Source organism: Gadus chalcogrammus, chromosome 7, assembly GCF_026213295.1.
Source record: "Gadus chalcogrammus isolate NIFS_2021 chromosome 7, NIFS_Gcha_1.0, whole genome shotgun sequence".
Lineage (NCBI taxonomy): Eukaryota > Metazoa > Chordata > Actinopteri > Gadiformes > Gadidae > Gadus > Gadus chalcogrammus.
Genome location: NC_079418.1, coordinates 2584005 through 2727107, shown reverse-complemented (window position 1 = coordinate 2727107; position 143103 = coordinate 2584005). Strand labels below are relative to the sequence as shown.

The window sequence follows — 143103 nt, the reverse complement described above, 5'->3', positions numbered from 1 at the left end:
GCCTCTGCACCCTCGGGCCAGATCTTCACAGTCCTCACTGTGGGTTTCACCCGGCTAATGAGGGCTGTGTATCTGGGCAGCAGCAGCAGGGAAATATGGTCAGATTGACCCAGGTGGGAGTGGTATAGCCTTGTAGGCATCGGGGATGTTTGTATACACTTTGTCCAACATTCTGTCCCCTCTGGTCGGGCAGGAGACATGTTGGTGGAACTTGGGGAGTACTGACTTCAGGTTTGAATGGTAAAAATCCCCTGCAGCAATAAATACCCCTTCTGGGTGAGCAGTTTGTTGTGTGCTAATAGCAGAATGTAGCTCTTTCATTGCTAGTTTGGCATTAGCATCAGGGGGTACGTAAACGGCCATAATAACAATGCATGAGTGTTCTCTGGGTAGGTAAAAAGGCCGGTATTTAACAGACAGATATTCCAGGTTCTCAGAACAGTGACTCCCGATCGTGACAGTGTTTATGCACCATGCGTTGTTGATATAAATGCATAAACCACCGCCTCTGGTCTTACCGGAATCTTCAGTTGATCTGTCAGCTCTGAACCTAGTCCGCCCCTGTAGTTCAATTGCAGTGTCCGGGATGCGGTTGTTCAACCATGTTTCAATGTAGATCATTATATTGCAGTCCATAATCCGTTTATGAGAGGTAGTCCAGAGCCGTATTTCATCCAGTTTATTCGCCAGTGAACGCACATTGGCTAGGAACAAGCTTGGTAGTGGTAGCTTATGCGGGGTTAGCCTTAGCCTAGCTCGTAAACCACCCCTCTTCCCCCGCTTCTGTTTACGTTCCTGACGCCGCCTCCGGGCCCTCTTTTCCGGGAGAGCTGGTATGCTGGACCACGGTGCTCTGGCTATATCCGTTGGAAGCTGAAAATCTTGAAAAACTTGGTATAAGTCACTTGTGCAGGAAGCATGGATATCCAAAAGTTCTTGTCTGCTGTACAATATGTTCCCATAGTAACGTGGGAAGATCGCAACCAAAAACAAACAAACACTCATTAATTTGCACAAACTGGGGAGATGCAGAGCCTCGCGCTGTACTCGCGACGTCATCAAACGCGCATGTTGCCCATCCAGTACTAATTTTAGTTATTGTTTTGTAAAGGCTCTTGCTTGCCGGAGGCTGGGTCACGTAGCTCCTGTGCGTCTATTTCCGCTTCTGTGCAGTGATAGGTGAGCTGCCGGTCACGGCTGCATCTCTCTTATACGTTGCCTTTCCAGTGCTAATTTTAGTTATTGTGTTGTAAAGGGCTCACTTGGATGTTGCTGCTGGCTGCGCGCTGCTCATCGATACATAGCCGATGCCGCCTACTGAACTGTCGCTTTTGGATAGCGTCCCGTTCCCTGCTCCACGCCACGTTGGCCGGGACTGCCCGATTGGGCGGCCGACAGTAGCGGCGCAGCAGCGGCCAATCCACCTATAAAAACCACTGCTGCTTTGCTTCCACGTTATTACCGCCTTGCCAGGGCCAGCTCGGACCCGATCGCTTTGCCGTTCATTCGGCTAGCGATAGTTTGTTCCTTTTCCTGTTGTGTCGCTATCTCTTTTGTTTAGTTGGTGCCACTACATCTTAAAGTGTGTATGTTATGTTATTTAAGAGTTTTTGCTGATTTCTCCTTGTGTTTACTTATTATAGATTTTGTTTATTCAATTAATTTCTCTTATTATTATTTTGTTTCCATTATGTTTTCTAACTGGTTGCTCTGCGATCCCCCTCAATTCAGGTGCTGAGCCTACGGTGGTGGACTGGTGTCCTGGTCACGGTGTCCCTTTTGTATTGTGTTTGCATTTGGTTTATTTTTCATTTGTTTTACGTGTGGTGTTCCTGGTACCCCCTTTCCTTTGGATGCAGGTGTTCACAGTAGGTCTCAGCACTGATTGGATCTCAGCACCCAATTTCCCTCCTTAGTGAGTAATTCTCTAGTTTTAAGAACAGACATTTTGTGTAAATAAAAGTATTTTTGTATGATCGAACTGCCGTCTCTGCCTCATTGCATAACGGACCTCAGTGCCTTTCCTTCATTTGTGCTAGTCCACTTAAAATAAATCTCTGGGTGAAATTCCCAGGGTGGCGTTGTCTGGCAATAATTAATGCTACCGATACTGCCTTAAGAAAAGGGGCATCACTCCATAGCTCGTGCTGCCACACTTGCATTAACAATGTTTGGTCTTCTCTGTGCCAAGTATTGCACAGGCTGCAGAGGGCATGGAGATTACTTGGTCCCTCCTCATAGCTGTGAGCTACTGGCATAAAATCAAGACCCATTTGGTCAAACTCAGTAAACCAGACACAATTGTTCTTGTATAGCTGTCCTCGCACACTTTTTCATTTTTCAGGCAGTTGCATATCTATTTTACAGCATTCAAATTGTGATAGACATTACTCTTGTTTGAGGATTTCCCCTGCATCACATAATTGACGCATTAACTACGGAGCAATAAAAATAAATAAATAAATGTTTTGCGAGATCTCGCAAATGGTTTGCGATATCTCGCAAAGACTTTGCGAGATCTCGCAAAAGACTTTGCGTTATATCGCAAACCAACTTCCGCAGCCCTCACTCACCAACGGTCCATGCAACAGTCATATCTATTAATCTATGATAAACCGTACACCAGAAAATAATCATGGAGGATTTAGAGCATTTCCTTCAGTCCAGAGGGGTCCCAAGAGAGGACATCATGCGAATGCAAAGAGACAAGGTGGGCAGGAATTTAATTTAACAGAAGTTGGACTAGTTTCCCTGCTCTGAGTTATGCTAGTCCAACGCTGTAGATGTTGTAAATTAGCTTCAGATATCTTTTAGTTTTCTTTATGAGGGGCTATGTGTGTTTTATCTCTGTCATGTTGCTTCAATAAATTGCATTACATTTTGTAGTAGTAGCCATGACATGTAATAAGCGGGATTATGTATAGCGAACGGGTCATTTGCTAGAAATAAAGACAGACAAGCTGAAGAGGGAGTTCAGCTTGAAGGTCTTTATTTCTAGCATTATCCCTTACCTTATTACCATTGTAAACACTACTGCTAGTAAATGGATCTTTATAAAAAATCAATAACTAAGCAGTCAAGCTCAAGTTAACCTAGCTTTGGTGTGTGTGTGTGTGTGTGTGTGTGTGTGTGTGTGTGTGTGTGTGTGTGTGTGTGTGTGTGTGTGTGTGTGTGGGGGGGGGGGGGGGGGGGGGGGGGGGGTGTATACAATATGAATGACTAAGCAACCAATCTCAAGTTTACCTAGCTTTGGTATGTTTAAAATAAGAATATTAAGTATTTCTTCTTATATTTGCAGGTTGACAAGGCAGTGCTATCCATCATGAGTGATGAGCAAATGGCTAAATACATCACTTCATATGGTGACAGAATAGCTGTCCTCTCCTTCTGTCAACAATCAAACACCAGCACCACCGATAAAGAGACGCTTCTACAGAAATTAAGAGCTAAAATAGGAGCACGGAAAATGAAATCAAAGAAAAAAAGGAGTGTCACAATCAGGTGTGGTGGAGAGGAAAGCAGAGGGGATGACGAGACCAAAGAACAATGCAGCAGAAAAGACAACTACACTGTAAAACCTAACAGTACATCTTATTAAAAGAACAAAGTAGACGTAACTTCAATCTCAAAAATCGTTGGGGTTACTCATTCACCTGAATGAACAGAACTTAAGAATCAATAATTGATGTAATAACTCTTTTGTTTTGAGTGCTGCTCAAATATAGAACATTTTAAGTCTAATTTATTTATTCCAGTGTGTTCCATTGACTTATTTAAGTGTAGCTATATCATTTTCATCAGACTATATAAGCTACACTTTGTGTAATTAGTTTTTATTGCTATCTCTATTATTTATAATTATTTCTGATTATTATGCAATGCCCAATTAAAACAAATAATTACTGTGACATAATTTCAATGATCACAGTGTAAAGATTTAAAGTTAATCACAGAATATTGGCATAAATAAATAAGCTTATGACACACATTTTCGTTCAACTTTTTTTGATTGTGTCTCAAACACAATCAACATCTTTTCATCGTTAGCATCAACTCCGGGACAGCGGACACTTGCTTTTTCGCCGACATTTTCGCCGACAAACTTTCGACATCCCAGCCGCCGAGCAGTTTTATTGTCTACTTGAGGTAATGTTGCTCGGTTGTGCTTTACCTTGCATGTAGTAGGCCTATGATAGTGTTAGCAACTGCTGCTAGGTTGCAAGCTCTATTAAAAACTTTAGTTATTCGAAAGGAAACACCATTTTTAATAACTGCATGCCTTGTTAACTAACCAAGGGTGAGTTTTTTATGTGTTAAATTCTTTACTAAGTCACAGTTACCAGCGTAAACGTTCGTATTTTTTCGAGTTTTTTTTAGCGCCTAAAATCACGTTTTCAGCTCTACGTCTTTTGGGCATGTTTTCGTCAAAGTCGGGTTGTATTAGCCTAGCAATCGATCCGTTTTTGTGGCGTTTTTACCCTACACCAGTTTTGCCAGGAACATATAATGTGGAAATGTAAATTGTGCGTTTTTTCTAGTAACTTAAAAATACAGTTACTGAGACATTACAGACTTTACCATGGTCAGTATTCAACAGTTTCACCTTTACCATGCCTCTACAACAGCTGCATGTGTACATTTAGTACTTTTAATTCATTAAAGGTAAATTTGTCAAGAATACATGCAGGGAAAAGAAAGGTCGATGGTGACACGACTGGTTTGATTGTAAAAAGGGCATTTCATTGCCCTGTTTGTGATTTTGAACAGCCATTTGCTGAGAGAGAAATGTTTATACATCTCCGGGGGCATTTAAGAAAAAAAGAAACCGTTCCCTGTCCATTCGGTGCCTGCACGTTTAAAACAAATGTGTACTCCACGTTCAATGCACACAGATGCAGAGAACATCAAAATACTCAAAATACAAAATAATCCTATTGAACAGGATCCAGGTGAACTGACAGATGAAAATGAAACTACCCCTGTAGCAGGAGGTAGCAATGAGAAGTTAGCAGAGCAGTTACAATTCAACCTGGCTGCCTTTTTCTTAAAAATGCATACTGTTCTCCATGTGTCAGAGAGGGCAACACAGGAAATCATTGAACATGTTGATCAGTTGTTTTTACTGTCAGAACCTGTTGTCAGGGATTCTGTAATAAAAATAATGGAAAAAAATAATTGCCACTTTACTGACACACTTGTGACTGAGATAGTCCAGGCAGTGTCTGAGAGCAATGTTTTGCATAAGTCAGTTACAGCTGAAGGACCCCTTTCAACTGGCAAAAGTAGGAAAACATATTATGAAGAAAAGTTTCCACTTATTAGGCCTGTCGAATACCTGATTGAGTCGTCACAGCATACCTTTATGTATGTACCTATTCCCAGTACTTTGCAACAGTTGTTAAAAAAACGGATGTACTTGAGAAAGTCAAAGAAACCCCTTCTAAGTTGCCTTGACAGTATTTGTCACACTGTGATGGCTCCTACTGCCAGGAAAATGCGCTTCTCTCAGATGAGGGTCAGAAATTCACATTAATTCTTTATGTTGATGATTTTGAAATCGCAAACCCCCTAGGAACATCACGAAAAATACACAAAGTATGCGCAGTTTATTGGACATTAGGTAACCTGCCAGCAAAGTACCGTTCAGCTCTCCATTCAATTCAACTTGCCCTTTTGTGCAATTCTAATGATGTGCGGGAATTTGGATTTTCAAAAGTCTTTGCACCCCTCTTAAAGGTCCTAAGAACTCTTGAAGAGGTGGGCGTCTATATTGAGGCCTTTGGTGACTGTGTCAAAGGAACAGTCTTCTCAGTTGCAGCTGATAACCTTGCTGCCCATGCGCTAGCTGGCTTCAATGAGAGTTTCAGGTCGACATATTTCTGTCGATTTTGTCTTACTACTCAGACTGAAATGCAAGTATCTGATGCAGTCACTTGTGTTAACCTGAAAACCAAAGATCTGCATGACAGCCTTGTTCAAGAAATTCAGAAAGGTGACGCTGAACAGTGTTATGGGGTAAAACGCAGTTGTGTTCTCTCTGACCATCTCAAATATTTCCATCCTCTCACAGGATTTCCACCTGATGTCCTGCATGACTTGTTTGAAGGTGTGGTTCCTGTTGAGGTGGCACATTGTTTGAAAAGTATGATTGCAAAAAAATATTTCACTTTGGAGGAGCTGAATAGAGCAATATTGTTTTTTCCTTATCAACATTCTGATAAGGTTGACCGCCCTCACCCAATTCCTCAAACTTTTGTCAGTCGAGGAACAATTGGTGGGAATGGACATGAGAATCACACTCTCCTCAGGCTGCTTCCTCTTCTCATTGGCTCCAGAGTCCCAGAAGGAGACAAATCCTAATGGACTTAAAAGATATTGTGGAACTGGCTGTGTCTCATAGCTTTACTGACGAAACTATTCAGTACATGGCTTGCAAGATTTTAGATCACAGGCAGTTGCTACAAGAAGTCTTGCCCAGTTTAAGATTAAGACCAAAGCACCATTTTATTGAGCATTATCCACATCTCATAAAATGTTTTGGTCCACTGGTGCATCTCTGGACAATGAGATTTGAGGGAAAGCACAAAATCGTCAAGAAAATTATTCGTGACACTAATAACTACAAAAATGTGTTAAAAACTTTAGCAGAGAGACACCAGAGCATGATGGCTTTCTATTTGTCTTCACCACGTTTTTTTAAGCCTTCAGTACAAACTTCAAAAGTTGAGTCAGTCTATGTCGATTCATTGCCTGTCGATACACATGTGTTAATATCCAGCATGACGGACAGCAGCAGTGTTTATCGCACAAAACAGGTGACCATTGAGGGCACAACCTTTGTGACTGGCATGTTTGTTTGCACCAGGACACATGCTGCCTTGCCTGAGTTTAAGGAGATCAGAAGCATATTCCTAATCCAGAATGATATCTTCTTTTTACTGAAAGACTATGACACCGAATACACTGAGCATCTGCGCGCGTATAATCTAAAAGAAAGCAAGGGCCATACAGTGAAATCTTTGTTCCAGTTGGCTGACCAAATGCCACAGTTTGCCTACAAAGTCTATGACAAGCTATTTATAATAACTAAACATTTTATTACAGTCACAGAGTGAGAGCCACATCACCCCAGAGGACATCCTCCTCTTCCCCCTGGGACCTAAGGGAGATCTCAGACCCTTTCTATTTCTTTTTATCTATTAACTCTATTCCAACTCTATTCCAGCTCTATTCCATCACCTTGACACCCAGGACAACACATTGTAAGGTAATGTCAGTTTACACGTTTGCTTTTCTCACACACAATGATTGGTTCTCAATATGTAAACCAGTACCAGTGAAATAAATCGTTTGCCATTATGTGAAGATAAAATCGAATCAGTCTCTTGTCTGTAAATTTGAGGTAAAAAATGCAGTTCGTTTTTAAGCTTTGCGCAGGACTGTAATGCTACCTTTGCTCAGTCTACAAGTAACAAAATGTAATGTGTTGTCCATGTAGGCAGCTTATAAAAACAAAGAGCAAGGGAATACAGTTGTTTTTTTGTTTTTTGTTACAGGTTCCTCTTACACAGTGTAAATGGAAGATTCTGACGTCCTCAAACTAAGGGTCGTCCTTGACGATGTCAATGCTGAGAGGCTGATTTTGCTCGTTCTGAGACTATAAATGCCCTCATATCTGAGGTGAAAAATAAACTGAACCTGTTGTATGAATTCCGGCTTCAGTTTCAAGATCCAGAATTTGACAATGGTTTATGCAATTTAGTTAACATAGAGGACCTGCCATCCAAGGCAACTATTCAAGTAGTACGACTCATTGAGGCAGATTTGTCCTCTACGAGCACGGATGATACCGTGTTACTGTCTGACAATACTGTTTCACCTGAGCGTCTTTGCCGGTGGCCAGAAGTCTTCATTGTTCCAATATTCTCATATGAGGTGGAGTATTGTCTGAGAGAGGGCAACTCTGTACTTGAGAGAGAAGGGAGAGGTCTCCGATTGACCAGAGATCAAAAACACAACATACTTGATGTCATGTCTGCTGAAATATACAAGCACAAAGCTTATCCTAGTACATCGCAGATTGGCAAGGCTGCAGAGGCTTTAGTCAGGAAACACCCCTGCCTCAAAGAACATGGTTCCCGAACTGGATGTGAGGGTTGGAAAAACAGCCTTCGCTTTAAGATGGGCAACTACAGGACCAAACTTTGCAGAGCTGGTATAAAAGATGTGGCTGTGAATGCAGGCAAGCGTAGCAGGACCAATCCAGATGGCACAGCTTCCAGGGCAAACATCAAAAGACCAAGAAGAGGAGAACTGAACTTCCTTCCCAATTATCCCTCTGGTGAAACAAAGGACACACTGGAGATGCAGAGGCTTAACATGGTGGAGGAGTTCAAGAAGACCTCGGCTGAAAGAGACATGCTTCTTATCAACCAACAAATGCAGTGTACCTTTTCACTAAGGCGTGAAGAAATTGTCAATTCTGCTCCTCCGATTGATGAACTAAGGGATAGATGGCCTGCACTTTTTTGTGAACCCCAGGTGAGTAGAAAACAAACAAATCACTTAAAAATCTGACAAGACACGTGAACACAATTATCATTGCAACAACTGTAAACTGAGTCAGGTATTGTATAAAACTTTTAGTTTTAAGACAGAAAAATCATTGATAAATCATAAATATCTGATGTTTTAGATATTTCTGTCTTAAAAGTAAAAGTTGTATACAACAGTACCTGAATCAGTTTACAGTTGTGATTATTATCAAATCAATGTAATTATAGTAATTGGTGTGTTTGTTTCTCTGTGCAGCTCTACTTGGAATTCCATAGGATCACCAATCAAAATCTGCCATATTCCTTTTTTTCTGAGTTGGATAAATACACACCACAGCTTCTGAAATTGAACAAAAAGAAGACGACTGGAAGATTTTGAGAGAAGCTGCAGCAAGTTGTGACAGCATACGAAGAACAGGTAAACACATTTTTATTACATAACATTGACCATTGATGTGAACAGCTGACTTAAGCATCAGCTAATGTATCTATGTCTTTGTTCAAAAGGACAAGAACAACATCACTGCAGCCAGAACAGCAGCCCTTGCCGGCCTACCACTGTACCTGAAAGAGGATTCTTCAGACATATTCAAGACTTGCACGGTAATTCTTTATTCTCCTGCATGCATCAAAACTTGAAACTGAAACATCACTGAACAGAGTTAATTGAAACTGCCTTATATGGTGTGCCCAATTGGCTTTGTTTACAGCAGTTCCCTTGCTTAGGTCACCAGCAACAAAAACATAGTCAGGCGCTATTCGAGAAAGATGTTTTCAGTAGACAGCTGTTAGTTCACTTCGGGTCCATATCATTTCTCCAATTGTTCAGACCTCTCGGTCGTATGCGGACACCTCCGCCGGCAGAGCAGCCCGAGGAGTCCGCACACGACCGAGAGGTCGGAACAATGGAGCGTCGGAGAAATGATATGGACCCGAAGTGAACTGACAGCTTTCTGCTGTAACATCGCTTTCTCCTCCATTCGTTTCAATCTGGACAGTAGAGAGTCAGAGCAAAAGTTAATTTCCCCAAATTCATATCCATATTCTCCATGAGCGACATAAACCCTACTACGAGTCTTTTTCTTTTGTTGTGGAATTACCCGAGAGTCTGAGAACCCGTCGCAGTCGACAAGTGGATATTAAATGATCTACACCAGAAAGAATGTTAATTTCTAGGTAGTGGACAACATTAAAGGAAAACCACATCAGTTCACGAAGAGCACCCTAGATACAAAATCAGCAGAGACTAGTTATCACTGTTTATGTCCTTTCACTCTTTAGGTCTGTGTTTTCATCAACCCTTTACATTCTTCCTAACACATACTAAATACATACTTCTTCACCAGGACGAGTCTGAGGTGTCCCAGGAGGAAGCTGTGGCTTTGGTGGCAGTGGTCGCTGAAGATGAGGGGCTGACAGGAGTTCCTTTTGACCCGCAGCATGTGTCCATCATCCTGGAAGGCCAGGTTGTGATGTCTACAAGATCATGGACTGACTCACTTGTTGTTTTGTTTGGTCTGATTTATGCTCTACATTTGAGCTATCCCGAAAAGCTAAGTGGCTTCTTTGAGTTCATCCAGGTTGTCCTCCTAAATCTTGATGAAGGGAGAAAGCAGCTCAAACCAAAGTTGCAGGCATTGAGAAATGAGCTGGAGTAAATTTAGAGAGATCTTTTTTTTTTTTTTATTGTTCCTGATAAGTGGTTCTTAAAGGGGACTTATTATACCACCAGGTGTGAGTGTGATTAGCCTTACAAGCCGTTTCGAAAATCTGCCTAATATGACATCACTAGTGGGTGTGTCCACCTAGATCTGTGCTGGATAGATCTATCGACCAGCCTACCCAGTGGACTGAAGTAAACATTGCTCATCTATCCAGCACAGATCTAGGTGGACACACCCACTAATGATGACATATTAGGCCGATTTTCGAAACGGCTTGTAAGGCTAATCACACTCACACCTGGTGGTATAATAAGTCCCCTTTAAAAATTGTGTTTTTTAAAGCAAGTGTGCAGGAAGTTTAATTGTCTGCTCGAGTCACGCTGGCTGTACTGTTGTTGAGCCGTGTTAACATGTTTCGATGGACGGGACGGCCTTGAGTATAAAGCTGTTTTGCCTAACATTCTTCCCTTCCTTGAAGGGAAGAATGTTAGGCAAAACAGCTTTATACTCAAGGCCGTCCCGGCAACATTCTTCCCTTCAAGGAAGGGAAGAATGTGTTTTAGTTTAGTGTGTTTCTTGTATTATATTGCCATAAAGAAATGGCATGTTTAAAAATAATAATAATTAGTAAAGCTGTTTAAATGACTACTTGAAATGAACATGGAAATGTTATGAATGTTCAGCATTCAGCTTAATAAATAATTTAAGTTGGATCAGAGATTGGTGAATTCATTGTGTTCATTTAACTTGATTGGTTTAAGGCAATCGGTTTCCTCAAATGAATTGAGTAGACAAAATGTAATTTTAAGTTGTCACAACTAGAATGTAATAAGTTATTTCAGTTGGAAGATGAAGTTGATTATACTCAAGTAAAAAGATTTACTTAGCCCCCGTGGTCGACTCGCTCATTGAAACGGGGATCCGTGTGTGAGCCACGGAACATCAGCGTCATTAACTTGCATTGGAGCGAATTCCGTGGCCACATCACGGAAATCGGCGTGTTTCTGTGATGTGTCCACGGATTTTGAGTTATTCGTCCGTAGTAATTTCACAGATTCCTGTGAGACCAGGTTGCCTCAGCGCAACGGTCCTATGAAGATAGGCCTATGCAGGGGCGGAGTGGGACACTAATAGCCACCGGGAGAATCCTCCCCGGTCCGCCCCCCCCCCCCCCCCGCCAACAACGTTTTTTTTTGTTTGTTTTTTCAGTAATAAAAAAAGAAAACGGTAAAAATGAATGATATAATTATAATTAAGAAAAAAAAAATGTGTAAAATAGGCCACAGTTCTGCTCTGTGTGGAAGAGAATTGGCACTCCGAGAATTGACGCACTTCCTTACAAGACCGGTAACCATAGCAACGCCGGTAAACAAAAGCAAGCAACCACGAACTTGCTCGCCTTCTCTGTCTGACGTGTCTTTAGGGTCATTCCATTAGACGTGGGGCCGCTCATATATCCCCCTACATTTCCGAAAATGGACTTGCCCTGCAAGCTGTTTATTGGATAAACGCATTTCCCAATCCCAGGAGTCAATTCAAGAACAAACAAATTAAAGTAAACTGTAGTTCGTATTATTTATTTATGGCTATGAAAGTTCTGTAACGCCTGAATAATGAAGAATTCAATGAAGTAAAAAGAAATGATATAAAAAAACAAACATGAATGAGACATAGAGAGTAAGCAAGTGGTATAAATATTGGTTGGATGTTCACAAGATATATATTGTTTATTTCGGGGATTTCCGTTTGTTTACTTGGGTTGCCATGGCGATGGATACACAGCTCTCCAGGCTAAACGTTTTTGTTTATTAATATATATATATTTTTTAACACTAATGTGCCCTCCACTGGCAAAACAGTATAGCCGTGCTGAGCTCCTGGTCATAAATCGTGATGTACATTGACTGTCAAGCGAGATATCCATCCCTCCCGAGATCCGCAGATTAGCCAGCGAAAGCTCTGCCTCAACAGGCCGGCAGAGGAGACGCTGTGAGCAGAAGCGAGGAAGCGGGCCGGTGTACGAGCTCGGCTAAAGGCTAACCCATCCAAACCACCGCTTCCTTCAATCTTCCTAGCCAATGTTCGCTCAATACGGAATAAACTGGACGAGATTAGACTTCGACTCACAGCACAGAGGACTTTGACTAGCTGCTGCTGCATGATCTTCACCGAGACGTGGTTAGACAGCACCACACCAGACGCAGCTATCCAGCTAGCAGGCCGCACCGTCTACCGGGCCGACAGAACAGCTGACTCGGCTGTACAAAGGCGGAGCAGGCAGCCATCCAGAGGCTGATTAAAACAGCGGGTAGGATCATTGGAGTAGAGCTGCCCGACATCTTGTCCATCTCCTCCTCCCGTTGCCTGCAGCGCTCTAAACGCATCCTTACAGACCCTTCTCATCCTGCCCATCATCTGTTCCTGTTACTCCCGTCAGGGAAAAGGTTCAGATCAAAAAAGGCACGCACCTCCAGGATGGCAAAGAGCTTCTTTCCCTGTGCAATAAGGCTCCTCAACAGCTTGACCACCCCACTCCCCACCCCCCTTCATCTCCCCCCGCCCCCGGCCCAGCCCTCCCTGCCCCCCATGGACTGCACTCCAAGACTTGATGCACCTTAATATGGAGATATGGAGATATATTACTTTTATTATTATTATTATTATTTTATGTATGATATTTATGAATCTATTTATTAATTGTTATTTATTATTATTTAGCTGTGTAAGTCTGGTTGCCTCTATTTTCTCGTTGTCTTTATGGCAATGACAAATAAAGTACTTTGAACTTTTGAACTTTGAACTTTATATAAAAATGTAAGTGGAATTTTTACCATCTCACCAGTGTCCCTGGATTTCAACGGAACACTGGAATGAAGAAGACTTGTTTAGAAACTGTTCTATAGATTGCAATCTGCAATTACATATTATATATGGAGGGTCAAAATGTCTGCTGTCAAATAATACTGTATTCTTAATTTATCCTTCAGAGTGTCGACCTGAGTGGAGAACCTATTCAGGATATACCACTCCGGTTGTCTCCAGCTTATGGCCTGCCTACACCAAATGTGCAGTCCATACACGAGGAAGCATTGCAAACTGCACAAGTAAGATTAAGCACTACAAGAATCCCTGAACACATAATTTAAACTAGTGTAATATTATAGAGAACTGTTAAGATGTGATACAATTGTGTATCTGGATGGTATAAAAGGATAAAAGTAGGGTGAAACTCAAAAAAAAACTCAAAGCCGATGCATGCATCCAAAACTTGCTGTTCAAAAACCAAATAAACAAATCAAAAACAGAGTTGTTATTCGCTTCAAATACTTCTTCTTTCCAAAACTCTCCTGTGGCTGCCTTGCGCACATGAGTTATATTACTTAATATGACTTTGGCAGTAATGTTGCGCCATGATGCGTGCGTGCCTGCTTTCAGTGAGTAATTACAATTATTTGTAATTTTAAAAAGATATGTATCAGTCACAGCACTCACAGCAGCCTCTTTGGGTAAGTCGAGTAATTGATGCCAACCGTAAATCTTGCATATCAAGTAGGCTAGCAAACACCGTTGCCATTCAACTCAGTGTCCGCTGACTTTCTGCTTAATGCAAGTGTGTGCCATTTCGTTTTTTTAAGTACCGGTTTGAGAACCGTTTTAGCACCGGAACCGTTTGAAAAGTACCGAGTAGGCACCGGTATCGGATAAAACCCAAACGATACCCATCCCTAGTTGTAATAGGTGGAGAAAAAAATAATGCGCTAGACAACCCTTTATTGTTGTCAATCAATTCTATGAGGTCAAACAAATTAAATAATAAACACATGTGTAGGTTTCACAGGAGGACAGAGAGTGCAATAACAGGTCAAATCCACCCTGTGGTGGAAATGAGGTAGTACATGAATCATATTCTATGCCTGTTAAAGATAATTGGAACACAATGTCTACTTCAAAATTATACAAATATCAAGAAGAATAACTGTTAAACTAAATAAGGCAGAAATAAGGACTTCAGAAAATAGAATATCTGTAGGGGTGTGTACTAATCCAAAATACACTATTCTCACACAAACAAAAAATTATTGACATTTGGGTCTTTCCTTCACTCATTGACCACTCTTTTTCCACAATTGTTATTGTCTTCTTCTCGCAGGACAGTGGATGGACTTTCACCCCACAAGATTTCCCGTCAAGTTCATACAGACAACCTTTCTCATCAACCTCAGCTGGCAACTCCGGAAATCAAGAGAGTCCACGACAAGCATCAATTTGCAGGATAAATGTGGTTGACGATCTTGTGGCTGTATTTATGGACAGCAGCATTTTGAATTTGAGTCTGACGATGGACTTTGTCAATGAAAAAGCTATTGGTGACGTCGGAGTGTCAAGGGAAGTTTACACTGCATTCTGGGAGCAGTTTCTTGAACAGTGTGAAGGGGAATCGGAGCGAGTTCCAAAGCTGAGGCCAGATTTCTCTGAGGTTAAATGGCAAGCAGTTGGTCGAATCTGGGTGAAAGGATTCCTGGAACATGGTGTCATGCCAGTGAGGCTTTAAAAGGCTTTCATTTTAGCCTGCATCCATGGAATTGACTCAGTTGATACTGACATCCTGATGAGCTCATTTCTCAAATACCTCTCTTCTGTTGAGAGATCAGCTGTTGAAAAAGCTCTCCAGGGCACAATGGAGGAAAGTGATGAAGAGGAATTGCTTGACTTTTTCACAAGGATGGGTTCCCATATCCTACCTCCAAAGAAAAACATGGAGCCTGCCATCAAAATAATGGCTCACAAAGCCATTCTCGAAGAGCCAAAATATATACTCGATTGCTTCTCCACATCCATGGCACTTGTACAGATGAGGTTGTCAAACAAGCAAAGTGTGTTGTCTCTGTATGAGTCAAAGAAGGCCACAGGCAAAAGAGTGTTTCAACTGTTGGAAACTTCCAACGTGGTGCTGTCTCAGAGAGAAGAGACAACCTTTAACCACCTGAAATGGTATGTGAAAAATGCTGAACCAACCCAAGCAGAAAAAATCCTGCGTTTCTGCACTGGGTCTTCTGTCATATGTGTTGGCAAAATATTGGTTTGCTTCAACGCTGAAACCGGGCTTAGCAGAAGGCCCATTGGTCATACCTGTGGAGCTACCCTTGAACTACCGTGTACTTACAGTTCATACCCCGAATTTCGCACTGAGTTTGACAACATACTGTCCAGCAACTACTTGAATATGGATATACTTTAAACTTTTGGACAGTCTTAACTGGCTTGATAATACAAGTTGTAATATTATTTAAATTTCATTAAAAAAAAAAATTGGTTCGTCATTGACTGTTTGTTTTATCGTTTTACCAGTTCTGTTTGAATTAACAGTCACTTACCTGCGAGCTACATGTGTTCGCTGCGTTCCAAATCGCATACTCTTTATTTTTTTCTATTCTACAGACATCTGATCATAAAAATAATCTATTTAGGATGCAGTGCGCATACACTTAATACTTAAGACATACTTAATCCGTGTGCCTCACTGCCTTTTTTTTTCTTCGCCACATTTTCTAATTTGTTAGAAATTGTTAATTGTTAATTGACTCAATTGTTCTTGTGATCAGACTAGTATTACTTTTCATAACCTGACATGTTTTGATTGTTAATGTTCCTGCCCACATACTGTTCAAAATCCACCCAAAATGTCCTATAGGCAGCCCAAATAAAAAAAGATATTCCATTTTCGCCAATGTTTTGAAAGAAATAATATTTGAGGGAATATTTTTTGTTGTTGTTTTAGAAGCGAAATGCATTGTGTGTGTGTGTGTGTGTGTGTGTGTGTGTGTGTGTGTGTGTGTGTGTGTGTGTGTGTGTGTGTGTGTGTGTGTGTGTGTGTGTGTGTGTGTGTGTGTGTGTGTGTGCTTAACACGCTATTTTATGTTGAAATGCGACGTGATCCAGTGTTCACGAAAACGTACACTGTCAACGTATGCTTTTGGCGACTGGGTTCGCTCTCAGATAAACGTGTTTCTAACAAGATGACTTCATTAAAAGTTACATAAAGAAACGGGTTTATAACACAAACGCAGGAAACACGTGAGCTGCTAGTTTAGCGAAAGCAGCGTCCCTAGCAACCTGACGTCGTTGAAACATGCGAGCGAGCCGATGAAATCTTCCTAATAACTATAAAACTAAAGATCAGACACAATCACTGAATGAAAATTATGCAAGTAAAAAGTATATTTCCCGCTAGAAATGTTATTAGAAACATGTTTAACGGTGAATCTGTCCTAAAATATTGCATTTCCCATTCAGATAATAAAGATTAATAAAGATCATACACATTCACTGACTGAAGATTATGCAAGGAAAATGTACATTTCTCGCTAGAAATGTCATTAGAAACACGTTTAATGGTGTATCTGTCCTAAAATATTGCATTTCCCATTCAGATAAAGATTAATATAGGCTATGTAACAATTTCACCAAATGCTAGGAGAACGTATCGCCCCCTGTTGGTGCTATTCCCCCATTCATTTCGAATGGAGAAGAAGGCGTGTTCAGGGCTGAACACGCCTTGCGATGTGGACAAACGTATCTATTTTACGCCTTGCCGTGATACCGGGTTGAACTGTCACATGTTGTTGCTCTGGTGTCAAGACAGCTGATTTTATACAGGTTTCAGGCCATCCTACTTGAACCGGCAGGATGACCGCACCCCCTGCTGTATACAATCAGCTGTCTTGACACCACAGCAACATCATGTGACATTAAGAAGAAGACTGCAGGAACTTGTCATGGTATGAGAGGTAATACTAGTCTGATTACAAGAACAATTAAGTCAATTGTTCTTGAACAAGTACAATTATTAATTCATTGCTAAGTTTTTCATCTAGCTAATGTGGCCAGTGTAAGATGTGTCCTGAAAATACCAGGAAACAGCACTAAACTTGTTTGGCAATTTTTTGTTTATTCAGAGTTCCACACCAGGATTAAATAGGGGATAGCAATATAGTTACAGTTAGGGATGGGCATTTGAAGAAATTTCCTTGATCGAGCATCGCTAGAGTTATCGATCAATTATCGATTAATCATTAACTTTTTTCTAGGCTATATTGAAATTCCCGTTGGTAGAAAATGCAGCATGTTTTTATCAATGAAATCTTTATTCCAACAATAATGTATGGGCCAACATTAATACAATACAGTTAACTTGGAGACCTACAAAAAAAAAACTAAGAAAAAAAAGAGCGACTCACATACGGTGGTGACTGTCCCTACTGTCCAAAGCATAACTCCAGCCTACATATTTTTGTTTAGGAATATAAGCATGTTAACATGCTCGCGGGTCAGACGCGAACGCAGCCTTGTAACTGTCAGTCCAGCAGCAGAAAACACCCGCTCTGACGGGACCGAAGTTGCGGGGATGCAGAGGTATTGTCGCGCTAACTTTGACAGGAACCTTCTTCCATTCACTTTCCACCAGTCGGCAGGGTGGTATTTCTCCCACATAGTGATATTCAATTAAATGCTTCAAGACTCACAGTATGCAACACAACGTCCTTTTGATCGATAACAATATAAATTGATCGACGCATTTCTTAACGATCGATTATCGAGCATCGATTAATTATGCCCATCCCTAGTTACAGTAATACATTTTTTTCCAGTCTCAACAAAACATGAATAGCGTGTATTGTCGTTTTTAACCCCTCTCTCAGTATTTGAAACTACAGGTTGTAAATGCACAGATAATTTCAAAATGCTTTTCTGTCGGTAACATGTCAATATTTGTACTGATTGGCCATCAGAAGTTCAGAGTAAGATAGATACATCCATTTTTTGGTCCCATCATTTGAAATCCAATGATATTCTATCAAGTCCTTCTCAACCATGGCTCAGATAACCCACACGACAGTCTCGTTGTGGAAATACAAGAGACGTCAAAGCACCGACAAGAAACACTTGCGTTACAGTGTGTGTATTCACACACATGTGGCGCTCGCACGGTTGTGTCTCATTGGTGGGCCAACGTCTCTGGGCGGGCCAGGCAGAGTAAGGGGAGGAGCTTAGATGCTTTATGACGACATAAATAAAGACATTCCAAATCAGCGCGCTTGAGCCTCGTTTTTTCAAAGGCGAGCAGAACAGCTAGTGCTCGTTTTACACCAAATGCAAGTTTTAGCCACTGGGGGACAATAGGCAGGCTAGGGGAACTCATATTTATGTTAGAAAACCTCATAAAGTGAGATTTTCATGTCATGGGACCTTTAAAGGAAACTTATAAAAGGAAAAGAACAGCAAGGTGAATTATTTACATATGTGACCAGAAACTTATAAAAGGAAAAGAACAGCAAGGTGAATTATTTACATATGTGACCACAAAATACGTCTGACCTACACACATGCCCTGATGGCCTCTCTGAGGTGCATGTACAAGTTCACTGCCTGATATGGATCTGTTGCTAGGGTGAGATTGGACTCAGCCAAAAAGATGTTGCATAGTTCATACAGATCTGGATCACACGGTTTGGTCTGGCGAAAGATGCATTCGTTTTTGCACAGTTTAAATTCATCATCTTCAATACATAGTTTTCACGTGACGTCACGCCCTTGTGGGAACGCCCACTTGGAGGGCAAAAGACGCTATTTCAACTGCCGGTCCACTGCCCGCCAGCTACTTTTCTTTGCTAGCTTTGGCTTAACTTTTACCAAAATGCCAGATAGTTGTTGTGCAATTGGCTGCACAAATCGACGAGGAGACAAGCCTGGGTTGTGCTTTTACAGAATCCCGTCTGAGAAAGAAAATCCAGAGAGGAGGAGGTTGTGGATATGTGCCTTGAGACGTGCCTCCGTCCCTGGGGAAAACAAACAATGGCAACCATCCAAGTACACACGTCTTTGTAGCGAACATTTCATCAAAGGTAAGGTTAAGCTCGTTAGTCAACACAGTATTTTAATTATTGTACTGTCAGTCATTATATATTTACGTATTCGTTCTGACATGGTTCGCTTAAGTGGACCTATGCACCCAACTCCAGCGGCCTTGCTGATCATTTTCAGTCTGAAAAGATAACAGTCAGATGTAGGAAGGGGAGAGGGTTTTACCAATTTGCATGCAGTGTAAATTTTTCCGAAAATTCAGATGATATTATTCGTTTACGTCATTTTATTTCATGAATAAATTATTATGGTAACGTTAGTTATATGAATGAAGTACTGTAACAAACACGTAGCTTTGATGTCTAAAGTCTAAACAGCTAGCTCAGGATAACGTTACTTATTTCTCTTTTTTTCCTCTTACAGCCAGGAGAAATATCATTTAGCAAAATCCATTACAGTATCATGAAACTGTTTGAGAACATAATGACTAAAACATGGAATACAATTTGACTTTAATTAAAACTGTTCCACTACCTACTTTAAACATTTACAAAAACAAAATTGGACTAACTAAATACAATTTTCAGTAATTGACAAAGTCTAAAACGTCTGAAGGAATGATATGACAATGTTCTTGATGTTACTAATAACTTGTTGGCATATGTGGGACATAAACCCCCTTGTGTCATTATAGGTGCCAAATGTGACGACCCTTTGTCCCCTGACTGGGTTCCATCCATCTTCTCACACATTCCAGCCACCAAGAAGAGGAAAAGGGAGAAAGACATGGAAAGGTATGAGCAGCACAGCAGAATGAAGAACAAGAGGGTGGAGGAGAAAAAGAAGAAAGATGCAGTGGATGTCCTCCTTGACCTGTCATCAGTACCAGATGCTGGACCTGCGCCACCTGCTGTGGATGAACAACAGTGTGACAATAAGCCATGCAAGGAAAATATTGCAAGATTACAAAGGGAGTGTAATGACCTCAGAGAGGAAAACCGTAAACTGAAAGAAATTATTAAATCAGGAACATTTGATGAACTGGCTTTTGAAAAAGATGATGAAAAAGTGAAGGCAATGACTGGAATCCCCTCATATTCAAAGTTACAAGTAGTTTTAACATTTGTGTTTTCACTTCTGCAGACTGGTACAAACCTCTCTCCCTTCCAACAAATTCTGTTAACTCTTATGAGGCTGAAAATGAACCTTCCCCTGTCATTGCTTGGTTGTATGTTTAAGATCTCAATTCCCACTGCCAGCAGAACATTTAGAAGCACCATTGAAGTGCTGAATGCAAGACTTGCTCCAGCACTTTTGTTTTGGCCAAATCGAGAGGAGCTTCAGTTGTCAATGCCTATGATATTTAGACAGGTTTTTCGTAAATGTGCTTGTATTATTGACTGCTTTGAAATTTTTATTGAAAGGCCTAGAAACCTAAGAGCACGAGCACAGACATACTCAAAATACAAACATCACCATACCATGAAATATCTAATTGGCATTACACCACAAGGAACAGTTTATTTTACATCAAAGGGATGGGGTGGGAGAACATCAGACAAACACTTGACTGAAAGAAGTGGATTTTTGGATCACCTCAACCCAGGTGATGTCATACTAGCTGATAGAGGGTTTGATGTGGCAGACTCAGTTGGTCTGTACAATGCTGAGATTAAGATCCCAGCTTTCACTAGAGGCAAAAAGCAGTTGGGTCCAGTGGAATTAGAGTCCACACGAGGACTTGCATCAGTTAGGATACATGTGGAAAGAGTTATCGGTGAGGCAAGGAATCGGTACACCATACTTCAAAGTACAATTGGGATTCAAATGTGTGAAGCTGAGCATCCTGAAGGTCTTACACCTCTAGATAAAATAGTCTGTGTGTGCTGTGCACTGACAAATTTGGCTCCTTCAATTATTCCTTTGGGTTGAACATGAGAAGAAACTTTAATAACAGTGAAGTCACTGTTATTTCCATCAATGAAATAAGGAGTGACAAAAATGAATTCATACTTTTAATATTTTAGTGTTTTATTACCTTTTTACAAAATGTTTCTATGAATTATTGGTCCCGATGTAATAAATAATTTGTTTTTGTAAAGTGATTGAAAAATCCTTGAAATGTAACATTACAAAAGAGTGGCAACCCTGTAAATAACTATATACATCTATATACAAAACTGTACTGTGTGTGTATGTATATATGTAACTAACTATATACATCTATATACAAAACTACTGTGTGTATGTATATATGTAACTATACATCTATATACAAAACTTTACTGTGTGCATGTAAATATGTAACTATATACATCTATATACAAAACTACTGTGCGTATGTATATATGTAACTATATACATCTATATACAAAACTGTACTGTGTGTATGTATATATGTAATTATATACATCTATATACAAAACTGTACTATATATCTATCTGTCTATATACATCTATCTAAATATTTTCTATACACACCAGTGTTGAATAAAACACTTGCACTTTGTTCAGATTGTTCTGTTTTTTGTTATCCCTCTTCTCTTTAGCTATTTCACGTATACAGTCACTGCATTTCCAACTTGATATTTTTAAATGTGTGGTGTCAAACTTTAAGCAACTTCTATGAATGAGTTGTCTTTTACAGATTCCTGACTTACACTCAAGTCTGTCTTCTTTGTGCAGTACAGGGACCCCACAGTAACAGCCCTTGCCTTCAGATGTTTTTTTGTCATGTGATGTTAGAATAGGAGCTGTGAACACCTTTGCTACAAGCTCTGGGATGACACATTTCTGCACAAATTTGCTAACCTTTTCACACATGGACTCAAAAAAGTCAGTATCGGGCAGAATCCTCTCAATGTGCATTTCCCCATTCCCTCCTTTCCCCGGTCCCCAGACAGCAAAGTCAAAGTAGCTTGCTTGTGTCAGATGAATTTGTGTCTGCACCTCATAGAAGTACTGATGGTCCCTCTTTAAGAAAAGTTTACCGCCAACCTCTTTGAGACAGAACGTGCTGTCCTGTTTACTTTTCTCCCCCAATGTGCTATTATCAAGACTGCTGGGTGCCTTTACTTCCAACACACCCATTTCATGGCAGTCACATGTTAATATGCCGTCTGGGGATGCCCCTAACCATGGATATTGAGGGTTGATGACCAGGCCTCCCTTCCTGACAGTGAGGTTGGTGTGGTGGCTCTCCATTGTTTTGGTGTACTCCTCAACTGCCGTTCCCTCGTGTTCAGTGCCCCATCTAAAAACAGAAAAATGTACAATGTCATTCTAAATGATGTGTTATTTATCTTGATCATTTGTGTTTTACCAGCAAGGTGATAAGGTAAGTAAATGTTAAGGTAAGTAAATGTTAATCACAAAAGTGCTGGTGAGGGAAAGCACGACAATTGGCAGAAAAGTTTTTAATACAGCCGTAGTCATCTTTCACAACATTGTGGGCTTATAAAAAAACATTTTAAATCTACATGCAGACCACACAAGTTGCATGAAGATTTAATGTGTTGTGTTTTTTTATAAGCCTACAATGTTGTGAAAGATGACTATGGCTGCATTAAAAACTTTACTGCCACTTGTCGTGCTTTCCCTCACCAGCTCTTTTGGGGTTGCTTTTGCCCTATTTGAAAATCCTGATTTCCACTTTTTTTGTGTGTTGCTTTTATCCAGTGTTAAGGGGATATGAATACCTGAGAGAGTGTGGTGTGTTGTTGTTTGGGTCCTTGTAGGCCACTGGATAGCACAGTTTCTTCAGCAGGGAAACAGCTGGTTTGTCTGGGTCCGTGTGGCAGGCTGCTCGGATGTTTGACGCAGTCACCCTTCCTGCCTTCTGGTCAAACCACATGGCACATTTTGCCTGTGGTCTTGTCTCAATTTCTATGACACGGCACTTGAAAAAGGTAGCAAGGTAGAGTAGCAAGTTAGTGATATCTGACATCTAAACAGTGATGTATTAACTTTTATTGACAAGAAATATTTAAAAAAAAAGTGACTATTGAATTCTGAGAACGTTTTCTGCACTTGAGCTATCATAGTTACTGCCTGAGACATTCCTGACATCCATATCTTCAATCACATTTACTGACTGATGTAAAATTGTACCTGTTCTTCTGTTATGCTTAAACCTGTAAACACTTCCTCACTCTGCCTGCAGTTCTTGGTGTGACAGTGACCTGTGCTGGGGCTTGTACATCTGGCTTAAGGGTGCTGGGATGTTCAGTTGCACTGCTCGAGGTATATACCTCTTTGCATGGCCAGGGATAACAGACAAAATTGAACTTCTGACCGGTTGCTTTTCAGTGCTTTCTGATGAATGTAGCATACTGTAGACTGCTGTGCATTCATCTTGGGTTGGAGGTGGAATCTTGATCGGGGGGAGGTCATCACAACCATCAGCAGATCTCTTTCTCTAGGCCTTTGTGAAACCTATCTGGCTCCCTTCTGCATACCCTACTGTCTTTATGGCTGCCATACTAGGCTCGTTCCAGCTACAGGCCTTATCAGTGCATGCCGTGCCACTCAGTTTGTTCACAGCTGCTAGCAAAGCGTAGAGTATGGCACCTACATGTGAACACACTTCCCCTAAACCGGCCATACATGTGCAGTGGCCAAATCGCACCAATCCCTCTTTCTCCACAGCAACCCAAGCTGTCAACTGGGAGTCATTTAACCTGTAGGAATGGTTTACCTGACATTTGGGAGGGAGAACGTTTTGATTATATTTATGTTATAAGGGACTGTGTCAACCTAACCAAAATATTCATGCATTGTCACTACTGCCCTAGAATGCTGACTGAAAAAGTGATACTAACAACCCAGATCAAAGTTAGATAACGCTAATTAACAATCACCTTCGCTTTGACAATGAAAAAATTCTTGTCATTCACCTCCCAAACGGCAGCATTATTGACCCATCCAGATTGAAAATACATATAACTGTCCTTACTTTTGTATGCTCTCATCCTGGCGGCTGTGTAAGGGGAGGGATTCTCCACAAGATAAATGTAAACATCTCCGAATTGGAGGTCTGGCAAGTGCCCAAAACTTGCAGTTTAAACATATACCTGGTATTTTGTTCCTTGGAGAGATGATTTAAATATTCGTGGCTTGAAACCGTTTGGAAATTGACAGGTTTGCGTTGTTGTTCTCCAGCGTTTCCAGTGTTAGCCATCATCTTGGAACCGTTTTTTTGCCCTCCAGGGGGCAGCGTGAGTCACGTGACTGAAAACTATGTATTGGGGAAAGGAAGTCTCTTGTCCCATAGAGTTCAGGTACTGCAAACATCACGTTCGGCCGACCGCTGGGGACGTTAGGATTTTTCGATGGCCTGATAGTGTGTGTTTTCCAAACCTGTGCCGTGTCATCCAACTCATCCTGTTAAAAGCAAGAATATAAAAACAGTAAATACATTAAGGAAGAACTATAAATGCATATCCAGGGCTGTTCGCAGATTTTTTTTAAGTGGTAGCACTGGTGCCAGCAAGCACAAAAATTCAGTAGCATAAAAATACATTTGAGATTCACAATCAATAATATATCCTTGTGTGCAGTAATAATTGCAGAAAAAATTAATAGGGCTGCACTTATTTGGACAAGAGTCTAACCTGCCAATAGCAACTTTTGCTGATTCAGAATTGTTTCCCCCCCCATAGAACAATAATATGAATGTCTATAACTGTATATTGTTTATGTATAATTATTATATTAATGATAAACATTTTTAGAACATTTCCTTTTAATTAAAACCAAACTTTATACATTGAACACTGCCTATTTCATTAATTAGTAAACCTATTTCTGCAATTTAGGATAAATTAAATAGGTTGTTGTGAATGTTTTCGGAGTAGTTCTTCAATGGCTTATTTCAAAATGTGTCTATAGGCTACTGTTGACTGCTCTCAGCTCTCTGCAGCTGAAGGACAAGATGTGTCCAGCCAAAGTGGCGGCTGGACTCAACAACGACTACTTTACCCAGTTTGGTGATTGTTAATTTTGAGCCCTCTAAGCATGGCGTGCATCATCCTCTCTGTGTCTCAAAGACAGCATCTGTTCATTAACAACCTGTCGCACTAGTGCGATTAGCCTACCAAATTAAATCAAGCACAACATTGTAGCATTCACCCTCATCCCCCCCAACCTGTCTCTTCCTTTCATGTCCCTCTCTGTCAACTCCTCTGTTTATCTCTCCCTTTTCTACTTTTCCTCTTCTTCCTCTAATCCTACCCCTCATATCTCACTCACATGAGCTACACATATATACACACAGTGGCGGATCTTCCATTAGGCAAACCTAGGCAAGTGCCTAGGGCCCCAACCAAAAAATAAATATATATATATATATATATATATCTGAAACTGATTTTACTGTGGAGAGTTGAGTGGCAGTGCACTTTGGGTTTATTGCGATTCTAAGAGTATTGGGATGGTTATTTGTTTTGTGTACGTGTTTCAAAAATGAGGGCCCCATGTCTATATTTTGCCTAGGGCCCCAAAATGGCTAGATCCGCCCCTGTATACACATGTATATAATTCATTTACTCACCTGGATGAGTCCCATGCAACAAAACTGAAGGAGACCTTTATCCAGAAACCCACCATCAAAGAAACCGTTGTCTCTGAGGTCTGCAAACAAAGTTAACCAGAACTCCACGCACTCCCTACGGAGAAAACCCCACCAATATTCAATCCTTTGATTGGCAGTGCTGGCTCCCTCCAAGTAACTGTCAATGGTGCAGTCTGGCTGGATGGGGACGAGGAAACGCTGAAAGCCTCTGACGTAGCCATTTTCGGTTCCAAAATCGCCGCGCACAACTCTGGGACAGCCACCAAAACGCTGCACTGCTTCTATGTAATACCCTCCGATCAACTTTGGGTCACTGCTTGTTGTGTAAGCATTGAGCCAAATCATTTTCCTTGAGAAGCCATCAATACTTCCATTGATACAAATGCCATATGGCTTAAGTTTATCATAAGAGTCAATGTGCCATATGAAGTTCGGCCCCTTAGAGAAGTAGTTTCGTCGTCTGAGACGTCTCGCTAGCCTTCTTGACACTCCTCTTGGATCGAGCTCTTTTAACAACAACCACACATCCTCTTTCCTCACACGCAGTCCATGCTCCCTGCATTTAGCGTACATCCATCGGTACCCGTGAAGCTGTCCGGAGTACTGCAGTTGGTGGCTAATAAAATCAACCAGGACCGACAGGTCAGAGTACGCCTTGCGGCGAGAGTGTCCCCTATCTCGCAGTATCCTCTTGAGATGTCTCTCACTTATCTGGAAAGCGTGCCTACTGGCAAGTATGGATTTGATGTCCGAATATTTGAGGCCAAGCTCAAAATAAACATCGATGAATCTCCCGAACTCCATCGTTGTGGTTGTTAGGTTTTCCTCTGACCCGGAAGTTCAATTCTGACCCGGAAGTTCGTTTGCGATATCTCGCAAAGTCTTTTGCGATATCTCGCAAAGCCTTTTGCGAGATCTCGCAAACCAATTTTTTTTTTTCCTCCATGTCCCTTGGGGGGCTCCGTAATGAACTGATGTTGGATTGGGACCACTTAATGACTTTTTGATTGAATAATTTGTTAAATGCAATAATTGAATTATAATATTCAAACTGGTGTTATAATGTATGGTTATTTTCTCATGCAATTCCATGCAACATATTGGTTCTGTGGAATTATTATACAATTAACTTAAAATTGCACTAGACAGCAATAACATTAGTTTGGATGGATTCTGATTAGCAGTCACTGTTTTAGCTATACTCCACCTCAGCCTCTCCAAAGCCTTGCCCTTTATGCTATGTCCTGGTTGACCAATTTATACCTTCAATGTGTTTTTTTTCACTTGAATCCGTGAAACGCATGAAGTTTATTTTTTTACTGCCATTTATGAAATAAATATGAACTAATGCCACAATTATTCATGTCCGCAATCATCACAGAGTCCACAAGCAGCGCAGGTCGCAATCAACGATGGGTCACAATCAATCAAATCGGACCGTCGAATTCTGCGACCCCACTGTACACGCGGGAAAAGTAGTCAAACCCGAACCAAATTTTTTCAGGTAATTTGTCGTCCTCATATCTGTATGAGTAAACAGTTATTCATGTCTGCGATCATCAAAGAGTCCACAAGCAGCAGGTCGCAATCCACGATGGGTCACAATCCATGATAGCTGGTGGGTTATCCAAAAAGAGGCATTGCTGTCAATTAACCTACCTGCCTCATTTTGTAAACAACGATGACGTCGGATGTGTCTGATTAGTTCCAATTTGAATTCCGTAACATAAATAGATTGACAACCGTTATCAGAAAGTTAACGTACACTTTTTGAGCAGCAGTTTCAAGAGCGCATTTGTATAATATAGGCTATATTATGGAGAAACAAATGTTTGAGGAGTTGAGGGAGATTCTCATCAATGGAGAATTTCCCAATGAAACTGACAAAAAACAGCGCTGGACAATTCGACGACGAGCCTTGATCGATGGTATGCCCAAACTAGATATTTAATATATTTTATCAATAAATAATTTATCAATAAATTATGCAGTTATGCATTGCAATTCATGTGAGGCCTGTAGGCCAAATTAAACCAGGCTTAAAGGGTTCTCAACAATTGCCATCCTCTTCTAGACGGCAAATTGTTTTATGTCAGACACAGGGGCTCGGACAAGGAGGAAAAGTTGAAAGTGGTCTGTGGGGCAGCTGAGCCGATGCCTTATTTAAAGAATTTCACTGCAGCAACATTGGTGCACACTGCGGCCAAATTCGTACCAGGACAGGGATTTCACAAAGGTTCTACTGGCCTTGCATGCCCACGACATTGATAATTGGGTTTGTTTTTGCTTTCATATTTAACAATTTTCTACTTTATTCATCACAAGAAACGGCAAATCACATGAAAATATCTTAGGTATCAGAATGCACTGTGTGTCGGCAAAATCGACATGACCTCAAGCTTGGCACAGAGTATAAACCAATAAAGGTAAACATTTCCTTCATTCATCATATTTTCATCATATTTCATGTGTGAATGACATAGCAATTACCTCTTTCTCTGTCTTTCTTTCTTTTCAAATAGACCAAAGTTCCTTTTGAACTAATAGGCATGGACCTGGTTGGCAAACTTGTGATAACTGATCAGGGAAATCAGTACATTTGTGTAATGGTAAACTACTTTACACGATAGTCACAGCCACAGGCCTATGCCATCAAATCCAAATCTGCCGCCAATGTCACAAAGTGCATTCTGAAATTTGTCTATCAATTTGAGGTGCCACAGAGAATACTCACTGACCAAGGAAGAGAATTTGTCAACCAAGTATGTCTTTTTATCGCTATTTTAGCAAACATTTGACCTTTCAAATTATTATGTTTTATTTATTCAATGTTACAATGGGGTTAATTTGTTCTCTGCACCAGTCATACAGATCAACACCGAGGTGTGCCAAATTTTGGGGATAAGGAGTCTCTGTTCCCCATACCACCCCCAGACGAATGGGTTGGTGGAGAGATTAAATGGCACTATACAGAGGTTAAAAGATGCATTTTATAACTAGATCAATTGATAAAATTACCTTGTTATAAATCGAAGAAACAGCATTTAACATACTCAAATAAAAGGGTAACATTAAACTTTTTTAAACTGTCTAGAGCTCTGGGGAAGCTCGCAAGAGAAAAACCCAACATATGGGATGGATACCTGGATGCTGTCATGTTTGGTTTGTGCACCAAAAGGCAGCTCACAATCCGCTTCTCTCCATTTTTCCTGATGTTTGGGAGGGAAGCAAGGTATCCATCTCAGGTGCAGGAAAACTATGAGGTTAGTTGGAATGTTTATATATATTCTCTTGTTCTTCAAAAAACAGTTTTGAACAATTATTGAATGACGTTAGTTATGAACTGTAATCAAATTAAATAACCAATTTGGTTTTTTACAGGTCGATGGGTCCTTTGAGGAGCAGTTCAATGAAGAGGAGGTTGCAATGGACATCGAGCGACAGGACAAAGTTGTCAACATTGTCCAGCAAAAGCTGGAGAAGGTTCAGGAGAGAACCAGAGGGAGACTGCAATCCCTGCGAAAGAGAAAGAGCTTTAAGGTGGGGGACATGGTGTGGAGGAATAATGTCCGTAGCCTGCAGCGAAAAGGGGGAAAGCTCGATCCTGAGTTTCTTGGGCCGTTCACAGTGGTGAACATTGAAGAAAAAAGTGTTGCCCTTGGGGATAGTTCAGGAAAATCTATCCACAAGGTCAACACTGATCACCTGAAGCTGAACAATACCCCAACCCCAAGTATTCCTCGTAGGTTAAGATTTCCACCAGCCTCTTCCATTACCTCCACTCCACCTGCTGCCACCTCCACTCCACCTGCCACCTCCACTCTACCTGCCGCCTCCACTCCACCTGCTGCCACCTCCACTCCACCTGCCACCTCCACTCCACCTGCTGCCACCTCCACTCCACCTGCCACCTCCACTCTACCTGCCACCTCCACCTGCTGCCACCTCCCCTCCACCTGCCACCTCCACTCATAATTATCCCTCCCTGCTACTTTGTAGTTCCCCAAAACACCCTGAAACAACTTGAGTCTCACATACTTATGCCACCATATGCCACTAACAGTGCAAGCAGGCCAATGGCAACAAGGCACGCAGTCATTCCTCCCTCACTTTAAAAACCAACAGCCTCCACTGTACGAATGGAAATACATTTACCATGAGATCATGTTCTCACTTGCTGTGTGTGTATGTGTTTCCGTTGCCGTGTTCCGATATCCATACTTCCATGAGTACACCTAAACAAAGTACACTATCCGCACTCACTAAGTGCGCTAATTTTCAGATGTCAGTGTTGATCCAAATCGAATACTCCGCACTAACCGTAAATTACGATCACGACTGCCGCCGCGGCTCCTCCCCCGCAATAAACATTCCGCTTTGATCGGTGAACTCTTTAAGCCGAGCAGCTATAAAAAGCTATAAAAACTACAAAATGACTTTTAATGCAGGCTATGTGGAAAATGCGCCGACTTTGGCTCAGCCTGGCTCCGCCCTCTTCCGCTACGTAGCTAAGATGGCTGCCGTTGAGAATGAAAAGTGTACATCGCCACACACTTGACCGTTTTGAGTACACCATCCGGGTCCTTTCAGTACACTTATTTTCGCCCGATCTGAATCGGAACGCCCTGCTCAAACTTAGGCTAGTAAGTAGAGATATTGGAACACGGCATGTGTCTCTGTTCTAGTGCTTCATCTTTGTACAGCTGACAGCAGCTAACAATAAATAATATTATTTTTAAGTACAAATGTACCTCCTGCATGAGATGTGCGTAGCAGAATAGGGCCACAGTCCTACGCTACTGTATGTTGTTATATTTTATAACATCTGTCATAATGGTGGTACTTGGGTAGACAAATATTATCTGTGGTGGTACTCAGTGTAAAAAGTTTGAGAACCACTGATTTAAGGAAATATTTTGAGTAAGTCCACTGAATTGCTTTTTATCGATTTTTTTATATTTCATATTGGTCAATATCTTATTAAATACATACTCGGAAGAATAATAAATGTTCTCTGCATTTGGCATTCGGGACCTCAAAAACTGGCCTTAGTGAGTGTCTTCATTAATTAGGTTACACAGGTAACAAAGAGAGAAGTGGAGGGTCTCAGTAGCACTCACATTAATACAGTTTTAGTAGCGGATTAACGCTCCCGCTACGAAAGCAATCCCAGTACGAGTTCCCACCGATCAGTCCAGTTTTTAAAGTTTTCCGTTGACTGTCCTGTCTGAACCCGATTTGTACCTTGAGTTCTCCTGCCAATTTGGTTCTGACCTCACGCTGTCAGATGTTTATACCCAGGGGCAGTTCTAGGGGCGGGGCCACAGGGGCCCTGGCCCCCGCTGGAATCTGATTGGCCCCTGTTCCGTCAATCAATTGACGAGCTGAACTACCTGAGAATTCAACAATCACAGATGCAGTTCCAGACCCAAACTATTGGGGGCAGTAATGTGTCAATGCAACTTAGGAGAAGAAGCGGACCTGCTGAGGTCACCCCCCCCCCCCCTTGCCCGTCAACAACTCTGCGCAAGGCCGGCACGGCCCCTGAATGTAGCATGTGGCCCCTTAATGGCCCCTGTTTCAGAAAAAGGGGCCCTCTCTTTCTCCAGAGGGAGAGAGAGAGGGTGGAGAGGGTGAGAGAGGGAGTTGGAAGTTGCTTTAGTTGCTTTTTTAAAGAGCTAAATGCAAAACTGCTAAATGACGATGGATTTCGCAAAAACAGAAAATGACGTGTTTCTATTGTAATAATCGGAGATAAACAAGAGTCACCAAATAGCACAAAAATATGAAAGCAACTCATACTTGGATTGCCCTCCATTCCCAGTACGAATTCCTACACACCCGTCCAGTTTAAAAGTTGGCCGTTGAGTTTTGTTAGTACGGATCTGTGTTCTGCCGGTACGGTCTGCTGGGTTTGTCTCCCCCTTGTGGTCGTCCGACTTTACTGCAGGAAGCGGTCCAGCTTCCACTGGATTTTGTGGAAGGCGTCCTGGCCGAGGTAGTCTGGGCGGCCGGCCTCCCACTGCTGCCGTTGCTCCTGCTGCGGGGCCGCTGCCACGGCCTCCGCCTCCGTTGGAGCCTTCGCTTCGGCCTCCGTCTTAGCCTCTGTCGCAGCCTCTTTCTTAGCCCCTGTCTCGGCCTTCATTGTAGCGTCCATCGCTATCTCCATTTTAGCCTCAGTTTCGGCCATCGCTTCAGCCTTTGTCTCGGTTCCAGCCTCCGTCTCGGCCTCCGTCGTGGCCTCGGTCACAGCCACTGTCCTGGAAAACTACAAAAAGAAAATTTCAAGAAGAGTACGGCAGTAAGATTACTACAGAGAGAGACATACAATGTAATTAAGTAATAAAATAGCATCGAAAAGCAATAGAAAACAAAGGCAAAGTATAAAAATTGCATTGTAGTGCAAATGCACTGTATTTAAGATTTAGCAGAAAGCTAAAGCAAACATAAAAGTCTTCACTTAGCGATAATATACGAGCGAGAGATCGCTCGGCAGCCAGGGAATTTAGATTTAACACACTGCATTGAGTCTTCTACCACCGAGTCTGAGTTTGAGAATCGCATAAAAACCTGAACTATGCATCAATTATCCCCAGCTGAACCCAAGACCCTCTATATATTCTGCAGAGACCTTCATAGTCCTGAGATAAAATTGTCATCCCAAAAGAAGAGTCTGCGTGTGTGTCTGTGTGTCTGTGTGTTTACAACACGTTATTGTCCTTCATCCGCTGTCCTTTGGTCTTCAAAAGAGGCAGGACAAACAAATATATAAAAATCGATGATAAAATGAAACGACTCCAATTCCACTCTGATTTTTCCTCAGCCTCCATTTGTAAGTCACATTTGTTTTTAAAGAGCTAAATGCTCAACTGCTAAATGATAATGCATCCAGCTTTAGTTTTTAAAGAGCTAAATGCTAAATGCTAAACTTCTAAATGACGATGCATTTCACAAAAACCCTAAAACAAAAAAGGACGAAATCTCTGTCCGTGAGGGCTCGGTATCGCTATGGATCTCCAACATCTTTTGATTTGGAACAGTGGAACGACTTTCATTACAACCACCAGGTGGCGTACATTTCCCTTTTTATTTCCATCTCCACGCATTTGTTTAGATTACGACAACAGAGGTGGTCCGACTCAGTGAATAATAGTATATCCACCACGCCACGTCGTAAATTGATCGGCTTTGGATTTACACGTTGCATGCGTCACGGGGCGTATGAGGTTCTACAGTGTGGTGGTGGGGGATGGTTTCACCTTCTCTGTGACCTCCTCCTCCATCACTGTGTCTGACGGCTTCCCCATCTCCTCCTCTGGACTTGACTGTTGGTGGATTGGGGCAGAGCTTGAGGGGCTGAACTTTGCTCCAGATGGAATTTCAGGGGCTCTCGTCCTGAGTTCAGGAGAAACAGAGTTGGAGTTCGGTTAACTCTGAGGGAAGGAAATGATTTAGACCATCAAAGAAACAAATATCATCAAATGGGTGAATTGTATATATACACTGTCTATGTAAGGGATAATGCCCGACGAGGTGTCCATAATAAGGAATTAATGGACGACGCGGGGGCCTTAGAACCGTCCGAGAAGCAGCGGAGGACGGTTGTGTAACACCCTGAAAAGGGGAGAGGTAAATAATCACCCTCGACACGGTGCTCTCTCTGTCGTGCCTTCGACAAGAATGTATTACTATTTCAAAAGTATTTAGATGTGCAATGTTCTTCAAAATAAAAGTATTAAAGGTAGAAAATATACAATTTCTTCCCATTCAAATATTAACTTCACAGTCCGTTAAACTAGTCTTCTTAACTTTAAAATGTTCTCACCTATTAAGTAAACTCAAACCAAATATTGCACTTGTAGTCATTCCACTCACGCTATTCCTATTATTCCCTCTCTTAAAGAGTTACATTGTGAATCAAACAAATCCATACTCTGGCCTAAATACACACTAATAGCTTACAACCTTACGTATGCACAATGTGTTACACTTTAACCAAACTCAAACATGGTCTCACACATGTCTCATGGCGCACTCTACTGGACATGGCGGAATAGCGGTTTAACTGAATTTACACTAATTAATACAGCAACTTCTCAAAAAGCTTCTAACAATGCTTTCAACCTCTAAATTCAGTCATAATGTTGACAAAACACAATCGAAACACGTTAGCAAACACGCAAACATATTCTAAAAGTTAAGACCATTAATACTCATCTTCATACCTAAAAAGGGGAGAAGTAAATAATCACGCTCGACACGGTGCTCTCTCTGTCATACCTTCGACAAGCATGTAGTAGTGATGGGTCGGTTGACAACAAGCCGGTTCCAAGAGTCAGCTCTTTTAAGTGAACAACGGGAGTTGGTTCCCGACCGCGAGCCGTTTATTTTTTTTAATTTATAAAGTTTGCCTAGGCAGAATGATATGAAGATCTCCGCTCTACGGGTGCTCCGTGCATGCTATGCATGAGTGCAGTGACTGACTGTCAGGTTCATGCATACAACCAATAAAGTGGGGATAGACAAGGATCATACCATTAAGCAAGCAGCACGGGGCGGGGACGCGCATTTCTAATTGATATTAGAAAATTTACTTTTCACTTTTGAATACTACTAGGATGTATTGATTGATAATTTAAGAGATATATAAGCCTACATATATACGAATCATAAGTCAAAACTGGCTACATTTGGCTGAATTATGGAAGGTATAAGTGGTAATATGAAGAGCTGTTTGGGAGCTGAAAGAGCTGGCTCTTGTTGGTGAGCTGATCCAAATGATCCGGCTCCCTGAATAGACCCGAAATTCCCATCCCTAGAATGTACAGTAGCATCGTGGCCGAGTGCTTCCCTTTCCGAACTCGGTAGGCATAGCTAACCAATCAATGGTACTCAAAATAGAATAACGAGTCGATCACAGATCTAATCTTTATCTCAATACTCTTTAAACACGTATTTGAACATTAATATTTTAACCTTTTCATAACATTTAAAGCTCTCATACAGGACACGTTTGAAAAAGCACTTTTTAACCATTATAGCTATGAACTATTTATGAGTAAATTCTATTTTAAATGCTCTTTTAACCGTTTTAATTGCTTATTGTGCTTACAATATTACAATAATAGATTTCTTATAAAATCAATAAAAATCTATCTGTTATACTTGCCTCAGGCAAAGTCGATTAATTCCAGATTGTGGACACCTTGAAGGGCATTATCCCGCTTATACCATGGTCACTTGCCAAAGAAAAAAATTAAGACCATTTATTAATATTTTCATGCGTTTTCTAAAACGCATCAAAATATAAAGTTTTTCACAAGCCATAATTTAGTTTCCCTGGTAACGCCTGAGGGTTTGAGTAATACCTGGAACAATCATTACCCTCCCGTAAGGTTCTTATGCAACGGAAACGTTGTTCAATCCTCCAGTAAGTAGGACGGACCTTAGATACGACTTGGCAACGGGAGACATTCTAGTCCACTCAGCTATGAGCCAGAGAACGTAACGTTATGCTAGCAAGATTCAAAGTCAATAACACTGCGTACGGTTGACAAACAGTAAATATAATTTGACAGTAGGGTTAACAACAAGAATAGCTAGCTAAGCAGCCATGTCATTGACCCCAAATCGTAACGATAAGAACACATTTAGTATATCTTATCATGTGCTGACAGCAGGGGGCGTTCCAGTTAGACGAGTCAAGTAAGCTGCTGAAGCCGGAAGCGATGGAGATGCTTTATCTGTAGCATGAATGAAGCTCACGTCATATATAACAGTAGAGTTCTATCTCTTTAAGTAACTAATGTGTCGTTATTGAAGAACCCACAAACCCCAACAAAACGTTCACAAACAAATGATCAACTGCGAGTAGGTGTCCATATATCAGGGATGAATGGACACCCTGCAGCCAATCAGAATAGAGTATTCCCCCCACCAAGCGCACCTTCGCGTGGACGCCGGAGTCCGAGACCGCCTTTCAGGGCCTCAAACGGCGCTTCATATCCGCGCCCATCCTCATTCAACCTGACCCCACTCTCCAGTTCGGGGCGGAGGCCGACGCCTATGACACCAGAGTGGCCCGGTGCTCTCCCAGCTTTCCTCCCCCGACCACAAGCTCCACCCCGGTGCCTTCTTCTCCCAAAGGTTGTCCCCGCCTGAGCGAAATTATGACGTTGGCAACCGCAAGCTCTTGGCTGTCAAGCTTGCCTTGGAGGAGTGGCGACATTGGTTGGGTGCGGAGCATCCGTTTATCGTTTGGACCGACCACCGCAAGCTGGCCTATATCCAGTCAGCAAAGAGGCTGAACTCCCGACAGGCCAGGTGGGCCCTCTACTTTGGTCGGTTCAACTTCTCCCTCACCTACCGTCCCAGCTCCCAGAACGTCAAGCCGGATGCCCTGTCTCGCCTGTACTCCCCCGAGGACTTGTCTGATCGCCACTCTCACCTGGGAGGTGGAGTCCGCGGTACGTCTTGCGCAGGGGCAGCAGCTAGACTCCTTAACCGGTCCCCCTAACCGATTGTTCAACCCAGACTCTGCACGGTCCAGGGTACTGGCCTTGGCGCATTCCTCCCGGCTCACCTGCCACCCAGGTATCACCCGCACCTTGGACTTTCTCGGTCGGCGATTCTGGTTGTCCACCATGGACGCCGCTTGTTTATTTCGGAATATACAGTCTGCGCCCGGAATAAAACCTTTACTCGTCCCCGTTCTGGTCTACTGCGGCCCCTACCCATCCCTAGCCGTCCCTGGTCACACATCGCCCTGGACTTCGTCACCGGTCTACCCACGTCCGAGGGGAACACCACCATCCTAACCGTGATCGACCGTTTTTCAAAGGCCGCACACTTCATCGCAATCCCAAAGCTTCCCTCCTCAAGGGAGACCGCCGACCTCCTGGTCAGGCACGTGTTCCCCAGTTCACCTCCCAAGTCTAGCGGGCGTTCTGTAAGGCTCTTGGTGCCACACCAAGAGCCGCATTTCACCCCCAGTCTAATGGACAATCCGAGCGAGCCGAGCTGAATTGGAGGACGAGATAGCGGTCCCGTCCAGACCCACCTGTGCAGGTGCCGGCGCACTTGGAAACGCAGACGTGCTGCGCTGCTCCGCGCATCCTCCCGCTCCCAGTTGCAGGCCAATAAGCGTTGTCTACCTGCCCCCCAGTACGCTCCCGGACAGAGGGTTTTGCTTCGGGCAAAGGATCTTCCCTTGAAGGGAGCACCCCCCAAACTCTCCCCCTGTTTCATTGGTCCCTTCAAGATCGAGACTATCATTAACCCCTGTGCCGTTCGTCTCAGACTCCCCCCATCCCTCCGTGTGCATCCGACCTTCCATGTCTCCCAGGTCAAGCCCGTCTCCACCAGCCCGTTGTCTCCCCCCGCCCCGCCTCCACCTCCTCACAGGATCATTGACAACCACCCAGCGTGGACGGTTCGTCGCCTCCTGGATGTGCGGCGCCGCGGCCGGGGCCACCAGTACCTCGTCGACTGGGAGGGGTATGGTCCTGAGGAGCGCTCCTGGGTTCCCCGGAGTCGTATTCTGGATGCCTCGCTCATCCGGGACTACCATCGAGATCACCCGTCTGTGGTTGGCCGTCCGTAGAGGGGGGGGTACCGTTACGCCACGTCCTGCTACACGGCCCAACACCCCCGTCTAGTGGCCGCTTGGCGCCACTGGTCTTCACTCTCTCAACACACCTGTCTGCAATCTGCAATCGCCGTTCCCTACTTCAGCCGGGGTTACTCCAGTAACCCTTTTCCCTCTTCTGTAGTTCTCCGATCGTCACCCTGTTCACCCGTTGCCGAATCCTCGCCTGCCTGACTACCCGCCTACCGCCGAGCCCCTGCCTGCCTGACTGCCTGTGACCGAACCCTCGCCTGCCTGAACACCGCTTGCCTAGCCCCGGCTTGTCGTTACCCCTTGTTCCAACAAACCCCATTTCCTTTCAACCCCCTCTCTGCCTCCCTGTGTCAAGCGTTTGGGTCCTCTCGTCCTGTCCCCATAACAAACAGACAATAAGTGCGCACATTAAGTGCCAGGACGTACAGCATACAATAAGTGCAAAAATTAACATACGTTAATAACGTTTGTAATTTTGCCCTCAAATTATCACAATCAAGACATCAAAACAGTAAAACCATCATGGCATGCATGCTCCTGGAGAGTGTGCTGTGCTTAACGGGCGCCGCCTGCTGTAGGTATTCTCTCCACCAGAGGGTGACAAACTCATCCCTGCCGGTGGCCCCCGGGCCCTCACTCCCCGGGCCCTCACTCCCCTGGCCGGAATGCCACGGCTTGAAGGCCCCCAGGAAATGGATGATCCTGGCGTTATGGCCATACCTGGGTGGTCACAAATGAAAAAAAGTTTTTAAAATAGTTTTTTGAGAGGTATGTCAACGTACAGAGTGGCCTTGTCTCAAGGGCTGTCTGAATTGTTTTAAATAGTGTTCGGGTGCTCACAGTTCACCTGGACTCTGCACAGCCTCCCCCCTTACACCCCATCACCCATTGTCCTTCATTACCCTACTAAAAACACCCCTCTTATGCACTTATCGTATGTTTGTACGTCCTGGGACTTAAAAACAGTACTTAGCATCATTTACCATCTTATCCTATCTATCTTTGTTGTATACGGGGAATGGGTTAACCTAGTGATGTGCTTGGCACTTGGTTCTATGAACATCCTTACTGTACCGACAGAGATATATTGTTGTTTCTGTTTCTTCTGACAAATGGTCTTATTGTATGTCGCTGTGGATAAAAGTGACCCTAAGTAAGTAAGAGCCCTGAATGTAAATGTAAATGTGCTTTGGTGTGGTTAAAAGCCAAGCGTAGCGACGTAGCAGGAGGGGGCTACCTCTGGAAGGCGGGGAGGTAGGTGTAGACTGAGCTGATGCTCAGGTTGTAGAGGAAGGGCAGGCGTCTGTTGATGTCCTTCACGGCCCAGTCGCTGAACACCGAGTTAAGAAGACCCTGGTCCCCCCCTGTAATGAGAGAGAGTCCCGGGAATGAAGGGTCAGGGTCCCTAAAAGGAAACGCAAAGGGCTTGCTCCATTTGAGTTTTGATCGGTTACCAATTACCATATAATGACAAAGTTCTTTCAATTTATTTGAAATATTATGCTTTGCTAGAATAGGATGCTAGAATGATATGCTAACATGCTATGCTAATATAAAAATAAAAACGTATTAAAAACAAACACAGATTTAAAATTCGAATTGGAACTCAAATTAAAAAAAAGGCGGCCAACCATCGAAGCTGCCGTGCCGCCGGACTTGGTCCAGCAGGCGGGCGTGGGTCTCCAGGGAGGGCCGGAACACGAACACCCCCGTGTTGAAGCAGTCAGGCCAGCCGGGGTCAGGCGCCGCCGACAGCTCCTCTCTCTGGAAGAGCTCGTCCACGTTCTGCAGCACCTGATGGGAGGAAGGGCGTTTTGAGGCTTTTCAAGGCGTTTCAGGGTGTTTTGAGGCATTAAAGGGAATTTTGAGGCATTAAAGGGCGTTTTAAGGTGTTTCCAGGGGTTTAGGGTGTTTTGAGGCGTTACAGGGTGTTTTGAGGTGATTCAAGGCTTTTCAGGGTGTTTTAAGGCATTAAAGGGCGTTTTTAAGGTGATTCAAGGTGTTTCAGGGTGTTTTGAGGCATTAAAGGGCGTTTTAAGGTGTTTCAGGGTGTTTTGAGGGATTATAGGGCGTTTTGAGGCGTTTCAGGGTGTTTGAGACGTTTTAAGGTGTTTCAAGGCGTTTCAGGGTGTTTTGAGGTGGTACAGGGCGTTTTAAGGTGATTCCGGTCGTTTTTTGGTCGATGTGTTCGGGGAGGTGGATGTGGGTAGAGCCGTGAACGGGGTTACCCTGGTTAAAGCCCAGGGACTCTCCCTTACAGAGAGAGGCAAAGCTCCCCCCCCCCCCCCTCTAGCTTCTGTTGGTGGCTGTGCACTCTGGTCTGCATACCTATTACTAATGGCGCTTTTCCAGTGGCGGGTACGCTTTGGACCCAGATCGCCTCAGCCCAGTAGTGAGGATGCGGTATAGCCAAGCTCAGTTACGGCTCGCGTTTCCATAGTTGCGGCAGCTACTTAAACATTGTGACCTCAAAGCAGCCCAACACAGTGTAGCCTGCTAATAAATCCAAGGAACAGGAACAACGCGACACAATGAACAGAGAGCAACAATGTAGGACTTTTTGCGCAACCTTTTCTTCAATAAACTAAGCTTTCGCCTTTGTCCAGAAATACCTTGCGGGTACTGTCTTTGTTTGTTATTATCCCCCTGTCGCAAGGAAGTGACTATTCTGTCAAGCAATCAATGGACGGTGTATGTTGCTCGAACTTGCCGTCATCCTTTCAGGCGTTTCAGTACCCCAACGGAGGAGGACTGCGAGGCGAGTACGGCTCAATACGGTTCAGTCAGGATCATGGCCACTTTTTGCGATGGAAATTCGACCTGTGCCGCGCCTTTGTAGACTTAACCGACCCGCAACCATCGGTGGAATTGCGCCATAAGTGTGTGTGTCTTCGTGTGTCTGTGGGTGTGTATGTGTGTCCTCATTTGTGTGTGTTTGGACATGTGTGTGTGTCCTCATGTGTGTGTGTCTGTGTGTGTTTGTCCTTGTGTGTGTGTGTGTATTGCCTTGTGTGTGTGTGTGTACATCAGGGATGGAAATTAACACCCGCCACACGCCATTTGCGGGTGGATTTGTATAGTGGCGGGTGAAATCACTTCACCCGCCACTGTGTCGGGTAATACTTTCCAGTCAGGTCCGATCCAATTTGCAAATTTACATACGGCGCTGCACAGTTCCACAACCATTGCTGTCAACATCCGGCCCCCTTCTTTTTCTACGCCTCTTTTGCTGAACTGCGACTGTCAACATCCAGGATAATATACCGGTACCCATAGAGATAATATGCCGGTATCAACATTCTGTATAGTATCCTAGGCTAATTATTAACATATAAAGAAAGAACTACTAGCGAAAGCAATGTTGCGTTTCCTCACCGGAGGAAAGCGAACAGCTGAGGGGAGTGTAGGCCAGGTACAGGTGGTGGATGATAGTACGCCTGTCATCCCCAAAGAGAAGCGTTCTTTTAATGAGAGATGGCGAACATCGGACAGTGGACAACACAGTCACTGGCTGGTGTTTGACGGGACGAGCCAGAAAATGTTCTCAGCTCTCTGTCGCAAACATGCTTCGGATGGCCACAGGTCCATTAGTTTTGTGAGTGGGACACAAAACCTAAAATTGGAAGCCGTGAAGGACCACGAGTCCTCAAAAAGTCACCGTCACGTTTTGAAAATTTCCAAGGGAAAATCAGCGCCCGAAACCACGACAGTGATAAGGACGCACGTTAGTCTCAAAACAGCCCAGCCTGATAGAATAGCTCTACTATTTCGAGATGCACACGCAATTGCCAAAAAGGGAAGGCCATTTCAAGACTTCGAATGGCACTGCACGCAAGTACATTTTTTATTTTCTATTAGTAAGTAAGTAAGTAAGTAAAGTAAGTAAAATGTATTTATAAAGCACATTTCACACAGCTTTCACTGACCAAAGTGCTGTACATAAAAAATAGTGATATAAATAAAATAAAGTAAAATAAAAATAAGTAAACAAGTAATTACAATATGAGACGAGCAACAGTAGGCAGATAGATCAACAGAAACAATGACAACAGGAACAGAGACGCCAATGACAACAAGAGACATATACAGAGTTACAGATGGGGCAACAGCCGGAGGGTTAGAAAGCTAGGAAGGATAGAGTGAAAAGGTGAGTTTTGAGCCTAGACTTAAAAACAAAGATGGACGGAGCATTTTTAATGTCCAGGGACAGTTGGTTCCACAGCCGTGGCGCTGCAACTGCAAAGGCTCTGTCACCTTTTCGCTTGAGCCTTGACCGAGGCACATGGAGGAGAGCATTGCCAGATGATCTGAGAGACCTGGGGGCTTGGTGGGGATGGATAAGGTCAGAAATGTAACTAGGGGCCTGTCCATTAAGAGCTTTAAAATCAGTAAAACCTTGAACTGAATTCTAAAATTAACAGGAAGCCAATGCAAGGAGGCAAGAACTGGTGTGATGTGGTCATGTTTTTTAGTGCCTGTCAGCAGTCTTGCAGCTGCATTTTGGGCCATCTGAAGGCGGTTTAGTAGGGACTGGGGTAGGCCTATGTATAAGGAATTACAATAGTCCAGCCGTGATGTAATGAAGGCATGGATGATTTTTTCAAGGTCTTTAGGAGACAGGAAAGGTTTGATTTTGGCAATTACGCGTAACTGGTAAAAACTGTTTTTGACAGCAGCACAAATTTGCTGACAAGAGTGTATTTTGATTTGGGAGGGCCAAAGATCATGACTTCTGTCTTATTGCTGTTTAACTGAAGGAAGTTAGTTGCCATCCAGCCTTTAATATCCTCCAGACAGTCCAGGAGAGGTTGTAAAGAGTCCTTAGACTTCAGTGGAAGATACAGCTGAGAGTCGTCTGCGTAGAGGTGGAATGAGATGTTATGTTTCCTGATAATGTTCCCTAGCGGGAGCATGTACAGGCCGAAGAGGACTGGTCCAAGGATGGACCCTTGTGGGACCCCATGGGAGACAGGAGCAGTGGATGAAAATAACTGACTGATGGATACTGAGAAAGTCCTATATTTCAGATAGGAGCTGAACCATTCGAGGGCTGTGCCTTTAATGCCAACCCACTGTTCAAGGCGGGTCAGAAGAGTGTTATGATCCACAGTATCAAAGGCAGCAATAAGGTCTAATAAAACCAGGATAGCATTTTCACCAGAATCTAATGTGAGTAACAGATCATTTGTCACCTTTACCAAAGCTGTTTCAGTGCTATGGAGAGTTTTAAAGCCTGACTGAAGGGGTTCTAATATTTCATTTAAATCTAAAAAAAGGTTGCAGATGTGACAGGACAACTTTTTCCATCACTTTAGAAATAAAAGGAAGCTTAGAAATGGGGCGATAATTTTTTAGACACTTAGCATCCAGGTTGTGTTTTTTAAGCAGAGGCTGGACGACCGCATGCTTAAAACATGAAGGGACTGTGCCAGAAGCTAGGCAGGAGTTAATGATGTTTTGAATACTTGGGCCAACTGTATCAAAAGTGTCCTTAATGATATGGGAGGGGACAACATCATGAGGGGAAGATGTGGGTTTCATATGTGAGACTATCTCCCTAAGCTCCTCTAAAGAAACTTGTTTGAATGTGTTAAAAATGACTGTAGCACCTGAACAGCCAGGCGTAATGCTAATAAAGTCTTTATCTGGCTTGGGAGGCCTGTAAACCAATGCGCAGACCAACGGAGTTGTAGTGGATTCTATTTTTACGCACTGTAGCTCAAAGCTAGAGTAATTCCCAGTAGACAGTGTCCGAATCTTTAAACTATTTTTAAATACCAAAGCTACTCCGCCACCTCTTCCAACGCATCTCGGGGTGCTAATGACGGAACAGTTTGTTGGACAGAGTTCACCAAAAGCAGATAACTCACCGGGTCCAGAGGAAATCCAAGTCTCAGTCAAAAACAGTAAATCAAGATCATGACCCGTGAAAAAGTCGTTGAGGATGAACGTCTTATTTGACACAGACCTGCAGTTAATCAGGGCCGTTTTCGCAGAAAGCACAGAAACCTGTTGACAGCGAGTGAGTTCCAGAGATCGGATGTTTTGGAGGTTCACTCCGCCGCTTCGGACGTGCAGTCTTGGTCGGGCCGGACTGGCGGGGATCTGCGTCCGGTATGGAGCGACGGACAGATGGCAGGAGTACCTGGGATCCCACGAACACCGGGCCAAGTAGAGGTCACTGTGTCCTGCATAGACAGTGGAGAGCTGGCGAGTCCGTGGCTGCGCGGGGGAGAAACTCATTTCTCTCCTGATTCTCACCCGGATGCCGCCGCGATTTCCCCTGTTCCTACGCCGTTTCTTACGGTAGCCAGCGCAACAGGGAAGCTGGTGGATACCTAATGCAATAGTTTGTTGCTGCTTTCTGTCAAGTCTGGTCAAAACAGATGTCAAGTGTGTGTGCTGATACATTAATTATCTTAGATAACTGTGTTTTCATTATCTTAGATTGTCTTCATTATCTTAGATAACTGTATTTAGATATCCTCAGTCATTTGAACTATTCAAATAGTATTGTTCATTATTCCTTTCCATTATATTTTCCTAGGCTAGACGAGAGAAAGGGAATCAACATCGGAAAGACCTATGTCAACAGAAAACAGGCCAGGGTGTTTATAAAACACATAGCTGCAGTTCAGAGAGAGGCCCTCCAAAGCAAGTTGTCAGAGACACAGTACGTTGCAATCCTGTCTGATGGGTCAACTGACTCAGCGGTCCTGGAACAAGAGAATCTGTATTTAAGAATCTGTAGGCAAGGCAAGGTGGAGGTCCACTTTGTTGGCATGCAGGATGTGGAGAAGGCGGATGGGGAGAGCATAGCTTGAGCCATAGACACCATCATGAAGACAGTCAGCGAGGAGTGGCAGTCCAAGCTGGTTGCCTGTTAGCCAATCAGAGCACATAACTGAGTCCACGCCTGCCCAGTAGATAAGTCACAACACATAGCCCAGGGGGCTGGAACGCTCCTCCAGGTAACGCATCCTTGTGATGCCCTACTAAGTGTATCTCCACGCGTGCTCATACAATTCCCCTCCTTTTGCTTCAGAGACTAGTCAAAAACATTACCAAATAAAGTGAGTTAAAGCGATCCTGACTCAGCAGACTTTTTTCCAAAAGAACACGGCAGCACCAAGAACCATGTCCTTGGCATTCACTGCATGGCCCACCGCCTTGAATTATCATTCAAGGATGTGATCAATGGATGCAATCTAGCCAGACAACTTGAAGATCTGCTGCCTGGCCTGCATACATTATACAGTGTTTCCCCCACGTTCACACAACAGCGGCGCGCCGCCGCTGCTGAATTTTCTCCGCCGTTGCAATATAAATCCTTCTCCTAATTTTTTTTTTTTTTTTTTTACGTAGCTCCTTTTAGAAAATGTACAGCGCGTAACGTCAATTGCGCAGCACGCGGCACATCGTCACGTAACCAACATCAAAGAAGAAAAATACACAGCGAGTGTGGCAGTTGTTGGCAGTAGGCTACCCTACACGGTTGCAAAGTTACATTGATTCTAGCAGTAGCGAGTGAAGCGGCAGATCGAGGAAAGAGAGAGACAGACAGAGAGAGAGAGAGAGAGAGACACAGAGAGAGATAGAGAGAAAGTAAGTTGCTAAAATGTGTCGCTACATGACCACCAGTGTTAAAAACCCTCTGAGCCCAATCATTTTATTGTATCTATAAACCGCAACCTCCGTGCCGTTTTTCCTCTAGTATTGTGTGTGTGTGTGTAGGCCTATGTGTGTGTGTGCGTGTTGTCGCTCTTTTTGGGATCACTTATAGCCTTTACATGAGCTTATATCCAGTCAGGAATTTATAGCCTAGGTATTTTCGGGAACTTTGAAAAATGAATCGATACTGTTAGATCCGATGTTGTTCTTTATTGCCATATAAAATCCGTTTATCGCGTAATTTAGTTAGGGATTTATGCTAATCGCCTGTAAGCATGTGGTCATTAGCATAAATGCAGGAAAAAAACCTAAGGACTTCTTAAAAGATCATGAATAGTTTCTATTATGTATAACTTATATTTATTTTATAATTTTCTCATCACTTTTTGACTCCCAAGACTAAGAAGAAGTGTTTTAAGCATAACAAGCTTATCATCGCTCTCTTGTCCTCTTCCCCTGACTCTCACTGTCTCACAAAGGAGCTGAGCTCACCTGAGGTCTATTTGTAGTGCTAAGGCTCACACTGATTGGTATTCAATTAGCATGTGTGAGTCTGTGTTATTTTCAAATTTTAGTTAGGTTTATAATTTAAAAATATGTGTTTTGCCCATTGTTGCAGGAGATTTCATTTTTGAACAAAGTGTCTTATGTAAAAAACAGTTATGCTTTGGGCATAGCAACCATGTTTAGTGTTTATGCATGAGGCAAAAATCTGTAAATAAATTGTGCAAATTATATTTGCGTTGTGGCATTTTTGGTTTAAATATTACTATACAAAAAAATAAAAAATCTGTAAATGAAGACACAAAAGGCAAAGTTACAACACCAATAATCCCATCTACAGTAATACACAGGACTGTTTGAATAGGATTTAAGTGCATATTCTCCTCTCAAAGTGCACCAGATTCATGCATTCCAATGTAAAGGGTACAAAAAAAATTCGGCCGGGGATCGGACCCCCCTAGAGGGATCGGGGACCACACCACCGCTGCTGAAAAAAATCCTGCGGGAAACACTGTTATACAGGAAAAGTGCACAGAACAGGGCAAACCTAAAGCGCTGTTTTTTGGCGATTGGCCAGCGGCCCCTCATACCCAGCAGGTGGGTGTCCCACCTTCTCAGGGCTGTGGACCAGTTTCTGAGAGTCTACGAAGGACTGACCAGTCACTTAGAAGAGGTAGGCTAAATCAGATTGTAGAGCAGAACATTAGGTCAACTATCTGCAATGCATCCAGAAATCCAGAAGTATATTGACTAATACTAACTTATTTTCTAGAGAATCTGGACCAGTGATCTAAACGTTTTCTGTTTGACGTCAATTATCTTGCATTTTCGGTTAATTCATCAGATGCTGAAGGCGTGAGAGCAGTGCTTAAAGGGGACCTATTATGCTTTTTCGACTTTTATGACCTATAAACGTTGTTATAATGATTGATAGTCATGTTTAACCATACACAAAAAACTATGTCAATTTTCGGGAAACTCTTCCTCTAATCTGGGCGCTTTCAGCATTCTCTGTCAACGCTCGGTTTCGTCCTTCTCCGCCCCCTCGCCCCCCTCCTGCCAACCCAACTCCTTTGTGATTGGTTAACTTCCTTGAAGCACAGGCGGGCAGATTTGACCAGGCATATGGGGGCGCGGCAGGAGTACCTCTACGTAGATGATTGTCCCGAGTGTTTAGCGCCCTGCACAGCCACCCCAGACTTTCAGCAGGGAATACGTCGAAATGCATGTACGTCATTATTTGACACTTTAGTATGGTTAAACATGACTATCAATCATTATAACAACGTTTACAGGTCATAAAAGTCGAAAAAGCATAATAGGTCCCCTTTAAGAATAAAGCAAGTGGCTACTTAAGAACCTTTCGGGACTCAGCAGTTCTCATGTTCTGCAACTTCATGCATGACTGCCTGACACACCTCAGTGGCGCCTCTCCAAGGCAGTTCAAGCATCAACTGTCACAGTAGCTGAAGTCCACAGCTATCTGTCCACCACCCAGACAATCCTCACCAAATATAAAACCCGGTAAGTAACATCAAATAAATAACTGAAAATTCATCTATATCTGTGGTGGTGAACATATTGAACAATATTATCTATGTACCATAGGCCTGGATCAAAGCTGAAGGGCTACATTCTCGTCCAGCATTCTCGTGATGACCCCAGTGCAGTCCGTGTTATCAGGGCGAAGTCAAAGCTGCTGGATGAGCTGTGCCAGAGTCTCCAAACCAGATTCTCTGACCTGACCACAAGCCTGCTCCAAGCTACCCGGATCTAAACAGTTGGCCTGATGTAGAATATTCTGACGCTATGAAGTTTGCAATCACAAAATAACATTTCTTTAGAATTCTGGAAATCAAATAACTTCATGTAATTAGTATTCTGTATTTTTACCCTATCTGTGTCTCCAGAATTTGTTGAATCTGAAGTGGAGGTTTTGACTGTACACTTTAAAGACGTGCTCACATCCACTGGGGTTGCTGTTGACCAAATCCAGGACCAGTGGACCATGCTGAAGACACGCCTGTATGAAACAGGAGAAAGTCTGCACACGAGGACCTGGCCAGGGATGAATAGGCTTTTGAGACACCAGTGCCCTGACATCCTGAGCCTGGTTGATCTGATTCTTACCCTGCCAGCATCCACAGCAGACTGTGAAAGAGGCTTCAGCCAGATGAAACTGGTCAAGAGTGACTGGAGGTCTCGGCTATCAACCACAACCCTCTGTGACCTACTGGTCGTCCAGCTCTCTAGCCCTTCTATAGAAGACGTTGACCCCAACCCTGCTGTTCAGCTGTGGCACCAGGACAGCATCCGGTCTAGAAGACCAGACTTCATTGAGAGGAGGAAGAAAACTGAGTGTGCCTCTGATACCTCAGAATCTGATTCTGATGATGAGCGACTGTCAACAGGGTTTTTTCAGAGAGTTCCTATATACATATATATATATATAGTTTAATGCAGCCGTTCTCAATCTGTGGTACGCGTACCACTGGTGGTACGCGAGCGCCCTCTAGTGGTACGCGGAGTATGAACGATTTTTTGAAGCAATTTTTTGAAGATGAAGCAACCGTTAAAACAATGTTTTGCATGTACCCATCATATGCAATGATCTTAAACCTGCATTGACTAACTGCCTGTGACGATGAGTAGGGGAAGCAAAAATTGTGCAAAATCGTCCTGTGACGAGACGTTGAAGTCTGCCTTCAGGCCAGACATTTCTGGACTTTTGGATGCAGCGACGCAGCGAATATCCTGCGCTTTCAGATAAGGCTGTGCGCTTTCTCATTCCATTTGCGACCAGGCTTCTCGGTCGCAAATGGTCGCAAATAAGAGCGATGACTACTGTCATGTCATCGCTCTTATTTTATCCCCAAAAACGCAGCTGATCGGACGCATCACACGATTCGGAGGCATGCTTCACATTTAAGGATTTTAGAAACTGATTCTTATTCTTTTTTTTCAAAAATGCATTCGGAAGAGAAGGGAGACTAGCGTTGCTCACGGGTTGGAATGAACGGGAGAAAAGGGGACAGAGTTGCCTGCGGAAGCGATGTCTGAGATGCAGAGACTGCTTCACGCTACCAGTGTCTGTTTCGTACGGTGTGGAATGAGAGCTCGTGGAGGCACTATTGCGCAAGTACGCCTGCGTGCTTGCGCAATAGCATGCTGCCCGAGAATGAAGTATCGCTGTCAAATCTGTCCCTGGGAAAAGTAACGTTGCTTGCGCCGAATTGAAAAAGGAAACCGCTATAATGAAATAGCGGTAATATTTCCACATTAATTGATAAAATAACAGGGGATGGGAAGGGGGGATGGCTGTTTCAGAAGGGGGATGATTTTGATCATTTTAATTCCAAAGGGGGATGCCATCCACCCTCATCTCGTGTGCTGGAAGCAGGTTGGATACTGAACCAAGTCTGAGGCTAAAGCTAACCTCAATCGACCCAGACATGTACCCCTCTCACTAAGCATGATAGGCCTAATTTTCAATGTGTGCCTGAGTACATTCTCCTTCAAACCTAAACATAGTTTATATTCTGACCTTATGGCACTTACTGCAGTATTTTTTAATACTGAATACGTTGTTTTTCTATGATACACTTGTTCTTACTCATGATAGTTTGATTACAGTGTTTTCGCAGTACACATGATTTCTCTCTTTGCTGTGCATGATTGCTTATAACAGGATTGTTTGACTCCAGTATTTAAATATTCATGTTCAATTCTTTGAATGTTTTGATGCAGTAAAATTTACCTCACATGATTGGTTGACTGCAGTTGTTAAAATTAATATTCAGTGCTGTGAATGCTTTAATGCAGTATACTTGTTAATAACTTATAGATTGACTGGTATGTTATATGCCAGATGATATCCCCATTTGCTGGGTAGCCCTATTGAAGCAGTTGTTCAATTGTTAGTATTATCCCGTTGCAAGTGTTTAAATACAATACATGAGTTATAGACAGTTGGTTGCTTCAGTCAGGTAAAGTTATGTGAATAATAAATCGTATTATCAATATTAATGCCTTCTGTGTAAACTCTATGTAGTTATAGGCCTACGCACTTTATTTTAATTCCGGTGGTACTTGGAGAGCCAAATAATTTCTAAGGTGGTACTCATGGTAAAAAGTTTGAGAACCACTGGTTTAATGTATTTCTGACGTTTTTCAATGTGTCTTGCACTTATTAAGTCATAGTTTCTTGTTCTTGTTTCTTCATGGTCTGTTTTCAAATGTTTAATTTCGAATGCATAGGCCGAGTATGAGACTTCCTAACTCAGTTCCTTGGTAGCACCTACTTACAGTAAAAATCACTTCTGATGGAAAAAATGATGTGCATGAAAAACTATTTTCTTATCTATTGTTACTATTATATTGTTTAAAATGTACACATATATAAAAAACTGGTGACTGGTAAAAAAGATGAGTGGCTGGTAGATTTTTTAATCTACCAGCCACTCATCTGGCAGCCACTTCATCTCTGGTGTACATTGTGTGCATACGTTTAAAATCAATAGGGTTTTGAGGTCAGAGTTTTGGAGCCCGGTTTCATCTCCTATATACCGAGAGGGGTCCACAGTTACCACCCCTTTCCCCCTAAACACACACACCCACACACACACACACACCATCACATATGATGGTGTGTTTGTTCGCGACTCATTCCTGTTTGCTCGATTCATGTTATCAGACACATGAACACATTAAATACCTCCTCAAGCCGGAGTTGGTTCAAGCGAAAAAAAATATTTTGAAAAATATGTGGTAACACTTTACAATAAGGTACGCAAAAACGTGGGTAGTTACTGAGGAACGAATGATGAACGACCAGGGGGCCCTGACAGGGCCCTAACAGGGCCCTAAGTGAGTTACTCAGTAACTACTGAGGAGTTACTGATAAACAGACTAGGGGATACTGTATTCGTTACTGAGTAACGAATGATGAACAACCAGGGCCCTAACAGGGCCCTAAGTGAGTTACTCAGTAACTACTGAGGAGTTACTGGTAAACAGACTAGGGGATACTGTATTAATTCATCATTCTGTGAATTAGCAAACTGACCAATTGATTATGAAAGCAACTGAATTTTCCTGGGATTTCACAATTAGTAATTAAATTAACAGGACACAGACGGGATGATTGTCATATTTTAATAAAGATATTCACAATACATACAAACAGTACATACATTAATATTCACATTAAAGGTTTATTATGTGGCATTAGTAATGCTGAAGGCTTAAAAGCAATTGTCCACCGCTGCAGGGCACGCTTTAAACCTGCCGCCCTTGGTTTCAAGCGCTGTCGAGGGATGGCTTGGGTCCCACACTGGATCGACTGGTGGAGCTGGATCTGACTGATGATGAGTTGTTACTCATTCGCGAACCATTGGTTCACCAGTAGTTAAGCTTTTTGAACCATTCGTTCACCAGTAGTTAAGCTTTTTCAACCATTCGTTTACCAGTAGTGAAGCTTTTTGTGTACCTTCATGTAAAGTAATGCATCATACTGAGTTGTTACTCTTTCGCGAACCATTCGTTCACCAGTAGTTAAGCTTTTTCAACCATTCGTTTACCAGTAGCGAAGCTTTTTCAATCATTCGTTCACCAGTAGTTAAGCTTTTTCAACCATTCGTTTACCAGTAGCGAAGCTTTTTGAATCATTCGTTTACAAGTAGTGAAGCTTTTTGTGTACCTTCATGTAAAGTAATGCATCATACTGAGTTGTTACTCTTTCGCGAACCATTCGTTCACCAGTAGTTCAGCTTTTTCAACCATTCGTTGACCAGTAGCGAAACTTTTTGAATCATTCGTTTACCAGTAGTGAAGCTTTTTGTGTACCTTCATGTAAAGTAATGCATCATACTGAGTTGTTACTCTTTCGCGAACCATTCGTTCACCAGTAGTTAAGCTTTTTCAACCATTCGTTCACCAGTAGCGAAGCTTTTTTAATCATTCGTTTACCAGTAGTGAAGCTTTTTGTGTACCTTCATGTAAAGTAATGCATCATACTGAGTTGTTACTCTTTCGCGAACCATTCGTTCACCAGTAGTTAAGCTTTTTCAACCATTCGTTTACCAGTAGCGAAGCTTTTTTAATCATTCGTTTACCAGTAGTGAAGCTTTTTGTGTACCTTCATGTAAAGTAATGCATCATACTGAGTTGTTACTCTTTCGCGAACCATTCGTTCACCATTAGTTAAGCTTTTTCAACCATTCGTTTACCAGTAGCGAAGCTTTTTTAATCATTTGTTTACCAGTAGTGAAGCTTTTTGTGTACCTTCATGTAAAGTAATGCATCATACTGAGTTGTTACTCTTTCGCGAACCATTCGTTCACCAGTAGTTAAGCTTTTTCAACCATTCGTTTACCAGTAGCGAAGCTTTTTGAATCATTCGTTTACCAGTAGTGAAGCACGTTAGGGTTAGTTATAAAACGCCGAACCACTGTTGATGACAATGAGGGATCTATAGCCACTTTAGTTAAACATTTATAACATAATAATAACAAGGTAATACAGAAAATATTAACAACTTAAAACAGAAACAAAAAAAGGCATTTTAAAATGGAACAAAAATAAAGGCTGCACTTTTAACAAGGCATTTCTCAAGAACAATGAACACTGAAAAAACCAAACAAGAAAAAGAGCTGTCTACATCAACAAAACTCAACAAAACTGAAATGTTATTGATGGAGTTCGTGGCGAATGTCATGCAGCAATCTGCCAAGGGGACCGTCTTTGTGGTCATTCGCCAACCAATGAGTCCACTCGATAAATGAGAAACTTTTTCTTTAGTGTCCTCTCTGTGCGGTTTCCCCGCAGTCTCCACACCTTGGATTTGTAGGCTGACCAAGCCCGCTCAATGTTTTGGGTATGGGCTCCTGTGACTGGGTTGAAGAATGACTGGCTGTGGTTTACAGAAAAATTTACATAGCCACTCTGTGCCAGTGCAGTCATGTAGACCCGCCACCTGTCCGTGAGAACTGTGGTCCCTTGACGGACGTATTTTGTGACCAGCGGAATTAAGTAGCGCCTTGACCTTTTCGTCACCAGCCTGAGGATGGGTCTTCTCCTTCTTCCTTTGATTCCCAGCATTCCGAAGACCCATTTTCTCCTCCTCCAGGTAGCTCCAAATCTCCCCCTTCCATACTTTGATAAAGTAGTAGCAGACAGGAAAATAAACATTAGGACCGACATTTAATGAAAAATTCTAGAACATGTAAAAGTCAAAGATTGTTTTGTTTGCACGGTTAAGAAATTACGCTGGCCATTGTGTTTGGTCATATTAAAAAGAAAAGATGCGCAACCGATGTGAATTTGATGAGTTTCAAAGTGTTTTTAAAGCAAGTCATAACTGTGCATGACACAATAATAACATTACATTTCTTCGCTGATTCATTCATTAACCTCTGATCTCAAATGACATGTTCTTCTTTCCCCTGCCATTTTATCCAAAGCTCTGACTACAACATTCTATTGCAAAACAAAGGTCCAAGTTTTAGTGAAGCTGAGGCATCGCAGTTTACACACACCTTCCTTTTGTGGTAGAAGTTTCTTTCGTCCAGCATCACAAATTCATTCCCTCTTCCAATTCTCTGCTTTCCCCTTCTTTCTCTCCTCTTGATTGCCCTCTGGCATACTTTTCTCAAAGCATATCAATTTGCCTTAACTGCAGCCCCTGGGAAAACCTGTTAAAGAACAATATTAAATATTAAATAGAAATAGAAACATCTGAATAGCATTGTTAGCATTGTAGCATCATAAGTGAGAGGTCTATCTACACATCCCTCGGCGACTTTAAGTGATAAAAAGTCAACACAGTGCCTAAAAACCATCAACGTCATTCAACAATCATTCAATTCAATTATGATATAAATTGTAGTCCATACCGTACAGCCATACTGCACACCTTACCTATAAATGTATTTCATCCAGCTGAATAGGGACAATTTGCTCCTCTCAAACAGTGACCCGCACCTGACTGACTTCCTCGTCGTTTTCCCTCTGTGTTTATTACGTCGGCACTGCCTACAGAAGACAACGCATTTCTTCATGATAAATATATATCTTAATTAATGTTACTGAACTTGAATTTATAACATGACTTATCAGTTAAGAAAGGAAGTCATTGATTAAAACCGTACCAAAAGAAGAATACTTACCACTGCAGTCCGTCAACGTTTGCGTTTTCTTTCAGTTTCATCCTCTTTTTGCAGAGTTTGCATTTTCTTTTGGCTTGAAGTAACTTCTTCTTTTGGAGCCATTTTATCAATTTTAATTTCTTTTTTAAAGTCTGTCTTCCCTCAATAAGACTGAGTACTTTGGCGTGCAGGGTCATGATAACTTTGCATCAAACCGTCTTCCTGTCTTGCACATGTGCACTTCTTACACGTGTCTCACTAAGAAGAACTTGGCAATGGAGGCTCAGAGGAAGAGCAAGCGTAAAAGGCAGCCTACAAGAGATCTTGGACGCGTGGAGAAAGCCATGGCAGAATGTAAGTACATGCTTTAAAGTTATTTCATTATTAATTGAGAGTGTAATAATTCGGTCACATTGCTTAGCTTCCTAAAATGAGCTAATTTGACATCGTACCACGTCTGTTCTATCACGTATTTTTTGGTCTTGCTAGCTAACCTTGTCACTAACCAATGGATTGCTAGCTGGCTAGATAGCCGACGTTGCAAGCAGATAAATTATCTGTCAAACACGAAAAATTAACTCTTAACTGGTCAGAAGACCGACGGTTCAACCATTTATCTAATGTTCAATTAGGCGATATGCCACGAAAATGTGGTCCAAGCTTTGAAATTGGACTTGTAAAGTTATTCTCTTAGCCACATTATTCTGTTAGACATGTTACCACATGTCTTTGAATCGTTTTTGGAGTTGTTTTTAACTACTAGAAAACTCGAAGGCTGCTAATAGCACTGTTATAGTGCTATTACGGTAATACTTTTCTCCGGGGTTTTTTCTTTTCACTTTAGTCCATAGTTACTTACAGTATGTGTAATGTTAACAACTGAATCTCTGAAACATGTCTTATACACAATGGGCTTGTGGAACCATGACAAATGAGTTGATGAAGATTTTTCTCTAATCAAAATGTTATATGATCATACATATTATTATTACATATTATAACATTAAAGACAATGGATAATGTCATTGCCCAAAGTGAATAAAACTCTTATTTCTTAACTATAGTATTAACTGTATATATTTTAAGGTATCCATACAATTTTCAAATTAACCAAAACGTCACTCTGCATGCATTCATCAAGATCTTTCATACAGTTTTGAGCCCCTTACACCAACCATGCTTTCTGTACTCCAAAATGTTACAGTGCCATCAGATTCGAGTCAGCTGGAAAGATCTGAACAGCACAGTAGCCAAACTGCGGCAGAGGAAGCAGGTAATTGTTTTTATTTTATTTTAAATGTTAAGCATACTTAAAATATATTCTCAGATTCAATTGACTGTGAAATGTATAGAAGTATAAAATATAATTGCTTAATGGACATGTAGTTGAGATTATACTTAGATCATTAACACATCATGCACTTGACATGGTTCCTCCAACTATGGACAAAATAAATCACACCATGGTGCCTTGTGATCTCATTTTGATAAGTTATGTGACAACACTAACTTTCATTTAACACTTTGTTGGGACATTGCCTACGTTTGTGATGTGTAAACATATAGTGGATTAAAGAGTTCCAGAGCAGAAAGAGAAGCCCCCAGTTATCTCCTATGTTGGGGGATTTTTCCTCTGTGCTTTACCACACCTGCATTGCTGGTAGAGGTCACGTTAGCCAAACAGTGGTGTAGCAGACAGGCAGGTTTTTTTTTGGTCTAACATGCTGCTGCTAAAGTGTGACCACAACTGGAGCTCAATTTGACATATTTGACCTAAAACCATTACATATATTGAGTATACTTTTGCCAACACTATTACTAATTGCCTTTTCTTTCTCCTCTTGAAGCTGTAGTGTGCTGCAGTGATGGGTCTGACTTTGAGTCAGACACAGTACACCAGCCTACTAAAAGAGTAGCAGCTCAAGGTAAGGTTGTGTAGTCACATTGCATTACATTTCCATTTTATGTCCTGCTGTCACTGTTTTTGATTATGTGCTATTAATGACAGGGGGAAACCAGAATGTTATTAGTTGATGTCTTTACATGTCAGTACAGGTTCTTCAGTAGCTCCAACAGCTATTTCATCTTTGAAGCGCAGCAAACAAGAAAACGTTGTCTGGAAGCTAAAGCTGGAGAATGCAAAAGAAAAAATTAAGTCCTTGGAGAATGAAAGGGACTTCTTAAGGAACCAACTGTCTGAGGGTAATCGATAATGAAAAATTATTTGAATAAACAGTATTAGGATTTATTGGCATCTGATGGTTTTAAGGCAAAAAAACACAAAACAACCCCTACAGATTTTCTCATCTACAATTGCTTGCAGAGTCCACATGTCTTTGCTGAAGTAAACAATTGCATCACGAGTAACAGTCATTTGGCATCAAAACATTTCAATAATAATACCATTTAAGACAGGCACCACCAAATGGCGGGCCTGGGCCGGACCCAGACACCACACCATCCTTCAGTCCCGATCAAAAACCCTGAGAGGACAGGCTACTGCCTACTTCTCTCACTGAACAAGAAGAGACAGTGGAGGGGTGGGATTGAGGAGGAAAAACGTTAAATGTGTTCAGGTTGTTTATTGGGGGCCAAGCATTGAATTTGTATCCCTTCTTATTTAACCCTAACCCTCTTTTTTTATTCAACCATTGAAGTCCATGGGAGCCCATAGAACTGTATGTTGAAAAGTAATGAAATTTGGTACACTGGTAGACAGTTGTGCAAGGAGGCCATGGCGTGAATTTCATGTTGATTGGCTAAAAGGTAGCACTTTAGCTAACAGGAGGAGGCAGTATATGATGCCAAAGGTGTGCTGCAGAGACCTCATTGTTTACTGTACATTGTATGGCCTGAACAGCCAGGAACTCGCAGATCTTTTCATCCATTATTATTAATTATACACTTGATACATTTGGGCATAATGTAAAATACTTTTAAGTTTCACTTTTGACTTGTGATGGCAGCTAACAAGTGATGGTCACAGCTAAGGGCTGCATGGCAGTTTAAAAAAAATAGATCGTTTTGGTCTTGCAACCTCTATTTTCTTTAAGGTGGAAGCATCTGATTGTTTGTCTTTTCTATGCCATCCCAAAAATCTAAATCACTCTACCCTAAAGTGGGGGAGCCCAGGTGTACATTTAAGTATAAGTATAACGCTAGAATGATTGGGAGTGAGTGATAATTTCACACCCCTATTGGTAACACTAGTAACGTGCTTATCGTCTTGCTTGTTTCAGCTTTGGCGCTTGCAAATAAAGAGGACCAAGTGACGGCAGCGCCCCCCTTGCACGAAAAGAGTATTGAAAAATCCTCTTCCTCCTCCACCTCCTCCTCATCCTCCTCCGACAGTTCCTCCTCTTCCTCATCATCTTCTTCAGAAAGAGGGAAGAAGAAGAAGAAGAAGAAGAAGAAGAGGAACAACAGCAACAACAAAAAAGACAGCAAGAAAAAAAAAGGGAAGAAAGGAAACAAAAAGAACACCAAGATAGGAAAGAGAGGTACGTTGGCAACCAGGGGATAAGGCGGGGCATCTGTGGTGTACTACAGTTATCACCTTTGAAATGCCTAACCCAGTCTTTGTTCCAACTTCCAACAAATATTACTGACCACTGTATAAAAAGGAAAAGCCTGCCTACAAATGCTATGGTATGGATCAATCAGCTGGTTGATCAGCTGGTCCCAAGTCTGCTTATAATATCAAAGCCACGTCTGAACATGGCTTTCAAATAACACTTAACGATATAATTGACTTATTCTACCACTTATCTAAACTATACAGTGCTTCCACTTTACTCTCTAGTTGTGCTAATTTGATTTATAATAACCTATTGTTAAGAGAACAGATAATACTACTCGAATAAACAGTACACTCACAGTACTCTTGATACTACTGGAAATTTAATGATAATTATTATTATACCTCTGTACACTAGAGATGCACCGAAATGAAAATTTGTGGCCGAAACCGAAAAATAATTAATCGCTTGGCCGAATACCGAAACCGAAAATGACGGTTCCGTTTAAAGTTGTCAAAACACTATTTTTAAATATTGCTTAAATCTACTGCTTACAATAAATGTTTAGACATGTTTTTCAAGGAAAAATGTTTATTTGAAATCTTCAAATGTTGGAGAAAAACACATCACCCTGAATTTGTATTGCGGTTTTGAGAACAATTGAGCCCCCCCCCCCCCCTGTCCTTTCCTTTCATCTTCTTTTCTACCCTTTTCATCTCTCTACCCCCCTCTTTTTTCTTAAACTTGGCTTCACAATATTAACTGTTTTTTGTCTTTTTCAAGTGTAAAGTCTCTGTAAATTGATTTCTAAACAACAACAATAATTACAACACATTTCAAAAGCCATCCAACACAAACAAATGCATAAACATGCAATATAACAAATTATCAGTGTCCTAAGCATAGAGTCTAGTTAGCCTCCTTCAGGAACAGTGGCATGTTCTTTTTCACGAACAACAACTTCTCTGCTGTGTCGCATGTCAGTCGGTTCCTCCTCTCATTAAGGACATTCGATGCAGCACTGAACAGCCTCTCACTATCCGTGCTTGTGCATGGAGCAGCCAAGTACCTCGGATGGAAACAATGTTGTAGGTTCAGTTGTCAAGCAATACAAACTAATTGGCTACAGAAAATTAACAATTCACAGAGTATTTTAATTTTGTACATTATTTTTTGTAATTTTTTTCCCTTAATTATAAACGTTTGTGTACAGTCTTAAGTGTAGGCCTATGTTTAAAGCAATAAGCCCCAAGAGGCCGTGCTTTGCGCTGATTTTAGAACAGGTAAGGGGAGTTGTTAGGCACGACGCGTTGCCACGCAACCCTTGAAGCAACGCAACAGCCAGATGGAACACTGGGTATGAAATGCGCTATATGAATGCCTTGCCATTCGCTGCGCAGTAATATGGAATGTAATCAGGTCAAATTGTAGGTAATGCTGGATTTTACAACGGCTTTTAGCCAATCACATTCAAGGATTTCAACAATCAGGTTTAGAATAACTAATTACCTGCGTGCCATCCGTGCCAACTCAGGAAAGCGCCCTCGATTGGTCCTCCAATATGTTAGAGGATCATCACTCCTGGGGATGAGGGCTTCTGACAGGTAACAGTCCAGTTGCTGAGCAGTGGCACTCGTCTGCCTAGGATCTGGATCGTTCTCTTGGACGATTTCGTCAAACATGTTTGTGAGTGAGGGGGCAGACTCGGCCTCGGTGCGCATCGGTCTCGGTGCGGCCCCTTCTCTGTTCGTCACTTCACCGTCTGCCACCGAGTCCAATTCTGCACGAACCATTTCCCTCATTCCTTGTTTCTTGTCACCATCAAATAAATTATCCTTGTATCGGGGGTCAAGCACACTTGCTATGCAGAACAGGGGGTCTGTGTCCGTCTGGCTAAAACATCTGTCCAGCGCTTCTAAAAGTGCTGTCTTCATTGTTTTGACCACGTGGTCGGTTTCCACTTATTTTTTTCAGCAGACGCATCAGTGCTGCAAGTGAGGGGATGACATCTGCAGCGGATGCTTTGGCTGAACTAATTTCTCGCGTCAGCTGTTCAAATGGTGCAAGGAGAGAGAGAACATTCTCAATTAATAGCCAATGGTAAGGGGTGAATGTCGCTGGCAGATCGTAATCTGCAATGTAGGTTGCCAGGGTTCGCTTTTGATCCAGAAGGCTCTGTAACATATAGAACGTACTATTCCATCTAGTGCTGACATCTTGCTGGAAACGTTTAGGATACATGCCGAATTGTTCCTGGATAGCCTGGAGGCGAGAATATCCCAGAGGGGAATGTTTAAAGTGGCCTACGATTTTTCTCCCTGTGGATACTATGTCAACAATGCTCCGTTGGCTCAAAACAACTTAATTGACAGCAAGTTGCAAAGTATGGGCCACGCATCGTATTCCTCTCAGGTCGCTATCATCCATGGCTTTAATCATATTACGAGCGTTGTCGCTGACAACTGCGTGTACCCTAGTGCGGTCTATTCCCCAGCGCTCAAACATGCTGCTAAACGCATCCTTTATTGCAGCTGAGGTATGGGAGCCTTTGAATTCCTGGCACTGGAGTACTACACGCTTAAGCTGGAAGTTTTCATCCACCCATTGCGCCGTCATGCTCAACATACTTGTTGGGCTGACGTCGGAGCTCCATATATCAGTGGTGAAGCTAATGTAAGGTAGGTCGCTGCTGTCTTCTGTGCCCAAGAGCTCGCGAACACGACTAGCGATGCTGTTGTACAGCTCTGGAAGACAGACATCGGAGAAGTGCCGTCTACTAGGTAAAGTGTAGCGGGGCTCGATGTGTTGCATTAGTCTTCTAAACCCCACATCCTCCACAACACTGAAAGGCTGGTCATCCAAAGCCATGTACTCCATTACCTTGTCTGTTATCCCCTTTGCCTTTGCGCTGTCCTTGGTGAATTTCTTGTTCTTCTCGAACATTTCAGCAACTGATGGGGTGCTAGCTGTAGCTGTGGTAGTTTTTCTTTTTGTCTCCCTTTGGTACTCATCATATTTTGACGGATGGTTCGACTTTAAATGATGGATGAGCCCTGACGTGCTGAACGTCTTTGCAGTGAGCCCCCCTCTCGAGACTTTGCTGTTGCACTCGTCACAAACGGCATATCTACTTTCCCCTTCGTGGATTTTAAAATATTTCCACACTAGCGACATTTTGACAGGTTGAGCCAGCGCTCATTCACTATCTTACGAACGTTAGATTAAACATTCCCGCGGTTCATGGCGAGATAAACAAAACAACTCACAACCTATAAAAAGCTAGAGGGGGTGGCGTAATTGTTACATTTTACTATTTTTAGATCGTATAGGTGGCCTGTGCTCCTTGCTTGTGTAATCAGACAAGATTGTATAATTTTGCGTCACCACCACTTTCGGCCTCCGATTCGGCCACTCATTTGGCTTTCGGCCGAAAGCCGAATGTCTTTTTTTGCGTTTTCGGCCGAATTTTCGGTGCACCCCTACTGTACACTATATAACACTAATACAAGAATAGTATTAATACTAGTAAACCCCTAACCAACTGCACCATCATCCTGACAAAATACTACTGTTAATTACAGTTAACACATGTTTATAATTTTCTTTGTTTCAGTCCTCACCCCAGAAGAGTCCATGGATCGCTACAGGCGCGTCTTTGTAGCAGTGAAAAAGGGCATGACAAAAACTGAGGCATACGTCAAAGTCGGGGTTGACCGAAAAACGGTAGCAGCAACGGCCGCCATTTCGGAGCTACACGCTGTTGACAAAGACCTGTATGACCAGCTGAGGGCATCAATATCCAAGGGAGGGGAACTTTATCTTTAAAGTGCATAGTAAAGAAGAGAGCAGGTTTTTGTTTTGTTTTTAGGGTGCCTTTTTTTTGTTCCATTTTAAAATGCCCTTTTTTTTGGTTGATTTGTTCAGTGACATCGAGAAATGCCTTGTTAAAAGTGCAGCCTTTGTTTTTGTTCCAATTTAAAATGCCTTTTTTTGTTTCTGTTTTTGTCTTAAATTGTTAATATTTTCTGTATAACCCCGTTATTATGTTATTATTATGTTATAAATGTTTAACTTAAGTGTCTGTAGTTCCCTCATTGTCATCAACAGTGGTTTGGCGTTTTATAACTAACCCTAAAGTGCTTCACTACTGGTAAACGAATGATTCAAAAAGCTTCGCTACTGGTAAACGAATGGTTGAAAAAGCTTAACTACTGGTGAACGAATGGTTCGCGAAAGAGTAACAACTCAGTATGATGCACTACTTTACATGAAGGTACACAAAAAGCTTCACTACTGGTAAACGAATGATTAAAAAAGCTTCGCTACTGGTAAACGAATGGTTGAAAAAGCGTAACTACTGGTGAACGAATGGTTCGCGAAAGAGTAACAACTCAGTATGATGCATTACTTTACATGAAGGTACACAAAAAGCTTCACTACTGGTAAACGAATGGTTGAAAAAGCTTCGCTACTGGTAAACGAATGGTTGAAAAAGCTTAACTACTGGTGAACGAATGGTTCGCGAAAGAGTAACAACTCAGTATGATGCATTACTTTACATGAAGGTACACAAAAAGCTTCAGTACTGGTAAACGAATGGTTGAAAAAGCTTCGCTACTGGTAAACGAATGGTTGAAAAAGCTTAACTACTGGTGAACGAATGGTTCGCGAAAGAGTAACAACTCAGTATGATGCATTACTTTACATGAAGGTACACAAAAAGCTTCACTACTGGTAAACAAATGATTGAAAAAGCTTCGCTACTGGTAAACGAATGGTTGAAAAAGCTTAACTACTGGTGAACGAATGGTTTGCGAAAGTAACAACTCAGTATGATGCATTACTTTACATGAAGGTACACAAAAAGCTTCACTACTGGTAAACGAATGGTTGAAAAAGCTTCGCTACTGGTAAACGAATGGTTGAAAAAGCTTAACTACTGGTGAACGAATGGTTCGCGAAAGAGTAACAACTCAGTATGATGCATTACTTTACATGAAGGTACACAAAAAGCTTCACTACTGGTAAACAAATGATTCAAAAAGCTTCACTACTGGTAAACGAATGGTTGAAAAAGCTTAACTACTGGTGAACGAATGGTTCGCGAAAGAGTAACAACTCAGTATGATGCATTACTTTACATGAAGGGACATAAAAAGCTTCACTACTGGTGAACGAATGGTTCAAAAAGCTTAACTACTGGTGAACCAATGGTTGAAAAAGCTTAACTACTGGTGAACGAATGGTTCGCGAAAGAGTAACAACTCAGTATGATGCATTACTTTACATGAAGGTACACAAAAAGCTTCACTACTGGTAAACGAATGGTTGAAAAAGCTTCGCTACTGGTAAACGAATGGTTGAAAAAGCTTAACTACTGGTGAACGAATGGTTCGCGAAAGAGTAACAACTCAGTATGATGCATTACTTTACATGAAGGTACACAAAAAGCTTCACTACTGGTAAACAAATGATTCAAAAAGCTTCACTACTGGTAAACGAATGGTTGAAAAAGCTTAACTACTGGTGAACGAATGGTTCGCGAAAGAGTAACAACTCAGTATGATGCATTACTTTACATGAAGGTACACAAAAAGCTTCACTACTGGTAAACGAATGATTAAAAAAGCTTCGCTACTGGTAAACGAATGGTTGAAAAAGCTTAACTACCGGTGAACGAATGGTTCGCGAAAGAGTAACAACTCAGTATGATGCATTACTTTACATGAAGGGACACAAAAAGCTTCACTACTGGTGAACGAATGGTTCAAAAAAGCTTAACTACTGGTGAACCAATGGTTCGCGAATGAGTAACAACTCATCTTCAGTCAGATCCAGCTCCACCAGTCGATCCAGTGTGGGACCCAAGCCATCCCTCGACAGCGCTTGAAACCAAGGGCGGCAGGTTTAAAGCGTGCCCTGCAGCGGTGGACAATTGCTTTTAAGCCTTCAGCATTACTAATGCCACATAATAAACCTTTAATGTGAATATTAATGTATGTACTGTGTGTATGTATTGTGAATATCTTTATTAATATATGACAATCATCCCGTCTGTGTCCAGTTAATTTAATTACTAATTGTGAAATCCCAGGAAAATTCAGTTGCTTTCATAATCAATTGGTCAGTTTGCTAATTCACAGAATGATGAATTAATACAGTATCCTCTAGTCGGTTTACCAGTAACTCCTCAGTAGTTACTGAGTAACTCACTTAGGGCCCTGTTAGGGCCCCTGCAGGGCCCCCTGGTCGTTCATCATTCGTTACTCATTCGTTCCTCAGTAACTACCCACGTTTTTGCGTACCTTATTGTAAAGTGTTACCCTGCAAAGGATTTGTGTTTTTTTTAGTGTAACACACATGTGCATGCCCATACACAAACATACACACACAGACACACAGATACACGCATACATACTCAAAGAAACATACAAAAACACACATATACATACACACCAACACACTCAAAAACAAATACACATACACACACATACATACATGCACACACGGACACCCACATACATATGCACATGCATACAAACACATACTCTGTCTCTGTCTCTCTCTCTCCCAAGTTATATAATCACTCTCTTACACACACACACATACATCTACACACACACAAACACACACACACACAGACCCCCCCCACACTCACGCACACACACTCACACGCACCAGGGTGTCTGCGTCCAGGAACACACACTTGTGGTAGCGGGTGAGGGTCCAGGCGTGGAGCTTAGTGAAGGTCACTCCCAGCTCGGGACGGCCCAGCCAGGAGAGGTGGGCCCGGGCCCGGCTGTCCAGAACGTCCACCAGGACCACCCGGTCAAAGACCTGCTCAAGGGTCCGCCTGGGGTGGGGGTGGGGGGGGGGGAGGCACCGAGGGAGGAGGGGGAGGGGAGATCCAAACATGTTTGGAAGACAGCGTAAAAGTACCGCAAAAAAACGGTTGAACTGTATCTGGAAAAAAACGGTTGTGTGCGTGCGTGCATTTCTGCGTGCGTGTGTTTCTGCGTGCGTGCGTGTGTTTCTGCGTGCATGCGTGAGTGCCTTCATGGGTTTCTGCGTGCATGCCTTCATGCATTTCTGCATGCGTCAATGTGTTTCTGCGTGAGTATGTTTCTGCGTGCCTTCATGGGTTTCTGCTTGCGTGCGTGCGTGTATTTCTGCGTGCATGAGTGTGTTTCTGCGTGTGCGTGTGTGAGTGCGTGCGTGTTTCTGCGTGCGTGCGTTTCTGCGTACGTGCGTGTGTGTTTCTGCGTGCGTGCGTTCATGTGCTTCTGCCTGTGTGTGTTTGTATGTCTATGTGTGCGTGCTACGTGTTTGTTAACAAAGCGACTGAAGGTGAGATTTAATAGCCGTCCTTTGAGTGACGTGTCAGAAACGGCCTCGCCATCCATCAGAGATCAGGGTGAGAGTCGGTTGCCGTTGACTACAACACACATGAATGACAATGATTTAAACATCTGCACATGAATTAAGCCTGGGTAAATGGCCTTTAATGTCACTCAGATTCTTTAAACAGGAAAAGATAATCAATAGATTAAGTTCAACCTTAAAAAAAGGCCATTGTTTTTGCATGATCTATTCAGTGCAATGTTTTGATTATCTTTATGTGTTTGGGGCACATTTTAAGCTGCATATTTTTAACAGCAGTTAAACTGGCTTATTTTTAACAGTTAATAGTTAAACATGTGTTACAGCAAACAGTTAATCTTGACTGAAGACCAACATTGTGTTTTGTTTAAGTGTATTCACACTTCAAACTAATCTAATGGTAAATACGAAGTGATAATCGCAAGATCTGATAGAAAACACAAGATAAGATAGTATAAAACTTTACTTGCAAATGACCTACCTGACATTTTTGGTGTCCGAGGATCTCAAATCCGGGGAATTCTTGTGAAATGTGTATGTTTTCACCAAAACTAAACTCTTCAATCCTTATTGTTGTATTGTCGACCGATTCAACCAATCACAGAGGAGTAGTAGGCAAGTCGTTTTTTTTATCAGATCTCGAATCCGACTTTGCTGTTGGATTTTCAGAGCAATATGGAATCCAGGAACTGAAAGTTAGAGGTCAAAGTGGGGAATGAGTGCTATGGGGGACAGGAGGTGGACCTACTTGAGCGGTCAGACAACAACTGGTCATTGAACCAGCAGAGAGCCCAGCTCAACACCAGGTGGAGAGAGGGGTGGGCCTCTCTCTCTCTCATTGACTCTCTGTCTCTCTCTCTCATTGACTCTCTCTCTCTCTCTCATTGACTCTCTCTGTCTTTTTCTCTCTCTCTCTCTCTCTACACAGTCACATTATCTCTCTCTCTCTTTGCCTATGTCTAGGAGTTAACAGTTAAACATGCATATTTCTAACAGTTAATAGTTAAACTTGCCCTAATGTGTTACTGTTTCACTAGGCTATCTGTCTCTCTCTGTCTCTCTCTCTCTCTCCCCCCCCCCCCCCCCCCCCCCCCCCACCGGGTTGGCCTAGTTGGCCTCAGAGAGGTAAACAACAAGTGTGGCCAGAGGTCATTCCTACATCATGTCTGTCTCTCTCTCTCTCTCTCTCTCTCTCTCTCTAGGTCTACAGTAACATTAAGTCTCTCACGCTCTCCCTCTCCTTTTCTCTCTCCATTTCCCCCCACTCTCTGTCACTGTCTCTCTCTATCTACCTCCCCCCTCTAATCTCTCTCTCTCTGTCTGGGGTGAATACACATGAATACGGAATAAACACACACACGTATAAATACACACACACACACACACACACAGTGGCATCCCGCCCCGTAAGCCTCGGCCCGGACCAGCCCGAGGGTTGGTCCTGTATAGCATGATAAACCAGTAAACGTTTAAGATCTCTCTCTCTCTCTCTCTTTCGACCCCTGAAACAATAACTTTTCAGTATAAACTCTTCACGGCTTAATATACAACTGTTTATTTTGTAACTGTACATCACCTTTTTTTTTTTTTAAATGTATTTTTATTGTTTGGTAGAAGATGTACAATGTCACACAGGTTGTAATATTTCACTCTGGTTGCATTTCTTTTGGCGACAATGTAACAAGAATTACAGCATTTTAACAACTTACATTTTTATAAACCCATAAACATCCAACCCTAACAATCCCTAACTAATAACCCTAACTAATAATAATAATATATATATACCCACATACACTTACACATATATACTGTTGGGTTTTTTCTGAAGAAAGTAGTCCAATCCTTTATTTGTTAAAGTAGGCCTATTTCGGTATGGCAACTATGAAGCAAAAGGGAGGGAATGGGGGATTATCACGCTGATACGTAGTACTTCCGCATTCGGTGTTCATTGTGCACTGTGACATCCGGTGAATCACTCATCACTCTGGCGAACTGATGATGGAGGACCGGCAGTTCACTTTCACGACATCCCTGGTAAATGTACCCAAAGTCACGTTTTCTGAAGTTCTCAGACTTACCGAACAACACTCCATAACAGCCCGCTCCAAACTGGACAAGGGATTGTTTATTTTTCGAGAAATATATCGACTACGAATGTGAGTGTCTGCTAGCTAGCTTACGCTACGTAGGTTGGCTTATGCTAACGTCAGTTTGGCGTCAGCTCAGTCTGGAGGGATGAAATGATGAGATGAAAAATAAGGTAGACTTGTACTTCTTTGGTACATATATGAATGTGTATCTTCAGCAGAAAGTGAAATGAATGTGAAATGAACTGAATGAATAAAGGAACTGAAAGAATAAAAGGATTTAATTCATTCCCTTTTTCTGAGTACATCATTTACTACATTATATATTAACATTATTTTGAATACTTTCAGGATGGACTGACTGGACTTTAAAATTGATTATAGATGAAAGACTTCTCATTCAATTAAATACATGTCATTCAATATATACAATGTTCAGTGTACAAAATTACAGCTCCGGAAAAAATGAAGGGACCACTCCAAATGTTCAGTGCCTCTCGTTTTAATATTTACATATTATATTTAATATTTATAGGTACATGTTTGAGTAGAAACACTATTCAACAGGGATGTAGCCTTTTAAATCAAGTGGTCTCTGGAAGTTGGTCATCACACAGCAGACGGTCCACAGCTGATTGACTGTCGCAGACAAGGTGAGAGGACAGTGCGTTCCCAGATGCGTTATTCCTTGACTCTGCCTATTGCTCTTTCTACGAGGATTCGAAGTCGAGCGATTGCTTGTGTTTTCAGAGCATCCTCTTCAGTGAACTGCGCAGTGGTTAGAGATAAATTAATTAGTAATATTATTGTGAGTGCTTCAGTCCATCTTAAACATTTGTCTACATATCTTAATGGTCACATTTGGGTCAAAGTTTTAATTTGAAATGTTCATTCCTTTCATGCCTACCTGTCATCTTGAAGGGTGGTATAATCAACGTTGCCCCACGATCAGCTAGTGGCTTCTCGATGGTGAAACCCTTGTCTGCCATGCAGCCATCTCCTGGCTCCAGTAAATCCAGCAGTCCTCTTCGTTCAGTCAGCTCTGGGTCGGAGATGGAGCCGGTGAAGAGACTTGACACAAAAGTCACAGCACTACAAGGGGCAATCCCAATCAAGGCCTTAAAGGTTGTTGTGTTCTTGTAAGATGATGTTCGTACCCGAACATCTGGACTGTACTGCACAAATTTGCTTGGCATGGTGTTCTTGACTTGCTGTTTACTCATCCAGATGGGGAGGGAGCCAAGGAGCAGGGGAGGGAGCCAAGGAGCAGGTAACGGTAGTTGGCCCACGGTATAACAACATGGGAGACAGTGGACACACTGACCTGAAACATGTCAGCCAGCACCTTCTCTTGCAGGCCTGCAGCAACCCGGCAGCAGAAGAGAAAAAACTCAACCAGTTGCAGTCTACACGTTGGACTGGGAGAAATGGGTTCAAATGTTTGTTTCTTTTTCTGAGCTTTCGACCAATAAACCAACATGGAGGCAGATGGTTGAATAACCTCCCAGAAGTCACAAAAAACATATCTTGACGTGAATCTGGTGTAAAAAAGGATGTCCTCGTCTGAGACACAAAATCTGTGAAAAGGCACTTGAACCACTTTCAGCTGTGACTGCTCTCATCAGCTCCTTGACTGTTTCTTCCAATTGCTGTATGTGTACAGCAGCAGCATCCAGTGCACCTGTATGAGATGAGGAATATAGATTAAAACATCTAACCCAGATTTTGGCTGTGACTTGCATATTGGAAGCAGTTTGGACCTCTAAAGAAATTGCTTTTTGTAGCTCAATATTGCTTTTAAAATTTGCTTTTTATAGCTCAATATTCACCTTTACAATTAATTAAGTAAGATATAAAATGCAACATTTGTACTTGTGATGAAGCTTTTCACATTGTGGTTTGGTCAAATGCTGGGACATTAATAAGACTAAACATTTTGTGCCCGAGTTCTGAAAAGTTGACCTACCTCCTCGGTATAACCTACTAAGAGCCCATTCTGTGATTAAACCATAGGTAGCACATCCTGTCAGGTAGGTGGTTTAAGAACAGTATGGGGTAATAGTAGGCCAATATTTCAGAACACTAACAAACACTGACAAAACTGGTTTAGGAGCAGAACCGAAATCATGTTCTGTCATCACCACCGAAGCTGCGATTTCCTCCATCGGCTCTTATTCACAGGGCAGCGGTTGCTCCAGAGGAAGGGCTGGGTGAACGTCATGGCCTAAGAGAGTTGATGCTCTTTTATAAACAGACCCCCTTCTTGGCAGTTGTTGGGCAAAATAACCTGCACATGTACATTACAAATATAGCTAACTCCTACCCTAGCCTGATGAGCACATCACATGGCAGGCACATTACAATATAGTCAACTCTTGCTCTAACCCAACGAACACATAGCACAAACATGATAATATAGTCAGGTCAAGGCCGGAGCCGAAGGCCCCATTTCCCAACCAGGCAAATGGTGGACACTCAGACAATGCACCAGTCATCCTCAAGAACGGGAGAGCCACATTCATTTATCACACAGGAGACACTTCGAGGAGCTCTCCCCCGTTAGGAGGAACACAAGAGATACACATGCATATACCAGGGCCTGAGAGCCACATTAATTTATCACACAGGAGACACTTCGAGGAGCTCTCCCCCGTTAGGAGGAACACAAGAGACACACATGCATATACCAGGGCCTGAGAGCCAAGGTCAAGCAAAAACACACAGAACCACACACACCTCAAACGCACACACCTCATCGAGAGGAGGATACAGCATAAGACTGTATCACACAGGGACTCTTCATCTTCTTCTGAAGCAGACCTTCCACGGAGGCGAAGCTCTGGACGAACCATCAGCGCTGATTAGGGACTTAGACATATTCGATCTCTCACGCTTTATTACTCTGTATAACCGTTGCCACTTGACTTAATAAATCCAAGGTCCTCGTGCCGACAGACTTTATTACCTCTCCGTCTCATTTCATCTGGTCCAGTAACTAGACAGACCGTTTTTCCCCTCAAATTGGTGACCCCGACGTGATTTTTTCTGAATTGAACCGCAACTGGGAAACGAGAGACGGAGAGCGGCACGACCTCGGGACCCCGGAGCACCGGACCGATTCCTGCAGTCTCACCTCGCGCGCGCCCAACAAAAGGTAGGCAGAACCTGTTGATAAAGTCCAAACTCTGCATAGTTATATAGGAACCACATTAGGAGGTGAGACTGTGAGAGCGGTTCGCTACGGGATATCTCGTGGGGACAAATAGGACTGCATCCCAGCATTTCCCCATAAACCCGATTGACCCTGAACGCGTGACACATCGAATATAGGCTCGTTGCATGGTGAAGGAATACCCACGAGACCATAGGGCCTATAAGAATCGGGCATAGTGATACAAGACTACCGATGGCCAAGTAATGGATGTGTAATAAATACACCTGTGTCTTGAAGGGGGTTAGAGTCCCTCGGGTGGGGTTAGTCCCCTTCTTTGTTTGTGTATTAAATAATTCTATGTGGTAAGATGGTTAGAGTCCTTAGAGTCCCTTTGCAGAGGAAACGGTATGCCTGGGGCATGAGTGGCACCCAGAGGAAAAAGGTAAATGAGAATAAGATAAACTAGGCTTGTTGCATGGTGAAGGAATACCCACGAGACCATAGGGCCTATAAGAATCGGGAATAGTGATACAAGACTACCGATGGCCAAGTAATGGATGTGTAATAAATACACCTGTGTCTTAAAGGGGGTTAGAGTCCCTCGGGTGGGGTTAGAGTCCCCTTCTTTGTTTGTGTATTAAATAATTCTATGTGGTAAGAAGGTTAGAGTCCTTTATCAGGGTTAGAGTCCCTTTGCAGAGGAAACTGTATGCCTGGGGCATGAGTGGCACCCAGAGGAAAAAGGTAAATGAGAATAACATAAACTAGGCTCGTTGCGTGGTGAAAGAACACCCTCGAGGCCTAACGCCTCGTTTCCACATACGTATGTTTTTCGCGTCCGTGCTTCCGTAAATTTACGGAAGGAGTCGCTAGTGTTTTACGTACGGGCATGAATTTATTTACGGACAAAAGATGTTAGGAGAAATCAGCGGATTGCTTACTCCGGGTAGGAAATGAGTGCCCAAATGAAGGAGTTCAAGTACCTCGGGGTCTTGTTCGCAAGTGAGGGTACTATGGAGCGTGAGATTGGCCAGAGAATCGGAGCAGCGGGGGCGGTATTGCGTTCGCTTTGCCGCACCGTTGTGACGAAAAGAGAGCTGAGCCGCAAGGCAAAGCTCTCGATCTACCGGTCGATCTTCGTTCCTATCCTCACCTATGGTCATGAGGGCTGGGTGATGACCGAAAGGACGAGATCGCGGGTACAAGCGGCCGAGATGAGTTTTCTCAGAAGGGTGGCTGGCGTCTCCCTAACTCGGATTAGAGCCGCTGCTCCTCTACTTAGAAAGGAGTCAGCTGAGGTGGTTCGGGTATCTGGTAAGGATGCCCACTGGGCGCCTTCCTTGGGAGGTGTTTCAGGCACGTCCAGTGGGGAGGAGACCTCGGGGAAGACCCAGGACTAGTTGGAGAGATTATATCTCAACACTGGCCTGGGAACGCCTCGGGATCCCCCTGTCAGAGTTGGTCAATGTGGCCCGGGAAAGGGAAGTCTGGGGCCCCCTGCATGAGCTGCTCCCCCCGCGACCAGACCCCGGATAAGCGGACGAAAATGAGATGAGATGAGATGAATTAGGATGAATTATGGATTACATTTTATTCTATTTATGTAATTTAATTGTAAATATTGCCAATTATTAACCATAGATTACGTAAAGACTTTTATTGAAATGTTATTTTCATAATTTGTAAGGAAATATATATTTTATTCTTTCTTATTTTGGTACTCTGGACCTCGTCAGGTCTGTTGAACTATGCATTTCTACCGCTTGTCCTCAGAATCCTCTATTTGGGGGGGACTCTTCTGCTCTCCTACGAGGCAGGTTATCCCAGAACTCTCCTAATAAGAATCCCCAGGCCTGGATAATCCCCGGACTTCTGTGGACGAGCGGTATGCATGCTATGGACAACTTTAAAGGCTAACCGTTCATGATGTGGAGTCTAGATAATTATTCCTATCTTAAGATCACTGTGTAACTGTCGTACAGGGATCTGGTTTGATGTAAGACCCCTGGGTTGGTGTCCTTTTGTAGGACTTCTTTCGGTTCTGGAATCCGGCTTTCCTAATTATTGAATACAAGATAATGCATGCATATTGGTGGTACGATATTATATCTATTGCAATCGCTCCAATGGAAGCAATAGTTGACCTTTGAACATCTCACACAGTGTTATTCAGTTTATTTGTATGTAGTAGCTGATTACTGCAGAATTTAACCCATGTAGATTTAATATTCGCAAAAAATGTTTTGTAATTGTGGCTACAGCAGTTGAGCTAACTCCCTCCTTGGGCACCGTTTAAAACCATGTGCACCATCTATTAATTAGACATATTATTCTAGCAGTTGAACCCTGTGTCTATTTGAACCAGCCTGGTTCTCTACCTGTCTTGCTACACAAAATGCATGAAAATAGACAGAAGGGCTCAGCAACCTGGAAAAAATAATAATTACTGTCATTGTTTGGCATTCTTTCCTGCTTATACTGCCATTTCCTGGAGAGAGAGAGAGAATTAAGACCAATGCAGAGAAGTAAAAAGATGAGTGTTTGGCAACTTGTAATGCTTGTGTTGCCACCTCCTGAAGAGAAAAGAGAATTAAGATCAATGCACAGAAGTAAAATGATGATCGTGGGCAACTGGTCGTTGTGTTGCCACTTCCTGATTAGAAAAAAGAATATTTTAAGTAATGTAAAAAATTAAAATGATGAATGTCGGGCATCCATTACTGCTCGGGTTGCAAAGGCCTGACGAGAAAGGAGAACAAATTTAGTACAATTGCAAGACATTTATAGATCGTTTATACTATTAATGCTAGTGAATCAAAATACATTGATTACAACCTACACAAATACGTGACTAGGGTGGGAGGGGGCAAGGGGGAGAAAGAACAATAAGATAAGACTTCAATTTAACTGACAATAGGAAGGGGTTTAGCCTCCTTCTTTAAGCAATATGAAAAAGGGAGTGTGTGGTAGAGAGCGTTTGAAGGTACAGCCTAGGTGTGTCCATCTTTAAGTTGCAGGGCTGTGTGATCTGCAGGGAAATCAATAGGTCTTTGTCTATCAAGTTGATGTGGCATAGGGGGTGTATAGAAATGTATTAGATCCCTCTGATTCAGTATGAATGTTAAAGTCAAGAGGGGTTTTGAACGGCTGTTTAATGCGTTACCCTATTGTTGCAAGGAAAATTTGGTCTCGTCTGGTGGGGGCAGACAATTAAGGGGATTCTTGAGCTGGATGGGGGGAAAACAGTAGATCGGCTTCTTGGAAAGCAGGGGGTCTCAGTAGACTCTTTCTCCGCACTGTGTGTACATTTATATATACACAGATAGTCCTATGAGATCCTCGGATGAAAAGGGGAACTACAAACAGAAGTTATCGTTAGTTTTAAACAGCCACAGAGAGAGAGAGAGAGAGAGGTGTCGTGGGAGGGGTGGGGGGGTCTTTACGAGGAGGTTTTGCTGGAGGAAGAGTGTTTGTCGGGGGTTCACTAAGATAGATGAGAGGAGGTGGAAAATAACTTCAATTCAACTATCAAATAGAAAGGCGTGTGGCCTTCTTCTTTAAGGAAGTGAGGGGAAGAGAGTGATTGAAGGCATTCATGAAGGGGGTGCGGAAGGAGGGGAGGGGGGTGTTGGACGGGATCTGAAGAGGGAGATGAAAGGGTTTCAAGGGGAGGGAGGTGTAAGAGGGGTAGATTACCAGGGGCATGCGGAGGGAGGGGGGAGAGGGGGGTGTTGGATTCACTACCAAGAACTTCAAATATGGCGGCGGGGCAAACTACATACGTATCAGCCGACTACAGAAACTTCTCTGAGTTCTATCTGTCCGGCTGAAAACGGTGGTACCTTATGGCATAAGGCTACCGCTTAACCGCAATTTGTGTTCTCAGTACACTCTGTCTCTGCGCTGTGTGTACATTTATATGTACACAGATAGCCCTATGAGATCCTTGGATGATAAGGGGAACTACAAATAGAAGTTATCGTTGTTAAAAATAGCGACAGAGAGAGAGAGATGTGTCGTGGGAGAGGCTGGGGGTTGGATTTACGAGGAGGGTTTGGCGTGAGGAAGATTGGTGGTGGGGGGTTCATTAAGACAGTGGAGGAGGAGAAGCGGAGAGAGACGGGGTTGGAGAGAGAGAGAGAGATGGAAGGCCAGTGAGGGGACGGGGTGTTAGACTGGGCCTGGAGGGGGGTGGTGGGGACTTTACGAGTGTAAAGGGTTAGGAGGGACTCGTAGATTAATAATTCATCGTCTTTAATAACAAAATACCAACAGACTTGAATGTAAAATGTAAGCATGCAGTCTTGGATGGTATTAGCGGATCAGCAGATAGGATGGTATTTACTCTGAACGTCCGCTATGGAGCTACTGCTTAGGAACACAGACCGTGCCGGCTTCAGGAAAGTTCAGAAGAATGGGAGAAGTGAAAGATAATAAGGATTGAAACTCTCGTTAATGTTCTATTGTGGCTCGATCTTCACAGAGACCGATAGTGGAGGACCTTCCCAGACAGCAATGGGGCGTTGAAAACGGGTTCATTGTTGGTTAAAATAGTCGGTTTCCGTCAGACGACTAAAATTCACCGTTGAATCAACGTGGTGGATAGTCGTTATCTCGACGGTCGGAGAATGTCGAAAATACTACGTTGTTTCAACGATGATTTGCGTGCCAATTTTCAACGTCATTTACCACACGTCGAAATGGCGTTGAATTGAGGTTGTAACGCATATTAGCAATTTTCCTGATATTTCGATTGTCATTTTGTAATGAGATCAATTAATGCTTATCCTTGTAGATAATCTGCAGGTATGGCCATTGAATGTCGCAGCTACAACTATTTCTGGCTGGAAAACTGGTCTATATACTTTTAGCAAGCTCACACAAACAGCTTTCACAAATGCAATAAAGATCACTGGTTAAGAAAACCCCATTACAACAGTAGCATTTGAGAGGGGTTAAAACACAGAAGCCGCAATTTAGAAATCCTAGTAAAGCGATGTAAACACCATGAGATCTACTCACGATTCACATTAGTTCAGATCCAAAGTTAGTCATAAGATATGCCCCAAAGCCCACTTACCTTATTGATTTCCACGCCCCTATTCTTTGAAATAATTACTCAAGAGTTTGGCTTGACAAAGATTAAGGTTTTAGTACCCATTTGATTGTGTTTTTTGAAAACTGTTAAGGAATAAACAAACTACATTAATGGAAATGTGTTGCAAGGTTGTAATAACACAGAAAAACAAGTTAACTTGAAATAAACAAACATACATGTAATGGAGCAGGAGAGGGAATACAGTAACCAGGGGTCAACCTTTTCAACATTCAGTGCCAGTTTGACATTTTCTCGTTAATATGCCATAAGAAACAATGTATTAAATATTAAGCTGAATTATGACACAGCGACCAAAAATATTTCCAACACATTAAATGTTTGTTATCTCAAACATCTCAAAGCACTACTTTCAGAAACTTATTCAAAAAACCATTTGCACTGAGAAGTGTAAATGTGGAAACATCCGCATCAATATCTTTAAAGACATGTACAGCTTTACAAAAAATATGTGAAGTCCATGCTTACATATACAGGCCACAACTATTTTTTATATCATTTCAGAACACTGCTTTCAGTGACTAATTTAAACATCTTTGCACTGGTAGGAAATGCCCAAAAAACAGAATAAAGTGGGGGAAATAAATCTGTAGTAATGTTTATGCTGCCGCATTGTAGAAGGGAAGAAATTGAATAAAATAAAAATAAAATCCCAAGTGTGCCAATGTAGTATGCAGTAAAATAAACAATGAGGCATAGCAAACACTTACGGAATGGCTTCAAATTACATTCCCCAAACATAGATGTGGACAAAGGAGATGCATGAAAGAGACAAGTAGTTGTCTTCATCTACGTAACAAGAAATAGTGATGGCAAAATTTACACCCAAACAGCAGAGGTGCATTTAATCGATGGGATATGTGAAATGGGCTTTTTTTGTACCTAAATCAACTGTAGATGATAAAGACTGAACCAGAGGATAGCACACTGTTTTGGAGAAAAGCACATGCTGGAGCATCGCTTATAAAGGAGCACACCTTAGAGGTTTACCTCTGAAGGTTCAGCAGCTGGGTGATATCATCGACAAATGCTTTAAGGTAGTCATACATCATACACATTGTTGGTACCCCCGTGTTAAAACAAAAACTTGAAACTGACAAAAGTAACTATACATCAATATTTCTTAGTAATGAGACTTTTTATGGAATTTTGGAACAGAATAATTAAGCAATATCACACGAGAGGGAGTGCTGTTGTACTGAATATCAGCACGGCTGTGATTCTCTTCCCAGCCGTAGTACAACAGCACTCACTCCTGAGTGATATTGCTTTTATCCAACAGTTCTACAAGCACCAATCATTAGTTAACAATAATAATTAACAACATATTATGATCAGATTTCTTTGGTTCATTAATGATTTATTTGGCTCCGCCAACACAAATAGATCCGCAACTGGACTGAACTGTTGCCAAGCAACACAAACACATTAGCATTACATTAGGTTCCCTTGTTCCTCTTCTGGCGACCATTCTTAATTCAACTTAATTCAGCTGCAATCTAAGCTACAAAAAGATTGTTAATAACATTAATGGTTATGAGAACACCCGTAAAGCGGAGCGATACGTGGATAGTTAAAAGACCCAGTGCTGTTATACTCTATATCAGCACTGGAATGCCTCTTGTCCAATCAAATTACTTGGTCGGAACTGACTTGGATAATTTGTAATAATCTTCATCTTCTGCCTCAACTTCTTGTAGTAGAGCTTCTTGGCCTCTTGTGGCACAAAGAACTGCAGCATTTCTTGGAGAGTGCATTCAGATTCCATATATAAATAGTTAAAAAAATAAATAATAATCAGGTATCCAGGACCATGTACCCGCTGAGCTACAGCCTTGACAACCTGAAAGTGCTTAATTTCATAATGCATTTGATGGTGTTGCCTTTGATTCACGAATTCTCTATTCAGCCCTCTGCACGCATTCTCCTTCATCTTCTGCAAGACACAAATGCAAACATAAGAAATGAATGAGAGAAATCATAACACTTAAGATTTATCTGCCAGTTTACGTCTACCCGCCTGTCCAAACAACAGTGGCGGTTGTCATATTAAATCTAGGTGTAACAGGGTGTGTTATATCCTTTAAATTATAATTACACAATTGCCTTTGTTTTTCTGTATTACCTGAAGTTTAGCTTTCCATGCCGCCTTAAGCTCTATTTTATTTGGCTCCACCTCCTTCTATACTCCCGCCCACATTCCAGAGTACCCGATAAGTTTCCCGCGCCCCCTGCCCTCTTCCCTTTGTTGCGATACCCTTGGGAAGAGGTGTGTACATTTATATTGTAATCAAATCTTTGACCATCTTATAATTTATCATTATTTATATTAGTTATTTTGATTATAGATTGTTTAATTGGAAGTCTGGGGTTTATAATCTATCCATAGTTGTTAGATAGATTTCTGTGTTATGGGGAACTTTGTGTTTTGTTGCGATGTACTAGCATATAACTGACCCTCGTGTAGTCATGCTAGTTCCCCTTTCCCCCCCCTGTGTGTTTCGTAGAGTTGGAGTAAGGGCACAAGGGCTAAGGAAGCTATTTGTATATGTGTGTATTCAGGTATGTCTTTTATTCCTTTTATTTCAATCATTTCTGTTGTAATATTGTATGTAGGGCCTTTGTTGCGATACCCTTGGGAAGAGAGTTGGAGTAAGGGCACAAGGGCTAAGGAAGCTATTTGTATATGTGTGTATTCAGATCGAATAAATGGACGTCGGAGTGCCCGAGTCCAGACACATCGTGGGTCACGTCATTCATTGCTAGAAAGAAACACAACGCAGAACGAACCGGTCACACTTGGTGCCGTTTGACCCGTCGGATCGCCGACCATCATCGCCTGCCTGGTCGTCGGGGTGCGCCCGTCGCTGCCTGCCCTGCTCTGCTGCTCGGCCCTATCTCCATCGTCTCCTCACCGTATTCGCCGCTGTCTGCCCTGCCCCTGCCCCTGGTATTATGAGCGCTGAGTGCACGTGAGGTACACGGTAGTCGTTAAGAGTGCTTAAAGGGGAAGAAAATACTGCGCTATTTTGCTATAGTTGGGTGCGTAAGAAATAAATAATTATATATATATATTTTTTTTTTATATATATTTTTTTTTCTGTCTTCTGTTTTACATTGGGGTTATTCTTTGGGAGTGTATTGTCGTGTTTAGTCTCTCTTACTGTGTGTATTGGGGAAGGGTATTGATTGTAGAGGTTTTTATTTTATTTTTTTATTTTGTTATGTGTTTTGTGCAGTTGTTTTAGTCACCAAGACTATTATTTTCTGTTAGATTTATTTTATTTATTTATTTTTGTCAGAGGGTCAAATATCTCGTTTTGTAAGATGTCCAGTGGGGATTCTTTCAGTGCAGATATTTTGGCTGGTCAGGGCCCTGTTGGGCGTAACGTCACTTTTGGGTTGGGGAGGGGCCAGAGGGTCACTCCATTTGGGTTTGGGAGGGGTAGGCCGGTAGCCCCTGGTAATCAGGAGTACTCTGTTGACCAGTCAGAGTTTAGTTTACCAGTAGGTCCCACCGCCAGCTCTACACCCATGGCACCCATAGCCCCTCAGCCTACCCAGGTTGTTACCGTAGAGTCATTGGGTGGCCTAGTAGCTGATTTGGCCAAACAGATAGGCGATAGCATTATAGCCAGCCTCAACACCATGCACCAGCCCAGTAGTACTCTGCCCCAGTCCCCGGGCCACCAATCCCTTGGCATTACTGATCCATCACAGCTGAAGGTGATTGTTCAGTCAGACCCTAGAGCTCCACCATACTTCAGGGGTGACCACACGGATACATTCTCCATTCATGAATGGGAAGACATGATGAAGTGTTATCTGGGTAGGATGAAGTGCAATACGCGCACTGAGGTGGTTGATTTGATTATGGCGAGACTGACTGGTAAAGCGAGAGACGTGGTGAAGGTATCTCTTCGCAGCCACCCTGAGTTAGATTCTAGTGAATTCCCGACAGCTGTATTTGACATTCTAAAGCGCAACTTCAGTGAGCTTACTTTCTCAAGCCTCCCTATGAAAGACTTTTACAGCACTGCCCCGAGGGCTGGTGAGGACATGATGGATTACTGGATCCGCCTTAACAAGGCTGTTGATGTCGCTGATGAGTGCCTCCGTAGGCGTGGAAAGGGCGTTGAGGACCCTAGTACTGAGGTGGTCATGATGTTCATTACCCACTGCTCTGACCCCGGTCTCGCCATGTCGTTTAAGTTGAAGTCCCCTGAACTGTGGACCGCAGCGGAGGTTCAGGAGAGACTGGATGATCACATGACGAGTCTGAGAAGAAATTCAGCTCATGCCCAAAATGCAGTGAATGTGTCGGTGTGCAGCCAGAGTCCTGTGGCTGTGTCTTCTCATCGTCCCCAGCATAGTGAACCACATCAGGCCCCTTCGGTGATACACCAATCACTGCCTCATCCTGTCTCTATCGCTCCTGTCTCTGCCCATTGCCAGCCTCAGTCAGCCCACATGATAATGAACCCGCCCCAGGCCCCTCCTGTGTCCCCCCTCTATCCTGCTCCAGCTACTGTCCCTGTTCCCGTCACTGCCAGTTCCTCTGGTGTTGAGCTTGGTCCTCAGCAGGTGGTCGCTATGTTTGACAGAGTCCTCTCTATGTGTACTGCTTCTCTTGCCACTGGTCAGAGGGGTCCTCGTCAGAACGCCCGGCCACAGAATCAGCAGAGTTCTCTGTGTAGAGTATGTAGCTCTGGGGATCACACAACCAATGCGCACTGCAGGTTTCATAGGCTGTGTCTCAACTGCTTCAGACCGGGTCACTTCAGGCATGAATGCCCCAATGCCTCCCAATCTCCAGCTGTGTCGACAAGCCGTCCTTCCAGCGCACCTTTAAACTAGCCAGCCCACGTAGAGAGAGGGATAGCGTGGGCAGTGATGGAGTAACCCTCATTGGAGAACGAGATTTGCAATCTGTCTATGTAAATAGTTGCAGCCAGCTTTCTGAGGACAAGACGGTCATAATGGTGGGGTCGCAGAGAGTGGACAGAGCTAGTGAGTTGTTTTATGCTCCAGTGTCAGTCGGTGGCCAGTCTATATTGAAAGGAATGTTAGATTCGGGCAGCATGTCATGCACGCTTAATGAGGAGGCAGAATCCAAATTGAGAGCTGCCGGTGTTCTCCCTTGTCCTCATCCTGTGCCTGGTAATGTGGTGCTGATCGGTTGTGGTGGCCTCACTACACGGCCAAAGTGTATCTACGATCTGGATGTTGATGTCTATGGATTTAAGTTCATTGTGCCGTCATTCGTTGTTCCTGGACAGAGAGATGAGTTCATACTTGGGAGCAATGTAATCAGACCTATCATACAGGAGATGAAGTCCACTGAGAGGTACTGGGAGCTCATCTCCTCCAGTAGCAGTGACCCAGAGTGTGAGCAATTCCTCCAGCTCCTGAGCTGCGTTTCACGGTGGTCGGGCCCTGAGCTGCCGAGTAAGATAGGCACAGTGAGGCTGAGGCAGGCCGTCACTCTCCTTCCTCAGCAGGAATATGTGGTCTGGGGGAAGTTGCCGAGCAACGCTCCTGTGTCCCCAGGGAGCACTGTGATTGTGGAGCCCACCTCGGCGCGGTCAACCCCAAAGAACATTCTGGTGGGGCGTCTCGTGACACCCATGTGGGGGGATCGTTGGATTCCTGTCAAGGTCCTGAACCCCACACACAGCCCTGTGACGCTCCGCCGCAATGCCAAGCTGGCTGACGTCTCTCCCTGTCTGGCTGTTGAGGACCTGCCCATCACTCAAGGTCTGTGCGAGACACAGTCTGATGTTTGTGGTTCTCCTACTCCTTCGAAGTCCATGCTTGATCCTGTGCAGCTGCTGAAGGATCATGGGTTAGCAGACATAGACATTGGTGGCTGTGAAGTGTCTGCTGATTGGAAGAAGGAGCTGGCTGAGCTGTTGTTAAAATTTCAGGATGTCTTTTCCAAGGGCAAGCTAGACTGTGGGGAGGCAAAAGACTTCGTCCACCGTATCCACCTTTCTGACGACCGCCCCTTCCGACTGCCCTACCGTAGAGTCCCTCCTGCTCATTACCACCACCTGAGAGAAGTACTGTCTGAGATGGAGATGAAAGGTATCATCAGCAAGTCTCTGAGTGAGTACGCCTCTCCACTAGTCATGGTGTGGAAGAAGAACGGGGACCTGAGAATCTGCACTGACTTTCGCTTGCTCAATGCAAAGACCGTCAAGGACGCCCACCCACTGCCCCATCAGGGTGACTGCCTTGCCGCCCTTGGGGGAAATGCCTTTTTCAGTACCATGGATCTGACATCAGGGTTCTATAACGTCCCTCTCCATGAGTCTGACAGGAGATTCACAGCCTTTACGACACCTCTGGGCTTGTATGAATACAATAGGCTCCCCCAGGGCCTGTGCAACAGTCCAGCGTCCTTCATGCGGATGATGCTTAGCATCTTCGGGGACCTGAACTTCTCCAGCCTCCTTTGTTACCTGGATGACCTGTTAGTCGTTGCTCCCTCTGAAGGCGAGGCCCTGAGTCGTCTGGGGGAGGTCTTCTCCCGGCTGAGGGCCAACAATCTGAAGCTGGCTCAAAAGAAGTGTCACTTTCTAAGGAAGTCTGTGAAATTTCTTGGCCATATGGTGGACAGCAGTGGCGTCTCAGTTGACCAGGAGAAAGTCAGAGTTATCTCTGGTTTCAGTAGGGAAGATCTGATGAAAGCTGATGGCTGCACACCATCACAGAAGAGGGTGAGATCTTTCCTCGGAATGGTCTTGTACTACCAACACTTCATCCCTGGGTGTTCCTCCATCGCAAAGCCCCTTTTTGCCCTGACAGCGGGCCAGAAACGCAAGGGGAGAGGCACTGGTGGTACCAGGAGAGCTGGCACCTTCCGTGAGCTGACTCCACAGGACTGGACCCCTGTCTGTGAGAAGGCGTTTGATGATTTGAAGAGGGTGCTCCTCGATTGTGTGGTGTTGGCTCACCCAGATTTCGATAGGCCATTCATCCTCTCCACCGATGCTTCATTGGATGGCCTAGGTGCAGTCCTTTCGCAAGTTCCTGCTGGCGAGGAGAAGGCCAGGCCCATAGCGTTTGCCAGCAAGTCCCTCAGTCGCAGCCAAGCAAATTATCCTGCCCATCGACTAGAATTCTTGGCTCTGAAGTGGTCTGTGTGTGACAAGTTCAGCCACTGGCTCAAAGGTCACAAGTTCACTGTCTGGACTGATAACAATCCTCTCACGTACATCATGACCAAACCGAAGCTAGACGCCTGCGAGCAGCGCTGGGTCTCTAAGCTTGCACCATACTCTTTCGAGATCAAACATATTCCAGGGAGACTGAATGTGGTGGCTGATGCCCTCAGCAGGGACCCCTTTGTGAAGCCTCTGAGCCAACGTCTTCTGTCTGAGCCATACTCCGGGCTGCTGGAACAGGTGTGTGAAGTGGAGGAGGGATGTGTGCAGGACTCATTCCGCCTGACATGTCAGCCTCAATCATTAGGGAGCGTTGCTCCTAGTGCGGCCGTCGATGTGTCCATGTCAGAGGATGACGTCTCCTCTCTCCTCTCCTCTTGTGATGACTGGGACTCAGCACCGAGGCAGAGGGCTGCTTCTATGAGTGACCGCTTGAGCTCATTGATCCCTCCTGGCCAGGATTTGTTCTCCTCTCTCTCACTGGCAGACCTGCAAAACCATCAGCAGCAGGATTCGGTCGTTTCGAGAGTATTCAGCTATGTAGATAGGAAGCAGAGACCCTCCAGGCGTGAGCGCTGCAACGAGAGCCAGTGTACTCTGAGGGTTCTGAAACAGTGGGAAAAGCTCACTATACTGCATGGAGTCCTCTACAGGGTTACCAGGGATCCACTGACAAAACACAAGAGGTTCCAATACATCCTGCCTGAGTCCCTGAAGTCACAGGCATTGTCTGGTGTTCATGACCTGGCTGGTCACCAGGGTCAGCCTCGTTCTCTCTCTCTCGCCCGTCAAAGGTTCTTCTGGGGTAATATGGAGAAGGATGTACGCGATCATGTCCGTAACTGCCACAGATGTGTTCTCAGCAAAACCCCGGAGCCCGCAGCAAGAGCCCCTCTGGAGAGCATTAAGACCACTGCCCCTCTAGAGCTTGTTTGCATTGACTTCTGGTCAGCCGAGGACAGTAACAACAAGTCTGTGGATGTGCTAGTGGTCACTGACCATTTCACCAAATTAGCACATGCTTTCCCCTGCAAGGACCAGACGGCGAGGAAAGTGGCGAAGAAGCTCTGGGACAACTTCTTCTGTGTCTACGGCTTCCCTCAGCGTCTCCACTCTGACCAGGGTGCGAACTTTGAGAGCGAGCTCATCGCTGAGCTTCTGGAGCTGGCTGGTGTCAACAAGTCTCGGACCTCCCCATACCATCCCATGGGGAACGGCGGCACAGAGAGGTTCAACCGCACTCTGGGCAACATGCTACGGTCTCTCCCTCCCAGATCCAAACAGAAGTGGCCCCAAATGGTCCAGACGATGACGTTTGTCTATAATTGCACAGCACATGAGACAACTGGCTTTGCGCCATTCTATTTGATGTTTGGGAGGGTCCCCCGGCTGCCGGTTGACCTCCTGTTCAAGAATGTCCTCCGTGACGAGACAGTCTGTGACTATGATGCCTATGTGAAGTCTCTGGCGAGCGACCTCCACTCTGCTATACTCCTGGCTCAGAAGAACTCTGCTATTGAGCAGAAACACCAGTCTGACCAGTATAACAAAAAGGTTAAGGGTCTGCCTCTCTCCGTCGGTGACCAGGTTCTTGTAGCAAACAAGGGTGGCAGAGGGAAGCGTAAGCTTGCTGACAAATGGGAGCCGGTTGTTCACACGGTTGTGGCCTCCAAGCCTTCTCTCCACGTCTATAAGATCAGGGATCGAGTCGGACATGAGAGGGTGGTGCACCGGAATCTCCTGCTCCAGGTCAGCTTCCTCCCCTTGGATGAGAGTCTGGATGCCCTGGGCGTCGGCAGTCTGAATGATGGCTGCCCCAAGTCAGACTTACCTGAGTGTGAGGAATCAGCAATTGAGACGGACTGTGGTGCAGCTGATCCCACTATGGCTGATTCGCTCTCCTGGGTCAGTGACGGTAGTGATGACCGTACAGCTTCGTGGGTCCGTGAACAGTCCCCAGTCAGGGATGAGGATGACAATGGCAGTCGTGACTTAACCATTCTGATGGTCCCTCCTGCATTGGATGGGCTTGCTGGTGCTGTTAGTGTTACCCCGTTGTCATCCCCCTCCTCTGAGCCCCATGTGTCTCCGGTAATTGATGCTCATCCTCAGGGTTCTCAGACAAGTGATCGCCTCACTTCAAGATTTGGGAGAGTTATCAAGCCGGTCTTTAGGTTGATAGAGTCCATGGCACAACTGGAAACGATTCTGGGTGTTCGGCCAGTATCCACTGTGATCCATGTTTGAGCTTATGTGACAGGTGTCTCCTGGTATTACTCATGGCGAGTGAATTATTAGTGTTTTTATTTATTGTTATTTGTTTTATTTGTTATTATTTGCCCGGTCCGAGTATGGCCTATGTATGTGTGGTGTAAATGGCACTTCACGTTGTCTATAGTGTTCCCAGGGGCTTAGCTAACCTCTGGGTGCTCTTAACTCTTTATTGGGTGGCACCTATTGCCGAAGTCGTGGTTTTCTGGTGGTCGGTTTACAGTCCGGTCTGGGCAAGTTTTATTTATGGTTCAAATGTTTGTGTAATTCTGGGGGGTGAGTGTAACAGGGTGTGTTATATCCTTTAAATTATAATTACACAATTGCCTTTGTTTTTCTGTATTACCTGAAGTTTAGCTTTCCATGCCGCCTTAAGCTCTATTTTATTTATTTATTTGATTTGGCTCCACCTCCTTCTATACTCCCGCCCACATTCCAGAGTACCCGATAAGTTCCCCGCGCCCCCTGCCCTCTTCCCTTTGTTGCGATACCCTTGGGAAGAGGTGTGTACATTTATATTGTAATCAAATCTTATAATTTATCATTATTTATATTAGTTATTTTGATTATAGATTGTTTAATTGGAAGTCTGGGGTTTATAATCTATCCATAGTTATTAGATAGATTTCTGTGTTATGGGGAACTTTGTGTTTTGTTGCGATGTACTAGCATATAACTGACCCTCGTGTAGTCATGCTAGTTCCCCTTTCCCCCCCCTGTGTGTTTCGTAGAGTTGGAGTAAGGGCACAAGGGCTAAGGAAGCTATTTGTATATGTGTGTATTCAGGTATGTCTTTTATTCCTTTTATTTCAATCATTTCTGTTGTAATATTGTATGTAGGGCCTTTGTTGCGATACCCTTGGGAAGAGAGTTGGAGTAAGGGCACAAGGGCTAAGGAAGCTATTTGTATATGTGTGTATTCAGATCGAATAAATGGACGTCGGAGTGCCCGAGTCCAGACACATCGTGGGTCACGTCATTCATTGCTAGAAAGAAACACAACGCAGAACGAACCGGTCACATAGGCACTAAGGCCACATACAGCTGATGCTCATGAAGTAAGGCAGATAAGAAACTGATAACTACTGATTTCTCCTTTCCTGGCACAGTCCTTAACATATGTAATGAGGCTAAAAACGTATAACATTACATAACTGACGACCAGTCTAATGACCGTGAAATTTGCAGGCAGTATCGTATGATGTATGCACAAGCTAATATGCTTATCAGAAAATTTGGTATGTGTTCATCTTTTGTGAAAATAACACTTGCTGCTTCTTGCTACAAAAGAAGCGGCATTCAATTATGGTATGAGGCTACAACTCAAAGTGCCTAGATGGAGTAGCGCAAGCCTTCCGTTTGTGAATGTTGATGTGCCAACTTGTCCTGCTGTTCTCAGAAACCTTATGTATAGATGTATGTGTAGACTACTGTGTCTTGCAACAAGTAAGGGATAATGGACCACAGTAGACTATCAACAGTTAATACACGTCGGCCCCAAAGCGGAGGGCCGATCCAATGTGTTGGGGGCGCCCTCTGGAGGCGCCCTTAATTAATTAAAATATACGAAACAAGCGAAATTAAACCAAACATGTTCCCAAATGGAACGGAGAAGGGAGGGGGCGGGGGATTAAAGTTAGGGCGCAGTGAAACCCTCACCGTAGTACGCAGGACAATGCGACAAAGCCATCTATCCCACTCTATAGAAAATATTGAGATATATATGGTATATCGCCAGTCAGCCAAAAAATATCGGGATATGATATCGTGATCATATCGTGCAGCCCTAATCTGAATACAGACGTCGCAAAACCTCTACATCCAGCTCTCCAACAAGAAGTTGACAACGAAGACCTTACGGATGGCACAAGCAGGCGATTTGTTCACTGATGCATTTCCAATGCAAAAACACTGACAACCAATTGGAATACAGACGCTGCAAACCCTCTCCATCCAGCTCTCCGAGAAGCAGTTGACAACAACGGAGACCCTACAGATAACACAAGCCCGTGATTGTTTCACTTGCTCCAAATTAAACGGTAAGGGAACTAATTTCAGACAAAGCATCTTTGCACTTTTGTTTTTTTCAAAGGTATCTGATGGGTTTGCACAAATAGGAAGTAGGCTAATTATATTTGAGGTTATCTGGCACAACATTGTATTGTTATTGTTGGTGGCATCATTGCATTTTTTTTTTTTACAAGCAGTCGCAATTGCAAGAACTAAAATATTACTGACTGGCTATGCAAACTGCAGCTTACTGATGTTTCATGAATGGTCTTAGTGAGTTAATATTTCTTTTTATGGAGTTTCTACAGAATTTGCCTGTTAAGAGTTACCTTTGCCCTTAAGAATTCAATACACGTCAACACAAAATAACCTTGTTGTCCTGGAGATGTTTTGAACAGGCATGCCAGTTTCAAGGCCCTCGGTCAGGACTCGAGTGTGAGACACTGCTTCAGAGACTAAAAGGGAAAGTTGCAAGAGTAAAAGAAAAACATCAGTTACACCAAATATGTCAAACCACTTGGGTGTCTTGACCACAGTACACATAATCATGTCTTTTATTTTCTCTCTTACTACAGGCTTTTTACAATGTATAAAGTACTGCACAACTAAATTGCCCAAGCTTTTGTGAGGGAAAATAACCTTGAAATGACGGGTACATGAATTGATCCTGGCAAAAACATAAAAATGGCACCCAAGCAAAATACACAAATAAGGTAAAACGAACATTAACCTTGACGTTCCAGTTTCTGGGGAGCCTCGAGCGCCAGGTTCAAGAGCAGTTGACTGCTCGAGCTATACACTGCTCCTGAACCAGGCGCACGAGCCTCCCCAGGGAAGATGCTCATCTTCCGTTGATGTAGTTGGCAACTACGGTCGTACTGACATTTACAGCAATAACCTATTAATTATTTCATATTATATATAACTCTTGGTAAGTAGAATAACACGAATAGCGATCATGTTTGACTGTCGGTCTGTTAGCAACTTTAGTTCGACCATATTCGTTCATAGATGACTAACTAGATATACTAACTAACGTTAGCTTTATCATCAATGACATTCAGCTAAACTCTGTGCCAAATTGCTTATGGCTACTGCTATGCCAGGATAAGTTATTGCGGTTATCACAGCTGTGTATATTTACTTCACATTAACGTAGTCTATGTTTATATTAGACTACGTTCATATATGAGTAACATTAAGAAACAACATTGCTCATATGGCCAACTTAAAATGTCAAATTGCCAAAGAATAGCAGCTAAATGTCCGTTATATCAGAGACATCTATAGCGCTCGAGACATCGTTTGATTTGATTATCAAAGTTCATGACAGATTCTAGAAGGACATTGATAAATTATTAACGATTTCATGTTTACAAAATTGTTCGTTTGCTGTACTACAAGTAATGGAATTTTTATACCAATAATACTATGAATGTCATCCATTATATTCGTTTTAGTCCCATTTCCCAATAAATAACGTTGTCACGGTCACGCGCTGCGTCCCAGACTAGCAGCTGAATCCCGCGAAACCGTCGCGGGGAAATCCAAATCATTAAAAATGATCAATATACTACGGGAAATCGACCCGTGGACATGTCGGCCCAGCTACATATTGTACCATAATACTAAATAAAACCAAATATTAATGACCCCCTTCACCCAAGCCTCCACAAGGGCAAGAAAAAAAATCGAATATATGCAGTAACGCGCTCACACTAACTAGACTTCTTTATATAACTTAACTGCGTGCTGAATCCAACGTATCGTAATATTATTTCCTGAAAGAAAGGACAGCACTGTTGCATTCAAAACTTTTAATCGCCAACAACGGACGTTTCCCTTTTTCAGCGTGTAATGGCCGTGAAGAAGCCATAACACGCTGAAGGGCGCGCGGCCCGAAACGTCCGTTGTTGGCGATTCAAAGTTTCGAAAGCAACCGAGTGCTGTCCTTGCTTTCATGAAACCATAATACTCAACTCCATTTCTAAATTACGCTTAATTTGGAAACAATTCTGCTGCTTACCTTGCTATGCCACATGTAAATCCCTTGGCTGTCGGGTGCAGCCTGCTGGCAACGACGACTTATCTGCACACTGCACAGAAGTGCGCCCCCTCATTACAAATGCATTGAACCGGAACTGAAATCACACGCAGCCTCTATTTTTTTAACCAATCTGATCACAGTTGATTTACTAGTACGCCAGGTGTGGCCATAATAAGAATGCATGTACTTTTTCAACTTGAAGGGACTTTCAAATGATTACATAACTAAAAACGACATGTTATTATTGCATATTCTCGAAGAAAGTTGTCCAATCCCGGGTTGCTTTGAACTCACTTCATTTATTATAAAGTCGTCGGCATGTTTCGGCATGGTAAGTGAAGCTATACGGAGGGAATTCTAGGAATCGTGTAGAACACGTGTCAGAGATAATAACTCTGGCTACTATGGGCCACGGGCAGAGGCCCGTGACCCTTCGCGGGTGTCGCTGAAAATCTCTGGCCACTATTCACCCCTTGTCCTCAGGTAGAGACCGCCAAGTGGGCGTGGCCGGGGTGCCGTAATGGCTTCAGCTTCTTCGTATATATAAAAGTGCTGCCATCTGTGGCTGGAGCAGCCTCCAATAAGGTCTTGCTCCCCTTGTGGCTATGTATAGTATTTACGGCTTATATGTTTGGTCCTGCTTCATTTTGGTCTATGTGTGGGTAGCTTAGATTCTTAAAATACGTAACATTATTAAATGTTAACATTCAAATACACATTCACACAGAATGCACGGTTTTAATCCTGTCAGATAAGCACACTGCAAGCCATCTCATAAATAGTATATCTTAGTTTATTACAGCTGCCTGTAGGACCTTCTACACTTCAAAGTGAATGTATTTGTATATTTATCCTGAAATAGGTCCTTAATAGGCTATACATTATTAGAAGGGGGATTCTTCACTTGCATGTGAAAGGGTTAAATGCAACTATTCATTGTTGTCACACTATGCCATCAAAACTAACTTTGTGTTTTTTTTCTTCTTCATTTGCATATTTATGGGACACTGAAGACCATTCAAAGCTCACGGCAGAAAAGGTATCAAACTTGCATTTCATAATTGTATCCGATACACACAGAGATGGCCTCTTATTGGAGTAAAAGGAGGCGAGTCTTGTCCAACGCAAGGGAGACAGAGAACGAGATTTTGCAGCAATTACATTTAAGTACAGTTAATCAGGCTGAAAATGCCCCCCCTAGCTTACCAGATCTAGCACTGTGTGGGACAACTTCAGAATTCGAGAACAGTCCTGACCAAAACACTACAGACAGTGATGCCAGTGAAAGAGAGGATTTTAGTGGGTTATCCAGCTCTGATGAAAGTGAGCCTGAGGAAATGAGTTTACAAGCTAAACTAAAGCAATGGGCATCAACTTTTGGCATTACTCTTGTTGCAGTTACCGCTCTTCTATCAATATTGAGAGTACACCACTCTGAGCTGCCTAAAGATGCCAGGACACTTCTTGGCACACAAAAGAAAATAGCTGTGCATGCATTAGGTGGGGGTGAATATCACCATTTTGGATTGGCTAAGGGAATTTTATCAAAATTGAATTCAATCCATTTGCCTAGCTGCCTTCAGACAATTCGGTTACAATTCAACATCGACGGTTTACCCATTTTTAAGAGTTAAAACGTTCAGTTTTGGCCAATTCTTGCGATGCTTGATTGTGATTACACAAAAAAAACTTTTATTATTGGTTTGTTTTGTGGAAGTGGAAAACCATCTAGTGTGTATGACTACCTCAAAGAATTTGTCAATGACCTTACCCAGCTACTGAGGAATGGATTGACCTTCAGAGGTAAACCTCTAAAGGTGATGGTGTGCTCCTTCATTTGTGATGCTCCAGCAAGTGCTTTTGTGAAACAGATGAAGTCCCACAATGGGTACTCTGGGTGTGACAAGTGCAATCAAGTTGGCGTGTGGCAAAATAAAATGACATATCCTGAAATAAATGCCAGGCTTAGATCAGACGAAGACTTTGCTTTAATGTCAGACACAGATCACCACCTGCGACCTAGTCCCCTTACTGGCATTGTTCAGATGGTAACCCAGTTTCCCATTGATTACATGCACCTCTGCTGTTTGGGTGTAACAAAAAAACTCATTCTTTTCTGGATGAAGGGCAAAAACCTGGCCATAAGACAGCCATCTAATGTCATCTCAGCTATATCATCTAAACTGATTGCTCTCCGTCCCCATATTCCATCTGAATTTGCCCGAAAACCACGAGAGCTGACAGAGATCGAAAGATGGAAGGCTACAACTAAGGCAGTTCATGATTTACAGTGGACCTGTGGTCCTAAAGCACAATCTACCAGAAGAGATTTTTGAGAACTTCCTGTTGTTTTCCGTGGGTGTGTTCTTATTACTCAGCCCCAACCTCTCTGCACCCATGATTGATTTTGCCAATCGAGTCCTAACAGCATTTGTTAAAAGCTTTGGAGATTTATATGGTCAAGGAGAAATTGTATTTACAGTTCATCAGGTGATACATCTAGCTGATGTGTACAAACAGTTTGGTGCCCTTGACCGTGTCTCTGCATTTCCTTATGAAAACTTCCTTGGAAAAGTAAAAAAAATGTTGCGAAAGCCTCAACTACCATTACAACAGGTAGTCAAGAGACTGTCAGAGGTGCCTCAAACTGTTACTCCACCTCCAAGTAAGCAGCCCCTTTTGTACGAAATGCACCAGGATGGTCCTTTGCCTCTGCAATTCAGTACTGCCAAACAGTACAGAAAGGTAGTAACAACAGATGTCTGCCTGTCAACAAAGACTGGGAACAACTGCATAGCAGTAGGACAGGATATTGGACTGGTCCAAAACATTGTGCTATCCTCTGGTTCAGTCTTCATCATCTACAGACGATTTGGGTACAAGGAATCCCATTTCACATATCCCTGCCCCTCCTCTCGAATAGGCTGTTTTCAGGTCCATACGTTGGTAGATGATCTTGAGGTTGAGCTCTATTGCATATTCTTGAAGAAAGTTGTCCAATCCCGGGTTGCTTTGAACTCACTTCATTTATTATAAAGTCGTCGGCATGTTTCGGCATGGTAAGTGAAGCTATACGGAGGGAATTCTAGGAATCGTGTAGAACACGTGTCAGAGATAATAACTCTGGCTACTATGGGCCACGGGCAGAGGCCCGTGACCCTTCGCGGGTGTCGCTGAAAATCTCTGGCCACTATTCACCCCTTGTCCTCAGGTAGAGACCGCCAAGTGGGCGTGGCCGGGGTGCCGTAATGGCTTCAGCTTCTTCGTATATATAAAAGTGCTGCCATCTGTGGCTGGAGCAGCCTCCAATAAGGTCTTGCTCCCCTTGTGGCTATGTATAGTATTTACGGCTTATATGTTTGGTCCTGCTTCATTTTGGTCTATGTGTGGGTAGCTTAGATTCTTAAAATACGTAACATTATTAAATGTTAACATTCAAATACACATTCACACAGAATGCACGGTTTTAATCCTGTCAGATAAGCACACTGCAAGCCATCTCATAAATAGTATATCTTAGTTTATTACAGCTGCCTGTAGGACCTTCTACACTTCAAAGTGAATGTATTTGTATATTTATCCTGAAATAGGTCCTTAATAGGCTATACATTATTAGAAGGGGGATTCTTCACTTGCATGTGAAAGGGTTAAATGCAACTATTCATTGTTGTCACACTATGCCATCAAAACTAACTTTGTGTTTTTTTTCTTCTTCATTTGCATATTTATGGGACACTGAAGACCATTCAAAGCTCACGGCAGAAAAGGTATCAAACTTGCATTTCATAATTGTATCCGATACACACAGAGATGGCCTCTTATTGGAGTAAAAGGAGGCGAGTCTTGTCCAACGCAAGGGAGACAGAGAACGAGATTTTGCAGCAATTACATTTAAGTACAGTTAATCAGGCTGAAAATGCCCCCCCTAGCTTACCAGATCTAGCACTGTGTGGGACAACTTCAGAATTCGAGAACAGTCCTGACCAAAACACTACAGACAGTGATGCCAGTGAAAGAGAGGATTTTAGTGGGTTATCCAGCTCTGATGAAAGTGAGCCTGAGGAAATGAGTTTACAAGCTAAACTAAAGCAATGGGCATCAACTTTTGGCATTACTCTTGTTGCAGTTACCGCTCTTCTATCAATATTGAGAGTACACCACTCTGAGCTGCCTAAAGATGCCAGGACACTTCTTGGCACACAAAAGAAAATAGCTGTGCATGCATTAGGTGGGGGTGAATATCACCATTTTGGATTGGCTAAGGGAATTTTATCAAAATTGAATTCAATCCATTTGCCTAGCTGCCTTCAGACAATTCGGTTACAATTCAACATCGACGGTTTACCCATTTTTAAGAGTTAAAACGTTCAGTTTTGGCCAATTCTTGCGATGCTTGATTGTGATTACACAAAAAAAACTTTTATTATTGGTTTGTTTTGTGGAAGTGGAAAACCATCTAGTGTGTATGACTACCTCAAAGAATTTGTCAATGACCTTACCCAGCTACTGAGGAATGGATTGACCTTCAGAGGTAAACCTCTAAAGGTGATGGTGTGCTCCTTCATTTGTGATGCTCCAGCAAGTGCTTTTGTGAAACAGATGAAGTCCCACAATGGGTACTCTGGGTGTGACAAGTGCAATCAAGTTGGCGTGTGGCAAAATAAAATGACATATCCTGAAATAAATGCCAGGCTTAGATCAGACGAAGACTTTGCTTTAATGTCAGACACAGATCACCACCTGCGACCTAGTCCCCTTACTGGCATTGTTCAGATGGTAACCCAGTTTCCCATTGATTACATGCACCTCTGCTGTTTGGGTGTAACAAAAAAACTCATTCTTTTCTGGATGAAGGGCAAAAACCTGGCCATAAGACAGCCATCTAATGTCATCTCAGCTATATCATCTAAACTGATTGCTCTCCGTCCCCATATTCCATCTGAATTTGCCCGAAAACCACGAGAGCTGACAGAGATCGAAAGATGGAAGGCTACAACTAAGGCAGTTCATGATTTACAGTGGACCTGTGGTCCTAAAGCACAATCTACCAGAAGAGATTTTTGAGAACTTCCTGTTGTTTTCCGTGGGTGTGTTCTTATTACTCAGCCCCAACCTCTCTGCACCCATGATTGATTTTGCCAATCGAGTCCTAACAGCATTTGTTAAAAGCTTTGGAGATTTATATGGTCAAGGAGAAATTGTATTTACAGTTCATCAGGTGATACATCTAGCTGATGTGTACAAACAGTTTGGTGCCCTTGACCGTGTCTCTGCATTTCCTTATGAAAACTTCCTTGGAAAAGTAAAAAAAATGTTGCGAAAGCCTCAACTACCATTACAACAGGTAGTCAAGAGACTGTCAGAGGTGCCTCAAACTGTTACTCCACCTCCAAGTAAGCAGCCCCTTTTGTACGAAATGCACCAGGATGGTCCTTTGCCTCTGCAATTCAGTACTGCCAAACAGTACAGAAAGGTAGTAACAACAGATGTCTGCCTGTCAACAAAGACTGGGAACAACTGCATAGCAGTAGGACAGGATATTGGACTGGTCCAAAACATTGTGCTATCCTCTGGTTCAGTCTTCATCATCTACAGACGATTTGGGTACAAGGAATCCCATTTCACATATCCCTGCCCCTCCTCTCGAATAGGCTGTTTTCAGGTCCATACGTTGGTAGATGATCTTGAGGTTGAGCTCTATTGCATATTCTTGAAGAAAGTTGTCCAATCCCGGGTTGCTTTGAACTCACTTCATTTATTATAAAGTCGTCGGCATGTTTCGGCATGGTAAGTGAAGCTATACGGAGGGAATTCTAGGAATCGTGTAGAACACGTGTGAGAGATAATAACTCTGGCTACTATGGGCCACCCTTCGCGGGTGTTGCTGAAAATCTCTGGCGATCCCCACGTCGTGTCCTCAGGTAGAGACCGCCAAGTGGGTGTGGCCTAGTGGGCGTGGCCGGGGTGCCGTAATGGCTTCGGCTTCTTCATATATTTAAAAGGCGCTGCCATCTGTGGCTGGAGCAGCCTCTAATAAGGTCTTGCTCCCCTTGTGGCTATGTATAGTATTTACGGCTTATATGTTTGGTCCTGCTTCATTTTGGTCTATGTGTGGGTAGCTTAGATTCTTAAAATACGTAACAGCTCCTTGGGGATGTCAGCAGAAAATGTGTGCTTTTTCCAGACCAAGACCATTATGTTGCCATCCCTCTTCTTCACCAATCCTAATTCCTTGTCTTCTGCAATCCAAAAAAGAAAAAAAAAAAGATTTTTTTGTTATTGAACTTTTTCTTTATATAAAATACACCAGTCCTAAAATCGAATTAATGAATGAAAAAAAAAAAAAAAACGACAAATAGCCAAAAAATATATATCTGAGTGGTGACAAACTGCTGTAAATCAGCTGTGAATGATCTGAGTAGTTAGAGTGCTTCAGCTGAGTAGCATTGTATACTCTTCCTGCGAAGTGTTTTTTTTTTCTTTCTATTTTTTTGGTTTTTGAGAAGGTAATTCTGGGGAGGGGGCATTTGCCTCGAGCCTGGCAAGCCTTTGAAGATAGTTAGGTTGTAGATAGTTAGGCTTAGATAGTAGTTAGAGACGACAGGTTTCAGAGTACGTCTTCACCCAAGTTAAGCTGGTGTATGCAGTTCTCTCACCACTTATGATAGTGATTCAATTTTCAATGAAATTTTATTTGTATAGCCCTTAATCACCATTACAGTCTCAAAGGGCTTAACAGGCCAAATATTTCTGAGACTGTGATCAACTGTGATCACTGTTGATCTTGCAACATACACACTATGTTATATATAACAACAATGACTGATATATAGGCCAAATATATTTCTAAGGCTTATTTTTCACACTCAAAACACAGCGATTTTTTATTTTCTTTCATTCACCTCATTGACAGATGGCACAGGTGTGGAAGGTCGTCGAATTCAAAGATAGGAGCACTACCATAGTGCCAAGCAGCTGGTTGGAGGAGGCAGGGGAGTCATGGAATTGTTTCTGGCCTCCTAGTTCTTACGATCATAACCGCCTCCAGAAGGCAGTCGCGCACCACCTTCCTCCAGGTGCAGCGTGGGACGTGCACGGTGACGTGAGGGTCTTGGTTAGCTGTGGTAAGGAAAAATGCTGCATATGAAAACGTTTCTATAAGATTCAACTTGCTAAATTTCACTGATGCATGCCATTCACTTTCAGCAACATATGTTAAGGCAAAGGACTACCTGAACAAGTCCTTACTGTGTTTAACATCAGACATACAGTCAGAGGCTGAAGACCCTATCAGAAGGAAAAAAAGGTAAAAAACAAAAAAAATTCTCCTCTCCAGAGGTGAATTGGGCCACACATTCCCGCTATCCATCAGACCCTCCCAACCCTCTAAGCCCCTTCCTTGGATAAACGACTCCCTTCAATCGATGCGCTCTAACCTCATGGGCTGCTGAGAGAGAATGGCATAAAACTAACAACCTATCAGATTTAACACAATACCAGTAACTATTATCATCTTTTGCTTACAATGTCACAGCAGCGAAAAATTCTTGTTACAATGACAAGATTCACAATACAACTGACACCCGGAAACTGTTCTCTACTTTCAAATACTAAACCTTTCCCATCTTGCTACAAACCTCACAGCAGACCCTTATGCTTCATTCTTTACTGACAAAGTGGCTGCTAATAGCAGGCAGTTCTCTGAACCATCCACAGGCAACTTATCATCCCTCACTACCTTCGAAAAGCTCCTGAAAACTCAGCTCTTCCTAGAATGACTCTTGTCCTAACACTTTTCAACTTTCAATGCACTCTTCCATCTTTCTATTGCACTTAAACTTCAGACAGTGTTCAGGTGACTAGTGGCACTTTTTGGCACTCTTAGCAAGGTGTTAAAAATAGTGTTGTAGCTTAAATGTTAGTCCTGTTGTTGTAAATCGCTTCAGCTCAAAGCATCTGCTAAATGCATAAACGTATATATTCTCTGTTAATATTTCTGGTGTTACCCACTGACTGCCATGACTGTCCTTGCTTTGTTCCAAAGGCCAAACTCACGCTACCTGCAGGAGCCAGCTGGAAGAGCCCAGACCACTAGGGGCCCGCCGCAACACTATTTTGAAGGTGCAGACCTTTAGAGTTAAACTGAACAGCAATGAAACATTTTAGAAATTAAAATATAAATATTTCAGAAACGGCTGTTTGACTGCCCATTTAGTCTGAAATTAAACTGGCACTTACTATGCTTCAAGGTGTGGACACTGATGACGAGGCACCACCCCCCCCTAAGGAAAACAGCACGACAATCTGTAGATGTAGGGCCAGGTAGGAGGGGCTAAAAAATGTTGTATGTGTTTACTGGTTAATGCCAGTACAAATGGTACTTTGAAGCACCATTTGAAAAAACACCATGCTTAACACAAATGTTAGAAATACCATTTGGCTCTATACGGAGCCCCTCTGGTGACATCTGGGAAAAAATAAATAATCTGTTTGCCCGACTTAGTGATCTGTTTGCATGACTTGATCATCTGTGGCCACAATTTAATAAATTGCGGGAACGAGATAATTAATTTGTGGCCACAGTTTAATAATTTGTGGGAACAAGATAATTAATTTGTGGCCACAGTTTAATAATTTGAAGGAACAAGATAATTATTTTGCGACCACAGTTTAATAATTCGAGTGTGGCTGTGTTGTCTATTGTCGCAGCAGGGGTTAGACGCATGTCGGCTATGGACAAGATATAAGAGATATCGTTCTATTTTAACCTCGGAATGAATTACAATGACATGCTAAAGTCACTTGCTGTTAGGCAAGGAGTTATTATAAGTAAGAGGCACTTAATTAGGCTGCTAAAAATGCACGGGTACAGCCGAAGACAATATGATGACCTCGGTGACGAGATAGACTTTATCATGCAACAGCTGAAGGGAAATGGAAACCTGCATGGATACAGATGGATGTACAGCAAATGCATGAAATTATTAATTATCATTTGGCATCCTTGCAAATTATAATTATATCTGGCATACCGATTCATATGATAAATGAAAACCATATGGAATCTGCATCAATGGTTGCATAGACAGCTTTTCCCGTAAAATAATTTGGCTTAAAGCGGCATACACCAGCAGTGATCCACATGTCATTGGAGGCTACTTTATGGAGGCCTAGAGGAGTTCGGTGGCTTCTAAGGTCCGCCCCGACACTTGGTGCTGGTGTAGCTGTCAAAACGAGGTCCATCCTCTATCACGTCACCGAGGTCATCATATTGTCTTCGGCTGTACCCGTGCATTTTTAGCAGCCTAATTAAGTGCCTCTTACTTATTATAACCCCTTGCCTAACAGCAAGTGACTTTAGAATGTTATTGTAATTCATTCCGAGGTTAAAATAGAACGACATGCGTCTAACCCCTGCTGCAACAATAGACAACCAAAACATAAAACACAACATAAGTATCTTGTTCCCACGAATTATTAAACTGTGGCCACAAATTAATTATCTTGTTCCCACAAATTATTAAACTGTGGCCACAAATTAATTATCTCGTTCCCGCAATTTATTAAATTGTGGCCACAGATTATCAAGTCATGCAAACAGATCACTAAGTCGGGCAAACAGATATATATATTTTTCCCAGATGTCACCAGAGGGGCTCCGTACTTATTCAGTTTTGAAGCGTTTCATTTTTTTCAGAAATCAATAGTGAGTGGCTATTTGGGCCATCGACCACCCAAAGAGGTAATATCTCTCTCTCACACACACACACACACACACACACACACACACACACACACACACACACACACACACACACACACACACACACACACACACACACACACACACACACACACACACACACACACACACACACACACACCTCTGTTGTTGGCATCCCAGGACCAAGCCAAACTTCCTCGATATCAGGCGAACTGATGGTTGAACAAGTAAAACTTAAAATATTTTAACTTACACACAATTACATGATTTTTTTTTTTTTTTAATCCAGCTCAATCAAATGGCAGCCAGAGACTTGAGCTACTACATCTAGGTAAGTGTTGGCGTCAGTAGAACACCTAATTTCAACATGTATTGATTGAACATGTATTTATATTAATTTCTTACAAGGTAAATCTTACAAACTCTTCCTTAAATACACTACTTTGAAAAAAATATATAATCATTGGCACTTGACACTAATCAATGACTTTTGAATATGGATACAGTCCAACCAAGCCACCAGCTATTGCATGGTAAATCGAGGAGACAAACATTCTAACCATTGTTTATCATTATCATACACATTATAATTAAGATGAAATGGGAAAGTACACCAAACCCCAGAAAACATTTCTAATAAGTAACTTACATGAACAGATATGGGAATATCTAAAGTCGTGGAGCTGCTTTCCAAAGTGCTGGAAGAAAATAAATTGATGAAAGCGGAAATTACCAACCTGGGGAGTGAAGTGAGGGCGCTTAGGAGAGAGATGGTGAGGCCGGTAGCACCAGAAGCTGCCGCTTCGTCCATCAAGCTGCCTCTGAGGACAATGGAGGAGTTTCAATTAGCAGAGGCTGTTATGAGAGAAACCCCCTGCGAAAAACAAAAGATGGTAGGTACAAATCTGCACTACCCAAAAGCTAGTCAAAGTATATGTGTAAATTAATAAAACCATACCTCTTCTTTCCAGCCATCCACTACATCACTCAGTATTTGTAGGAAGTATCTTTCAAAACAAAATTAACGCATTACTCATTATGTGAAACAGTGAGGAGTTCACCTAACCTAAATTGGTACATACAGTATCTCACAAAACCCTATGCCATTTTTTCAAATGTTTTAATGTATCTTCTCATGGGATAACTCCATATACATGAAACTTTGATGTAACTTAAAGAATTCAGTGTAGAGTTTGTAGATTACGATAGATTTATTGTCACTATGGGCGCAATGGTCATGTTCATAATTAAGTGTACTCAGTTATGTGGCCAGCTGTTTAGTTGTTAATGGATGTGTTTTTAGTCATATTCTGAGGACAATAAATCTATAGTTCTCTACAATATGTATAATGACTAGTTTAACTTATAATAAAGTTTCATGCCAAGGGTTATCCTATGAAAAGAAACAATAAAATATTTGCAAAAATGGGAGGGGTGTAGGCCTATTCACTTTTGGGAGATATTGTAATTATACATGTTATAATTATCAATGTTTCACTTGTTTGTTGGTTTATTATGTCTTGTCAGATCTTAACATTCAGTCTAATTGGAGGGCACACTGCAGAAGAGGCCGTAAGAAGGATGTTGCAGAGTGGCCTAACCAATAACCTGGCGTGTCGCTTCAACTGTGCAGGGAAAGGCTTCAAGGAAGCCTTTAAAAGCACTGTCCTTAGTGATGTACTGTTCGGTATGTTTGTCAAAACTCAGTCACACCACACAAGCATTAGACACAGATACCACTGATTAAAATAAATGCTTTTAAAACAGCAAGTCGATTTTTTAATATGCACTATGGGTAGTCTTCTGGGGTCTCATTTGTAACCGTTGCGTACGCACAAAACGGGGCTGAAAGTTGCGTACGTGACTTTTCACGCCAAGGTTGTGATCTATAAAAAACCAACTTGACGGGAAAATGTGCGCAGCCCTAAGCAAACTCTGACCCATGCGTACGCATGGTTTGGAGGAAAAGGAGAATTGGCGACACAGACGGTGTGGTGGTGAACTGAAGTCAGACCGAAGAATTGCAGAGTGAGAAGAACGATTATGTTTCATCATCGCCCTTCATCAATTTAATTTCAACCCGTATCATGCGTTAAATCCTAATCAGAATAATTTAAATCCACTGCGTTATTTCTCAGTTATAACTCCAGAAATATCTCCTTAGAATAGAAATAAAAAGAAATTCTCTATATTTAATCCCGTCACTCCATAATGTCCACTGACGGCGCGACTGCATGGAATAAAGCATCTGTCCAACATGTGTCAATAACATAATATTTTTATGTGACACTGTAAACACATGATCAAATGTCAATTAAATCCCAAGTGTGAAAAACCAAGCCACACTCATCACAATCGTTGTCCGTTACTCTTGATGCTTTTCATGACAAATCAGGCATTAAAAAGGGGTTATGTTCAAGAACATTTTACGTGGGTAATTACAAACTGATTATCCAAGGCGTTCTCGTGAGTCTTATTACCGTAACCCTATAAATACAGAGGTGAGCGCCGTGGTAATGCTGTACCATATGGCACTTCTGGCGGACCATGCAGGATTCGGAGGGAGAGGGTATTTAGGGACCATAACGATTTATTGGTAGGCTACATAAAAATATGTAACTCTATGTCAGACCACTTCTTTTTTAATTCTGGGACTGTGCGCTCCGTGCTACTGACAGAGTTCACTGCTGCAGCAACATGTTGCCACTCACTCTGCTTTTTGTTGTTGGCGATTCCAATCCCGTGACCGCCGAACAAAACTACCTTTCGGGCCTCCATCTCACCCACAAGTGTCTCCACTTCAACCTCCGTGAAATTTTGCTTTTTTGATTTTCTCAGTACTTCTGCCATTGTTTCCAACAAGACATAATACCGGCATCTGAGTCTGTTTTATATGCAGATCGCATTCATGAGGTAATTTGCATTGACCATTTATGGTTAAAAAGGGGCGTGTAGAGGGCGGAACGTGAAGCTGATTCAGCTGCGCACAATTATAGTCAGTATGTGATTTATAAAGCAAAGATTGCGTACAGGTGTGCGTACGCAGTGTTTTATAAATCCGAATATTTTTTGGCGCACGCAAAACTTGACTTCTGGGCGCACGCACATTTTTAGTAACGATCCCACGCACAGTTTTATAAATGAGACCCCTGAGCTATGCTTATTTCATGTAAAATCAGAAAAAGTCCATTTATAGGCTACTATGCGATCTCAGTTTTGTGTCCAGATGCAGCAATGCTTTTAACACTGACAATATTCTGCACTGCACTCTTGGACTATCCGTCAGCACTAGAACACTTTAGTTTGACGTTATTTTACTTTTACTATCTAGCTATCTTGCACCGAAAGCCTACATTCACATAAGAATGTAACAACGCGCTACTCCGCTAGCCTTGGCTACTCGTGGTATGTCGGGCTACGGGCATGCATGCCCGTAGCCTACCAATTTAACCCTGCATGCATGCATTCTGTAATCAAAGAAGTAACTGGGATGGAGTCGATGTGGTAACCCATAGTGCAGTAAAATAAGACCGAGAGGACAGTGAAACCACTGCACTGCGCACCAGCGTTAAGGGTCTGTGGTTAGGAAACAAATTGCTGACTTTTTGCCTGGTGCACTATATTCTTGACCGGGTTTGTTTGTTTGTTTGTTTGTTTGTTTGTTTGTTTGTTTGTTTGTTTGTTTGTTTGTTAAGAATGTGATTAGAATGTACGTCAGTACATTCCAAGCGGTCAGACAACTATCATACCGTCGCAGTCCACCGCCCAGACTCCCCCATCCGCGCCAACACCCGCATGGGGAGGGACGAAGGATGTACATGTGCCGTTCACCGGCCTGTGCGTGATTGACAGTGCTCTGCCGATGAAAAGAATGTGATTGGAATGTTCGTCAGCCGAGAGCAACCAATAGGTTTAGAGCTAAATGGTCCCGCCCCCAGGAACGTTTTTTTTTCTTCAGACTTTTGACTGTCAGGAGTTTCAAAACAAATGCGCGACAGAACACTGCCAATATTCACGTGACTCAAAGCTTGCGCCTGTGTGGTCGAATCTCTGAAAAGTCAGTGCTGAGAAGTCACTTCTGAAAAAATACATTGCAATGGCGTAAACGTACACCTTTACAAGTTTTTAAAAATAAATATTCAACCTTTCAAAACTTATTTCTCAATGTATGAACACCTGTTTGCAGAATCCCATTTACAAGGTTTCAAAACCGGGAAACAATGAAATACACTGTTAGAACAGTGCCAGATTTGAAACTCTGCAAATGCGCTGGTGATATTGTTTGAACTTTGAAAACATGTTGAATTTTTTTCAGGTCATAATGTCTTTTTTCAATGTTGCAAAACCTTTTTTACAAGGTGTTGAGTTTTTCAAACCCAGGTTTCAGGTTTGAATTATGGCAGGAAACTGGCTCCATACAATGCAAGTCACGGGCGCATGGCGTAGTTTGAAACAAACCTCATTCAGTCGTATTGCTGGACTCATTTTGTATACCGCTTATGTTAATATTCCTCTATTTATTTTCAGGCGCCGCAGGATCCTCGACCATGAATGAATGTGTGTGTGTGAATAATAATTACCGTATTTTCCGGACTATACGTCGCTCCCGAGTATTAGTCGCATCAGTCCAAAAATGCTCCATGACGAGGAAAAAAACATAAATACGTCGCATCGGTGTATAAGTCGCATTTATTTTTAAACATTTAAACAAGAACGTTTAGTCTGGAGAGACTGAATAAAATTGCAATAGCAATATAGGTGTGTCGGTCCCACTCGTAGTTCTGAGACTATACCGAATTCAGTGACACCGGGATTCCATCGGACGCGTATGCGCCGCGGTCCTAAACCTGAGGGCACGATCGGAAGGTGGAAGTTGCGCTTTAGATGCCTTCACAAGTCCAGCGGAGGGCTCCAGTTTTCGCCGGCCAAGTCATGCGCTGTGATATGTGTGACAGCTATGTTGCACAACATTGCAGCTAAGGCTGGGGTAGCTTTGGTTGAACCGGAGGACATTGAGGACGATGACGACGAGAATATAATTTATTCGGTGGTGCAGTAGGCTTGCAGCGTTCAGTTGTAGGCCTAATGAATGACGGTGCCATCTTGCGGCCGAAGATTATGTACGCACAATTTTGGCATATAAGTCGCTTCGAAATATAAGTCGCAGGGCAAGCCAAACTACAAAAAAAACCGCGACTTATAGTCCGGAAAATACGGTATATTCGTTAGAATAAGTAGGGTTAATTGGGTTTGGGTTGTTCGTGTTCGGTTATCACGTTGTGTTGTTCATTATTGTCGCCACCGTTGTTGTGTCATGTTTGTTTGTTGGGTGCTCTATGTGAGAGGATTTTAATAAAAGTAGTCTGCGTCGAGGGGTGTACGGGGCACAGAACTAGTTAAATAAAGCCTGACTGTGCGTTTCTTGGCCGCCGCTACAATATGTTTGACAACAATAGCCTATGTTCTGTGTATTCATATATTCATTAGAGCCTTGAAGGAGATTCAGTAGCCTTAAAATCCTAATTTAATTGTAGAGTCATATCATGATGTCCTTTAAATAAATCAGTGAGTGAAGAACCAACATCGACCACAATATTCAACCATAATCATTAATTGAATAAAGGTTGAAAAGGGATTGACGTGCCGTCGTCGGTCGCCTTCCATTCAACGTTGAATCGACCTGGAACAGTATGAGCAAACTGCCGTTGAATCGACCAAAATTCGACCATAATCGTTGAATAAAGGTTGAAAAGGGATCGACGCGCCGTCGTCGGTCGCCTCCCATTCAACGTTGAATCGACGGTGGACAGTATGAGCAAACTGACGTTGAATCGACGCCCGGTCTCAACGCTGATTCAACATGTTTTGGTTGAAAATGCGGAGGTTGATTCACCGTTGATTCAACGCTCTTTTGCTGTCTGGGTTGCCTCCCACCTTTAACCATGAACAATCGTTAACGACGAGTACTCAAAACGACGCCAGAGTGGGGCATGAAAGACAAAGCTATTCTGTGGGGGGGGGGGGGGTTGTAACGCAGATGGGAAGGTGTCTTCATGAGGGGGGTGAGGGAGGGCCTACCTTTAGACAGGCAGGTAGACAGACAGACAGACAGACAGACAGACAGACAGACAGACAGACAGACGGATATAACACACCGTGGGTCCCGTTGTGAAGGCTACCATTGCCTTACCAAACAGCCAGGAGCACCCAGGCCAAAATGACACTTGTTGCCTTCAATAAGTGTGTGCGTGGAGAGAGAGAGAGAGATAGAGAGAACATATCTCTAGAGAGAGAGAGTGGGAGAGCAAGAGAGAGAGAGAGTGTGAGCTAGAGAGAGCAAGAGTTACAAGATTGTAATTACTTTTCAATATTCCATATTGAAACTGTGGAACAACCTTTTCGTATGTTGCCCAAAAGTAATATGTTTGTACAAAAAAAGTGGATTTACAGATATTACCACATGTATACATGAATATTATTCTCCCAAAGATGTTGAATTCTATTAGTTACAAAATTATAGCCAAAATATTATGTGCTCAGAAACTAGTGTCATTTCCGATGGTTTCCAACTTATTGCTAAGGATTTAATGATACGTAGAGGATGAGGGCACTTAATGCGCGTGCGGAAACTGTAGTTATGATCTAGATATTGATATTTAAATCAAAATCAAACAATACCTCAAATATTGGAATGAAATATACAATCTCCAGCTATTGACTAGGGAAATGTGACAATTATACTTGCACCATTGGCTGAATAAGTAGCTGCCAAAATTGTTATTTGAAAATTGTCATTTGAAACAGATGGATCTTTAAGGGAATATATTTATGGAGAGAGAACATATCTCTAGAGACAGACAGAGAGGTAGAGGTTGAGAGAGAGAGAGAGATTCTATTGTCCCAGGTCATAGACCACGCAGTCTTAACAACAGACAAGATGGCCCCTACCGACTTGCAGAATATATAGAGAGAGAGAGAGAGAGAGAGAGAGAGAGAGAGAGAGAGAGAGAGAGAGAGAGAAAACTTTATTCAACGTTTCATTCTTCAAACAATTTAGCCTTTTAACACAGACAACGAAGACTAGGTTAGACAGCAATAAATAACTAAATAAACACACTCATTAAAACGCAGTTAAAAAAACAAACAAAAAACAACAACACATTGACAGTGTAAAGTGACTCGTTCAAGCTGACGTTATGAGGGACAGCAGGCACAATGCTTTATATACCCTCTGCATCTTCAACATTGCTTAGCTCTTTTGCTAGTCTCTGCCCAATTTTTTTCAATCTGTAATACTCCTTCTCAGTGAAACCTCCCTCCCCTCTGATGTTCATCTGAGATTTTACAGATAGCAACAGCATTTTTTTGTCTGCAAAATGTTTATCATATTGGACATTCTTCATATTTTTTGTTCTTTTCAAGAACACCTGTATACTATGTACTGAGTACATCCCATCCAGCTGTGAAGCAGAAGCCAGTGGTGAGTCAGTGAGGGGCTGGCTGTCTGTTACACAGTCCACCATCTCCTCCTCACTGGACTCTGTCTCTTCACCACTAGACTCTGTCTGCACCTCCTTCTCCCCCCCTTCCCCACTGGTCTGTTTCCTTTTAAGAAGGGGAGCCTTACACCTACCTTTTTCCTCCTCCATCAACCCACCCTCACTGTCCCTCTGCTCTACTGCAGCAGAGCTGGGCCCAGCCTCTACACTCTCTGCTGGTTCTGTAACATTGTCCCCCTTCTCCTGAACAACACACTCATTCTTTTTTTCATTGTCAACACATAATAGAAAAGCCTTTTCTGGATTTTCCCCACACTGCTTTGTAGTTACAACATTTTCTTCTGTGATCTCAATGCTTGCAGCCTGCTGTTTTGCAGCTTCCACATCTTTGGAGGGGCCTGCTGGCGCCTCACTAGGCCCAGGCCGATTTTTGGGGGCTATTTCCGGGCAAGCTCTGACTAAATGCTCTTCTTTCCCGCAGGCAAAACACTTCAGAGTTCCAGAATTTACAAACACAGCATAGTCAAAATCATCCACCCTTAATTGAAAAACTAAACTCAGTTCACTGTCCTTCTTGTTCAGAATCATGTGCACTTGCCGTCTATGCGACACTACATGCCGCAGCAGGGGAGACTTGCAGCCTGACGGCAGCTTCCTGATTGGAGACACTATTTTCCCGTGCCTCGATAGTTCCCGAACCAGAACCTCGTCGCCGATGAACGGAGGGATGTTAGAAATAGTAATCCTCGCTGCCGGCGTTGTAAGCGGAGACACGGACACAAACAAATCATTCACAACGATCCCAGATTCTACCACTTGGTATGCCTTGGCCACGCTGTCCACAAAAATAACGACCCCTCCGTTCATCCGGGCCGCGGACTTGATGCTGCTGTGCCCGACAACGTCTGCCACTCCATGACTGCAGTCCTCCACTGAACACGGGAAGGTGGTGGAGATCTTGAAACCATGCTTGCGGCTGAGCCCCTCGAACGCCGCCATATTCTCGGCGCACCGACCAGCGGCCGCTGGTTGATCGCGAAAAAACACCCCAAAGTAGCACCAAAAACCACCAAACAACTCGCAAAACCTTCACCCAACCATATATACAACATTTACCGAAAAAAACCAATGAAAAAAGTTCACATAAACTTCTCAATATCGCTCTCACACACGCTCCGCTCTGCTCCGAAAATCACGCACCTTCCGCTCAATGAGAGTGAGAGTGAGAGAGAGAGAGAGAGAGAGAGAGAGAGAGAGAGAGACTTTTCCTTGGCCAGGAGCTGGCACTTGGCCAGGTCCTCCTTGGCCACCAGTCTCAACTGTTTGCCCTGTTTCACCAGGGACTGGTGGCCAAGGACGTTCCTGTTGAGGTCTTTCATCAGTTTTCTCAACTCCCGGGTGACCATGACCAGCTGGCCGTTGGTCACCCGGGAATATTTAGCCGGGGTATCGCGGAAGTACTCCATGAAGGAGATGGCCTGGCCCACATACAAAACGAGTGTGGTCGGGGCCAGGCCAGCCGCTCTCAGCAGGGTAGCTGTAGAAAGACCAGGCTGTAATTAGTCTCAGTCATATGTTTTGAGTACTACTTCATCATTATCATCATCAAAAATTAACTACTTATGTCTTTATGAGGGGGACATTAAAAAGGAATTCCCAAGTCCAATATTTGATGGAAGGCCAGCTGAGCGTCAAGAATTTGAGGAACACCTTTGCTCGGCTGGCCTTCGACACACCATTCTCTTTCATCTTCTTTGTCCCTTCCGGGCAGAAGAGGTATTTGCCATACTCCTCAAGGTAAGTGTCTGTAAAGATGCAACACATGATGAGGAATGTAGCGTGAAAACACTTGACACACCTGCACAAATACACAATGTGTTATTTCTTACCCATGGAGGTCCCAAACTTTATGTTCCTCAAGGTTGAGCCCCTGCTCTTCCCTTTGAGGAGGGACATGAACACCCGTGAGGCCGACTGCGCGAAAAACAAACATAATTAACACCACTTTTGCATGACCGCATTTCCTCATTGGTTCTACACTTGGTAAAGATTTGTAAAATTATTGATGAACTAATCCATCCCACTCACCACATCCCTGGTGCCTCCTCCTCCTCCATCCTTCTCTTCCTCCTCCTCCTCCTTAGCAGCAGCAGATTTTTTTTGAAGCTTGCTTTTTTTCTGGGTAGAGAGAAAAACAATAACAAGACATGATTAAGTTACATACTTTGGCCTTGGGCAAAATGATTATGTATTACACTAATCAATTATCTTCTCACCCCAAGAGTGCCAAATGGTAGTTTGCGCTTGACCGCTTTCAGGGTTTGTTGCTTCTCCTGCTCCTCCTCCGTGGCCGTGGCTGTGGCTTCGTCCTCCTCCGTGGCCGGGGCTTCCTCCTCCTCCGTGGCCGTGGCCGGGGCTTCGTCCTCCTCCGTGGCCGTGGCTGTGGCTGTGGCCGGGGCCGGGGCATCCTCCTCCTCCGTGGCTGTGGCTCCGGCCGGGGCCGGAGCTTCCTCATCCTCATTGGCTGTGCCCGGGGCCGGGGCTTCCTCCTCCTCCGTGGCTGTGGCCGGGGCTTCCTCCTCCGGGGTCGAAGGCTCCTCCTCCTCCAGGGACAAAGGCTCCTCCTCCTCCTCCTCCGGGGCCGGTATTGGGGCTGCCTCTGCAGAGAGAAAAAAACAAACAGCAAGAGAAAAAAGGACAGCAAATTAATGACACTGTAATGTAATTTATTGAAATAAATAGATCACGGAAAGAATGTACAAGTGCTATGTATTTTTCATTCACTCACGTCGAGGCCGGCGCTTGGCCTGGAGCTGGACCAACCTCTGCTCAGGGAAAAAACTAACGGCAAGAGAACAGAACAGGACAGCAAATTAATGACACTGTAATGATTGAGTTATTGAAATAAATTGATCATGGAAAGAATGCATAATTGCCATGTATTTTTCTTTCACTCACAGTACGGAGGTCTGCCAGCTCCCTTTCGAGCTCACGGACCCGGAGGCGGGCATTGACACAAGTGCGCTTCTTGCACATGCTTACTCCCGCCTCCGGGTCAGACTGCTGCGCCTGGTCCACTGGCTGGTCGAGTGTGCTGACCATGGGTGGATGGGGATCAGTGGCCCTCAAGGCCGCCAGCTGGTTAATGGCTGTAGTGCGCTTGAGGGCCTTGATCTCCCGATCCACGTTTACCTTGGGAAGCTCTGAATGAGTCCTCAGGTGTTTCTCCACGCAAAGGAGATGAGATGCTTTGCCACAAAAGATAATACTTTCCTGCAAATGGGACATTCTCCAATAGTCTTCGGTTTTGTCATCTGTAAAAGTCATGAGATATTAGTTCAATACGTAATTGCTTAACTAAACTAGATAACAAATGTATATTTGTTATAATGAATTAAAGATCAGGGGCCGTATTCACAAAGCATTTTATCTTACCGCTAAGAGTGCTCCTAACTCGCGCTAAAACATCTTACGTAGGAGTTTTTTCTTAAAAGTTATTCACAAAGCCGCTGAGACCCACTCTTACTAAGGATAAATCACAAAGAGTGAACTAAGAGTGACGCGCCGTTGCTATGGATTACGTCAATTCTCGTGCACGAGTTTAGAAGCGGTCAGTGATTGGTTGTTCAGACGAGGCCACTGAATCACCGAAAAACAAGGAACTAGCCTAGGCTAGAAATGAATTCCTATTAAGTAGTTAGTGCAGTTAGCAGAATACACACATGATGACAATTTTGTGCAGACCACGATAATGACGTTGTAGCCTGCACGTTCAAGAGAGAGAGAAAGCAAACAATAAAAATAGGTACAATTTTAAAGAAAATAATTGTTATGAACTACCCAAGTGTTGACTGATTGGTGCCAAGGTGTTTACCTAAAATGTGTTTTTCAAAGTGATCCCTAAATGCCTGTCCACTCGGTTCCACACGGCCAAATTCCTTGTCATGTTGATCGCCATCATCATCATCGTCTGGCTGTGGAATGTTCCTCCGCTTGCAGAGGTTGTGTAGAATGGCACATACAGTGATTACTGTGCTTGCCCTCTCTGGGGTGAGGCGTATTTCGCCATGGAGGACATGAAACCGACGTTTCATCTGCCCAATTCCTCTCTCCACAACATTTCGTGTATGTTTGTGTGCTCTAGCATTTATGGAAGGAATCAGTAAACAATAATAATTATGGATTCAACAAATAAAAGGTGTGAAAGAGCCAATACGATGTGTTTTAAGCATAGGACTAAGCATAATAGGTGTAATCACTTACATGTTATACTTTAACTGTGCTCTCGGTTGTGGATTGAGGTAGGGTGTCACGACTTGACTCAGGGACAAGGACTCAGAAGCAAAACTCAGAAGACGGCAGTATGTTTAAACCAAAAACGCTTTACTAGAAAAAGGTAACAAAAAACGCTCTCATGGAGGACACAAAACTATAACCAAAAGGTGCTCGCTTAGGAGTATACAAAACACAGTTAAATACAGTAGTATCTGCAAGTGTCAAAAACTAACAAATCCTGAGGCTTGACAATACGCTGGGGACGCAAGACGAACTGACATTAGACAAAGGAAAACAAGGGCTATTTATACATGAGGGAGGGGAACACAGGTGAGACGAATCAGAGACCGGGGAGGCAATCACAGTTGAGAAAGTCAAGTGCCTGAAACGAGAGGGAAAAGGGAACTACAAAATAAAACAGAAAGTGAATGACAAGACATGAGTGATTTTAACTTGGCTCAACAGAATTAACAAACTTTGCGTGACATGACAGAGGGTGTCTAGAGCCACGTCTTGCATGGATAGTCACATGTCACCCAGCAAGTGACACCCAACTGGTACATCTCAAAAAGCTGCCTCAGACCGCTCACCATTAAAATGCGCGAATCATGGGTAGCTGAAGATCCAGGCCACTTTGCAACAACATCCAGTAGGCTATGTTAACATTTGCATCAAAAACAACCTGCGTGTTGATGGAATGCATTTTCTTCCTATTGACGAACACGTCCTCGTCTTTTGATGGCGCAATTATTTTTATGTGCGTCCCGTCAATAGCACCGACCACACCGGGCATACCTGCAATTGCCATGAAGTTGGCTTTGATCCTGTGTAATTGTTGAATGTCCAAAGGAAAGTTTATGGCACGGCTGACTGATGGTTGCGATAATTTTAAATCGTCGGCATTGCAAAGTTGCATTTCCCCTGTTGCTAAATAACGTAGTGTGGCCAAACATTTTATTTCGGGACTAATCGGATTATTCCTGTTAGTCTGGGATGTTATTGCATCGCCATTAACTCCACAACAAGTTGAATACCCTAACATTTCGTCTCGCAGGCATTTTACGATTCTTTGTGAATAGGTCTTACTGAGTTAGGAGTCCTCTTGAGGACTTTTAAGCTCTCCTAGACTTAGGTGCTACTTTTAGGCCTAAAATACTTTGTGAATTGCTCTTAGTGAAAAAAGTGAGGAGTCCTAAATTTAAGAGTGACACGCCCATTATTTTTAGATCCAGCCACCCCAACTGAACTCCAGTCTCCCTCTTCCGCAATGCCTTCCCCCCAATCCCACTCACCCCCCAAGACATTTTCTTTTCCCGCACCTCCTTCTCCATGGTTGACCCAGTCGGACCATTCTCCGTTGGCCTGCACCAAACCCTGCTCAACCCCCAAGCGCTCTCCATTGGCCCCTCCCCCACCTCCTCTAGGACCAGTTGCCACTGGATTCCTGGCTTCCTCCCCATCCACACCTGCCCCCATGCCTATCCATCCAGTCTACTCCTGAATGTCATGCGCTGCACTGGAGAAGAGAGTGGAAGGGCTGGAGTTATCAGTTAGTCAGCTGCAGGCCACGGTGTCCCTGCAGCTGTATAACAGGACCGGAACAGCACAGGGCTCCTCTTCAGCCACCCTTGCCAGCCCCAGCCCTGGAAAAAAATTCAAGCATACCCAGAGATCGCCCATGCTGAAGAAGACTGCTCTCGGTAATTACTAGCATCTGTTTTGTTTTTATTGCAAATAGTGTTTGTTCTTGGAAGGCCCCCTTGGACTGCAGTACAGGGATTCTGGTTTCAACATTAAATGGGATATGTTTCCATACAGGAAATGCACTGCTGATGTACCAGCGGGCTTCCCTGGGGTGCAAGACAGGGAAAAAGGACAAGGAGGACCCTGCGAAGCCATGCCCAACGTTTTTGTACATACATGCAGAAGGGGGCACCAGCCAAGAGGGGGATGAGGTTCCTCTTTAACCTGAAGAAGTTGCAAGAGTAAAAACATTACTTCGGAGCACCCCATTGATTACAATTTAAAAATAAATATATTCTCAAAGACAATGCTAAGTAATGTTTGTTTACAACTGTTTATAACTGTTCTTTCTGCAGGTGGCCACTTGTGCTGAAAAGAGCAAACTGGCAACCATTAAGAATATGATGTGCAATATGAAGGGGTTCATTAAGCATGTGGAGCTCTTCCATCGCTGAACAAGCAAAATCACTGGGGTGCAGATGGGGCAGATACAGCAGACAAAGCCCTCCAGAGCGACATTCTGCGGGACGTGGTGAGCCACCGCCAAACAATAAAGAAGAAGAGTCGTAAGTTTCTTTTTTTTAATCTTTGTTTTTGAAGTAATTTTAATGTTTTCTAAGTGTGTGCCTCACTAAACTACTTTGGTCCCATGGTTTCCTTAAAGGTTGGGTATGGAATTCGCTTTCTTGGCAATTTTTGCAAAATTAATTGAAATCCTTATCATAACCCACTTACAGCCACTGAGTTAGAAGTACTGACATGAAAATTAAACAAGTCAATCATCTGTGGAACGGGCAGGGCTCGAAAAACTCCAGCCAATGATTTCCAGAGCCACCGAGTTGCATTGGACAGTAAGTACGTCAATCAAACGGTCGTACTGCAGTCCCCCTCCCCCGCGCGCAACCCCTTCATGCACGTACTCAAACCTTGTGACTTAGAGCAAGCTTCTGTTTGTTGTTACCCTGCGGTAGCTACTGGAGCTAGCTAACTAGCAAATGACTCGCTCTCGAGCATCTGTGTTCGCTCGTGCATGATTGCGCGTCCATGTACTTGGAATGGGTGGAGTCAGAGTCAGCGTTGAAGGAGAGGGGGTAGGACCATTTGAGTTGTGTGTTTTCAAAATCTGCTGTCATTTCGCAAATCCCATACCTAACCTTTAACCATACTTTTGCGTATTTTAAGAACATAAGCTGCCCCCACATAGCCTCTAGGAAGCAGATTCAAACACACAAGCTGTATTACCCTCACATAGCCACTAGGAAGCAGGACCGAACATATAAGCCGTAAATACTGTACATAGCCACAAGGGGAGCAGGACCTTACTGAAGGCTGCAATAGCTACTCCATCCACAGAAGGCAGCACCTTTAGACAGGTGAGGAAGCCGAGGTAAATACATCACATAGGCCACGCCTACTAGGTATTTAACCAGTGCCGTGTTCCAATACCCGTACTTCCATGAGTATACTTAAAGGAAGTATACTATCTGTACTCACTGAGTACGTTAATTTTTCAGATGCGAGCGCTGTTCCAAATCGAGTACTCCGTGGTGCACTTACCGGAAATGACGATCGCGACAGCTGCCGCTTGTCACCCGCCAAAAACATCCCGCTTTGAAGTGTGAAATAAAGTACCTGATGTGTTAAAACATATTTTGTTTAGTTGTGCAATCCTGCAATATGGGTCCGTGAATGTAGCAAATGTGGAGAATGCGCCAACGTCTTCGACGTTACCTCCTCCTCCTGACAGAGACAGACAATGCTAGGGCAGGTGTTATTTAAATGTCATGTATGCTTCTTTTTTTTTGTCTACCAACGTAGCCCATACAACAGCAGCATTAGACCTGTCATATAAGTTATAGTGGGGGTTGTAGTCATCATATTATGATATCAATGATCAAGTTTAGTCTACAAGTTTAGTGTACTAGTACTACCAATGCTGTCTCTACTTTCTTAAAAGTTCTTACCATGTGGAGCCTTCATTCTTGAATTAAAAATGCAAACGTTTTACATACCCAGGTTACTGTCTGGAAATACATAAGAGACAACTTCAAAGAGGCTTTGATTGTCATGCCTAGTATAATTGTCATGCCCAGTATACAGTAAATACTGCTAACATATTAGCAGTATTTACTGTACACAACAGTTCCAATAGTAACCTAATTGGAGTTCAATGCAAAAGACAACACATCAACTTAAAAATGACTGATTTTATTAACGATAAATAATAGAGAATTCAATAACAAACTTCAATAATAAACAAATAATAATCAATGAATTAATGTCCACTTTCTCTTACAGCCTCCCAACCCCAGGCGGTATTGTCAGCTCAATCATACAGTGCCGATTCTCAAGCTGTATTTTGATGGCCAGAGTGACCTGCGGGTTGACTTCCGCTTATCAAGGGGGTCTTTTAACGCCCTTATGGAAGCCATGGGGAGCGACGCAGACCACGGCTGGGATCCGGAGATCGCCTGCCTGGTCTTCCTGTTCTGGTTGGCCAGTGGTACATCGTACCGTGTCGTCTCCAGGGCCTTTGATATGCCCAGAACATCCGTCCACCGTGCCGTCCACACCACCAGTGCGAAGATTGCCTCCCTGTTCGCGCAAACGGTCCAGCATCCCACAGAGGAGGAGTTGGTGACTGTGGGCGCAGGATTTGCACGCATGGCAGGGTCGGCGGCCTTCAACAGGGTGGTGGGGAGCATTGACGGCTGCCACGTCAGAGTGAAGCCCCCTTCACAGGATGCCGACTGCTACCTGAAACGCAAGCTTTTCTATTCGGTTCAGCTTCAGGCTGTGGTTGACCACACAGCAATGTTTATCGATGTGTGTGTGGGGTACACCGGGTCAGTGCATGATTCGAGGGTACTGAAGAACAGCCCCCTGTACCTAGAGAAGCAGTACCCTCCACCAGGGTACTGCCTCATCGGGGATGGGGGGTACCCCTGCCTGTCCTACCCCATGACCCTGATGACCCCCTACCGTCAGCCTCTCAGGAGCCAGCTGCAGGCAGCCTACAACAGCTGGCTGACAAAGGCCCGAGTAGTGGTGGAGCGGGCCTTTGGGATCCTGAAGACCAGGTGGAGAGCCATATTTCTGAAGGCGCTGGAGGTGGACGTCCTGTTCGTCCCGGAGGTCATCCTCTGCTGCACCATACTACACAATATTTGCCTGAGCCGGGAAGACGTGCTGGACCCTGAGGACCCTGAGGACGGCGAGGCTGGAGCAGCAGAGGAAGAGGATCCAGGACGGGAGGCAGGACGGATTTCCCGTGATCCGTACGGATCAACCCTCACGGTTCGGGACGCAAGTGATCCGCGGATCGGCTGATCATTTTTTTTTTTTTATCAGCAGTCTTGTTATCTTTATTGTTGTTGTTGATCCGAAAATTATCCGACCCGTGACTCAAAAACCGTGACCCGAACCGTGAGATTTGTGATCGGTTGCACCCCTATTACTAGTATATCATTGCCAGAACGTTACCCTCTAAGCTTAGCTAGCCCTAGCGTTACGTAACGTTATGTTTCGTCAGTTTACATCAAAGTTGAACATAGCGTCCCAACAGGCAATTTAAACTTATTTTGTTTTCATCTTTCATGTAGCATTTTGTGAATGGACAGCCTACCCCTGAGTATCCCGACCCTGTACTTGCTGTACAAGTGTCGAACCAGACTAGGGAGCAGCTCGGAGGCTGTCGAAAGCCACCCCAAAAACGGTAAGCCTAAATTACATGTCAATAATATTTGATTTGAAGTGCAGTATATAACTCTATATTTAACCTGTTAGTACATGTCATATAGCCTAACGTTACTGTTACTGTAAATAAGAACATGTTATTGACTCGCTGGTTAAATAAAGGTTAATGATGATGATATACAATATAATAGAAACAAAGTACTGTAAATTCATGTCCCAAAAATCTATACAGATGCAGATTAAGTGTGCAGGATGCCTCTGGCTCCACCTCCAGCACTGATGATGCAGACGAGACTCAACAGTATATTGTTGACAGTGGTGAGTGATAAGCCTTTTTCAAGTTAATACTGGCGTAACAGGAGTGGAATAGCCTGCCCAATCCCATTACCTCTGTATTGTGTTGAATGATAGAATAGGCAGCAAGATGTTTCAGACAGTGAATAAGTTCCTTTATTGGCACTTTCATTCTCTGTTCAGAGGTCAAAACAAACAAGAAGAACAAAGAAACAAGAGAACAAAATAAGAGTCCATACATACATACAGTAAGACGATCACGGATTTATCTCACTGGTATGTAACATAGTAGTCAAAGAAAAATGCATCAAGCTTGCTCTTCATCTCTTCCCATTTTGCAACATCAAATTGTATTCTTTCTAGGTGGTAATCTTCCTCACATTTAACAAAAAAATCACACCATGACATACCCGTGAGCTCAAGCTGCCCCATTATTTGATAATGATGGGCATGACACTCTTTTAGTTTATAGCGTCCATCTGCCTGCTTGCAAAGGTAAGGACACTCTGTAAAGCTGTTCTTGGATGGGCACTTAATTTCTAAAAGCCCATAGCTTGGGCTTTCACTCCCTCCTCTCTCTATCACCTTACGGTCAGGTGAAGTACCAAGGTGTGGGGCATCAGGATTTACAACAAAACCACATGGATACACTAGATTACCTGTGAGCTTCGTGTACTGTGTTGCTGCTATGGGCTCTTGTTCTACACCTCTTTTCATGGCCTTAGTTTGTAATGATGCGGCACTCTTTAAAGGGACACTATGTAATATTTTGAGTAATTTATTACCTCAAATCAACATATTCATTCATAAATAAGTCCTCATTGGTGTAAAATTATCTCTGCCAAAAATCTCACTTATCCTCCTGAGCGAAGAATAATTAATATTAATATCAATATGGTTACATAGGACGGGTAAGCTTCATGGAGGCTTCCATTTTCTTCCGGTCTATGAGCTGCCGAGAGGGTCAAAAAGCACTACGTCGTACAGGAATTGCAAACGCGTTTTCACTCTGAGCCAGCGTGACGGTGGAACAGAGCTTATTTTAGCGAGACGAGTTTTACCGGCAAATTTGATTATGCACCGCATTTGTTTGAAAGACCATAGTTATGCCACGCCACAGGAGAAGGAATCATCGTCGCCAAAAAAACGACGATGTGTAAGCATGTATAACATGGTTTTCCATGGCAAAGAGATGGGCGCTCCTATGTTTGAGCGACTCGTCATTGAAAGGCTACTTTATTACATATTTAATTTACTTTTTCACATTTCTGTCGAGTTTAAATCGTGACAATATTCTTATGACTTGGATACTGTCAAATGCGTTGGAGGAATTCAAAAGCCATTCTTCATCAAGTTATGGAGGTTTATTCTCTGCTGGGGTCACCACGTATCCAAATCCACCAAGACGCACTTACGCTAGAGCGGACCTTCTGGAGCTTCAACTCGCTTGCCAGACAGTTGATTTATCACCCGAACAACTGGATTTCATACCAACAACTCTGATAAAGAAGACAATACGGAGGAAAAGAAGATCGAGAGGAGGAATTAGGAACAGGATAGGAGACGAGGAAGTAAACTCGTTGCCAGGGCGTCTAACTGGCGGCGCGTACAGTCGCAGCGGCCCCTCTTGAGATCTGTGAGATTGAGATTGAATGTTTGAGTGTGAGACGTCCTACGAACGTAGTTTATGACAGGGAAACAATATTGAACATTAGGACATTGAGAGCGAGTAACATCACTGGCATTCGCTGGCATCTGGACATACTACGCAAACACAGAATACTAACGGACACTGTGACACCGTGCCCGCAACTGCCCGGAGGAGGAAGCAGCAGAGACGGGGTGGACGTAAACAAACTGAACAGCTTCTTTCAGCTCCTACCCTCGATGACAAAATGACAATAAATTTGATTTGATTTCGATTTGATTCCGTTTGTTACAATGTAAATTGTTGGTATTTAGAATACTGTTACATTGTTGAAATCAACGGATTACAATGCGTTGATTAGGATGCGTGCTCAGCCGCACGCATTATGGGAATTATTGTTTTGATTATCGGTAACTCCAAGACTACCAAAGGCTATGTCAACTTTTATGTTATCTGACATTTTATGCAATCTGACATTAAATGACCTACTGTTATTTATCATCTGTATAGTTATTTGTCATGTTGGAAAGTCCACAACTGCTGGAGTCAAGTTCCTTGTCTGTAAGAATGCTTGGTCAATAAACCTGATCTGATTTGTCCATCTAATTTGTCCAGTTGTCCACGAACCTCATCATCACTCGAATGACTCGATGAGGTAGCCTAGTAGGTGTCATATCACAGCTTCTTGGCACATACTGCCCACCGTAGTTTTTGGACAAGCGAGCACTATTAGTTTGAATGCAATATACAATTGTACCACCAGATGTTACACAGTGTCCCTTTAAGCTTGTAGCAAGTTTTTCATGGTCAGCTCTCCTAGAGCAGATTCTTTTAAAAGAGGTTGATGTTATTCGGGCAGACCTTGCATGGAAACACAAGTTGTTTGTGCTCTGTTCCCTGGTTTCCTGTTCCAGAGCTATAGAATCAGGCAAAGACATTTTCAGTTCTGTGTAACAACGCATGGCACTTTCACTCAGAACTGTGCAGAAGCTGGTGGGTTGGGATGGCAGAGGAAAGTTGGGCAGGTCATCTGGTTGGCTGACAGGAGTTACTCCAGGATCAACAGAAGACTCTCCAACTTGGCAAACAAGTGGCAGCTTTAAAAAAGGGACAAAGATAAAGGATTATCAATAACATGCAAACATTTTTTCATTACAGAGAGTACTGAGCAACCCCCACTTCCTGGATGCCAGCTAGAAAGGGAGCCTGAGGAGGAGCAGAGCACTGAAAAGGAGAAGAAATTAGAAGAAGAAAACAACAACATGAAATTGAAATTGTCTTTAAAGGAAACTGAAATAGAAAGGCTGAAAGCACAAATTAGCACACTTAAAAAGAAAACTCTAACACCTGAACTACTTGAAAGCAGTGAAATCTCTAAAATGTTGGAATACAGTAGTGGGTTTACATATGATCGATTCAACCAACTGTGCACAATATTTGGCATCCCAAATGATCCACACACCACTCAAATAAATGTGCCCTTAAACTACAAGCGCAATGATTGGCAAGTTGCTGAGATGCCCCTCCGTAGCCAGTTGCTGTTTGTTTTAATGAAACTCCGCAACAACGAAGACCTAAAGAACCTTGCCTTTAGATTTAATATAACCACGCAAACAGCAAGTACTATTTTCAATTCCTGGATTCATTATATGTTTGACGTATTAGGTGAATTACCAATTTGGCCTCACAGAGATGTCATTGCACAAAACATGCCAGAAACCTAAAAAGCAGACTACCCATCCACATTTGCAATATTAGATTGTACAGAGCTGAAAATCGAAAGGCCAACGTCACTGGTGTTGCAAAGCCAGAGCTTTTCAAACTACAAAAGCACAAACACCCTAAAATCGCTAGTTGCCTGTGACCCCCGTGGTGCTGTGATTTTTTCATCTGCCCTCTTCACAGGATCCATGTCCGATAAGGAGATGGTCAGGCAATGTGGTATCATCCCGTTACTAGAGCAACTTATAGAGAGTGGCTATTTGCAAAGAGGGGATGGCATAATGGCTGATAAGGGCTTCTTGATCGAGGAAGAGATGCGAGCAGTCGGACTGCAGTTAAACCTGCCACCGTTTTTGATTTAAGAGGCAAATGCCCGCTGGAGATGTGCTGGTGACAAAGCGCATTGCAAAGCACAGGGTGCACGTAGAGAGGGCCATCGGTAAAATAAAAAAGTTCAAGATGGTGTCAGACAAAATTCCTAATACAAGGTTAGGGATTATAAATCACATCTGGTATGTGGTGAGCATGCTTTCAAACTTCCAGCCACACATACTTAAGTAAGGGACAGTCTGGGAGAGTCGTAGCATCACATGGCAACAAATACAAAGTATTACTACATGACATTATTACTGCTTTAACCTGTTATTTTTACTCACCACTGTGGGGCATTTTGTCAGCCTGAGCTGTGGAAGGTGCTAGAAATCCTTGTTTCATGTTTTTATGTGTAGGTGTATATAATATGTCAGCCCAATTTTCCTTTTTTTACATTGTAAGCACAATTTAGAATTTGTAAATGTCAAATTTTAATGAAACTTTAATAAAATCTCACCTGGTGGCTTAGACCGCACCCCACTGCATACTTCCTGCCTCCAACTTCTACCTCAGGTGCAGTTTCATCAGCAATGTAGCTTATAGGTGCATCTGACATCTCCCTCAGTAGACCATAGTTACACTGCTGTCCCTAACTCTTTCCTTTAACAAATACATTCAGAGGTGAGTATTATTGTCTATCATGTTACACAGTACACAGGAATATGTTCAGAACAGTGTGACTGATGGTGTTGCTGTAGAGTACATGGAAAGTAAAATACTTACTCATTGTGGATATAGCTGGACATGATGGGTTTCCGCTTGCGGTTGACTTTGGCCTTGGCTACCACCACACTGCTCACAGGTTGTCCAGTTATTTTTTTACCCCTGGCTTTGTGCCACTGCTGAGGCTGGCGTTTGGAGGAGATGTCATTATGTCTGGCACGGCACAGGTCCAGGGTGTACATAAGGCCCACAATGTGAGAGCAAAAACCTGGTGAACTGATTTAAGCCAGAAGTAGCATTAGGTGTTTGTTTTGGAAATGCTATTTGCAGTGACTATGAATTGCTTATGTCAACCAGCCTTATGACAATAATGTTACTAGCTAGTTACTGCAATATTAGAGTGCCTTGACATGTAACCTTACATCCATGTTGTAACAACATATTGTAACAAGCTAGACTCTGATGACGTTGCTTCTTGCTAGAAAGGATAGTTGAAAGGATGTTGACTAGCTATCTAACTAATTTAAATATTTCAGTCAACATCCTCCTGAAGTATACAAGTGTCCTGAACTTACCCGGCAGTGCAAGAGCATAACTGGTCCAAAAGGCTGTGCTCGTTGCATGTGAGGTAGAGATCATGGGGTTTCTCCGATTTTGCCATTGACCGGTACGCTTTCGCCTCGACAGTCGTAGTGTCCCCTTATTTGTTTATTTTAATGTTTTTAATGTATCCCTCCACCGCATACTGTAACCCCTTTTGCCTCGATCTGGAGGATATCGCACAAGTATTGCTCCAAAAAGAGTCACTGACACGCACCGCTATATTTTTCCCCGACATGACACTGTGTTGACACTCCGTCGGCGTCAAGAAGCTTGTCGGGCTAGCAACGGTAACTAAGGGGGGCGGGGCTTTTGCGAAAGGTCAATTGCCTCGTGCATGTGCTCAAACCATTTCCAGGACGCGGCAGTGGTCTGACCCCCCTCTGTGCTTACTCCAGTCGGAGGGTTCTTAAGATCCTATGTAGTAAGAAGAACAACAACAAGGAAACACACAGCTTGAAAAGCTCTGAAACCCTATGTTGTACAAATTTCTTAAAGGACAATTCCGGTATTTTGAACATTGAGCCCCCTTTCTGGTTTGTTTAGGCTGAAATAGAGTGGGTGACACCGAAATTTGAACTATTAGTCCTTTCTCGGGTATTTGGCTCATTTTGAATCGCTCCTGCCTGCTTCACAATGGTTGTCGGTGTGCATACACCAACCTGTCATCCCAGCAACCCTAAACGTTCGTTTTCGAAAATGTGCAAGTAACCGAGTGGTTAGTGGCATTTGTGAAGTTTAAAAAAAAAATATCGGCGGAATATATGGTTTCTGTCGTGTTTTATTGCACGTTTATCGCCAGTTGATTTCAGTTGGAAGACTCATTACTGCTCGTTGATATTACTCCGCCGAACCGGAAAGGTGGGCTGTTTACGTTGGTTTGAAGTCTTGTACCGTGACTTGAGCACCTCGGATTAGGGAAAATCATTGAAAATGGAATATGAAAGGTGGCTTCTGGAGGACGCACTCGATTTTGAGTTTGACGGCAGAGGATATCGGTATGAACCAGAATACACCCAAGAGGAGCTACGTGAGATGGAGGCTAGGGCTACGGAGGCGCCTGAAGCTCCGGCTGAAGCGGTCCCCAGGATCGCGGGAAATTGGTGGTGTGCCTGTGGGAAGTGCAGGCAGATGCCGACGGAGCACGAAAGTAGGTGCTGCACGGAGTGGGACCTTGTCGTCACAGCTGGTATGGCCAACCTCAATGTCTCGGTCGACGAGACTGTGTCGCCCTGCATCTCTCTAAATGAAGTGCGCCATCTCCTAAATAAAACCGTGCTGGATACTTTCTTCTGGGTCCCTAAAATTAACTGGAAGAAACGCCCCACACCCGAAGGACCGAATGGCCAACTGTCAGATAGGTAAGCTACATTGATGTAATGTATTTCATATTCAGATGCCAATTTGTATAATTCGCATGTAGCTCGACTATAATGTTTTTGAAAACGGTGCCACCGTCTCATTACTAGTAGTTACTGACCCAGTCTTTGCTCTATCCATGTTTTGTTACCCTCAGTCAATACCGACTTGTGGCTTATCGAGTCATTCTGGAGTGGGCCCTCAAAGGTCAACCACTGGGACGAGGAAATCGCCTTGCATTACCCAGTTGCGTGGTGTGGGCTGTTAGGGATGCGTTCCCATCCCCCACTGGACAGTATGCTGGGTTTAAACCCTGTGAAATAGAGGAATTATTCTGAAATCATTTTTTTTATTCTTCTTTTTTTTATTCTTCTTATTCCAATCTATCTATATGTATATGTATATCCGTCATTTCATATATGATATATTTATCCACAATGCCGTATGTGTGTATGTATGTGTATGTATGTATATATGTGTATGTGTGTATATGTATATGCATGTGTATATGTATATATGTTTATTTATGTTTACATTTATTTATTTATATTTATATTAATCCTCTATACAGTTCTCTACATTTATCTTTTATTTTACTTGAATCCTGTTTTACTTCTATTATTATCTCTACTTTCTATATTAGCTAAGAGTTTATTGTTTACTTTTTATAGTTAGTTAGTTAAGAGTTTATTGTTTATCTTATATTATTATTGTTTACTGTTTACTTTTTATTTTACTTTTTATAGTTATCTAAGAGTGTATTGTTTATCTTATATTGTATATAATTTAATATTGTGTTGTGTTTCTTTCTGTAAACTACTGGACAATCAATTTCCTTGAGGGAAGTCATCCCAAAAGGATCAATAAAGCCTAATCTAATCTAATATCTTACCCTTCTGTTCCTACCTTCTGTTCCTACCTAACTGCATTGCGTTTACTTTTTAATTTCTTCTCAATAAAAAAAACTTTTGTTCTAAAATCGTTGGTTTTATTTAGAAAGTGCACTAGTGTCTGTAGGCCTAAACATGTTTTCCTAATGGGTAAAGGTAGACATAGGCCGACTGTATTTACAAACACATTTACAACACTACCACTTGAACACCCTACACTTCACTCTTTATTATACCTCATTACTTTATTATTATTAATGCTGCTACTTATTTATTTTTATACTTATTTATTTTTAAACTTATTTTATATTTTTTTCTTGCAGCTATGTGTATGCTGAGGAACCAAGCCTAATAATTTTGCTCTTGTGTAGCCTACTGTACAATAAGGGGTAATAAAAGTGATTCTGATTCTGACATATAAACAAATTTACAATCTGGATCCTTGGTTTTTCAAACATCAGTGTGGCGAGGGAATCTGGATTGATGTTTCCTGATTAAATCTTCCTTGGGGGGTCTCTCCTTAGTTGCAATGTTTGCAGGCCGCTGGACATGTGGAATGTCTTCCGGTGTTCTTTCCTCCCTTCTCTCCAACACGAGTTTCACAAGGTGTTGTGTGAAGTACTGACTAGTAGGCTCATAGATCTTCTTGGCTACCCATTCCTTGCTCTGTTTTGGGAACACCATACTGTATCTTGGAAGTCCTACACAGAGAACATTATTTCTTAGCCAAGTTGTGACAAACACATTTAGGGGCTTACTTATGAAATCTCAATACCTTCTGAAGTCTCTGTCTGCTGTCGGCCAACATTGTAATTGTTGTCCAGGATGGCTAGCTGTGTTCGGGCTACCATGGTGTCGTACCGAAAATGCAGTCGTTTCGGCAGATATTTTAGCATAACGTTGTGGTACACCTCCAAAGATCCTGTAAATTAAAGTGTTTCATTAGACATTGAGAGAGTGACTACATAGGTTGAAAAGTTGCATAGATCTGTTTCATAATGCTATATACCTGTATGTTTGAAGCGAGTCATCTGCTCAAGGTCTTTCAGCAGTCTTTTAACTTCAACAATATTCCGTAAAGACTTGAAGACTTGAGACTCTGGCTGGAGCCATCGCTTTGTCCTTTGCTGATCTGGGTTGAGAGCAGGGTGAGGGCATGCCCACTTTCTTCCATCTTGCTCCCATGTGTGCTCCCCACAGATGTGGTGGAGGACTGAGGTCCACCGTCGCTTCAGTTCCTACAGAATATATTACATTTCAAGACTATTTGATAATCTTCTGACTGGATTTCAGTGCAATCTTTATACATTCTTTATGCATTGGGGTTATTACCTCAGCACTCTCACCACAAGATGAGCATGAGAACCAAAAGTGATTGAGGATCGCCCGAATCCAGCCCTGCAGGACCTGATTTTCCTTTTTGTTGGCGAGTGCTACCAGTTTTTTCTTTATGCCTGTGTAATGGTAATGAAACACATTACCACAAATGTGGGTGAGCCAAATGTGAAGGTTCTCCTTCACAGTACAAGATATGTGGTCTTGATACATGGAAGGTCTATCAGGTTATGATTTGATGAGTCATTGAGTCAATCACAATTTACATTGTTTTGATACAACTATTTACCTTTTGATACATGCCAAGGATCAAATTCATGGTGAACATTCTGGAATTCCTCCCTCATTATTTTCCGAACTGATGTGGCCCGGTCTGTAGTGATGAGGTCTATATCTACTCCTTCATTGAAAATGAGATGGTTGAGGCCCCTCCTACAGCCTTGGGACTCCATGGCAACTGAACTGCTAGCTTCCGTTACCTATTGACGAAAGAGAATAGAAATGAATGAATTAGCAATAGCAAAAAAACTAATACAATACACCCACTGAATAATGCTTTATCTATACTCTGTCACCCAGAGTATAGTTTCACAAATCGGACAAGCAGCATTTTAGTTTTACCTGTAGTAGTTGAAAGTGAATGATCTCATTACTGGATAGAAGCTGAAACGAATAGGTGGAATACTTGCAGCTGTAGCCTGTAGAATGTAATAGCGTGACAACATGTGAGTCCTCCTTACTATCCAGAGGAAAACATTTCCAACAGTCTTACAATCCATACCTCCATGTTATTGTATCAAAGAAAAAAAACACACTCACCTGGTGAGTCAGACCTGGCATCTCCACACAGCTCTATGGACTCGCCTTCAGCCTTTTGTCTAATAAGTCGCCTAATGAGATTCTCATGATGATCCTTGTATGCAAAGTGTACTACTGGAATAAGGTAGTCGGATTGGATGGAGTAGTACTGGGATTTCTTCAAGAGTTGCAAGTTTAGGATGCTGGCCCACTCGTGTACTTCAGTGAAAGTTGTTCCAGAGAAAAGCGTAGCAGCAGAAACAAGCAAGTTATTCTGTGCCATTCCTCTTGCATCAGGACATGATGCCCACTTGCCATGATGATTGTTCAAACATGTCCATTCAATCTTTAGTTGGCTGCCTGTAGTTGTCACTTTTTTATCAGTGATTTGTGCGGCACATATATGGCATGTTCTAAACAGTTGCATGATGCTAGACTCGTTCACAATCCATTTTCTTTCATCCCACTCCCCTTGCTCTTCTGAGGCACTTGAACTGGAGGTTTCACTTGAACTTGACTGTTGACTGAGGCTGAAGCTCATGTATTTTGGGTCATCCTCAATGACTGAGGAAATGCTTGTGTCCATTTGAAGCATCTCAGTTTCACAATCATCTGGCTGTTGAAAAGTGAAGCAAAGGAATACTTACAATTATAGTGATAACTAGAAAATGCATTTCCTGCAGAAAATGCTGTAGTGCAAAGTGAGGTTGAAAATATGTTTTAATAAAGCCACATAGATTAAGACATAAAGAAACGTATGTCTTAAATCAAGTGATGGGGTTTGAACAAAAGTTCAAAAGTCTAAATGGAGTAAACAATGTAAACATTTGAGAAAATGGAAATGGTTGAAAACAAATAGAGTGACAGCTGAATGAAAAGCGCAAAGCATTGCTAAAAATGCAGAAATGTAAAATAAGTGTGTGTGTGTGTGTGTGTGTGTGTGTGTGTGTGTGTGTGTGTGTGTGTGTGTGTCCCAATCTGTCAGGACAAACTGCCCAATCTGGCAACACTGCTGAACGTCCGAAAATATTAAAAAAATCTGAAAAGAAGCGCGCGATTCCAAGCTATTCTGAATATTTTAAAATTTGAATGGAGTCTCTAGGTGAAAAATTGAGGAAGGAGATAGGTCCCAGTTTGTAGAGAAGAAAGAAAGAAAGAAAGAAAGAAAGAAAGAAAGAAAGAAAGAAAGAAAGAAAGAAAGAAAGAAAGAAAGAAGATACAATAGTTGAGCGCTGCATGCAGCACTCACCTAATAAACATTGTATCACCACAAGTAAGGTAACAATATAGTAACAATATAACTTACAGATAGTGAGAGCCTCTCCCTGATCACAGGGAAAGCAAGGTAACTGCCAGATAAGGACTTCCTTGGGGATTTATTGGATTGGTGAGGCCGTGGCTGTGGACTGGTGAGGACCAAGGATATGCTGGAGGTAGAAGGCTGGTCCACCACACCGCCAACAGCCTGCAACAAGTTGCAAAACACAACATCTCATCAACATTACTGACACAAATATTGTTGTTATGGCCATACTTGCCAACCCTCCCGATTTTCCCGGGAGACTCCCGATATTCACTATCCTCTCCCGTTTTCCTCCCGCGGTAAAAAATCTCCCGCAATTCTCCTGATTTCTGACAAGATTTCATGTCTCCCTGTTTCTCCCCACTTTCGTTATCATCACAACAACCTGTTGTTCGGAAAAGGATATTGGTTGAGTGAGCCCGCTGTTACCATGGAGACGTTTGCCACCGCTCCGCGGTAACAGCGGGCTCGACCAATCAGAGACGTCTCTCTGACACTACTCGTAGTACTCCTGGTATTATTTCTTGTGTTATTCTACCCGCACTCGTGAATAAACCTCAGTATTAGTAGTAGTATAAGTATAAACCGAGTATTTAAAGTATAGTATAGTAGTATAAACCGAGTATTTAAAGTATAGTATAGTAGTATAAACCGAGTATTTAAAGTATAGTATAGTAGTATAAACCGAGTATTTAAAAAGACAACAAAGAACGAAGACGAGACAATGGAGCCGAAAAGAAAAAAATACATTTGTAAATTCAATGAAGAATGGAAATCTGAGTTTGGTTTTCTCACTACAAGTTTTAAAGGTACTGGCCATGCCCTTTGTAAAGTTTGCCGGGTCGATTTTTCCGTGGAGCACGGCGGTCGGACAGATGTAAAGCACCATGCCAATACAGACAAACACAAGAAGGCAGTAGCTGCTTCACAGTCTCAGCCAAGCATCGTTGGTTGGCTGGGGAAAGGGAGACCAGATGCAGTCATTTATGCCGAAACCAAAATGGCAATGTTGGTGGCAAAGAATAATATTCCTCTGAGCTTTACTGACGAAATAAATAAGTCAGTAAGGGACATGTTTCCTGACTCGGATGTGGCAAAGAAGTATGCCTGTGGGAGGACCAAAGCCACACAGATAGTGAAAGGTAAGCCATTAACATACCCTTAGAAACATATAAAAAATTATTTTTTCGTAATGAAAATGATAAAAACAATCCATGTAAGGATAATGTTCCAAGCTTTCTATTTACTATGCGTACATGGGATAGGCTAATTTCACAGCCCATTTGCAGTGATGGTAAGAGTTTGAAAAACTGTATTTTTACTTAACAGGTGCCATTGCCCCAGAACTAGACAATGAAGTCTCACGTCTGTGCCAAAACCCCTTTGGTCTACTGTGTGATGAGGGCACAACCAGGAGCGCTGAGAAGGAATTTGTTATGTTGGCCAGAGTTTTTGACGAACAGACTGGAGAGGTAGTTACTAGGTTCCTGCACATGCCAGTGTGTAATATAGGCACTGCAGAGAACCTGTTCAGGTCCCTGGAAACAGTGCTAAGGTAAATAAATAAAAAATCCCTACTGTCCATATAAATGACAATACTCTTTAAAGGTTGACCACTGACTTGTAAGTTTGTGTTTTGATTTTTAGCGAGAGAAACATTGAATGGCAAAAAGTGGTGGCTTTCAATAGTGACAACGCCAGTGTCATGAAGGGGAGGCACAATTCTGTGGCCAGCAGGATTAAGGCAGTTCAACCAGGCCTTATCGACGTTGGCTGTATATGTCATCTGGTGCAGCTGGCAACAGGGTGTGGAGTTAAAGCTCTCCGCCAGCCAATTGAAGAGGTCCTGAGCAGCATATATGCTCATTTTGACATCAGGTAAGAAAATCCATATCAGCACATTGCACTTACTAATGAGGGTGTTGTGTTGTCTCTGTGGTACAGTTAGACCGATATTGGATGTAATTTTGGTCTCCTTAGATAAGACTTTTTAACCATTCTCCTATTTTTTTCCTTTATTTGACCTCAACTTTAGTGCCAAACGATGTGAAATATATAAAGAGTTTGTGGAGTTCACAGACTCAGAAAATTTGAAGCTGCTAAGGTACTGTGCAACAAGGTGGCTCAGCCTGCTGACCTGCATCAAGCGAGTCCTGAATCAGTGGAATGCGCTGCAAGCGTATTTCGAGAGTCATGAGGAAGTGGAAAAGCCTGGCAAGGTTAAGATGCTGGCAGGGCATTTAGCCAGCAAGAAGACCAAGTTCTTCTTCCTTTTCCTCTCCCAAGCGTTGAAACCACTGGCTGATTTCAATGTTGCATTTCAGGTGAGTCTCATAAGAATTGATTATTCAGTTAATCACCAACTATTTTGATAACCAATGTATTGGCATAAGTAATGGAAATGGAAATGGTTTCTATACTCCTGAGTGTAAACTGAATATATTTGGTTTGTGAGCAGTGCAAGTCATTTGGGGCTTTGGGAAACACTGATGCATGTTTTGACATTGATATTTGACCTAATTGTAGGCAGCTCTAATCATGAGATACGTGTTGACTCTTATCACCAGTTAATCTACATATTGCTAGTAAGAATTGTAGATAACTTAAAGGATGTGATATTCAGAATCATGTTATTAACTGAGGAATTGATTACGTATTTGTAGGCTGAAGGGGTGATGATACACAAGCTTCACAAGGAGATGACCAACCTGGTAAGAAGGTGGCTTGGAAGATTTCTCCCCGCTCACCTTATCGCTGATGTCCCACTGAAGGACATCAGTTTCAAGGACACAAGCCTCCAGTTGGAAAATGATGACCTCTGTCTTGGAGAGGAAGCACAAATGTTCTTGGAGGACAACATTGATGAGCTTTCCTCTTCAGTCCCAGAGCTTCTTAAGTAAGCTTTAATGTGTAATTCAAATAAGTAAACCCCATGAAGAAAAAGCTGAAATACCATCATACATTGGTTGTAATTGCATCTGTTCATGTGTCATAGGGCAGTGAGAGACTTCTTTGTAGCTGTTACCACCAAGATGATGTCAGCATTTCCCCTGGACAACATCATGCTCCAGAACCTGACAGCGCTTGACCCAGCGTCAAGGCATCAGTTTGCCCCAAAATCAGGTATGGTAATCATATAAATAATAACAAATAAATTCATAATTGCTTGCAGAGGTTTTTTACAGAAAAATAAATATCCAGTTCAGTTGTGTAAAAATGTTTGTATTTGCAGTGATAGAGCTAGGGAAAGGACTGCCACAGCTCAGCTTGGACATGGCTAGCCTCAGGGAAGAAGTTGTAGAGTACCAGGTGGTTGACAGGGCAGAACTTCCTGAGGAAGCAAGAATTGACAGGTTTTGGGCCATCATGGGAAAAGATGCTAGGTTCAGGAATCTGAGTAAATTGATGAAGGCATTGCTGTGCATTCCGCACAGCAATGCCTCTTCAGAAAGGGTGTTCAGCATGGTCAGAAAAATAGTCACAGAAAACAGGATGAGGATGGACAACTCCACCCTCTGCTCACTCCTGTCCTGCAAACTAAATTTTCCAGGACAGGCCCACACCTACGTTCCCTCAAGGAAGGTGTTACAGGCTGCAAAGCATTGCACTTTCAACTACAATAAGCATTGACGTACATGTAGCAGTTTACATGATGTAGTACTTTGTAGTTTTGTTTAGGGTTAGGGAAATTAAATCTATTGATATGTAATAATATGAAATGTAATAATATGCAATAATAATATGAAATGAAATGTAATGACATGAAATGTAAATTAAATGAAAGTATTCAACATAAAATTGAGGTTTCAATTTACTTATTTTTTAGTTTGTTTTATTATTTTAAAGTCACCAGAATGCGGGAAACAATGTCTTTAAAGCTGGAAATTTCCTGGGGGAGGACCCCCAGACCCCGCGCTTTAGTTTGGGAATTCTCCCTATTTTCGAAGTCTCAAGGTTGGCAAGTATGGTTATGGCTCAGACTGCCATTTGAACGGTTGTTCAAGCGATTATGTTATGCATGGTCGCCTGAGTATATAATAATATAAGATATATAATATGGGCTATAGATATCTATATATTATATATCACGGCCAAAATCACGGCCGTATGATGCCCATGTCTGATCTAACCTCTGTGGATACCCCATCAGCTCTCTTTAGGAGACGTTACGATCAAAAAACATTTTAAAAACGCTATTCTAGGTCAAAATACTAGTAGGCCTATAGACTAACTTCAGAATCATCGTCAAAAACATCAAGCAGCAACAACGAACTCGCTGTTTTGGTCCGTGTAACCTTCAGTTCGAGTCAGATGTTCAACCTAAACTAATCATAAACATAACGTTGTACATGATGTCTAGCTTACCCCGAGGTCTTCTTCGTCTAGCGTTGGTCCACAAAGCGTAGGTACAGCTGCCGTTTTCAGATGCAGTCTCTTCGGACACTTCTTTCGATGACTTGTTGATTTCAGGTAGTCCTCAGGCCGAAAGTGAAAGGCGCAAACGCGATGGTCGGCTTCCCGAAGTACATTTACTGGGGTGTTTATGTCGAACCCGAGGAATGAAAGCCACAACTTTCTGACTCTATGACTTTTAGGTGTGTTGAGAGGAAGCCGATGACAACTCCTTTTTCTAGAGATCTTCCCGCAGTTTCTGACCGCACAAATTCTTCCCATAATCGACTGCACGGTAACCACAGCTGATGCCTTGGTTTTGAACTCGACAGAAAATGAAGTTGAACGTCTTCTTCTTCTTCTTATTATATATAATTATATATTATATTAGTTATATATATATATATATACATATAGACCTATATATATATTATTATTATGCTTCTTCTTCCTCTGGAATATTGTCGTCAACATGTGGTCGAACTGTGTAACCAGCTGTGTAACCATGGTTACCCAGCTGGTTACACAGCGAGCGGAAGTTTATATGCGGTTGTGAGGTATCTGAAAAAATAGTTCCAATTAGCAACTAACACGGATATAAACCATATATTGCGGCGATATTTTTTTTTTAAACTTCACAAATGCCACTAACCACTCGGTTACTTGCACATTTTCGAAAACGAACGTTTAGGGTTGCTGGGATGACAGGTTTGTGTATGCACACAGAAAACCATTGTGAAGCAGGCAGGAGCGATTCAAAATGAGCCAAATACCCGAGAAAGGACTAATAGTTAAAATTTCGGTGTCACCCACTCTATTTCATCATAAACAAACCAGAAAGGGGGCTCAATGTTCAAAATACCGGAATTGTCCTTTAAATATCTTCAATAATATATTAGATTAACTTAGTGGAGATTCTGTGCTCATCCCACGGAACTAAAAATAGTTTTGGTTATGATCAATTTCATGAAGAAAAAAATGGTTATTAATACTTTTCTATTTTCCAGTTCAAGTGCTATATAGAAATGACTGCTCAGAGAATCTGTAAAGCTGACAAGGACGTAAAGAATGATGTGAAAACAGACCAACCTTGTATTTCTGCTTAAGGTCTTCCCTTTTTTTTTTTAGGAATGCAGTGGTCAGCCTCCCCATCAGTCCTCTCTCTTCTAGGAACACTCTATTTAACATGCAATAGGGGCACATTTCACAATTGTGAAGTGGGCGTGGCCGGTGTGACTCGATGGCTCCGCCATCCTCACCTGTCTAAAGGTGCTGCCATCTGTGGCTGGAGTAGTTGTTTCAGCTTATGTGTTCGATCCTGCTTCCTAGTGGCTATGTGAGGGTAATGCAGCTTGTGTGTTCGATCCTGCTTCCTAATGGCTATGTGGGGGCAGTTTATGTGCTTAAAACGTAACAGGTAACAGAACTGTTGGTGAAGATGTTTTAGTTAGAATACCGCTATCGTCAACCAATGTTACCCAGTGCTGGACAATATGTTAATCAATTTGTTCAACTTATCAATGTGTTATTGTTAATATTGTAATATTTCCTCTAAGGAGACTGCGATTTCGGTAGCAGACTAGCCTACTAGTTTGTTGTGATTAGGCGGGTGTTCAAACGTTAGCGATTAGATGTTGCTCTTTTGATGCATAGCCTACATTGTCATGCTGTTGCTCTTTTGATGCATAGCCTGTAGATTGTCATGCAACGTTATTTTAACGTTTCCAGAAACTAAATTACGTTTCCATTGACTAAATTAAATCTGTCAGTGTTTTTAGATGAGGGGATGAATGCCTTCCTAGATGAAGAAAGATCCCAACCCCCCATGGGACCTCTATACCAGCAGGATTGTGACCGGAATGCCTACTTCCTCAATGAAGCCTATACAGTCAGTGTTCAGATTGTCCTTCCAGGTAGGTCATGGAGCAGATCTAGATCATTTTCAGCAATAGAATCATGAGAATAGTGTTGCGTATTTTAAGCACATAAGCTGCCCCCACATAGCCACTAGGAAGCAGGATCGAACACACAAGCTGCATTACCCTCACATAGCCACTAGGGAGCAGTATCGACCACATAAGCTGCAATAACTACTCCAGCCACAGATGGCAGCACCTTTACACAGGTGAGGAGGGCGGAGCCATTACGTCACACCGGCCACGCCTATTTCACATTGGCCATGCCCACTTGACCCTAACCAGCGCGGGAGTGATGCTGCTATCCATTTTGATGGTAGGCTGGTACGAACGACCAGCTTCAGCGGGAACGTGACGTATTTCCCTTGCTCCAGCCTTCCAGTTTGCTATTTCTGTCCGACGAGTTTAAGAAGAAAACTATTTTGGAAAAAATAAATAATCCAGTGTATAATGGTTTCCTGCCTTTACAGAAACATTAACATTGCAAGCCTTTTACATTGCAATAATATTTTGCCATTTTCGCCAATTTTTATTTCAACAAGTGCTGTCGTGTTTCTGTCGAGCCACGAGGGGTAGTAGCGCACTAGTCATCATTAGCAACATAGCCTCTTTGGCAAACCAACTTGAAAACACAACTTTACATTGAATTTCCCGCAAAGCAAGACCATAAATTGGTGACCGGATTAAAGCAGCAATGAAATCAAGTGTGTAAGAGGATTTAAAATCGACATTACAACCCCCAACGTGGTACAAATACAAAGAAAATACAGCTCAATCCCCATTGACTATGGGCGCAGCCATCTTGTTTGCTAGTTGTACAGATCTGCTCGCTCTACTTTGAAAGTGACGAGATACTACGACCGAAAGGGGGTGTGCCTCAGTGAAATGCCGCAAGAAAGCTGGGAGATTGGCGACTTTACCACTTCGTACATCCAAATGGATAGCAGCATGAGATTGAGAGGGCAGAGACCTAGGTGGAGCCGCAGAGACTCGGGGCTAAGCCCCGGGGCTCGACATAGCTCTTCAGTATTTCTCTCCACGCGTGTTAGATACAATTCCCTCCCTTTTGCTTCATAGTTACCATACCAAAATACTTTAACAAATAAAGTGATTTCAAAGCGACCAAGGAATGGACTACTTTCTTCAAAAAATGCGACAATAGCAAAGACCGAGTCACCACATCCTCAATTCCTGACAGAAACTGAGAGAGAGACCGGGACAGAGGACCATGGAGAGGAGAGTATATGGAGGAAGAGTCCAGCAGCTCAAGTGCATCACAGATAGAATGCAATGCTACCTTTACTAGAGAGCATACGCTCTTTCTTATTGATTTAATGAGGAGACACCTAGAGGCAAATGGGAGCGAACTCCCTCAGACCCTGGCAGAGCTTAATACCAGTATACAACATGGGAAAGGCTCAACGAAACATATGTGGGGGGAAATGGCTGGTCAGCTGTCTGACCATTGTGGTCAGATATTTGATCCTGCACGGCTCAATAGAAAATGGAACACCCTTGTAGATGGGTATAAAAAAATTAAGGATAATAACAGGAGCACAGGGAGGGGAACAATTCGCTTCAAATTTTACAATAAAATGGATGCTCTTTTGGGGGCAAACCATGATGTCGAGTTCCCAGTTATCAGAACTTCAGAGGGCATCCAGATTCGCAGGCCTGATCTGGTCAATGAGGGTGGGCAGTTACTTGCAGCCAGCCCATCTCCACAGGGTAGCATAGCTCCTAGCACAGTGAGCACAGCACCTAGCACAGTGAGCCCAGCACCTAGCACAGTGAGCCCAGATCCTAGCACAGTGAGCCCTGCACCTAGCACAGTGAGCACAACCAGAACAATGAGCACACCTAGACAGAGGATTAGGTCACAGCAATGTGACGTTGTGGAAATACTCAGAGCATCAGAGTCTGCCAATGAAAGGAGGCACAGTGAATTGTTAATTCAAATGAAACAGGCTCAGACCTCCTTTGAGGTTCTAATGAGAGAATATCTAGAATAAGTCTTAAAGACCTGTGTGAAGTTGGCCCCCCGTCTCATTCAAAATATTAAAATGACACTGCTGTTCGTTTGTGCTAGGTTTGTGCTGGTTTGTGCCGTAAAAATTATCGTTTGTGCTGGTAAGGATTTTGAGTAATTAAAAATTGTATTTTCTGGCATGTGACGTCACCCAGCCCCCCGTTCACGCTCAAATCTCATCAAAATAGTCCCAATCGTTAGTGCTACGTTTGTGCTGGTTTGTGCCGTCAAAATAAATTGTTTTGCTATTATGGTTTCTTAGTTGTTCCCGTTTGATTTTTCACACATGACGTCACTCAGCCCCCCGTCCTCCTTCAAATCGCGTCAAAATGGTCTCTATCGTTAGTGCTACGTTTGTGCTGGTTTGTGCAGTCAAAAGAAATATTTGTGCAACTATAGTTTAAAAGGTATTCCAGTTTGATTTTTCTCACGTGACGTCACTCAGCCCCCCCTCCATCTTCAAATCGTGTCAAAATTGTCTCTATGTTTAGTGCTACGTTAGTGCTGGTTTGTGCTGTTAAAATTATTTTTTTTGATACTTTACTTTTTAAGTAATTAATAAAACTTTATTTTCCCTTCTTGTTACGTAAACAGACCACTTGTTATGCCAGCACCCCTAGAACGTTCAAATCGCGTCAAAATGGTCTCTATCGTTAGTGCTACGTTTGTGCTGGTTTGTGCAGTCAAAAGAAATGTTTGTGCCACTATAGTTTAAAATATATTCCCGTTTGAATTCTCTCATATGACAAGTTATTATTAAAACTTGATTTTGCTATGTTGTTTTGTTATGTAACAGCCCCCTGTCAACGTCAAAATGTCATACAAATAGTCTCATTTGTTTGTCCTACGTTTGTGATTTTTTTCTGCTGTCAAAATTAATATTTGTACCAATTAGTAAATGTTTATAAACTATTGTGAAGTGATAAAATAAGGGGGATATGTGAATGAATGAATCCCAAAAGGATTTGTATGAAGGCCACCGATTGTCCGGTAAGAACCAGGGATGGAAATTAACAACCGCCACACGCCATTTGCGGGTGGATTTGTATGGTGGCGGGTGAATTGTGTCACTTCACCCGCCACTGTGTCGGGTAATACTTTCCAGTCAGGTCCTATCAAATTTGCATATTTAATACATTCGTTATACGGCGCTGCACAGTTCCACAACCATTACTGTCAAGATCTTTTGCTGAACTGCGACTGTCAATATCCGGGATAATATCAGTAACAGGGCTCTCACGCACACGCTCACACGCCACACTTCGCATTTCTCACGCAGAGAAATTACCAGGGGTCTCATTTATAACCGTTGCCTACGCACTAGTGGCAGTGACGTGCAGTCAGGGTAGGCAAGGTAGGCACTGCCTACCCTGACAAAATTCAAACGTAAAAATGTTTATTAAATAATTTTATTTAATAAACTTGTATTTGTACCGAGTATTCTTGTGTTTTATATATGCAATATATACGTTATTCCAATTGTTTAGACGTTACGATGACAATTGTATCAGTTACGCACCATCAAATACAAAAAAACGGTAGAATAAGCAGTGCCTTTACTGTCCATTCATTCTGAACGGCAACGAAAAACTAATGTGGCGCATGCGCACTTCGATCCTGTATTCTTTAACATCTACGCCGAAAGGCACAACTCGGCTGTGCCTTTGTACGTAAATATGTTATGCCAGTAATCATCTACGCTACGTATCAAACATGGACCAATCGAAATCGAGATATTACTGGAGCTACTGGCAAAAGGGAGGCCTATGCCAACACTTTCTGCACTCTCTCAGAAAAAGGGACCGAAAATTGTTCGCTCATTTCAAACTGATTGGTACGAGAAAAAGGATTGGCTTTGTGGCTGTGCCACCAGTCAGCGGCTGTTCTGCCATCCCTGCCTGCTTTTTTCATCAAGTCAGACTGTTTGGACTGCAACGGGATACTGCGATTTAAACAACCTGCCCGCAGCTTTAACTAAGCATGAAAAGTTATCAGCTCACATTCAGTGTCAGATTATGCTGAAAACCTTCGGCAATTCACGGATCGACCTTGCACTTGACGAGCAGAGGAGGCTGAATATAACCTGCCACAATGAAAAGGTGAGGGAAAACCGGGAGGTGTTGAAGGATCTGCTAAATGCGACCTGCTTCCTTGCAAAGCAAGAGCTTTCTTTTCGTGGCAATGATGAGAGCACTAGCTCTTGCAATAGGGGCAATTACATTGAGTTGCTCGATGTCATAGCTGAGAAAGACGAGAGGTTGGCTAGACATCTATGTACATCTACTGTGTTTTCTGGAACATCTAACAGAATACAGAATGATCTGATCGACTCAGTGGCAGACGTGCTCCTCGCTGACATTAGGAGTGACATCGATGCGGCCCCCTTTGTTGCTGTGGAGGTGGATGAGTCCACTGATGTGACAAATAAAGCCCAAATATCTGTTGTTGTACGTTATGCATGTGAAGGCAAAGTAAAGGAAGCCTTCTTGGTTTTGATGATGTGAGCAACGACCGGAGAGCAGCAGCCATTTCGCAGTATGTATTGGGCTCGTTAGAGAAATACAACTGCTGCGATAAACTGGTTGCACAGACGTATGATGGAGCCTCTGTCATGGCCTCAGAGCTAAATGGGGTGCAGGCAAAAATTAAAGAGAAGGTGCCTGAAGCTATATTCACGCATTGCTATGCGCACAAGTTAAATTTGGTTCTAGCCCAATCCGCAAAATGCATCCCCGAGTGCAGAACCTTTTTCAAGACAGCTGAGGGACTTTCTGCCTTTTTTGGCAAATCATCCAAACGCACCCATCACTTGGATGAGACTGTCAAACGCCGCATCCCGAGAGCAGCAGCAACCAGGTGGAGTTCAAATTCAAGGCTGGTCCAAAGGATTTTATTTCACCTTCCAGATCTACGTGCCATGTTGAAAGGAATCGGCGACAATCCCGACAACTGGGACGGAGAAACATTGGCAATGGCTGCTGGGTTTGAGTTGTGGCTAGGAAAACGGTCAACCTGTTTCCTACTGATGGCTTTTGAAGGGATCTTCAATGACACCGATGCCCTCTTTAGCATCCTTCAGTCCAAAACCATGGATATCGGTTACTGCTGTAATCGCATCAGAGACACAATGAAAGTTTTGGACAGCAAGCGACAGGATTTTGACCGTTTTCATGCACACTTTGAGGAAAGATGTGATGAGATGCAACTCGTTCACCTCGAGACACGAGATGGGCTGTCAAACAAAACAGAACGAGCTCGCATCTACTACTGCATTCTGGACAAAGTCAATGTTCAGATGAAGACCAGGTTCGTCGATCACTTTTCTGATCTGGATTTCATTGGACTGGTAGATTGCAACAGGTTTGAGGAGATGTTGCGCCAGTTTGATGAGAGCAAACTGGAGAAGCTGTCAAAGTATGCCAGGTACTTTGACTTCGTCAGGCTGAAAAGTGATCTTGTGGGGTTGTATGGCTCACAAGAACTAAGGGGCAAATCACCAACACAGCTTCTTGACTTTTTAAAAAATTACGATCTGGAAGCAACAGTTCCTGAAGCAACAAAGTTGCTGCAACTGGTGTTGACAATACCAGCCACTACAGCTTCGGTGGAGCGCACATTTTCCACACTGAAACGCATCAAGACGTACAGTCGGAACCGGACCGGACAAGCACGTCTTTCAGCCCTGGCCATTCTGTCCATCGAGAGCCAGAGACTGTGCCAACTGAAGGCCCGTAAAGAGGTATTTTACAACGCTGTGATCGACGCCTTCACGAGGAAAGAGCGGCGGATGGATTTTATCTACCGATAGGTGAGTCAGAAACTATTTTGGGCTTAATTTTGAATTGATAAGTGTGGTTGAATTAATGTCGACTGCAAGCCATTTGCCTTCATGTTCTCATTGTTGCTGACTGACAAACATAATTGGCCGCTGTGCAATAATTAAGGATACAGTGGTTGTATTCTGATGATGTGTGTGTGCGTGCGTGTGGGAGAGTGAGAGTAATAGACGATATGTCATCCTGATTTGATTTTTATTTATTTATGCACGGGCGGAGTGGGACACAAAAATCTCAGTGCCTACCCACTTACTGACTTCACCGCACATCACTGACTAGTGGTGGTTGAATCTGAGTCAATCGGATTCAAAGAACCGAATCCTTACATTCACCCATGTGTCACGAGTCCGTGGTCTCAATTAACCCGAATCTTTCGGTTCTCTGGCTGCTACGGACGACATTATTAAAACTGCACGAATGTCATCAAACTGTAGGTCTATAACAACACAGATCCAGATCCATAGACTGAGCGAATTCATGGGTCGGATTCGTATCCGGTTGAGTGAAAGACTAACTCAAAGGATTCAGATGAAATGGGTCTGACTCGTATCCGGCTGGGTGAAAGACTAACTCAAAGGACTCAGTTGAAATGGGTCGGACTCGTATCCGGTTGAGTGAAAGACTAACTCAAATTACTCATATTGAATGGGTCGGACTCATATCCTGTTGAGTGAAAGACCAACTCACCGGACTCATACTAAATGGGTCGGGCTCGTACTGAATGTAAATCGTTAAACTCTTTTGTTACAAAGGCATTATTTTACGGGAGATTGTATTCTAAAATGAAAGTAGCTTATTAAAAATAAAGTTATTTGCTGACTATGTGAACTCTCAGAATATTTCTGTGTTTGACGAGCTTCGAAGAGAAAAAAAATTAATCCATACGTTTTTTTCCTAATTCAGATAGCAGTCACGTTGGCGACATCTCCGATGTTTGCAATGCATCCTTTTTAATGTTCAAATATGTTCCATAATGTTCGGCCTGCGCTGAGAAAGTCCTTCTAGAGCAGGTGACGTCAGAGTTAATTGGAGACGGACGCTGTAGGCTATCCATAATGACGTCAATGGTTTTGGTTTAACTCAGCTGTCAACGAGCTGATATTGAATATAATTCCAATATCAAATATTTTATATATTTGATATTGGAAAAGAATATTATAAGGAAATTCACTTTGTAGCATGCAGGGTATAGTTTTCAATGCTGCATATTTTGTCCTCTGCTGCTGTGGTCCTTAACCTTATCACCATCAATAACAATAAAAATAATAATAGGCCTAATATCAACAAAAATGACTGATCATGACTAAAAGTGGGAAAGGTTTATTTTGAAATATAACTTTAAAAAAACATACACACAACAAACAAAAGCAAAACGTGCAAATCAGTTAAAACAATAATAAAAACAATTTATGGTATAAAAAAGTGCAAAATATGCAAAACAATTCACATACAAGTAAATAGCCTTAGAACTCTTAAAAAAATATTGTTTTCAAATATGAACAAAGATTATAAATAATGAATGAATGAATAAAGAGTAAAACTTAAATAACTATATACATAGGTGCCAATATAAGTGCTTCATGGCTAGCTTATGTTGGCATTTAGAAAAACCAACTGACGAACTTTAGCAGGACTGAGCCTTCTCCTCCTGTCGGTTACTATTTGGCCAGCTTTTGAAAATATGCGCTCTGATGGCACTGACGTGGCCACTATGCAGAGCCTGGTCTTCATAACAGTGGACAGGTTCTTGTAGACCGTTTCGCGAACCCTCCACCAATCCAGTGGGTCAGCAGTGCGGGGGGTGAGCTGCTCGGATAGGAACCCCCTCATCTCCAGCATGGCCTCTGTAATGGGGTTCTGAATCCCTGGTCTCAGGTTGGTCACCCTCTCCTCAAAGTCAGCCCAAACCTGAGGCACTGGCTCCCTTTGTGGGCTGCGTGAGGCTCCCTCCGCCTCGGCCACGGCTGTGCGGGCAGGTGAGGATGCTGCCAGTTGCATTGCTTCCACCACTCTAGCAACAGCACCCTCTGCGTATCTTTCATTCACAAAGGCATACTTTTTGAACCTAGGGTCCAATAGCGTAGCCTCTGCCAGGACAGCCACCCTCTCCACTCCCCCGAACCGTTTGGTAAGGTCAGCTGCCAGACAATTCACCATTCCTTCGATGGCCTCATTGGGAGAGGGGTTTCTTTGGTGATTGGCAACTATTCGTTGGAGCCCACGTGCCATCAAAATGGCCTTGGAACCTGTCACAAACCTGTAAAAATATAAGCAACGAGTTAAATAATACACATTTCAATTAAAAGATACTATTTAGTTACTGCAACACTATGGGCCTTTCAGTATTAGATGATCCACACTGCACATATTATGTATTTAAATTACAGTTTGACTCACCTCTCTGAGCTCATCTCTACAGTGACCTCCTCAAAGGGTTTGAGGATATGGCAGGCCTCCTGCACAACATCCCACTCATTCAGGTTTAAGGCTGGTAACTGTGGGTTTACCAGTGCCAGGGTCGACACAAGTGGCTCTTTGACATCAAGAAATCGCTGCAACATGTAGTAAGTAGAGTTCCAACGTGTGGCAACATCTTGTTTAAGCCGGAGCTGGGCCTGTCCCATTTGTTGTTGGACCTCTTTTAATTTGGCAGATGCCACTGTACTTCTTCGCACATATTCTGCTATTGTTTTCACTTTTTGAATTATCATTTGAATGTCCGGTAAATCAATGGCATGCCTGACAATTAAGTTTAAAAGCTGAGCAAAACATCTCACATGGTTCCATCTCAGGATTTCGCTAACAGCCCTCACTATGTTACTGGCATTATCAGTCACACAAGCTGCAACCTTTTCTGATATGTCCCACTCCTGTGCAACACGCTTCAGTTCCTGGGCCAGATTTTCCGAGGTGTGGTTTGATTGTAATTCAAAGCAGTCCAGTAAATTTTCCTCCAGTTTGAAATTGTAAATGTAGTGGCAGGTCACTGACATGTAGCTGGTTGTGGTGTTAGAAGTCCAACAATCGGTTGTGAGGCATATAGCTGGAGCAGAACGTATTCTTTCTCCAAGGTCAGCCCTGACCTTTTCAAAAAGGTTGGGAACCATTTGTGTAGAGAGTGTGCTTCTGCTTGGTAGCACATATGTTGGGTCCAGTGCCTGTGTGTAGGCCCTGAATCCTCTGTCCTCAACTATAGAAAATGGTTTGAAGTCAGTTGCAAGCATTTTCACCAGGGCTTCATCCACTTTGCCCTGCTGGAGTGGCTGAATTGGCCGTCTTACAAATCCTCCCGATGACGTTTGCCTTTGCCGCTTTGGTATTGTTGCTGTAGTAGTTGCAGTTGTGGATGCAGAGGTTGCAGATGTTGCAGATGTTGTTGCTGCTGCTGTTGTTGTTGCTGTGTCTGTTCCTGTTGCTGCTGTCTCAGTTTCGGATTCCTGAGGACCTGATAAACTCACGGTGGGATGTTTGGTTTTCAGATGCCTCATCATGTTGGACGTGCTTCCCCCATGAATCGATATTTTATTCCTGCAATATTGGCATCTCGCCTGACTCTGATTTTCTGCCACAAAATGCATCCAAATATCGCTCCTCTTCCTAGAAGACATTTTGGTCAAAAAACCTAAGCTGTATCTCTTAACATGCTGCTTCTCTCTCTTCTCTTGTCAATTGTCACAAGGTGTTAAATGAGAGAATCATTTTCATGGGGGTTGGGGGGAAGGTGGGGGTTGGGGACTACCCCTTCACCGTCCAATCAGATGTGTCTGTTATTAGGCTAGAAGGTCAAAGTGGGCTGGCCATCAAATTACCACGGCAACTTGACCCAGTATCTCCACCCTGCAGCCATAGCAGTACAGGGTCAAACACACGGAAAAGTACAAATTGACTATGGGCTTGTATAGGTGGAGAGGGGCTGTTCAGGCATGCCTCAGAGGGTGACTTGAAACTGTCCACTTAGTTATTTGCAATTTCCTTATAATATTCCTTTCCAATATCAAATATGTTCCTTATCAGCTCGTTGACAGCCGAGTTAAACCAAAACCATTGACGTTATTTTGGATAGCCTCTTGAAATTTGTTTATTGTAAACATGACAATTAATTAAATTAAGTAAGAATAAAAAATAAGTATCTATTCACAATTTCAGAAATTACATATTTAATTCTGATAAGCTGCCTAACCAGCCAAGCCTATCATGTTACAATTTGTTCAAAGTATCTAGGCTTACTGTGTGTGTGTGTGTGTGTGTGTGTGTGTGTGTGTGTGTGTGTGTGTGTGTGTGTGTGTGTGTGTGTGTGTGTGTGTGCTTGCGTATTTCCCCTGGATATCCTCAAAACTGCATTACAGTGGTTTGCTGTGAGCGTGCGCATTAGGCACTAGGGAGTGGGCTGCTGGGCTCATTCAGCGACAACATTTCAACTGATTCAGATTCAAAGGACTCAAAAGATTCAGATCTTTTTATTGATTCCTTCAAAGGACTATGAATCTTCTAAGTGAATCGAAATTCCCATCACTAGTACGCACAAAACGGGGCTGAAAGTTGCGTACGTGACTTTTCACGCCAAGGTTGTGATCTATAAAAAACCAACTTGACGGGAAAATGTTCGCAGCCCTAAGCAAACTCTGACGCATGCGTACGCATGGTTTGGAGGAAAAGGAGAATT

General features: G+C 42.9%; 9 protein-coding genes and 2 long non-coding RNA genes across 14 annotated transcripts; 4 read left to right on the top strand and 7 right to left on the bottom strand.

Annotated features, from left to right (window-relative positions):
- Positions 1-20507: 20507 nt before the first annotated feature.
- LOC130385453 (uncharacterized) lies at positions 20508-23000 on the bottom strand. The gene is made up of 3 exons (XM_056593957.1): positions 22780-23000; positions 21742-22334; positions 20508-20515 (listed from the first exon to the last, which is right to left on the bottom strand). The coding sequence occupies exons 1-3, from the start codon at positions 22932-22934 to the stop codon at positions 20508-20510; spliced, it is 756 nt and encodes a 251-aa protein (XP_056449932.1). The 5' UTR covers positions 22935-23000.
- Positions 23001-28224: 5224 nt separating this feature from the next.
- LOC130385452 (uncharacterized) lies at positions 28225-67744 on the bottom strand. The gene is made up of 13 exons (XM_056593956.1): positions 67737-67744; positions 67487-67650; positions 64971-65055; positions 63788-63962; positions 38904-39066; positions 38510-38636; positions 37783-37992; positions 37054-37234; positions 36440-36608; positions 36019-36329; positions 32912-33076; positions 31494-31920; positions 28225-29168 (listed from the first exon to the last, which is right to left on the bottom strand). The coding sequence occupies exons 1-12, from the start codon at positions 67742-67744 to the stop codon at positions 31594-31596; spliced, it is 2085 nt and encodes a 694-aa protein (XP_056449931.1). The 3' UTR covers positions 28225-29168; positions 31494-31593.
- LOC130385715 (uncharacterized G-patch domain protein DDB_G0278987-like) lies at positions 53692-57260 on the top strand. Its single transcript, XM_056594377.1, has 5 exons — positions 53692-53945; positions 54796-54864; positions 55439-55516; positions 55647-55793; positions 56831-57260. The coding sequence occupies exons 1-5, from the start codon at positions 53825-53827 to the stop codon at positions 57112-57114; spliced, it is 699 nt and encodes a 232-aa protein (XP_056450352.1). The 5' UTR covers positions 53692-53824; the 3' UTR covers positions 57115-57260.
- Positions 57847-59043, bottom strand: LOC130385717 (zinc finger BED domain-containing protein 4-like). The gene is made up of 2 exons (XM_056594379.1): positions 58619-59043; positions 57847-58178 (listed from the first exon to the last, which is right to left on the bottom strand). Exons 1-2 carry the CDS (start codon positions 59041-59043, stop codon positions 58019-58021), a joined length of 585 nt encoding a protein of 194 aa, XP_056450354.1. The 3' UTR covers positions 57847-58018.
- A 6362-nt stretch (positions 67745-74106) lies between the features above and the next one.
- On the bottom strand, positions 74107-104005 carry LOC130385718 (uncharacterized). Of its 3 annotated transcripts, none has more exons than XR_008896055.1 (5): positions 98808-104005; positions 95249-95465; positions 88326-94585; positions 86670-86754; positions 74107-76785 (listed from the first exon to the last, which is right to left on the bottom strand). It is a non-coding gene; the product is annotated as an uncharacterized LOC130385718 (long non-coding RNA). The 3 variants fall into 3 exon arrangements; XR_008896054.1 differs by lacking the exon at positions 74107-76785 and adding an exon at positions 95595-95633 and having other exon boundaries at positions 86077-86754; XR_008896053.1 differs by lacking the exon at positions 74107-76785 and having other exon boundaries at positions 86077-86754.
- Positions 95587-96626, top strand: LOC130385719 (uncharacterized). Its single transcript, XR_008896056.1, has 3 exons — positions 95587-95652; positions 96391-96467; positions 96596-96626. It is a non-coding gene; the product is annotated as an uncharacterized LOC130385719 (long non-coding RNA).
- Positions 104006-106733: 2728 nt separating the features above from the next.
- On the bottom strand, positions 106734-111090 carry LOC130385451 (translation initiation factor IF-2-like). Its single transcript, XM_056593953.1, has 8 exons — positions 109833-111090; positions 108528-109709; positions 108358-108410; positions 107846-108228; positions 107658-107747; positions 107459-107543; positions 106833-107106; positions 106734-106749 (listed from the first exon to the last, which is right to left on the bottom strand). The coding sequence occupies exons 2-8, from the start codon at positions 108578-108580 to the stop codon at positions 106734-106736; spliced, it is 954 nt and encodes a 317-aa protein (XP_056449928.1). The 5' UTR covers positions 108581-109709; positions 109833-111090.
- A 2927-nt stretch (positions 111091-114017) lies between these two features.
- On the top strand, positions 114018-116326 carry LOC130385450 (uncharacterized). Its single transcript, XM_056593952.1, has 2 exons — positions 114018-115302; positions 115516-116326. The coding sequence occupies exon 1, from the start codon at positions 114018-114020 to the stop codon at positions 114915-114917; it is 900 nt and encodes a 299-aa protein (XP_056449927.1). The 3' UTR covers positions 114918-115302; positions 115516-116326.
- Positions 116327-121155: 4829 nt separating this feature from the next.
- Positions 121156-131925, bottom strand: LOC130385713 (uncharacterized). Its single transcript, XM_056594375.1, has 8 exons — positions 126271-131925; positions 124986-125580; positions 124788-124864; positions 124456-124645; positions 124164-124285; positions 123841-124069; positions 123607-123753; positions 121156-123532 (listed from the first exon to the last, which is right to left on the bottom strand). Exons 2-8 carry the CDS (start codon positions 125557-125559, stop codon positions 123282-123284), a joined length of 1590 nt encoding a protein of 529 aa, XP_056450350.1. The 5' UTR covers positions 125560-125580; positions 126271-131925; the 3' UTR covers positions 121156-123281.
- Positions 121374-122542, top strand: LOC130385716 (P2X purinoceptor 7-like). The gene is made up of 2 exons (XM_056594378.1): positions 121374-121943; positions 122099-122542. The coding sequence occupies exons 1-2, from the start codon at positions 121516-121518 to the stop codon at positions 122277-122279; spliced, it is 609 nt and encodes a 202-aa protein (XP_056450353.1). The 5' UTR covers positions 121374-121515; the 3' UTR covers positions 122280-122542.
- A 7981-nt stretch (positions 131926-139906) lies between the features above and the next one.
- On the bottom strand, positions 139907-142088 carry LOC130385712 (E3 SUMO-protein ligase ZBED1-like). Of its 2 annotated transcripts, XM_056594372.1 has the most exons (2): positions 140838-142088; positions 139907-140697 (listed from the first exon to the last, which is right to left on the bottom strand). In XM_056594372.1, exons 1-2 carry the CDS (start codon positions 142046-142048, stop codon positions 140025-140027), a joined length of 1884 nt encoding a protein of 627 aa, XP_056450347.1. In that variant the 5' UTR covers positions 142049-142088; the 3' UTR covers positions 139907-140024. The 2 variants fall into 2 exon arrangements, with proteins under 2 accessions (XP_056450347.1, XP_056450348.1); XM_056594373.1 differs by having other exon boundaries at positions 139907-140929.
- Between the last annotated feature and the right edge of the window lie 1015 nt (positions 142089-143103).

Bases quoted from the DNA above. Each gene is read 5' to 3' on its own strand.
- LOC130385453 (XM_056593957.1), bottom strand. From the start codon at position 22,934: ATGTGGTTTGACCAGAAGGCAGGAAGGGTGACTGCGTCAAACATCCGA. The intron at 22,335-22,779 runs GTATTCATATCC...TTCTGTTTTTAG, and splicing joins AACACACCACACTCTCTCAG to ATGGGGCACTGAACACGAGG.
- LOC130385715 (XM_056594377.1), top strand. From the start codon at position 53,825: ATGTGCACTTCTTACACGTGTCTCACTAAGAAGAACTTGGCAATGGAG. The intron at 55,517-55,646 runs GTAAGGTTGTGT...ATGTCAGTACAG, and splicing joins TAAAAGAGTAGCAGCTCAAG to GTTCTTCAGTAGCTCCAACA. The intron at 55,794-56,830 runs GTAATCGATAAT...TGCTTGTTTCAG, and splicing joins AAGGAACCAACTGTCTGAGG to CTTTGGCGCTTGCAAATAAA.
- LOC130385717 (XM_056594379.1), bottom strand. From the start codon at position 59,043: ATGAAGACAGCACTTTTAGAAGCGCTGGACAGATGTTTTAGCCAGACG. The intron at 58,179-58,618 runs GTAATTAGTTAT...TTTCCATCCGAG, and splicing joins TTGGCACGGATGGCACGCAG to GTACTTGGCTGCTCCATGCA.
- LOC130385452 (XM_056593956.1), bottom strand. The intron at 63,963-64,970 runs GTAGGTCATTTG...CCCCCACCCCAG, and splicing joins TCGGACACCAAAAATGTCAG to GCGGACCCTTGAGCAGGTCT. The intron at 36,609-37,053 runs GTGAGGAGGTGG...TGTGGCACCAAG, and splicing joins GGGTGGTTGTCAATGATCCT to AGCCTTACAGAACGCCCGCT.
- LOC130385451 (XM_056593953.1), bottom strand. From the start codon at position 108,580: ATGCCCGCCTCCGGGTCCGTGAGCTCGAAAGGGAGCTGGCAGACCTCC. The intron at 107,748-107,845 runs GTGAGAAGATAA...CTCTCTACCCAG, and splicing joins TACCATTTGGCACTCTTGGG to AAAAAAAGCAAGCTTCAAAA. The intron at 107,107-107,458 runs GTAAGAAATAAC...GTCTTTCTACAG, and splicing joins AAAGTTTGGGACCTCCATGG to CTACCCTGCTGAGAGCGGCT.
- LOC130385450 (XM_056593952.1), top strand. From the start codon at position 114,018: ATGGGGAGCGACGCAGACCACGGCTGGGATCCGGAGATCGCCTGCCTG.
- LOC130385716 (XM_056594378.1), top strand. From the start codon at position 121,516: ATGGAATATGAAAGGTGGCTTCTGGAGGACGCACTCGATTTTGAGTTT. The intron at 121,944-122,098 runs GTAAGCTACATT...TGTTACCCTCAG, and splicing joins AATGGCCAACTGTCAGATAG to TCAATACCGACTTGTGGCTT.
- LOC130385713 (XM_056594375.1), bottom strand. From the start codon at position 125,559: ATGCTTCAAATGGACACAAGCATTTCCTCAGTCATTGAGGATGACCCA. The intron at 124,865-124,985 runs GTGAGTGTGTTT...TACATTCTACAG, and splicing joins TGCCAGGTCTGACTCACCAG to GCTACAGCTGCAAGTATTCC. The intron at 124,646-124,787 runs GTAAAACTAAAA...TTTCGTCAATAG, and splicing joins TTCACTTTCAACTACTACAG to GTAACGGAAGCTAGCAGTTC.
- LOC130385712 (XM_056594372.1), bottom strand. From the start codon at position 142,048: ATGTCTTCTAGGAAGAGGAGCGATATTTGGATGCATTTTGTGGCAGAA. The intron at 140,698-140,837 runs GTGAGTCAAACT...ATATTTTTACAG, and splicing joins GTAGAGATGAGCTCAGAGAG to GTTTGTGACAGGTTCCAAGG.